The 144,179-nt window shown below is 33.3% G+C and overlaps 4 protein-coding genes across 10 annotated transcripts in view; 2 read left to right on the top strand and 2 right to left on the bottom strand.

Annotated features, from left to right (window-relative positions):
• LOC139523093 (leucine-rich repeat-containing protein 74B-like) overlaps window positions 1-13,348 on the top strand; it is a 23,584-nt gene extending 10,236 nt beyond the window's left edge. Inside the window, exons 8-14 of the mRNA XM_071316860.1 lie at window positions 8-89; window positions 2,980-3,062; window positions 3,983-4,177; window positions 4,879-4,980; window positions 8,657-8,920; window positions 9,609-9,694; window positions 12,417-13,348. Of these exons, the coding sequence (XP_071172961.1) occupies window positions 8-89; window positions 2,980-3,062; window positions 3,983-4,177; window positions 4,879-4,980; window positions 8,657-8,920; window positions 9,609-9,694; window positions 12,417-12,480 (876 nt within the window). The 3' untranslated portion in view covers window positions 12,481-13,348. The remainder of the gene's footprint in view (window positions 1-7; window positions 90-2,979; window positions 3,063-3,982; window positions 4,178-4,878; window positions 4,981-8,656; window positions 8,921-9,608; window positions 9,695-12,416) is intronic.
• A 537-nt stretch (window positions 13,349-13,885) lies between these two features.
• LOC139523064 (uncharacterized) lies at window positions 13,886-41,338 on the bottom strand. Of its 4 annotated transcripts, none has more exons than XM_071316841.1 (7): window positions 41,117-41,338; window positions 25,066-25,131; window positions 24,302-24,444; window positions 23,349-23,498; window positions 22,173-22,240; window positions 20,220-20,301; window positions 13,886-18,950 (listed from the first exon to the last, which is right to left on the bottom strand). In XM_071316841.1, exons 2-7 carry the CDS (start codon window positions 25,096-25,098, stop codon window positions 17,054-17,056), a joined length of 2,373 nt encoding a protein of 790 aa, XP_071172942.1. In that variant the 5' UTR covers window positions 25,099-25,131; window positions 41,117-41,338; the 3' UTR covers window positions 13,886-17,053. The 4 variants fall into 4 exon arrangements, with proteins under 4 accessions (XP_071172942.1, XP_071172950.1, XP_071172934.1 ...); XM_071316849.1 differs by lacking the exon at window positions 41,117-41,338 and adding an exon at window positions 37,283-37,439; XM_071316833.1 differs by lacking the exon at window positions 41,117-41,338 and adding an exon at window positions 37,283-37,418 and having other exon boundaries at window positions 20,154-20,301.
• Window positions 41,339-70,984: 29,646 nt separating this feature from the next.
• LOC139523039 (uncharacterized) lies at window positions 70,985-126,039 on the bottom strand. 4 transcript variants are annotated; one of them, XM_071316799.1, is made up of 27 exons: window positions 125,950-126,039; window positions 102,003-102,093; window positions 101,271-101,465; window positions 100,468-100,546; window positions 98,535-98,744; window positions 97,763-98,061; window positions 96,351-96,454; window positions 95,265-95,393; window positions 93,880-93,963; window positions 93,275-93,405; window positions 92,405-92,504; window positions 92,218-92,277; window positions 87,652-87,767; window positions 85,352-85,467; window positions 84,766-84,995; window positions 84,135-84,374; window positions 83,612-83,683; window positions 82,572-82,717; window positions 81,581-81,676; window positions 80,873-80,972; window positions 80,022-80,174; window positions 79,607-79,778; window positions 78,816-79,085; window positions 76,204-76,355; window positions 73,649-73,791; window positions 72,883-73,076; window positions 70,985-72,132 (listed from the first exon to the last, which is right to left on the bottom strand). In XM_071316799.1, exons 2-27 carry the CDS (start codon window positions 102,019-102,021, stop codon window positions 71,270-71,272), a joined length of 4,473 nt encoding a protein of 1,490 aa, XP_071172900.1. In that variant the 5' UTR covers window positions 102,022-102,093; window positions 125,950-126,039; the 3' UTR covers window positions 70,985-71,269. The 4 variants fall into 4 exon arrangements, with proteins under 4 accessions (XP_071172900.1, XP_071172917.1, XP_071172892.1 ...); XM_071316816.1 differs by having other exon boundaries at window positions 97,763-98,043; window positions 125,914-126,022; XM_071316791.1 differs by having other exon boundaries at window positions 125,914-126,015.
• A 156-nt stretch (window positions 126,040-126,195) lies between these two features.
• Window positions 126,196-141,985, top strand: LOC139523226 (dentin sialophosphoprotein-like). The gene is made up of 3 exons (XM_071317075.1): window positions 126,196-126,305; window positions 132,516-132,628; window positions 133,845-141,985. The coding sequence occupies exon 3, from the start codon at window positions 133,851-133,853 to the stop codon at window positions 138,615-138,617; it is 4,767 nt and encodes a 1,588-aa protein (XP_071173176.1). The 5' UTR covers window positions 126,196-126,305; window positions 132,516-132,628; window positions 133,845-133,850; the 3' UTR covers window positions 138,618-141,985.
• The last annotated feature ends 2,194 nt before the right edge of the window (window positions 141,986-144,179 follow it).

Genomic DNA, 144,179 nt, shown 5'->3' with positions numbered 1-144,179 from the left:
CTTGCAGGTACATCCGGTTCTACAGTTTGTCAACTTAAGTCATAATTTATTTAGTGATTCATCTAGTCCGGTATTTGAACAGTTATTGGGTGAGTATACAAATATTTACATATGTTTGAAGTTTTCAAAATACTGAATTAGGTGTAAGATGTTTTTTTATGTATTATAAGTTTGCACATAAAAATAAATGTGTATAAGCAATTATTTAAAAATATGAATAAAACATTATGTTTAGGTGAAGACATCTCCTACTTGTAGTATTATGATACTAAGTCTATCCTGCAGAATTAATAGAAATAATTTAAATGTTATCGATATATGTTTCACTGTTACATACATACAAAATATATCATGATTTATTACATAAAGACGCTGTGTGAAGTTTTAAAATTATTAACACAGAGACCTGTTATATTCAATTTGATTTGGTGGCACGTCCAATAAAACCTAAACAGGGTGCTGTGAACTTAGGGTATCGACTTCCAAATGATTTTTCAACACCCTATTTGAATCGTAACTTGACCTTAAATGATCATAAACTATGTATATACATTTCTTTAATCGTTTTAAAGGAATGATAAATTTGAAAAACAGATTTATGCCCGCGTCACACTGTCCCGATTTTTATATACGATGGACACCCGAATGCGAAAATTGTAAGTTCGTACGAAGTTGGTCCCGATCTCGTTAAAATACCAAAAAGTGACCGAAGCAAGTACGATGAATAACGAAGTCTATACGATGGTGCCGAAATTATATACGATAGCAAAAGATGGACAAACGAAGGTTAACCGAAGACGGGTATTTAAGCTTCACATCTCAGCCGAAGCCTACACGATGGATCACGAAGGCTACACGATGGATTACGAAGGCTACATGATGGATTACGATGATGGCGCGATGGCCATACGATGTCTAAAAGACGTCGTGTACAGCTTACGATGCATTTAAATTATATGCCGAAGGCATCACGCGTTTTAAATTGTTTGATCAATATTGAATATATATTATATTGTACATTTAATTTCTGGTTTAATCATAAGACGGAAGACCGTAGGCTTGAAGGGTAAAACTTGACTCTAAGTCTCAGCATATAATGCCACCAAAATCAGGGAGAGGGAGAGGAAGAGGAAGAGGGAGGGGTATGAGTCTAGCAGGAAAGTACAAGACCAAAAGAAAAATAGATGTGGACACTCTGAAACCAATATGCTTCAAAAGATTTTAACCACATTTGGTATATTGTTCCTCCTTGTAATGATCTGACATTTTTTACGTTCAAGGCCAAAGGTCAAGGTCATGCAGATGGACTTGTTTTTTTTTCTCCGTGAAATAGCCACAGGCACTTGCCTGTGGAAATAGTATAATACACAGGAAATTGGTTGCTCATTTTTTTACCTGCTGGTTCTAAAGACAATATTAAAGGTCTTTCCAGTTACTAAATGTTTTGGTTGATTTCTAAACAAATATTTTATGTATCAAATATGCATTTTACCATTTTCTGCATGTGTAATATACAAATATAGTGTCCATATTTGTCCCCAATATGTTACATACGCGGGGATGCCATGCTCGGCATTGCCTTGTTTGAACTGTAAAATGTGTGCACTAGTCTGAATAATTACCCGTAATTATGCCCATGTTTACTGATCTATCTTAAAGGTAAGGTAATGGGTTCGTTGATCCCTTTTATTCAAAAAGAGCTCTTTCCAGGAGAATATCATAATAATATAGACAAAGGGAAGGATTACGGGCATTATGGGAAAGCAACAAATGCGGCAAAATATGACATATAGAAAAAATGGTTATGGAGTAAACATTCGTGTGACAACAACTCAGACGATACATAAAAAATCAAAATAATGAAGGAAAAGTTGGTTTCCCTATACACGTGTACCTGCAGTGTTGGTGTACGAGGCGCGTTTAGGATTTTCATTATGTTACTTGATATGAAAAATTGACAAAAAATAATATTTTACTTGTAAAAGTAAATACTGAGCCTGTAATAGCTGCTCTTCTTGTTCCATTTGAATTAATAGAAACAACGGTGTCGCCTTTCTTGTTCTCATAGAATCATATAATATGAGCTCCATGTTTTGTGAACGTCTTTCTTAACTGTCGTATTAGACTGACCAGTGCATATCGCGCATGGCACTTTACATGTATTTTAGCGCGAAAATTAACTTACATTTAGCTGGATTTATTGCCGTCGTAGTTCCATCTTGTGGCCTTCGTACTTTTATTCGATGGCAACACGACGGGATTACGAGGTCTTCACGAAGTCGTGTTGCCATCGTAAGACCTTCGGGTAGCTTCGTGATTCATTCGTGTAGACATCGTAATGTCAAAACTGCCCGATGAAAACGATGGAAACACGAATGCAATACGATGTTCAAAGATGCATTCCCGGTGACATTACGATGGTGAGGATGGTGAAACGAACTCAATACGAACCCTCAACATCGGACGCACCTTCGGGGATTTTTTAACATGTTAAAAAATTTAGAACTTTTCCCGAAGTTGTCCTCGAAGGCTAGTAAAAGTGGCCGATGGTTCTACGATGGTTAAAGATGGCACTACGAATAGCCCGATCTGATACGACCAGTCCCGATTTCGAAAATTTCCATAATCGTGTTGCCATCGACCTAAAAATCGGGACAGTGTGACGCGGGCATTAACAAGTGTTGGTCATAAAAAGATTTTTGCACAGTTACACAAACTAAGATGTTTGTTATTTTGTGAAATGTATACAATAATGGTGCACAATAAATACGACTATTTCTATGTTATGCACTTAAACAGACCAATTAAGTTGTTAGTTTATATCAAGTTTGGACCTTGATTCTCAAAATAAGCTATTATGTATTATGTATTATGTTTACCTGTTTGATTTCCTTTACATAGATATTGATAATGAGGTTGTGTGGTTATACACTGTAATTCTCATATTGAGTCTAATTAAAATTGGCAATTACCTTACAGAAAATTGTAAATTGAAATACCTTGATATCAGCTGGAACCAATTTAGAACTCATGGTGCTATGCATATTTCATCTGGATTAAAGGTAAAGTCCCTTTACAGAAACGCCCTTTTTATCAGAAGAGTTTTTCGTTAGCTTGTGAAATTAAAACTTAAACCAGATAAAAAGTAAAATACCGAACTCCAAGGAGTACCATATCAAATGGCAACATCAAAGCTCAAACACACCAAACGAATGGGGAAAAAAACTGTCATATTCCTGACTTGGTACAGGCATTTTTTTTATTTAGGAAATGGAGGATGCGTGAAAAGACTTTTTTTTCCATCGTAGCGTGCATTCAATCTACATTAGACAAACGCCAGACATACGTCAACATACGTTACTTGAACGCCCGATAAACGCTTATTTAAGCTTCTCGTACGCCCAATACACGCTTAAAGCTCGTTGTGCACACGATACAGATATAAAAGACAGGTTGAATGCATCCAAAATTACGAGCGTATTGGCAGCGACATGATTTTTTACCACGCCCGGCGTACGTCGGAGCTATACGCTGATGTGTGACGCCGATATAAACCTGGTTTTAAAGATAGCTAAAGCTCTCACTTGTATGACAGTCGCTGCTTAAATTTCCATTATATTGACAACAATGTGTGAACAAAGCAATCAGATATAATAGGTAAAAAATGCAACTGTAAAACAAACAAATATGTCAATATAGAAAAACAAAATACCATATCGACAAAGCACATAAGCAAAAATGAAAGACGGGAATACAAAAAATAAACATAGCATAATAACACAATGGCGGGATGTATAAGTACCTAGCAACGTACATGATAATGGATATATGAATACTAATAGCATATGTTGGAATATTACTTTATATAGGATTGTATAGCGATATGATTTATTGCTGGTTTGTGTTTGCAAAAAATGAGATTTATTACTTGAAAGGTCTTCAGAAATAAGTTTGCATGACGAATAATGTTTTATAATTTCAGGAGAATGCGTATTTAAAAACTTTTAACGTTTCGTGGAACGGATTTGATGATGATGGAGGGGCTGCCTTTGGGGATGCATTGGCTAATAATGACTTCCTTACAGAACTTGATATCTCATCCTGCCGAATAACTGCGGAAGGATTTGGTAAACTTGTATGTGGTTTGAAATCTAACGAAAGACTAGAAATCCTTAAGGTATGTCTATTCTATTTGTGGCAATCATTGTAGTACATAATTAGTGATAATAATCTGGGACAAATGTGAGTGATCCTTATAGTTTAATTTTGAAGTATTTCTGGCAAAAGGTTGGTCTATTTTTTACGGAAACGAACAAAATGACATTTCTCGACAAAGATAATTGATTTCATCGATCAGTGCATGTTAGAAATATTTTAACAACAAAAAACTTATGAAATAGGGCTCTTCACGGTTAGTTCGGACATATTGGATAGGGTGTAGATTTTCATAATGGATGTAAAATTGGTGTGAAAAATACGGAACAACATCATTAAAACAGAGCAGTTGCTTGGAAACACACATAGGACTTCCCATACTTTCATACTATTTCCACCACTTTCTAAAAAATCTGCCCCCTATCCAAAAGGCCGAACTAAACGTGAAGAGCCCTATTATAATGAACATTATATATAAACCGACACAAAATCATTATGACCACAGGGAAAAACCACAAAAGCAGTGAAACAACACTTTTATTACTGGTCTTGATCTCAAAGTCTCAATGAGTCTCCATTTTGGGAGGAAACATACTCACCTCAATACTCACAGGTTGAAAACTATGTCTTCCACAATTTTGGGCGGAAATCTTATAGTAAATTGTATGGACTTCGACAAATGAATCGTCAGAAAACTAATGCCGGTAGTTGTTTTCTTTACAGGTTGGTGGAAACTACATACCAAAAGAAGCAATAGAAACTGCTTTAGATTCTTTAGTCACGTTTGATCCGTCAACAACGAAAATAAGGATAATTGACTTAACGGTAAGTTGGTAATAATTCATATATACATATAGTAGTTTACCAAAATGATTTTACTGGAGGTAACTTTACCATCTTCATATAGAAAAATATTTCCTGCAAAATGAAACAACATCCACTGGAACTTTTTATTATAAAATTCGTTATTCACTATAATGTGTTAGACGCTTCAATATTCATGTTTTACTCGTTTCACAACATATAAATGAAAACCCCTGCAGTGAAACAAATTAAATTGACATTGGCAGTTGAGTTGCTTTGGAAATCTCTTCTAAATTTATTTATAAGAAAGACTTGTTTGTTTTTATAGTGATTAAGTTAATAACCCAATGTTGACAGCTGATATCAACAACCAAAGAATTACCACACCACTCCACATCTGCTATCTGACATTTTTACCTATTATAGTTATCAAAGGTACCAGGATTATAATTTAGTACGCCAGACACGCGTTTCGTCTACATTAGACTCATCAGTGACGCCCATATCAAAATATTTGTAAAGCCAAACAGGTAAATAGTTGAAGCGCATTGAGGATCCAAAATTCCAAAAAGTTGTGCCAAATACGGCTAAGGTAATCTATGCCTGGGATAAGAAAATCCTTAGTTTTCGAAAAATTCTAAGTTTTGTAAACAGATAATTTATAAAAATGACCACATTATTGATATTCATGTCAACACCGAAGTGTTGACTACTGGGCTGGAGATACCCTCGGGGACGAAACGTCCACCAGCAGTGACATCGACCCAGTGGTGTAAAATTTATCAAAGGTACCAGGATTATAATTTAGTACGCCAGACACGCGTTTTATTAAAGGTACCAGGATTATAATTTAGTACGCCAGACACGCGTTTCGTCTACATTAGACTCATCAGTGACGCCCATATCAAAATATTTGTAAAGCCAAACAGGTAAATAGTTGAAGCGCATTGAGGATCCAAAATTCCAAAAAGTTGTGCCAAATACGGCTAAGGTAATCTATGCCTGGGATAAGAAAATCCTTAGTTTTCGAAAAATTCAAAGTTTTGTAAACAGATAATTTATAAAAATGACCACATTTATATTGATATTCATGTCAACACCGAAGTGTTGACTACTGGGCTGGTGATACCCTCGGGGACGAAACGTCAATCAGCAGTGGCATCGACCCAGTGGTGTTAAAGTTTTCAAAGGTACCAGGATTATAATTTAGTACGCCAGACGCGCGTTTCGTCTACATTAGACTCATCAGTGACGCTCATATCAAAATATTTGTAAAGCCAAACAGGTAAATAGTTGAAAAGCATTGAGGATCCAAAATTCCAAAAAGTTGTGCCAAATACGGCTAAGGTAATCTATGTCTTGAATAAGAAAATCCTTAGTTTATATCTGTTCTTTTTGTTCACACGTCATTGTCAATATAATGGAATTTTACACGACCGTCATACAAGTGAGAGTTCAGCTAGCCATAAAATCAGGTTTTATCAACCATTTTCTTCATAAGAAAATGCATGTACCAAGTCCGTAATTTGACAGTTGGTATCGATTGTGTTTGAGCTTTTGATTTTACCATTTGATTGGGGACTTTCCGTTTTGAATAATCCTCGGAGTTCAGTATTTTTGTGATTTTACATTTTGTTACATTTTGTTTTCTAATAAGTAATTGTTGTCAATCACCACGATGTAGCCTAGTTCAACACTATATCTATAGACCCTTAATTATAGTTCGCAAATACTTCTCATGTCAATAAAACAATTTGAAACAGTCATACAATTTGCATAAAGAATATAAAAATCAATACTTGAACAGTAAATTTATTAAAATACATTTTATCTAAATTATTCCATCCGACAATCGTACATCTTCATCATGCATTTTTGAGTGTTCCATAATGGGTTTTATTTGGAGATAAATAAGCAACCATTAGGAGTTATGCATTTGTTTACCTATGTTTGTATCTTTCATGAGTTTAAGAGGTAAACTTTTGGAGACAACAATCTTCAATTTCAAGTCTCTTTATCTTTTTGAACCAGTTAGCCGAAGAACAAAAATTAAAAACGTTATATGGACTTTCGTCTGTTGTAAACTTGAAACTGTGAACAGGATTTGATAAAAAAAAAAAAAAAAGGCAACAGTAGTATACCGCTGTTCAAACTCATAAATCCATGGACAAAAAACAAAATCGGGGTAACAAACTAAAACTGAGGGAAACGCACCAAACATAAGAGGAGAACAACGACACAACACTACAATGTAACACACACAGACACGGACCAAGAATCAGACAAAATCCCACGAGAATAACAAATATAACATCAAAACCAAAAACATGAATTTGGGATAGACAAGTACCGTGACACGTCTTTTCGCAATGTGAATTTACACTCAAAAATAAGAGAAAACAAACGACGCAACGTTAAAATGTAACACACACAGAAACGAACTATAATATAACAATGGCCATATTCCTGACTTGGTACAGGACATTTTTAAAGGAAAAAATGGTGGGTTGAACCTGGTTTTGTGGCATGCCAAACCTCGCACTTTAATGGCAATGTTAAATATAACATTGAAATGACAACATAATATTACAGGACTACAATACAAATAAATAGGAGAACGTAATAGACAAAGAAACACATGATAAATGGATAACAAAAAACATCAGGTTTAAAATTCAAAACGCCAAAAACGCGCCTTGTCCACACAAGACTCACCAGTGACGCCAAGATATAAAAACACGAAATTACGATTTAACATAAATTGTTATGCGAAGTTAATGGTTCACTGACGTTGACACTAAATTATCTCATTTTATCTACCGAACAAAATGCTAGTTCTTAAAAAAAAGAATCAGTTATGTAACTGTATGTAGCTACAAGACGTTCTATTTGTGCATCACTTTGCTTCAATAGTTCATAAACGAAAGTACTGAAAATATGCACATAATTCTTCCAAACAGTAACACGAATCACTTTGATCAAAGCTTGACATTTTATGTAGACTTTTCTACTGTGAAAAACCAAATGTTGGCTTCTAGATGATTTCTGATCCATTTGTTGCATTTGGTTGCTTTCTCTTTGACATATACAGAGCACCTCCTTTTAACTTTCTCTTTGACATATACAGAGCACCTCCTTTTAATTTTCTCTTTGACATATACAGAGCACCTCCTTTTAACTTTCTCTTTGACATGTACAGAGCACCCCCTTTTAACTTTCTCTTTGACATATACAGAGCACCTCCTTTTAACTTTCTCTTTGACATATACAGAGCACCTCCTTTTAACTTTCTCTTTGACATATACGGAGCACCTCCTTTTAACTTTCTCTTTGACATATACAGAGCACCTCCTTTTAACTTTCTCTTTGACATATACAGAGCACCCCCTTTTAACTTTCTCTTTGACATATACGGAGCACCTCCTTTTAACTTTCTCTTTGACATATACAGAGTACCTCCTTTTAACTTTCTCTTTGACATATACGGAGCACCTCCAATTAACTTTCTCTTTGACATATACAGAGCACCTCCTTTTAACTTTCTCTTTGACATATACGGAGCACCTCCTTTTAACTTTCTCTTTGACATATACAGAGCACCTCCTTTTAAATAATATAGAAATGAATTCAAATTACTGATTATTGTGGTGGTATATTACTTGTATCAATTATACTCAACGCAAGTATTTTGTTGTAGGGTATACACTTACCGCGGTCATTTGAACAGAAAATGCATGAAGTACAACAGGTTTTACCTATGTTAAGAATAAAACCTGGTTGTGAAGAAAGTGTGAAAGGATCTCGGACTAAACCAGTGTTATTGGACGGTGCAACTGAAGGTTTACTTGCCATAAAACAATATTTGGAAGCCAAAAGCATATCGGTGTTCAAACTTTTCCGTGAATTTGACGATGACAATAGTGATTCTATAGATTACAACGAATTTAAGCGAGGAATTCAGGTAACTAGAGTAACACAAAGCATTGTTTATAGTTATTGTGTTTGCCTTCAAAGTGTAAATACTATATTTGATTTATTCCACTTCGCATATAGTAATCATGCTGTTTGACGGTATGTAATATGGACTCCATATCTTCACTTTTATCCGTGTGGGCGTTTTACATTTCTGCATTGTATGTAAACTTAATTTCACTACTCCAAGAACAGTTAATAACGTGCATATTTCTGCCACAAAATGTATTAACTTAATTTGTTCAGTTAATTTGTTTTGTTAAAAAAGCTAAACACTATTTCCATAGTTAATTTGTACATACTATCTGATCCTTCTTAAAATCTAGACAATATAAGATAAGGACATGTGGAAAGATATCAATGAAGCAATAACCCCAAAAACGCAAGGTCACTGTTGAAATTATATTGGGTACTGATTACAAATACTGATCAGTTAATCAAACACAACCACCCCAAAAATCAATTCCTTTGAAAAAAAAACATACAAACAAGAGACCAACAAACAGTATTTAAATACATGGTCCATACTTGGTACAGACTCAAACCAAGTTTTACCTGCGCGATTGATGTAGTTTTCTATTACAAATACATTACTGATCTAAATAGATATTTCACACAACTACCTATAAAGAATAAAACTCTGTCTGTGATTTGCGGTTTGATTATATACATTACAGGCAGCAGAAATACCACTTCCAAGTTCAAAAGTAGATAAACTACTGCAACACTTAGATTCAGATCACAATGGGGAAATAGAACTTGCGTAAGTAGCGTAGCAAACAAAATTTCAACTTGATGTTGGAAGAACGATAACTCAAATTTTAATACAACCAAATATGTTTTTGTATAAAACATAGAGGCTAATGATTGAATGCAGTACAATGGATTTTAAGATTGTAAAAATATAAAACAAACTCTACTAACTACATCTAAAAATTTCCTGTGGATTCAACAGAAATAAGGATGTCCATCTTGCATTTGCTATTTCTGATTTGGTTTGTACTCCTTAATGCCCGCGTCACACTGTCCCGATTTTTATAAACGATGGACACCCGAATACGAAAATAGTAAGTTCGTACGAAGTTGGTCCCGATCTCGTTAAAATACCAAAAAGTGAACGAAGCAAGTACGATGAATAACGAAGTCTATACGATGGTGCCGAAATTATATACGATAGCAAAAGATGGACATACGAAGGTTAACCGAAGACGGGTATTTAAGCTTCATATCTCAGCCGAAGCCTACACGATGGATCACGAAGGCTACACGATGGATTACGAAGGCTACACGATGGATTATGATGATGGCGCGATGGCCATACGATGTCTAAAAGATACGAACAGAATTTCGACAACATATCGTTTCTGTACAAGTCTGCCATGCATGGCGGGAAATCGATCTTTTTGTCTAATTCTTATAAAACTTAGTTTATTATCCCCTCGCCTACTACATGTAAGTTGCGTGTAGATAAAATTGTTATGGACACTCTAGAACCAAAATGCTCAAAACTTGATATGGTGTTACTCGTTAAGCGCTATTGACTTTAAAGTTCAAAGTTCAAAGGTCAGGGTCACAGTGGCAGTTGTAATACAAGGCAATATCACCATTGTGGATACTCTTAAACCAATATGCTTCAAAAGATTTTAACCACATTTGGTATATTTTTCCTCCTTGTAATGATCTGACATTTTTTACGTTCAAGGCCAAAGGTCAAGGTCATGCAGATGAACTTCTTTTTTCTCCTTGAAATAGCTTAATACACAGGAAATTGGTTTTTTTACCTGCTGTTTCTAAAGACAATATTAAAGATATTTCCAGTTACTGAATGTTTTGGTTGATTTAAAAAAAAAATGGTTTATATATCAAATATGCATATTCAATTTACCATTTTCTGCATGTGTCATATACTAATATAGTGTCCATATTTGTCCCCAATATGTTACATACGAGGGGATGCCACGCTCGGAATTGCCTTGTTTGAACTGTAAAATGTTTGCACTAGTCTGAATAATCACCCATAATTATGCCCATGTTTACTGATCTATCTTAAAGGTAAGGTAATGGGTTCGTTTATCCCTTTTATTCAAAAAGAGCTCTTTCCAGGAGAATATCATAATAATATAGACAAAAGGAAGGATGTGGGGAAAGCAACAAATGCGGCAAAATATGACATATAGAAAACAAAATGGTTATGGAGTAAACATTCGTGTGACAACAACTCAGACGATACATAAAAAATCAGAATAATGAAGAAAAAGAAGGTTTCCCTATATACGTGTACCTGCAGTGTTGGTGTACGAGGCGCGTTTATGATTTTCATTATGTTACTTGATATGAAAAATTGACAAAAAATAATATTTTACTAGTAAAAGTAAATCCTGGGCCTGTAATAGCTGCTCTACTTATTCCATTTGAATTAATAGAAACAACGCTGTCGCCTTTCTTTTTCTCATAGAATCATATGATATGAGCTCCATGTTTTGTGAACGTCTTTCTTAACTGTCGTATTAGACTGACCAGTGCATATCGCGCATGGCACTTTAAATGTATTTTAGCGCGAAAATTAACTTACATTTAGCTGAATTTATTGCCGTCGTAGTTCCATCTTGTCGCCTTCGTACTTTTATTCGATGGCAACACGACGGGAATACGAGGTCTTCACGAAGTCGTGTTGCCATCGTAAGACTTTCGGGTATCTTCGTGATTCGTTCGTGTAGACATCGTAATGTCAAAACTGCCCGATGGAAACGATGGAAACACGAATGTAATACGATGTGCAAAGATGCATTCCCGGTGACATTACGATGGTGAGGATGGTGATACGAACTCAATACGAACCCTCAACATCGGACGCACCTTCGGGGATTTTTTAACATGTTAAAAAATTTAGAACCCTTCCCGAAGTTGTCCCCGAAGGCTAGAAAAAGTGGCCGATGGTTAAAGATGGTTAAAGATGGCACTACGAATAGCCCGATCTGGATACGATCAGTCCCGATTTTGAAAATTTCCATTATCGTGTTGCCATCGGCGTAAAAATCGGGACAGTGTGACACGGGCATAAAGAAAAATGTCGATATTTAAAGGCGACAGAATTTTACAATATCCAAATCTCGCAAATTGATTAGTAAAAGACAAATCAAGGTAAAAAAAACCCGTCAACAGTGTTAGCGTATGCATGCATTGCGCGCAATAAGAATTCTCGTTCAGTCGATGTATTTAGTATCGAAACATAAACAAAATAAACAAATATGAAAGCTGCTGATTCTTATGTGTACTTATAGCCATTGCAATTCCATTTATTTTGGTTTTCATTATTTTTCTGGTAAATTATGTATATGTGAATGTCAACTCTTACAAACAAAACAACTGATACAAAAATGTATCAAACAAAAGCACACTATCTTATTTTTAGAAATATTATCCAAATGATCAAAATTACAATGTTGATTCGATGGTTTTACTAGTAACTGTATTTTGAATTCCAGAGAGCTTGCCACAAAACTAAAAGGGTTATCTGAAAAACTTGTTAGAAGTAAAACCGTTAGTTAGCAAATAAGAAATTCACCAGAAAAACAATCGGTGAAGTGCAATAATATACTAGAATCAAATTTTATGTTAAACAACGAAATACTTATACATGTGGAGAGTGAAGGATTTATATCTACTTCAGAAGAAATGTATCCAACTGTTCCTAGATTTAAGGATGTAGCAATGTAATTCAAGCTAACCTTATTGTGTTCTTTAAAAAAAAGAGTTTTAACTCAGGAATATGGAGATAATAGCTTTGTTTCGACCAAAGAACTAGTTTAAACTAACAGTGAATGCAGGATGCTACTTTTTCTGTACTTAAAGGACGAAAACACAAAGGAAAACATTCTCTACGAATGAGCTGTTAGGACTACGACCAGTAGTTATGGATGTATACAAATGTATGAGAACAACAATATAAATATCATTATTATTCAAGGCATCTATTTAAGGCATTTGCTTGTTAAAACATTCACACCAATCCACCTGCATAGGAAATGTTAACTATATGTGGTAGTGGGAATACATTATTAAAATTTCATCAATCGTACTAAGTTCATTTTATCATCCATTATTTTGTACCGCTGGTAACTGGTACTAATTGCAACTAGCTTCAAATCATATGTCATATGTTTATGAAACAGCTTCACGACTGTAGAACTATATACATGCAGTGAATATAATAAATGTAATCCGTAAATTCGTAAAAATTTGTTACAGAGAAATTTGTTGTAATGTGATGTATTATCTTATCATATGATCATGTCTTACTTTTGTTTCGAATCATACTGTCTTGTATTGTATTTTTTATGCACTGTAATGTTAATTTACTGTATTGTTTATACATTGTATAAATCATGGAACTTTATACTATTTTAAACATATAAAATAAGGACTTATGTTTTGTAATCCAATGTGACACCTATCCATCAAAAATATAATAATGATTTGATGAGTTTGCTATACATTTTATGACATACTACTGATCATGTCTCGCCTATGAAATGTGAAAGGAAAAGGGAGCGAAAATGGCCTATTTGTTCTTCAGATATATACCAAAGTTTATTAGTATACATGAAATTAGCACCAGTTGCGCATTTCGCTAATCAATGTCTCTTCAGTAAAGCTTGAGGCCAAATGTTTTTGAAAATCCAAAGTTCGGTTTATTAATACAGTTCATAAGATGTTAAAAAGTTTTTCTTTTTCTCCTTGTCATTAATAGCAGTTTATAGAAACAAATGTTTGGTACGTTTTAGTTTGCAATATTCTTATACTTCATAGTTGATCTGGCTTTAAAGTATTTATTGCTTCAAACATAAATGTAGAGTCTTCTGTAGACGAAACGAGCGTCGTTCAAATTAAATTAAAAGCCTTGAAGCTTTGATGAGTTTTATACATACACCATATGTGAATTAAGTAAAACATATAACAGTATAAAAGATTTTATTACAAATAACAGAAACGTAATAAAAAAAGGGTGGTTTGGAATGTGAATAACACACCAGTACACGGTTACACAAGTTTTTTGGCAAAAGATAGAATTGGTTTTTCTTAAATACCTTAAATAGGATTTATTACCGAATAATAAGTAAACATATGTCTATCGAAGTTTAGTGTCTACAGATTTATTCTGCACCTCGTCGTTAAATTCGAGAAAACAACACCGTTTTTAATTCTACATATAGAGGAAGCTAAAAGATCAATTTTCTTAAGACGATTTCACAAATATTCTATCATTGCTCGATTTTGTCTGGTAATTTAACCGGTTCCTTCAAGATAGTTAAAGTTTTGACTTACAACACATTATTTCAATGATTGTGCGTGATTTCTACTAACGCTATTTGCAATATGAGCTGCGTCGAATAGGAAATCAACCTTATGCAAATAGATATCAATACATCTGTTAACCTATTTCGGTTGAAAAAATCTCGACGGAAAGTTTGAAACTGTTTGAAAATTGAGTTGTTATAATAACCCTACATAACAAACCAAAATTTAACTTTTATTTCGTATTTGAATGTTCCAAGATCACTCAGAGTCTTAAACATGTAGAGTGGGGCGCTCATATTCGCCGTGGACACAATTTCGCTGTTTTATGATTTTGAGGTGTAAAAACTTCAAAGGGTGGTTGAAATTGAAGAAATATGCCGGTAAATTATATTTTTATAACAAATATGATCGTTTTTGAAAATGTTACCAAATTTCGGCACTTACCGCAAAGGACCGTAAAACGGACAACGATTTTCAGCCAATTTCCTGAATGAAAAAAAAACGATTACAAAGAAGTATTTCTTTAGTAATTCTTTGACTGATTGCCCTAAATTTCAGTTTTTTTTTTACACCTTTCAAATGTCTGCTATTCATCTATAATGGAATTTATTTGATACATATTGTTTAAGCTGCAGTTATTTGGTTTTAAATAGATGTATAACAACGGCGAATATGTGTCCCCCGTTGACAAAACATCAGAAAATTTCAAACCCCCTTTAATCCAACATTTCAAATGATTTTTCTGAAAACAAACACGTTTTAAAGCTAAGAATATTTTGCATTTGAAGTTATCTTCATATAGAAATATCAGTATACTTCAAAAACATAAGGACCTGAATATAAACTGAAGAAAACATGGAAAGATATGGAGAAAATGAGCACCCCACTCTATACATGTATATATTTATGTGCATTTGCATAAGGTCGATTTCTATCTGACGCAGCTCATATAATTTTTTCGTTCAAGCAGTAGAAAAACAGATTGTGGTAAAATTTTAAGAATAAAGTTAACGTATGGAGCATGTTATATCCTTCTTGATTTAAAACATTATCCTAAAATGTAGAAATTTGCTGTAAAAATAAGTGCAAAAGCCGAAAAATCCAGTTTTGAAAGATAACATGCGTTTTTGTTGTAGCTTATTTCATAGTCCTTACTAGGTTGTATTCTTTTTATTTATTTCAATTCAAGAACTGGAAATTGCATTTAATTTGTTTGTGTACTAAATCCTTAAAATGTCTACACCTTCTTCCACAAATTAAATTTTATAAATGCCTTTTTCATTGTTAATGAAATTATAGTAAAAAAAAATGGACCTCAAACGTACTAGCTCAAAAATAAATTTAGAAAAGTTGAGTTTTAATGTTCCAATAATAAAAGTTTTGAAGAAACGCCGAAAACTTGATGAAATATACAATGAAAGAAAAAGATTCACACGCACTACTTTCAAAACTCTTATACGATGAAAGCATAAATAATGTTTATACAGATGAATATGAAGTTCTATTAACAATACTAATACAACATCAAGACTAAAAATAATTTAAACTGTATTCAACATAGAAAAAGCACCATATAAAGGATAAACATGATAAACGTCTTTCTAGTTAAGGCGGAGATGCAGATTGATGTTAAATTTGAAAAATATTTGTCAAAGAAAAACCTCATACACAAGCATACACAGCAAAAAAAAACCTTTTTGAAAATAAATATTTAATAAATTCAATAAAGGTCTGGGGTTTTTACAAATATAAATACTACGTGATGCGTACATAAAGTTAACAAAAGTAACCTTTTCATTTGTTATAAAAACATTCTTAGAAGCACCATCATTAACCAAAGGAATTACACTGAAAAAGTATCTGTTTTTTTTTTTACAAAAGACATTTCATGAATCTGTAATGGAAATAGATTTATATAAAGGACTTGACTATGAGCACACCTCATCGTAAACATGTATAATTAAATATGTTTAAATATTTTAATTCACCAAATATGTGGACAATTTTGAACATTTGTAATTGGAAAACAATAATTGGATTTGAACTAGCAGGAAGATGGCAAGTTTCGCTACAAAATTTTGAGTTCAAAATTCAGAAATACATTAAGTTCGAATTAATTTAGAAAATGTTCAGACGCAAAAGGTTAAAAATTTATTATGGCTTTTCATATTTTAAGGTTCAAGTATTCATGTGTTACCCGAATAATTCGTCCCTACATAGTCCCTACACTAAATAGTAAATTATTAATTATCAATATAACATCAAACATAAAACAATAAATGAAAATACAATTTAATAATTATGAAAAGAAGAATAAAGCTCACTTAACTGGTTTTAAGCTTTGTGTTAAATAGATGATATATTTATATGTTTTGAAAAAATATGTATAAATCTTAAACATGTAATAATACTTAGTTATGAAAAATAAATTCATATCTCTTGCAAGAAATAATTAAAAAAACACTTTGGTTTATATCCCCTGACATGACACTGGAATCTTAAATAAAAAATAATCATATAAAAAACGCATACAATCAGCTCATTAAGGGTTATATCACAATCAAAATTTGACACATATATTTGTGGTGGGGTATGAAAAGCACTATATACAGAAAGCAGACGGAAAAGTACATAAGTGAACCACACTTTACTTATTCATTTATGGTATTTACTGTCTGATTTTTCTGAATAATCACTCTTAGTCAAACTACAAGTTACATTTACATTAATTTAAATCCATATGATGTTTCAAAGAAATCGACGAAATATTAGTTTACGAGGGCATTGTATGAAAAATTGGTCCGATACATAAATTGGTTTTGTTTTAAGCTTCAGTAGTAGTTTTCTCCTCTTCTGGGAGTTTTATAATTGGAATTTCGTGAACTGAAAATGATTGTCGAGATTCTATATCTCGAGGAAATTGGTTTAACCATCTTTCCTCTTCCTCTCTTTCCTCTTCCTCTTCTTCTATGCTATCTTGTGGGGACAAACGTCTAGCTGAACTTACACTACTATCACTTCCCAAGCTAGCACTTCTCATATCCGGTGCTAATCGATCTCTTCTGCGATCATCGATAAACATAGAATCAGTATGTTTCCGGTGTAGTCTATGTTTGTTAAAACGAGATGACCTACGTAGGTACGACGCATAAGCACACTTTGGTTCAAGTTGTGGATCGTATCTAAGAAATTCTTGAAATATTGAGTTTGTTTTTTCATCAATACTGAAATCTCTATTGGATGATAAAGGACAGTCCTTATTTTCACGGTAGGATTTAAAAAACCTAGAGAAAACAGACTTTTTATTTGGCATTTTGTTTTCTTCGAAACTGTCACCGGATGGCTGGTCCGACTTTGAATCAGATTCTGGCTCGTTTATGCTTTCATATATTTGAACGATCTGTCTATCTCTGCTATACTCACGTCTCTTTTTCGAAGCAGTTTTGCCATTACGTCGGTCAAAAAATGTACCTCTTGATGAATATTGTTCTCCAGACGGACCCGCCTCCTGACTTGACAATGAAAAGCGCCTAAAAGCATCGTCGTAAATATAATAAGGCTCTACTTCCCCCGCACTATGATTTCGTTTTACGGCCCCATTTGGTGGAGGCGGATGTTGAATTTCTAATGATTTATAACCACTATCAGCTTTCATCTGCAAGAGTCTGCTGCTTTGCGTTTCATTGGTACTGTCTGTGTTATCCGTTGTGGAATCAAATGATGTTGTTGGTTCATTTCGACTTAAATCGGATACATTTTCGTCCGTTTCACATGTCTCTATACTGTCGAAACTGTTGTCCCGACTTCCGCTTTGTTCAGACTGTTTTAAGCGATTACTTAATATTTCTTTATAACTTTGTTTTTGTTTATTTTCACAGTTTGGGGGTTGCAGCTTTTCGCAACCATCCTCAGATTCACATTGTTCAATTTTTTGTCTTTTAGGACTACCAGAATGCGATTCAAAGTCAGAATCTTTAACTTCACATTCCGGCGATTGATCTGGTGATGTCATGTCTTCCATACGGATAGTATCACTGCATTCCTCTTCTTCTTCAAACGTTGCTCTCAAGTTCCACAACTCTCGATATTTTCTGCTTCCATTTAACGTATCCGTGTCATCACTTTCCGAGAAATGACAAATGTCGATATCAAATTTGTCAATCTCTAGTCGTTCTAACTGATCTTCGTTTAACTGTTCGATACTTCCGGTGTCATTATATCGAACTTTTGAACTTTCAGAGGAGCTTAGTTCTGATATAACATCAAAGTCGGTATTATAAAAAGGTCCTTTGAACTCTGTTATTTTAAACATATCATAATCGCAAATGTGATCAAAACTCTTTGCTCTTCTTGTTCGTTTCTTCCAGTTTTCTTGTTCATTTAATGCAACAACCTGTGACAACGATCTTCCCCGTTTCTCTGGTTTATGTCGTTGTAAGTTGGGATCACTTTTAACCGGTGAAAGGTTCGGTTGGCGATGAATCTCAACAGAGACCTGCTTTTGTGTTGGATCCTCTGGTGGTGAATCATCGTCACGTGGGAACACATGTAGTACGTCATTTTCAGATTCAGTTGGGGATTCTTCAAGTTGTATCTGATGATATTTCCATTCCGATTGGTTTTCATTTGAAGTTTGGTAGTTCACGTTTAGAGAGTACTGACGCGGAACATTTTTGTCTATCCTTGCCTTCTTAAGATGGTGAAAATCACCTTCTGTATATCTGTAAGTATGAACAAATAATAATTTAAATGATATTTTAACATGTTGTACGGAAGATGATTTTATAAAAAAAATTGAAAATTACAGTTATACAAATATAGTAAGAACTAAAAGTAGTTTTGTGTGGTTCCCGCGTTCGTTGGATATTTTAAGAAATACACATCACATACTAGTACCCATGTACCGATTTGTGTTACATTTCTTTCAAAATCAAAACAATTTTGAGTAGATCATCAGATCATGTTTAGTTCCCTTTCCATTTCTACTCTGAAAACCCAATCAATTACTATATTGGTTTAAGGTGGTACCTAACACTACAGGTAGACAACTCTGTAAAATAAGCTTAATGTTTTAAACACAGTGTATTGTTAAGGAAATATTTAGCTTCTCAATGTTCAAAATTAGTGTTTGTCAAACTGCTATTTATCCAACCAAATTTTCCCCAGAAAGTGATTGGTTCAAGTTATTTGAAATTTTTATATTTTTTTCAAAGGGTCAAAGTAAATATTTTGTCAACATTTTATGATAATTAAACGAGCCAAATTAATTTAGGTCACTGTGTTGGGTACCACCTTAAGTCGTCCTCATATGATATTGTTGAAGTCATTAAAATAACTGAAACAAATTTCATAATAACGCATAGTTGTGTTTTCTGAGGTTGATTTTGGTATAATAACTTCAATGCAGAATTATTCACATCGTCGATATGTGCATTGAGAATAAATCGGAAAGTGACAAATATGTGAAATAAATCATGCTCTTTATTATCATGCGGTGTAATCTTAGAAAATTTAAGGTATACTTACATATAAAAGAGGTTATCAAGAAAAGGGGTGGAGAAAAAAAAGAACGTCGGAAAAGAGGTTGATCAAACTGCTGAAATAAACATGCAAAAATGGAGTAAAGAAGGGTAATTCATAAAAGATTAATTAGCAAAAATGGAGTAAAGAAGGGTAATTAATAAAAGATTGATTAGTAAAAATGGAGTAAAGAAGGGTAATTAATAAAAGATTGATTAGCAAAAATGGAGTAAAGAAGGGTAATTAATAAAAGATTGATTAGTAAAAAGCAACGTCTTAATCAGAAGGAAAGAAAACAACATGAATATATCATAAAAATATAAGCAAATAATTTCAATATGAAATTAATGTGAAGCTGAATTTTGATTGGTTAGCGCTACAGTGGTTCAGCAGTTTGGCCACACCTTCTTCCCTGCTGACGTAATGTCTGACGTTCCTTCTTCTTTTCGTCCAATTTGAAGGATACTCGCCTCCCTATTTTAGTTTCTGGTTCCTCTTCAGCTGTCTGTACGTTAGTTGTCTCAATGCTTGGTTTTATTTCCTTGTAAGATACTAAAAAAAGAAAATTATGAACCTTTAAGTGAAAAGTAAAGGTTTATCAAAAAATGAACAGTTGTATAGGAGTAGAAGGCAATGGATGATCTGTGATCTCCAAAAATTGGTAGTAACTAAACGGTTTGCTTACTTCCAAACTTGAACATAAAAATGCTGTATTCAAACTGATATATATTCTGTATTTACATATACTTTTATCAGGATTTGCTTGCTCTTTCGAGGCACGCACTTGAGATCACACGCGGTTTCGACGGTGTTCGTTTTTTTGAGTATTTGGTTTTCTATGTTGGTGTTTTGTAGACTTATTTGTCTGCAATCTGATCGTTTTTCAATTTTTGCCATGGCATTGTTCGTTTTCGACTTCAGAGCTTGACTGTTTCTTCTGCGTCTATTTTGTAACACGTACAATTATATCATTTGAAGCTAATGGTAGATTAGGATTTGTTTCAAGCTAAATACAAATAGAGAATAATTATGTATAATATATACGAAACGCGCGTCTGGCGTACTAAATTATAATCCTGGTACTTTTGATAACTATATATATATTTGATCATCGATTGACAAGTCAGATTCATCTGAGAGTTTATGTGCGTTATGAGTTGCAATACAGTGTTCCTGTTGTTCCTTTGTTTTCCTCTTATAGTTGATGTGTTTCTCTCGGTTCTAGTTTGACGCCCGGATTTGTTTTCTGTCAACCGATTTATGACTTTCAACACCGGTATACTACTTTTGCCTTTATTCATCTAAAGAAATGCAGTTAAAACATGTTGACATTAATGAAAACCTAATTCCTGGTTATACCTTAATTACAACAGCAAATGTATTCCTTTATTTTCAGTTTCACACTATTTAGTATATTTGAACATCATTGCTGTTAGACCTTTTCCACAGACCATTGACCGTTTTCAAGGTATTTTTTTGTGGTGTTCTGGTTAACAATTTCATTAATTGTCAGAGTTGCTTCATAAATATTGGATGTAAATATTTTTTTCTGATTCCAATTCAAGTAAGGGTTAAAACCATATTAGATAAACGCAAGATAAAAGGAAGAAACAACCAGACAGTAAATTAAGGATAACAAAGTGTATTTGTAGTACGACAATTCCTTCTAAACAAATGGAATATATAGGTTACAGACTAAAGCAGACGTGTTCCGCTTGTTGTTACAAAAAGTCCGTCACAAATGTCTCGTTAATAACATAATCGTTTGTGACATTTTTTTCCCACTTGCAATGACCAACATGACAGGGGCAACTAGATCTTCAATGCATGTGACTAGGATTATCTTGACATTTGTCTTGCTTTTTCTTTGGTGTTCTGGTAGAACTGTTGACTGTTGTTTACACGTTTGTTTGGTACTATTGTGTTCAGTTTTTTTCGACTAATGGTTTATAATTGGCCACCAATAATATTTCTGTTGACTATTGACTGTACGTTTTTGGTCCTGTTGTTAGTTTTTCTCCGACTTATGGTTTATGATTGGCCCATCATAGAAGTACTGTTGACTGTTGAATGGTTGAAATGTGTTCCTGTTGTTTTCTTTGTCTTATGGTTTATGATTGGCCCATCATAGAAGTACTGTTGACTGTTGAATGGTTGAAATGTGTTCCTGTTGTTTTCTTCGACCTATGGGTTATGATTGTCCCAACCATAATATGTACTTCCTCTTTGGGTAATATTCTTTTCCTTTAAAGGGTAACCTTGACCATTACCAACAACTTTCTGTAAAAGTGTCTTATCGAAGTTCGATGTTTACATGCATATGATGACATTTATAAATATCAGTAGTTCGGATTTATCGGGTGTGAGTATACATTCTAGTATAGCAATACATATCTTAAAATATAAAATTAGTAATATCCAACCTTTATCAAAATCAGATTTAAGTTGTGTTGTTTCGTCTGCCTCGTTAATTTCACTATATTTCTCAAGCCTATTAAAATGAAATAATTGTAAAGATAAAACATTAATTTCACTATATCTCTCAAGCCTATTAAAATGAAATAATTGTAAAGATAAAACACAAGCTGTAACTCAATAAGTGGTATTCCAGTATCGAGTGCATGAATTATTGACAATTTAAAAGTGTTTTCTGCATTATTTGTAGTATAATTATGCACATCTGAGTCATTATTAGTTGAGCACTAAGATGCAATGTTTAAATTTTAAAGACCTATATACATTCATCTCATATTGTGTTAGATCTGCATGAAATTATAGTTAAAAAGTGTTCATGCATGAGGTTTTTCAAGGCTAAACTACTTCCATATATTCAACTCCACTGCCTGTTTCATTATTTCTTTTTTCACATTTTCCAAAGAAATTCTTGATGGAGGACTATTGTCACCATCTGATTATTTGTAGCAATTTTAGATAACGAATGATATAATCCGAGTTTGTCTTGATTTTGGTGTGTGCCATGCATCTTTAAGTTATCGTTTTAAGACCCAAAAAATAATTTCAAAATGATGAATATCGACAGCACGCTATCCGTTATTGATTAGTGACTTTTATTCTATGGGATTGTAAGCTTTCCATACTCGTATGTTTCTGAGATCGTACATATATAATCTTAGAATCAGAATTTCGCCTCCTGATGCATGCTTTCTCGATGTATTGAATACTCATTGGTAGTCTCTGACTATCTTATGCTTTATGGTCGGTTTGTTGTCTCTTTGTCTTAACCCCCTTTTCCATTCTCAATTTTAAGATGCGGTTATTTTGAATGTGTTCCTGGCTTTCACGTATGTTGTATTTTTAAAAGTTTAAAACAGTAATACGAACAGCATTGACTGTGTTGTGATCACTGATATATTTGCTAAACACGTGGTAAGATAAAAAAAAAAACCAGAGTAAATGTTACTTTTTAAATGCCAAAAGCGGATTAATATGTTTTTAGAAATCTATAAAATAAAAATAAATGATACTCCGATTCGTACAGTAGTGATCAAGGCTACATGCATATAAGGTTCTGATCGCAGTGTTCCAATATCAAAATCCAAACCCAAGGCATGCTGTCAATGTTAAAACTTAAAACTCACTCATGATGAATTCTAGGACTTATAGGGACACCATCCATAGATCCTGTACTGGGTTCCGAGAAAACATCTGAGTTGATCGTTTCGTATCTTTGTAATGGTTTAAATCTACGGTCTCTGTCCGATAGTCTACGGCTACTATAGGAATCTTGTCTACCATTACAATACCAAATTAAAAATATATAGATTAGTATGCTGTTTTTAACACTACATTTCATCATGAGATAATTAGGTTAGACATATATATTGAACATGCAGATTATAATATTGATGCATTAAAAAAAAGTAACTTAGAGTTTAGATACGTGTATCTCGATTCAGATATGACGTCGTGTATCACCAATTTTATAGTATTTCCCCAGAGGGATTGACAGCATATGAACAATACAAATATAATACATAATGCAAAAATTATTAATATCAACATCAAATACTGTTACCAAAAAAATAATCATATCTATGAAGGTGTGGTGTCCATTTTCCTCAGTGCAAATGACTTTCAAAAGGACGGAACAGTAAGCTACATACATAGACCCTTGTCCTGTGGATGCATGATATTTAATAACCGCAAAATAGCCAAGGAAACATGTCATTATGAGACATTTTGCATAAATACTCTATTCATACACCATGTTGTATTCATGCTCACCATTTTAAGATGGTATGGAAATATATTTGTCAATTTTGGCAAAAAAATACTTTTACCTTTAGGACTTGTGACTTACTTGTGTACAGATCCAGGATTTGAAAAAAAGGGGGGAGGGTGTTAACAAGACAGTATAATTGCTTACAGCCACTTCATTTAAACTTTGAAGGATAGTTGTCGCATTGGAAATCATCCCAAAACTCCTTATTTTTATGATTTAAACAAAATTGGTCACATTATTTATATTTTTTGTTACATATATACATTTTTTAAAACAGTATTATACAAATTGTATAAGTTAATATATTACCTTCTAAAGTCTTTATTTTTCTTGACACAGTATTTACAAAAGAGAATTACAGCTATTACTATAATGAGTCCACCGAGTACCCCGGCCACAAGGATGCCGATTGTTATCTCGGTGGCGACTTGTCCTTTGACAGAAGTATATCTCTAAAATAAAGATAGAATCAGTTATGTCATATCAGTTTTCAATGTAATATAAAAACTTTCAAGTTGTCTACTCTTTCGATAGACGAATTACCAAATACAACAGCAAAGAATGGTATTGAGTACTATTATTCTGATAAAAAATTTTACAGACTTATAACAACTGATTGTCTAGATAGGAGTCCTTAATTTCTGTATTTTTTTGAATTTTTAGCGCATTTCTTTTAACGCTTTTTCTGTAAAATTCTAATTAGAATATTTTTCAGCGATTTTTCAGTTATTTTTTATTCTTTACACCATTATTTATTATTTGATTGCCTAATTCTGTATTTTCAACAGTTAATCTTTATTATTTTGCATCCAATTATTCTCTGTTCTATGTTCCCTTATTGTCTCAATTCATTATTTATTTGCCATTATTATCTATTTGCTAAACCCCATCCAGACCCTGAAAGATTGTTCTAGCAGGAAATACTATAATTGTCTCCCTTTCTGTCTGGACTTATTTCAACATCGATGAATAGAAATACAAATAATATAAATATGTATACATTTATCAATATAAAATTTTTAAATATTATTCACATCTAACTATATGTGGTTTAATGTGTATAAAATACTCACCGATTGGCCAGGAACAAGTGTCGACTGTTGCATGTCGTATCAACCATTTATGATGTTGATCATTTCCTAGAATATACAAAGACATATGTCGTCACTGTGTCAACTAAAACCAACATGGCTGGTCTACTTTACACCACACATTTAAAATCATCTTGTCGGCATTTCACAAAATTCATTATAGAATTTGATGATTCCTCAAGCAATTTACAGATAAAATATACAAATATCGATATTTATGGATCGATCGATATTCTGAAGCAAACGATACGTCATCAGCTGCCCTCGACATAACAAAGACTGGTTCAGCGTTGAGAGTAAAGTTGTGATGGCATTACACTAACACCCACACACAAACTGAAAATCAAGATTCATTCAGTTTCTGATTGATCATATTAGATATGCATTATATCAATCATACAACAGAAAACCAATACTGATTTTATTGAGAATTAAGAGATCATACAAATTAGACTGATTATAATCAGGAACGCTATTCTGTGACGTAGGAATTCTGTATAAATTGTCGGATATTCAAATGAACAATATGTGTCAAAGCAAGAAGGTGCCATTGACTTGTACTGTGAGCAATATAGATTCATGTTTGGGGTCTCGCGAATTTTCGAAAGAGGACAATTAAGTCACAGAAAAACACACAAGGTTAAAACTGAAAAGTTAAATATTCGAGATTTTGATCACATGAATACAATCATGACTGTTTTAATATTGTATTACTTGAACCCTTGTTCTCTTTCTGTCTATAAAATCAGTATAAATAGATTCAGTTGGTTCTCTCATTATCCAAAACTCTATCTTCTTATTCATATACAATAAACGTGTAAAACTCTATCTTCTTACTCATATACAATAAACGTTTAAAATGATAACTACGAATATAATGAAATATAGCACTATAAACCCACTGAAATAAAGAACGTTGCAATTTCTTGGTATGAAAAGAGAATGGAGCAATATATAAAAAAGAGTCAACAGTATAATTAATTTACATGTCACAAGCATTAAAGATTACAATTTGGTGATGTAAGAGATATTTTTGAATAATTACAAAGCTATGTGAAGTTCATTGCACTTAATCAAAATCAATCAAATAATTAAAGAAGCCAACATTTAATAAAAAAAGATATATGTAGGTCAAACGTGATCCAACGCTGTTTATCGATTTCTTAACTAATTCCGGATGCACTTTAAAGTGAATTCGCGTGAGATTTTTATAACCTATGCTGACGTGACTTTGAATATTGAAAGCTGAGTTGATGCTTAATTTGATTGCATGGAGAAAGATAGGATGAAATTGAGAATGGAAATGGAGGCTGTGTCAAAGAGACGTACAACAACCCGAACAAAGAGCATAAAACAGCCGAAGTCCATCAATAGGTCTTCAACAAAGAGAGAAAATCCTGCACCCGAAGGCGTGCTTCAGCTTGCCCCTAAACCAAAATGTGAACAAAATAGCCAATGTAGTCTGAGGCCAGTGTTATATAAACCAAAAACAAAGTAATCTTAGTTTTTGTACAACATTAAAGTCACAAAAATACTCTGTATTCTTAGACTATATGACATTGTTTGATTCTGGAACGCATGATATGTTTAACATCAATTGTTACTGCTACGCTCAACAGTGCTGACTGACGTCATGTAATTCTTGTAGGCATGCATGTGTTTAACATGAATGTTTCTGGTGTAATTGTATGACGCGTTTAACATGAAATAATTCGGTAGTAAGCGGAAACGTAGGTTTGATTCCTGACGACTTAAAGATCAAAGTTTTTAAATTGGCATTTGCTGCTAGTCGTTAAACGTCCGACATTATCTTCTACGTCAGTCTACGATATATATAGCTGTCGTATTCACACAAGGAATACAAATCAATGCGACAATAATCCAAACGAGCCCAGAAACCTAAATTCACCTGTAGACATTAAATGCAATATCCTTCCGATTATGCAAGTGTCGTCGAACTACTTACTGAACCCGTTATATATAACTATGATGGATATTTATCAGGTCGATATTAAAATCTTGTATGACAAAGGATGGAAACTATTAATAAATAGGTAGGGATTAGTTTTAATCAGTAATAGACATGCACATTATGAATTTAATATCCCTGTAGGCTTAATTGGTCACAAATATATTTTTTTTTAACCCTGACGTTTTTGCCAATGTCTTGTCGATGATGGGTCAAACGCCTCTGCTTATTCCCATGTCGTCATTGCGATATCGACGAGTTCTACGATGATTGGTATGGGTGCCAATAAGACAACTCTTCATCCATCACAATTTGTAAAAGAAAAACCATTATAGGTCAAAGTACGGTCTATAACACGGAGTCTTGGCTCACACCGAACAGTTAGCTATAAAGGGCCCCAAAAATTACTATTGTAAAACCATTCAAACGTGGAAACCAACGGTCTAATCTATAAAAAAAAACCCCGAGAAACGAGAAACACTTATGAACTACATCAACAAACGACAACTACTTAACATCAGGTTCCTGACTTAGGACATGTGCAAACAAATGTAGCGGGTTTATTTTATAAAATGAAATTTTCATAACAAGACAACAAAGATGTTACTGTGGTACATTTGATATCACTTCAAAAAGATGGCAAATTCGAGATTGTTTTTCATGCTTTTCAGTTATTCTTAATATAAAATTTCCTTTTATTTAACATACAAAAATGAAAACAAGAAACAATCAACTTACAACAAATGAGTATTCATCTGAGTTTTTCTTTATAGAATTCCACAAAACTGATACTGGTAAAAAGAAGGGTACTTGTTTATCTTAACACTATAGTAGGTGCTAGTACGATAAACTATTTTGTGTTAAAGTTAGTCAAACGATATGAACAAGGGATCGTTAAATAACGTTTTATACGTCGTAACTATCAGACTTATTGTACCTAATAACTTCATAATAAAATTGAGGAGGAAATTATTACATAAATCCAATATTGAAATCCCTACTGATAAGAATCATGAGAGAAGCTTCCGGTTAATATTGCACCACGGAAATGTACATTGTGTGTTTTCAAATGGCTGAGCGCAAGAATCGATTTTACCTTAATAGTGCTTTTCCAATTAAATTACTCTTACTTTAAGAGAAAAGATCAAATCTATTGAACACAGTTGTAAATTAGGAAAATAAGGTTCTTAATTAATCGTCGGTGTCAGTTCAATTGAGTTGATAGACCTTTGTACTTTATTTGGTGGTGCACTGGACGTTAAGCAACCAACAATAAATCAATCATTGAGGGGGAAGGCCTTAATTTGCACGCTGTAATGAAACTGGAGACTCATTGAAAACGTGTTCCTCACCAGGCATTCATCTTATCCAAATGTAACTCAATGGAGGATCCAGGATAAGGCGTAGACGGTACATTTGTATAGGCCCCCCTTTTGATCGCCCCATTTTTTTTCTTCCAAACTCATGTTTTTCACGATTTATATTTATTTCGCCTAAAATTGTCCAAAATCTATTACGTCTCTGAAGTTATGCCCCCATTTAAAAAAAACCATCATCCGCCCCCTGATTACCTTGTCACAGTAAAATGGTTTCTCTTTACCGAAATTCATCTGGTACCTTTGCTATTAACAATGCTATAATACCTGTTTCCTCTGGAACAAGTATGATAAACCTTTTATTACATCGGAACAAATAATGAAATATTTCAGAATACATTTTCCATTAGAAACTTGTATTTTACAGGAACTACTTTTCCATGACAACCTTGGGATCAATCAGGTGACGTCATACTTGCACCAATAAAAAGATTCCTTTAGGTAATAAATAAAGCTTCCTTTATAAATCTCTACATGATGCTCAAATACTATAGTCATGTCGGATGAACACAACGGTAATATAAACTGTGTCATCCACTATAAATGTTTTAATTACTTAAATTTTTAACTGTCCTTATTCGTTACGAATCAATTGACCTTAATTAAAACAACGAAAAGAAAATAGAGTTTCTGTTCTCTCGTTACAATAATGGATGTCTTCTGTATATCAAAATAATTTATCTGTGACCTTTAAATGCAAGACACTAGAGAACTTGACAACTCGTAAGTTATACCAATCATGTAACAGCCACATACTTTAAATGTTAAATGTCATCGAAGTGTTCTCAGTTTCTGGGAAAATAAATTGGGATCCTTTAATAATTTAACAGTTAATGAAAGGAAACGTCGGTTCCTTTTTTTGATATTTTCTGGGAAATTCTATCAGAAAAACCGGACACGTTTCAGTTTCGTCAATGATGTAAAAACCGACAGCCATTAAAATTGGTCAAGATCATTTTTGGTTTCTGGTTGCCACCTTGTTGTTTCATTTTTTCTTTTTTTTTGTAAGCATTACACTCATCATTGTTTCTTTAAAACCTGACATGTATCAGTATGCTTGCTCCTGAAATAAATACTTGCAGTTGTGGATTAGTGGCCTATGCTCTTGTGATAAATCCTTGCAGTCGCCTTAGTAGTCTAAACTCCAGTGATAAATCCTTGCAATCGCATAAGTGGTCTATACTCCAGTGATCAATTCTTGCTGTCGCATTAATGTTTGATGTTCCTTGTAGTTGTGGATAAGTGGTTTATGCTCCTGTGATCAATCCTTGTAGTCGCATAAGGGGTGTAAGCTCCTGTGATAAATCCTTGCTGTAGTATTAATGTTCAATGTTCTTTGGGGTAAATACTTGTAGTTGTGGCTAAGTGGTCGATGATCCTGAGATGAATCACTGCAGTTGTGGATAAGTGGCCTATGCTCTTGTGATAAATCCTTGCAGTCGCATTAATGTTCGATGCTCTTGGGGGAAAATACTTGTAGTTGTGGCTAAGTGGTCGATGCTCCTTGGTTAAATCACTGCAGTCGCGTTAATGTTTCATGAAAATAAGCGTTAATGCCACTTTCAACACTATTGTAATAATTCGTGGCGGTTAGTTTATATTGGTGGAGGAAGCCGTATTGCTCAGAGAGAACCACTGGCCTTCAGTAGGAAACCTGTTATGGTATACTTAATTGTTTCAAATTAATGTATTTTCAACTCTTGGGTTTCCTAAAAAAAAATCCAACGATCGTACCTTTTGTCAATTTTCTGATGAAATTTACCAAGATAATATATTCGAAGAATGAGGGCCATAATATATTAAGGAATAAGCTCTTATCCGTCTTCAAAGGAACCAGAACTAAGAAAATAAAAAATAGTGTACACACAATGTCAGAGGCTGATTTATTAAGGGGGGGATCCAGGCCCCTATGTTTGTGGTAAAAATTTGTTTGATTATATAGGGAATTACTTAAGCGGGTCCCCTCTTAGGCAGTCAGTGACACCCCTCTTATGATTTTTTTTGGATCCGCCACTGAATGTACATGTACATAGTTATAATTTGTAGCATGACTAATGTGTACGTTTAGCAACAAATCTGCGGAAATGCATCAATTTTGAATTAGTAGATCATATTACTTTATTTAATGTCTTTACAATTTAATCGACCTATAAACACGATAATTAACGCCCCCAACATCATACCTCGTTCTTTTTATGACATTTTTACTCTGAGGAAAACGTGGTCTATTGTAGGTGTTATTTCTACACCAAAAGGTCACCAACTATACATCTATAGATTAATTCATCTTTAAGGATATTACTAGTATTAATCTTTCAACAAAAAAGCTAAAATCAAGCTTGGAAGTTATATATATATACTTTCAAAAGAGCAATGGATTGTTGGATAAAATACTAAATAAAAGATAGGTCAACGCCAATGCAATAAGACAGCAAGCTTTAAATATAAGTCTTGGTCGGGAAGAATACAGTTTTACTGATTAGCAAGCACAATACCATTAAACGTGGTGAGAGTAAACACATAGTGTGGACCAGTGGTAGACGAGATGCTCTTACGGAGTCACAATTCAAAGCCTGGTATCTCTGAGTTTGATGCGGTATATTTTTCTACTAACTTTTGATCTCAATCAATTGATACTATATAATGTTAGTGCCTGTCCCTTAATTGCCTATATAATGTTAGTGCCTGTCCCTTAATTGACTATATAATGTTAGTGCCTGTCCCTTAATTGACCATATAATGTTAGTGCCTGTCCCTTAATTGATACTATATAATGTTAGTGCCTGTCCCTTAATTGACTATATAATGTTAGTGCCTGTCCCTTAATTGCCAGGACCCTGTAATTTATTTATTGTCGTTTGTTGCTGAATATACTATTTGTTTTTAGTTTATTATTTTACACTTAAATCACGCCGTTAGTACTCTCGTTTTGGATTGTTTTATATTTGTCATGTTGAAACCAGTTGTAGCTCGATATGGAAAATCGGTTTTGCTCATTGTTGAAGGCTTTATGGTTACCTATATTAATTTACTACTGTGTCATTCTGCTAATGGTGGAAAGTTCTCCTGTTGACAATCAAGTGTATCACATCTTTACTTTTTAAAGAGTTTAAACACAAATACTTTAGTAGCATGGCGAAAAGGAAGAAAAAAGGCACTTAGGAAACTTATATCATTGTAACAGATTGTCAAACATATGTGGGGTTAACGTCAATAAAACAACAACCCAACGTAGTAAACAACTAAAGACAACTATAGGGCAAGAAACAACATATCTCTACAATAGGTCAGGCTCTAAATCGTCAACATAAGTAAAACATGCGAAGTTAAATTTAACAGTGAACAACCTGATGTTCAGTGGTTGTCGTTTGTTGATGAAGTTCATAAATCATGTTTCTCGTTTTTTATATAGATTAGGCCGTTGGTTCTCTTGTTTGAAAGGTTTTCCACCATTCATGTGTGGGGCCCTTTATAGCCTGCTATTCGATGTGAGCCAATGTTTCGTGGTGAAGACCGTACTTTGACCTATAATGGTTTAAATTACTTTCACAAATCATGACTTGGATGGAGAGTTTTCTCATTGGCACTCGATCATAACTTGTAATATGCATAAACATGTGTTTTGTTTTTGTTTGACAGATTTTTGTCTTAGAACTCCACTAGTACTATTCTTACAGGAGAAAAAGCTTTTAGAAAATTAATAATTTGGACAGAGCATAACAGAAAAGGAATTTAAACTTTGATCATGACCTCCTATTTTTTCAATAAATTTGAAAGAAAGTTTTAATACATCAGCTAAATAAAGTAAAGGACTCTTACTTCAATTCCCTATGCTGGTGACGATGTTTAACCTGTTTGGGCATTATATAGGTCATTCATTCATTATTTTAGTTCATTCATTGTTTGCATCTTTGATTATCAAATTCCATTGATATTGGCTTTGTTTGTAAAACTGTGAAACTGATAATAAAGGAATTAGCTACGCCTCTTTCACAACTTCATAATTATGAGTTGGTTTTTTTGGTGAAAAACTGATATTGGAGTATGATGATTTATTATTGTATTTAGTTTGTAAAGGTCAAAGCATATATTTATTATTGTATTTAGTTTGTAAAGATCAAAGCATATATCTATTATTCTATTTAGTTTGTAAAGGTCAAAGCCTATATCTATTTTAAGTACGGAATGGTTTATGCTGTTTATTATGGATCACGTGACACAAAAATTGACTTTTTATTTCTATCTAATTAAAAACAATATAGCCTCAGCAAAAGAGATCACCGCTAACATCAATGGCTACGTGTATTGATATAACAAAAAGGCAATTTTAAAACAAGATCTATTATTTCAGTTGCAAGTCATACTGAAAAGTCTTTTGACGCCATTAGAAACAAAAAAATATTTAATCTAAACAACTTTACATATAATACTTGATATCATAGAACTATGACACCGAAATCTGCAAATACGGACGTTAGGAACCTTTTTGTTTCGGTGGGGTTCATCTTAATTGCTATAAATAATGACCTTTCATTTAAAAAAAAAATACCCAAATACCCCAGAGCACAGCCAGAACATTTAGATGCACGAACAAGGGTCCAACGTAAGATGACTTTTGACCTATTTACGTCTCGTTCAATATGTGCCTCAATTCAAAGAGCTTTGTGCCGAGAGAGGGATAGAGATTTTTTAAAGATTTTATGTCTCTGTGATGTCTTTGATCTGCGGAAAAACTGTCGTTTCCTTTGTTGTACAAATCAAATTCATTTCGTGGTGTCGCCCTCCAGCAATACTATCATAATTAATTGTCTTTGAAACAATATCCTTTTTAATCAAAGTTACTATTAAGCTTATTTGAATAATCATTAAAAACCATTATAAGTATGACTTTATAAAGTTTAATGTCACCTAATAATGTGTCATGATCAGATTAAAAACTGAATTACATTGTACTCGAAACATTGTCAGTTGATTTACGAATGGTCAAAATTGGACCCAACCTCAACCATTCGTCAACAACATATTCTCTGAACTTCTAGGAAGAATCGACTCAAAGTTATTATAAAATGTCTATGTCATAATCTATGCACATTTAGTCATACTCCTTAAATATATGTTCTGAAGTCTTAATGTGCATTCTTATTGCGTTTGATAATGAAACATCAACTATGTAATTGATTATAAATTGACAGTTATAGAATGGTATGAACCTTCAGAACTGACGACTATAATAACTGATACCCTCATATTAGGAATATGACAACAATATGACATATCCAATAAGAATCGGGGCTAGTGGAAGGTTGAAAATAAATTGTCTTAATTGGGTAGAATTAGTGGTAGGGGGATTCCTAAAGATAAATATGATACATGCATAAAACCAAGGGCAAGTCTCTTGAAGTATAATAGTGATAAATACAATAACACAAAAACCAATACCAATCCATATGTAAGCCTTGTTGACCCAAAGAAGAAAAAGAACACTTTGAACAGAGGCGAACACAAAAACCAATGTCACCCCCTTTGTCAGCCTTGTTGACCCAGAGAAGAAGAAGAACACTTTGAACAGAGGCGAACACAAAAACCAACGCTACACCATAGGTCAGCCTTGTTGACCCAAAGAAAAAGAAGCACACTTTGAACAGAGGCGAACACAAAAACCAATACCACACCATAGGTCAGCCTTGATGACCAAAAGAAGAAAAAGAACACTTTGAACAGAGGCGAACACAAAAACAATGCTTCACCATATGTGAGCCTTGTTGATCAAAAGAAGAAGAAGAACACTTTGATCAGAGGTGAACACAAACACCAATGTCACCGCACCCCCTATGTCAGCCTTGTTGACGCAAAGAAGAAGAAGATAACTTTGAACAGAGGCGAACACAAAAACCAATATCACACCATATGTCAGCCTTGTTGACGCAAAGAAGAAGAAGATAACTTTGAACAGAGGCGAACACAAAAACCAATATCACACCATATGTCAGCCTTGTTGACGCAAAGAAGAAGAAGATAACTTTGAACAGAGGCGAACACAAAAACCAATATCACACCATATGTCAGCCTTGTTGACGCAAAGAAGAAGAAGATAACTTTGAACAGAGGCGAACACAAAAACCAATACCACACCTTATGTAAGCCTTGTTGACCCAAAGAAGAAGAAGATCACTTGAACAGAGGCGAACACAAAAACCAATGCAACACCATATGTCAGCCTTGTTGATCCAAATAAGAAGAAGAACAATTTGAACAGAGGCGAACACATAAGCTAATACCACACCATATGTCAGCCTTGGTGACCCAAAGAAGAAGAAGGTCACTTTGAACAAAGACGAACACAAATAACAATATCATACCATATGTAGAACACATTAAAAAAAGGCGAACACAAAAACCAATTCTTCACCATATGTAAAAAACATTAAAAAAAGGCGAACACAAAAACCAATTTTTCACCATATGTAGAACACATTGAAAAAGGCGAACACAAAAAACAATGCTTCACCATATATAGAACACATTGAAAAAGGCGAACACAAAAAACATTGCTTCACCATATGTAGAACACATTGAAAAAGGCGAACACAAACAACAATGCTTCACCATATGTAAAACACATTGAAAAAAGACGAACACAAACAACAATGCTTCACCATATGTAGAACACATTGAAAAAGGCGAACACAAACAACAATGCTTCACCATATGAAGAACACATTGAAAAAAGACGAACACAAACAACAATGCTTCACCATATGTAAAACACATTGAAAAAAGACGAACACAAACAACAATGCTTCACCATATGTAAAACACATTGAAAAAAAGGCGAACACAAAAACCAATTCTTCACCATATGAAGAACACATTAAAAAAGGCGAACAAAAATAACAATTTTTCACCATATGTAGAACACATTGAAAAAAGGCGAACACAAACAACAATGCTTCACCATATATAGAACACATTGAAAAAAGGCGAACACAAAAACCAATTCTTCACCATATTTAGAACACATTGAAAAAAGGTGAACACAAAAACTAATGCTTCATCATATTTAGAACACATTGAACAGAGGCGATTCGTATAATCTAGGACGTACGTACATGTACAAAACCCAATCAACTGAGGTTATGTGAGATAAGTTCCGCAAGACAATATATAAATTTCAATTTATTAAAAAATTACCTTGTAGGAGATTCCCTTTAACAAATTGACTTTAAGCAATGTCAAGGAACCCCAAATACGGCAATTAACGTCGAAGTGAAAATGATTTATTTGTTTCCTCTCGTTGGTGTTTTTGTTTGTTTATTGGTACTCCTTAATATACCCTCTTGTATGTTGTACTATGGGAATGATGTATGTGGGAGTTGAAATCTTCCTATTGTAATCGCATTATAAAAACGACACTCCCACCCTTATTTCTGTTCAAAGTTAAAACCTATAAAATCATGTTTATTTAAGGAATGAATGTAATGTATTTTCTGTCTATGAAGAAATAACCTTACAGATGTTGTGCACACTGAATAACCCGCGTAGCGAGTTATCAAAAAGTGTGCACCACATTTTGTATTGGTTATTTCGAATAGAAAAAAATATTGCAGACAATCCTTATAATTTAAGTATAAATATCATTTTTAATGAGTAAATTTAGAAAAAAAACACGGTGGTGATATCACGGTCACATTACAAAATGTCTGTGAGCTGATAGTCAAACCACTTTCATCCAATCAAAAGACGTGTTCCATCCAACATTGAATTAAATATTTATAGAACAATATTCCAATTCCAATTATTCGAAAATCTTCACTATTCTTTTTCCTTATACGATTACGGTCGTAATATATAAATTTCGTTAGTTTTAAAATCAAGAACTTTTCCTCAAACCTGGTTTGATTGGCAGGTAACGTTCATCAGATGGTCGAATATTAAATAAATATAAGTTCAACATAAAGCTAAGGGTTCCCTTACCTACTATACTTTAATGTTTTTTGTCTTTGTTTCATTATTCATGTTATGTCTTTTGTTTGAGTTAAGCCATTTCAATTGATATTTTATAGTGTATATTTCTATGTTAAGGTGTCACACTATTGTTTCAGGTAATGGTTATCGTTGATACCTATTAAAACATTTAAACCAGCTGCACTTGTTCTGTTCTAAGTCAGGAACCTGATGTTCAGTGGTTGTCGTTTTTTGATGTAGTTCCTTTGTTGATTTGGTTCATGAGTGTTTCTCGTTCATTTTTTTTTTATATAGGTGGAGAGTTGTCCCATTGGCACTCATACCACATCATCTTATATCTATATGCATATCAATATCCGATTTCTGACACATACCCCCCCCCCCCCCGTTCATTGTTCACTAGTTACTTTCTCCTTAAACTTGCATGTGATAAAAAAATACAAAATATATATATTAACTTATTTCAATTATTTCACAATCAGTTTGTATTTCGTGTCTGTCAGGATAATTCATTAAGTGTTGTATGTGCTAATTATACGCCTATGGTACATTCAATAGCACACCACCAAGCAATATATCAGCACTTTGTTTAAGCCATTCTACTTTTTTTTTTAAGAAGTCTTTTTACGAAATCTGTTAATGATATTCCTCAGCATTTCTATCTTAATTTCAGCAATGTAAAGAAATGTCTCTTTCGTCGCTGCTTCAAAACGACAGCAGCAAAGTATCTATGGTATAAACGTTCTACATGCAATAAAACTTGTATTGATTTCTTCTTCACTCTATGAATGAACGTGTATAAAAAGAGGAAACGAGAACCGTACGTGTAAATTAATCAATCACAGGAGGCAAATTAATAATTATTAAAGTGGATGTATTAAATTCTTACCTTTGTTATATCCGATGTCATTTAAAATCAAATGTCACCATATTGCAAGGTGCAAATAATTTGCTAATTTCTTAGCCATTAGTAAAAGTCGGTGACAAGATCTTTTTCAATGAAAACCAATGTCATTGAAGAAAATTATTCCAATCTAGAACGAGGCACTGTCGTCATTCGTCAAATTGTTTACATTCAAGATGAGCTAACCAGTAAAAGATCGATAGATCCGATTTTACTTACAGATTTCGAAAGCTTTCCTAGAAAATATGTTGTCAACTCTAAGCAGCCAATGGAATAGCGACACCGGAGAAGTTATATCAAATTACATGGATTCAGTCAATAACGTATGATCTAATTAAACATACTATTAATTAAAAATTCAACAGTCGTGGGACCATCTATTTTCTAGTTACTAGGAAGGATGGCTTTCCTAGAAAATTCATCATTTACACATAAATATTTATATCCTCAAACATTTTTCAAAATGCCAAGTAAAAGCATCAATCAAATGTTTTATTGAAATGATTGTTTCTAGTTTTGAATGCTGTCAACCGATGAAACAATTATGTAACACGAATACCAATGATAAAGCATATTCGTCTCGCTGGAAATTATAGTCTGCGTTTTAAAATGTCAACAATTTAGAATATAATTGATACCTATAAATTAGTTTAATAACACACAGAAGTGTTTATAATTATCAACAATCCCATACGGTAGTAATATTAGTTACATAGTGTGCCAGTGACCTAATACGGTATATATGGGGTCAGTAAATTCCATATGGGATTAGAGAGAAGCACACTATGTAACGAATTTATCTTACCGACTATCTTAACATGTGGAATTTAGACTAGTGACCTATCAAAATGAGCAAGTCTTCGATACTGTTAGTATTAAGAAGCTAGCTACTTCATTGATCCTACAAAAACAGATGCCAACAATAACAACTTGTTAGGTTTAAGTTATAGTTATTGACCAAGCAAGTCGGTATATAGAATTTAATCTGCACAGCTCAGGTGACCCTTTTTAACCCGAACGACGTAGGAGTTCGGGTTAAAGGGTCATCCTGAGCGCGTGCAGATTAAATTTTATATACCGATTTGATTGGCCAATAACTGTTTTAACACATGACGTCATTAATTTACGTGAACGTTTTATATGTGGACGATATTCCGCAATCCACGGATCCTAGGAAAGTTTATTGTAGGGTAAAGAAAGGGGAAAACACGACTTTCATTGGTAAGTTTTAAATTGATAACTTTTTTTTAGGTTTAGACTTATTGTAAAATTGCAATTTAATGGTAGATTTTTTTTATAATGTTTCTATTAAATCTATTCCCATTTTTTTAATAGAGAAAGATAAACCAAGGAAGAATTAGATGTTATATTTTAAATTTTAAATGTTTAATAAACAGAAAATACTTTTCTCTTTCCAATCTTTTACTCCCCCTCCCCCAAATTCTTTGTATCTACTGACAAGTCCATCTAAATGAAGTCTGATTGATCTCTAGCTAATCTCCCTGTTTTAAAACAAACTTAAATATGACCCCCTTCAAATTCGATCCAAAAATATGGGGAATAGATATTCAAGAAGTCGTTATAAATTCCATTGAATCTAAAACTAGTCCAAACCAGATTTCTTTTATTCGGATATTCTTAGATACATTTCTTTTTTGGCGGAAGTTACCAAAAATTGTTTTAACTTTCTTTCTGACTTTAAAACACTGATTTAAGTTTTATGTTGTACGCAAAATATAATACTGAAACATTTTATGTTCAAGCTAAGATGAAAAAAAGGAATGAGAAACCTTTCTTTTTTCCTATTCTGAAACTACGATGTTTGTACAAAGTTCAGTTTTGTCGTAATTTCAAGGCAGATGGTGGATTCGGGGGTGGGGACGAACATGTCGTTCACCCAAGGATTGGACAAATTATCGTGTTTTGCCTTAAAATGTCAATATTGTTTTTAGTCTCGCTACGCTCGGTGATATATTTGTTTTAATTTGATAGAATAACGCCCCTTTTAAAATCTAGGAACCGCCCCTAAAGGTAAAAATAGATTTGAACTGTGCAGTATATCTGAGGTAGTTAATGCACACCTTTGCTGTGCATTATCCAGATTATAGCACAGTAAGAACAAAGAGATTTTACCCATACCATGTGTTAAATGCGTTTTATGAATTTATTTCCATCTTAAAATTTCTTCGTCTGTTGAAACCTTTAAGATTTTTTTCTCAGTACCGTTTTGTTTTTATAAAGAGAAGTAACACCACTTCTAACGTATATGAAATAAGCCCCGCCGCCCTTTTACATAATATGGAATATAAAGGGACGTAACACCACTACTAACCGTGTATGAAATAAGCCCCGCATCCCTACTAACCTAATATAAAATATACACGGTCTCCACGAGGACGCTTTTAACCAATCATATTCCTAGAAATGTATCGGAGGTAAGATAATTACTATACCAACAATCCCATACAGAAGTGTTTATTACTTAAAACAACAAGTCCTCTCACCAATTATTCATCCACTATCATAAACGATAGACAACCTCTTCGGACAGTCAAATTCGAAAGCGAAGCCATAATTACATGTAACTCAGAAAGTTGACGTTTTCACTTTGATGTATGCAAGTGCGTTTCATCACTGGAGCTTGTTTTAATGACAACACCACTCTTGCTCTATCGTTTTCCTTGTTCAGTGAAACATGAAATATGGATCAAAATCAAAATTGGGCATATTATTCATAAAGTTCACATCATAATGAATTTATTCTTTTAGTTTGAAATTTTTTCTTGGTAGACTACCTTTAGACGTTAAACTAGAAATGTACAGGTTCACACTGTCACATTTCCATGGTAGACTATTTTAATTGCTCATTTGTAAACGTTGCATGGCGGCGTTTCCGTAGTTTTAACTACTCCAGTGAATGCTTCATTTGTTGATATATAATGTGAACGTTTAGTGTATATCAAAATATATTTACCTATGTTGCAAGACGTGTTATGCCAAATCATAAAATACAAATTGTTTAGTCTCAAAGAAAAAAATTAAGACCCTTTGGTGGCTTCGGCTGTTTTTTTTCCTTTTTGGTCGGGTTGTTGTCTCTTTGAAACTTTCCACATTTCCATTCTCAATTTAATTGGAATATTTACTTTTACTTTTACAATTAAGACCAGAAAATGCATTGCCTCGCTAATGTCGTAGGCGGGGCATAATTAGCAGCTGACTGTTGTCGTGATTTAAAGTACTTATCTAGCCTTTTTCTTTATGTCTGTGTGTTTTCTACTCGGTTTTCTTTATTTGCTTGAACCATCATAATTAACGATTGTTATCTTCCGAATGAATATTGTTTCGTTTTTGTATTCTTAATTTTAATCTTTAAGGATTTAAGCAGATTGTGATATTCTATTCAAATAAAGTTTTCAGTTAGCTTCTTGATCAACTTGCAATAAAAACTATAACATTGGTTGATTGTTGGTTGCTTAACATCCAGTGGCAAATATTTCATGCATGTTCAGGACCCCCCTCATCCCCCCCCCCCAAACAAAAAAAAACGAAAAAAAACCAAACCCCAATACATTACAAAAGATACATGTAGTTAATGCAATTAGGGAGGAGGAATACAGTGCTTCTACAAAGTTACACAGTAATAGGTCTTATAAACATGAAACATAGAAAAATCGTATGCAAATAATACATCTATAGTTAAAATTAATGTTCGAAGAGATAAACAATTATAACCCCTTTCAATGTTACAGTTCGACAAAGGCCAAACTTAGCACTTGCTACAACAAATATATCGATCAAATTTAAAACATGTCACCTTACCCTAGCTTCTCTGTAACATTTTACGTTTAATTATCACTGCTCCACTTAAATCAGATGAAATCGATGCATTAAACAATGAAGGGTTTTCCGTCTTGATACCAGCACATCCCATTGATTAGGTCTCCCCATCTATGTCTGTTCAATGTTGCCAGCGACATATAAAAAAATAAATAAAGAACGAACACATGGAATCAGTACTAGTACTAAGTTCAGTATCGATCTGCCTCTCAGCTATTTGACCTGAATAATAACCTCTCGTACTGAATAATGTCGCACATTGTAGAAACTGTCAACATGTCGTAATTGTTTACCTCCCTATAATTATAGCTAAACACGTGATTAAGTTTGAAATACCTTAGTTCTAGCGGTAGATCGCTTATTGTGATTATGAGAAACTGTAACAGTAGTTATAAGCATTGATGCCAAAAATGTATTATTATAGATTAAGTAAGTTTACTGCATCAGTGACTATCTCATCAAATATCACTCCAGAAGAAATTAAACATTTTAATTAACTCAGTTTCTTCCTTTGCTATTAGTGGTAATTTCAGCATTGCAGGCAGATCAGCTATATTAATAAACACATATTAATAAAAACAAAAGAACCAACATGGATGTATGCCCCTCCCCCCCCCCCATGTATATATAGATTGTAATTTTAAGAGAATGAATTGATGTTCAATTATTCTATCAATTTGAGTTATTTTATATATACGTTGCACACGTGATCGATCGTTTCCTGATAATTGTTAAGTTCCCAGGAAATTTATTGATAATGTTATATATTTTAATATATTATTATACAGTATAACTGGGTTTTTTTAACCTATCAACTTCTGTTGCTAAATTAATCAAGTTTATATTTTTTAAGTAATTCTGAACCAGTGACAACTCTACGACAGATTTGTCCATCGGATCACCAGCAGTGATGGTGATACAGGGATGACTTTATATTTTGTATATACAAGTCTTCTAAACACCAGCTCAACAATGTTAGATCTGTAATTTGCGAAAGTACTTTCCTCGCCGGGATTCGAACTCATGCTACTGAGATATCGTGCCACCAATCGCCTTGCACTATATCCGACGTGCTAGACCACACGACCACACGACCACCTAGGATTCACAAAACAAAATTTTTCGGTGGCCGGGAGTTACCTTTCCTCGTCAGTTTTAATCTAGCGTTGTATTACAGTACATGATATATAAGGCATGTAGATGGAATTGTTACAGATCAGCTGAATTATCTATTGTAAAGGATCCTACAAATTAATGTAAGATACAGTCAGTGACTATATATCTATATATTTATATATATATGTAGAGTTGTCACTGGTTCAGACGTACTTATAAATATAATTATTTCTGTGACTGTATCTTGCATTAATTTGTAGGATCATATAAACACGAAGGCAAATATAAAACAAGCCCAAACGAAAAAATATAAACAGGCCTAAATTGAAAACAACGTTCAAATCTATGATTGTGTTAAATAATTTTTTTATACGTTTGCAGGCAAACCGAATTTCTTAGTAGAGGGGTCTAAATACAGCACAAAAACATTTTCCAAAAGACTAAAAAAGTGATATATTATAACAAAACGCCCTTGACTAACAGGTCGAGCAACTGATGTTCTTAAACCATGCTGACTGCCATTGACGATTGCCAAATAAACGGATCACCAGATTTAACAAAATGAATCTTATTATTAATTCATTACCAAACAGAAAACTATAAACCTGCAAACCTGGGGTACACAACTTGTACATAATATCCGGATTTTGACAATTGATGCCTCTTCAGTGATGTTAGCAATCGAAACGGTATTTGGAAGGCCATATAATTGACCTGTATTTAGGATAGATCCTTGAATTTTAATAGAGTCGACATAGCATAAAAAGATCATATTAACCCGAAGGTGAATATAAAACAATTCCAAACGAAAAATATAAACAGGCCTAAATTGAAAACAACGTTCAAATCTATGATTGTGTTAAATATTTTTTTTTATACGTTTGGAGGCAAACACCAAATTTCTTGGTAGAGGGGGTAACAAAAAGCATTTTCCAAAAGACCACGAAAGAGAAAAATATATAATAACAAAACGCCCTTGACTAGCAGGTCGAACAACTGGTGTTCTTAAACAATGCTGACTGCCATTGGCGATTGTCAAATAAACGGATCACCAGATGAAACAAAATGAATCGAAACGGTATTTGAAAGGCCATATAATATGTATAATATAACTGAATTAGGAAAAACCCAGAAAATTTTGAAAGAATAGAAATAGGATGAACAGATCATATAAACAATTTAATCAATAGTCGACACATGGGAAGCATGATATGGTTACCGTCCCTGAGCACAGCACATTAATACAATGGTCATCTCATAGAAAGCAGGATATGATTTTCCTTCTTGATTAGCACAATACATTAATAGACTAGTAACACATGGAAAGCAAGACATGGCTACCCTCCCTGAGCACAACTCATTAATACAATGGTCAACTCATAGAAAGCAGGATATGAGTTTCCTTCTTGATTAGCACAATACATTAATAGACTAGTAACACATGGAAAGTAAGACATGGCTACCCTCCCTGAGCACAACTCATTAATACAATGGTCAACTCATAGAAAGCAGGATATGATTTTCCTTCTTGATAAGCACAATACATTAATAGACTAGTAACACATGGAAAGCAAGACATGGCTACCCTCCCTGAGCACAACTCGTTAATACAATGGTAGACTCATGGAAAGCAGGATATGATTATCCTTCTTGATAAGCACAACACAATAATAGACTAATTGACACATAGAAAGCAGGATATGATTACCCTTCTCGATCAGCACAATACATTAATAGACTAGTGAACACATGGAAAGCAGGATATGGTTACCCTCCCTGAGCACAGCACATTAATACAATGGTCATCTCATAGAAAGCAGGATATGATTACCCTTTTCGATCAGCACAATACATTAATAGACTAGTGAACACATGGAAAGCAAGACATGGCTACCCTCCCTGAGCACAGCACATTATTACATAATGATTGGTCGACTCATAAAAAGCAGGATACGATTACCCTTCTCGATTAGCACTATACATTAATAAACTAGTGAACACATGTAAAGCAGGATATGATTACCCTTCCTGAGCACAGCACATTAATACATTGGTCGACTCATAGAAAGCAGGATATGGTTACCCATCCTGAGCACAGCACATTAATACAATGGTCATCTCATAGAAAGCAGGATATGATTACCCTTCTCGATCAGCACAATACATTATAAACTAGTGAACACATGGAAAGCCGGATATGGTTACCCTACCTGAGCACAGCACATTATTACATTGGTCGACTCATAGAAAGCAGGATACGATTACCCTTCTCGATCAGCACAATACATTAATAGACTAGTGAACACATGGAAAGCAGGATATGGTTACCCCCCTGAGCACAGCACATTAATACAATGGTCGACTCATAGAAAGCAGGATATGATTATCTTTTCTAATCAGCACAATACATTAATAGACTTAGTAGTGTACACATGGAAATCAGGATATGGTACCCTCCCTGAGCACAGCACATTAATACAATGGTCGACTCATAGAAAGCAGGATATGATTACCCTCCCTGAGCACAGCACATTAATACATTGGTCAACTCATAGAAAAGCAGGATATGGTTACCCTCCCTGAGCACAGCACATTAATACATTGGTCGACTCATAGAAAGCAGGATATGATTACCCTTCTCGATCAGCACAATACATTAATAGACTAGTGAACACATGGAAAGCAGGATATGAGTACCCTTCTCGATCAACACAATACATTATAAACTAGTGAACACATGGAAAGCAGGATATGGTTACCCTCCCTGAGCACAGCACATTAATACAATGGTCATCTCATAGAAAGCAGGATATGATTACCCTTCTCGATCAGCACAATACATTAATAGACTAGTGAACACATAGAAAGCAGGATACGATTACCCTTCTCGATCAGCACAATACATTAATAGACTAGTGAACACATGGAAAGCAGGATATGAGTACCCTTCTCGATCAGCACAATACATTATAAACTAGTGAACACATGGAAAGCAGGATATGGTTACCCTCCCTGAGCACAACACATTAATACATTGGTCGACTCATAGAAAGCAGGATACGATTACCCTTCTCGATCAGCACAATACATTAATAGACTAGCGAACACATGGAAAGCAGGATATGATTACCCTTCCTGAGCACAGCACATTAATACATTGGTCGACTCATAGAAAGCAGGATACGATTACCCTTCTCGATCAGCACAATACATTAATAGACTAGTGAACACATGGAAAGCAGGATATGGTTACCCTCCCTGAGCACAACGCATTAATACAATGGTCGACTCATAGGAAGCAGGATATGATTATTTTGCTCGATTAGCACTATACATTAATAAACTAGTGAACACATGTAAAGCAGGATATGGTTACCCTTCCTGAGCACAGCACATTAATACATTGGTCGACTCATAGAAAGCAGGATATGGTTACCCTCCCTGAGCACAGCACATTAATACAATGGTCATCACATAGAAAGCAGGATATGATTACCCTTCTCGATCAGCACAATACATTATAAACTAGTGAACACATGGAAAGCCGGATATGGTTACCCTACCTGAGCACAGCACATTATTACATTGGTCGACTCATAGAAAGCAGGATACGATTACCCTTCTCGATCAGCACAATACATTAATAGACTAGTGAACACATGGAAAGCAGGATATGGTTACCCCCCTGAGCACAGCACATTAATACAATGGTCGACTCATAGAAAGCAGGATATGATTATCTTTCTTGATCATCACAATACAATAATAGACTAGTGAACACATGTAAAACAGGATATGGTTACCCTCCCAGAGCACAACTCATTAATACAATGGTCGACTCATAGAAAACAGGATATGATTACCCTCCCTGAGCACAACGCATTAATACAATGGTCGACTCATAGGAAGCAGGATATGATTATCTTGCTCGATCAGCACAATACATTAATAGACTAGTGAACACATGGAAAGCAGGATATGGTTACCCTCCCTGAGCACAACACATTAATACAATGGTCGACTCATAGAAAGCAGGATACGATTACCCTTCTCGATCAGCACAATACATTAATAGACTAGTGAACACATGGAAAGCAGGATATGGTTACCCCCCTGAGCACAGCACATTAATACAATGGTCGACTCATAGAAAGCAGGATATGATTATCTTTCTTGATCATCACAATACAATAATAGACTAGTGAACACATGTAAAGCAGGATATGGTTACCCTCCCAGAGCACAACTCATTAATACAATGGTCGACTCATAGAAAACAGGATATGATTACCCTCCCTGAGCACAACGCATTAATACAATGGTCGACTCATAGGAAGCAGGATATGATTATCTTGCTCGATCAGCACAATACATTAATAGACTAGTGAACACATGGAAAGCAGGATATGGTTACCCTCCCTGAGCACAACACATTAATACAATGGTCGACTCATAGAAAGCAGGATACGATTACCCTTCTCAATCAGCACAATACATTAATAGACTAATGAACACATGGAAAGCAGGATATAGTTACCCTCCCTGAGCAGAGCACATTAATACAATGGTCGACTCATAGAAAGCAGGATATGATTACCCTTCTCGATCAGCACAATACATTATAAACTAGTGAACACATGGAAAGCAGGATATGGTTACCCTCCCTGAGCACAGCACATTAATACATTGGTCGACTCATAGAAATCAGAATATGGTATCCTCCCTGAGCACAGCACATTAATACAATAGTCGACTCATAGAAAACAGGATATGATTACCCTTCTTGAGCACAGCACATTAATACATTGGTCGACTCATAGAAAGCAGGATATGGTTATCCTCCCTGAGCACAGCACATTAATACATTGGTCGACTCATAGAAAGCAGGATATGATTAACTTTCCTAATCAGCACAATACATTAATAGACTAGTGAACACATGGAAAGCAGGATATGGTTACCCTCCCTGAGCACAGCACATTAATACAGTGGTCGACTCATAGAAAGCAGGATATGATTACCCTTCTCGATCAGCACAATACATTAATAGACTAGTGAACACATGGAAAGCAGGATATGATTACCCTCCCTGAGCACAACTCATTAATACAATAGTCATCTCAAAGAAAGCAGGATATGATTACCCTTCTCGATCAACACAATACATTAATAGACTAGTGAACATATGGCAAGCAGGATATGATTTCTCTTTTTGATCAGCACAACACAATAGACTAGGGAACACATAGAACGCAGGATTTATTATCCTTCTTGATCAGCACAACACAATAATAACCTAGTGAACACATAATAAGCTAATAAGCAGGCTTTGATTGTCCTACTTAATCAGCAAAACACATTCATACAATGGTCGACTCATAGAAAGCAGGATTTGATTATCTTTCTTGATCAGCACAACACATTAATACAATGGTCGATCATAGAAAGTAGGATTTCGTGATTAGCACAACACATTAACACAATGGTCGACACTTAAAAAGGAGGATTTGATTATCTTTCTTGATCCACACAACACATTAATACAATGGTCGACTCGTAGAAAGCAGGATTTTATTATCCTTCTTGATCAGCACAACACATTAATACAATGGTCGACTCATAGAAAGCAGGATTTCTTGATCACCACAAAACATTAATGCAATGGTCGACTCATAGAAAGCAGGATTTCATTATCCTTCTTGATCAGCACAACACATTTATACAATGGTCGACTCATAAAAAGGAGGATTGATTATCTTTCTTGATTAGCACAAGACAGTAATACAATGGTCGACTCATAGAAAGAAAGATTTGATTCGCATTCTAAATCAGCACAACACATTAATACATTGGTCGTCTTATAAAAAGGAGGATTTGATTATCTTTCTTATACCGCAGTCCCACTAGGCCACTATCGCACTACGATCTGTGAAAAAGGTGAACATTTTGACGATCGTAGTGCGATCGTGCAGATCGCAGTAAGGTCGTAGAACAGTCATGGATCAGGTCTTTATGATCGTGATGAGCTTGGCCAATTTGGAACATGTTCAAAACAATCGTTGTGCGGTCGTGGCGAAATCAGGTCGTAGTAGAAGCGTAGTTAGAGCGCAATTAGATCGTGGTAAGACCGGAAAGGTCGCTGTATAATCGTAGGAACAGCGTAGAGAAAGCGCGATTCTAGTCGGGGAGACTGCGCTACGATATCACAGCGACTTTCCTAATACCTCATTGCGACCATCACGTTCTCACTTCGACCCATCCACGCGTCCACTACTACTATATGACGTTTATACCACGCTGTTCAAGACCATAGTACGATTTTAACACGCCCATGCCGTCCTCATCTTACGACCCGACTACGCTCATACTTCGATCATCATGCTCATTGTCATTGTCATATAAAATATATAAAAGCTCTCCAGCTTTTGTTTGTCTATATGTTATTTTGACCTCTTGTCCTTGGCTCGACCATGCTTGACACATCTGTGTCACCCTTACTATCGTTCACTAAAGCATCGTCATTTGATCTTGATGGACCAGCAATAAGTCGTGATTGGGGTTGAATTGGTCGGTCCGATATATATCTACTGTATCATGATTCGTTACTATAAGACCTCCCTATGCTTCTATCTCTACCAATACTAATACGCCCACGAGTTCTGGTAGATTTTGGTTGCATGACTGCATTGTATCCGAGAAACTTTACGTATAAATGAGAAATAGAAGGAATGAATTATACAGCATTTATATGGAACACGATGTTGACGATATATTTCTGGGAGTGTAGGAAGATCGCAGTATGGTCGTGCTATACTCGCAGTAGAAGCGTGGTAAGATCGTGTTGCAAAGGGATGACTTGTGGTATGTTTGTAGTGAGGACGTGGAAAGATCAAAATAATCGTGGTCAGGTTGCAGAATAAGCGTGTTGATAACGAGGTACAATCATAGCGTGATCGGTGTATAAGCGCAATAATAGGACGTAGTAGCAACGTGAAAGAAACGAAAATTAAGATTTTCATGCCGCTCATACTGCAAGCTCAACACGATCTGAATTTATTGTAGATATCGGTGAGCGTGGTGCATTCGTGGTCTAGTGGGACTGGGGCTTAAATCATCACAACACATTAATACAATAGTCGACTCATAAAGCAGTATTTGATTATCTTTCTTGATCAGCATAACACATTAATACAATGGTCGAATCATAGAAAGCAGGATTTGATTATTCTTCTCAATTAATCAGCACAACACATTAATACAATGGTCGACTCATAGAAAGCAGGATTTCTTGATCAGCATAACACATTAATACAATGGTCGACTCATAGAAAGCGGGATTTGATTATCTGTCTTAATCAGTACAATACAATAATACAATGGTCGACTCATGATAAGCAGGATTTGATTATCCTTCTTGATCAGCAAAACACATTAATACAATGGCCAACTCATAGAAAGCAGGATTTTATTATCTTTCTTGATCAGCACAACACATTTATACAATGGCCGACTCATAGAAAGCAAGATTTGATTATCTTCCTTGATCAGCATAATACATTAATACATTGGCCGACTCATAGAAAGCAAGATTTGATTATCCTTCTTAATCAGCATAACACATTAATACAATGGTCGACTTATAGAAAGCTTACTATGCAGTATGGGCTTTGCTCATTGTTGAAGGCCGTACGGTGACCTATAGTTGTTAATTTCTGTGTAATTTTGGTCTCTTGTGGACAGTTGTCTCATTGGCAATCACACCACATCTTCTTTTTTATATAGTATATGATTTCCCTTCTTGGTCTGCACAACACATCAATAGAATGGTCGACTCATAGAAAGCAGGATATGATTATCCTTCTTGATCAGCACAACAATAATAGACTAGTGAACACATGGAGAGCAGGATATGAGTACCAACATCATTATAGACTAATAGACACATTGAGAAAAATAGTTTTCCTGCGCACAAAACAATAATTGACTGGTTGAAACATGGAAAGCAGGATATGATTACCCTTCCTTATCAGCACAACACAATAATAGACTAGTGAACACACGGAAAACAAGATATGAGAACCCTTCCTGAGCACATCACATAATAACTGGCAATAAAAAAGCTGAAAATTTTACTATGCATAACTATAATATAAAAGGGATATGATTGCCCATGAGACAACATTCCACCAGAGACATCATGACTTAGACTTTCAACAGCTTAATGTCACCATACATCTTTCAGCAATGATCAAAATCCATTACACAAAGCAAGTTATAAAAGGCTCGAAACAATTAAAATGAGACAAAACTATTAGCCATATTTATGCAAAAAAACAATATATAAACAAAAAAACAAATACAATAAGTTCATCTAAGTACTTTAAATTCAGAAATTATTGTGAGGTTTTTATAAATGCAAATAATGCGACTTGGTGAGTATTGCAATAATAAAAACTCACATTCTTGTATCTAATACATATATTTGTATCCAGATTTTCATGACATAACATTAATTAATCTGCAATATTGTTTTTTCTCAAAAATCTTAATATAAATGCACTCAATCATTTCTGAATTTACAGCACATTTTGTAATTGTTTGGCTTCATAACTATTTTGATCTGAGCGTCACTGATGAGTCTTATGTAGACGAAGCGCACGTCTGGCGTATAAAATTATAATCCTGGTACCTGTGATAACTATATTCAACATTTGGTAGCTACTCTTAGACAATTTTATTTTAAAATATATTTTGGTAATACAGTCAAACCGTATTAAGACAGGTGACATTTGAAATGACGTTGTAAAAAAGAGATGAGGGCAAATTGTATTCAATTGGTAGAGTAATGGTTCTTGCCTCAGTGAAATAAAAGAAATGGCGAATTCCTGTGCTGTTAACTTGAAAAAGATAACATTCAAAAAATAATAATACTCGTGGATAATTCGTCAGTGATACGGTTGTCATTGGAAACGGAATGAAGAAGAACACGATGATATAATAATTCACTTCCTATTGCGGATTCTCAGTTACAAACTGGTTCCGAGCTTCATCTTAACTTTGATACTGAACACATATATTTTTCCTCATGAATAGTTCAGTAGTAACAACCATTAAAATTATCGTTGTTAAAAGTAACAAATTGGCGACTACAGCCATTTAAAAAATATTATCCTTGAGAAATTGCACTGTCAGCTCAGTCAAACATACAATTCTGAAATTAACATTGTGTTTATGAATCTGAGGAGTTTGTATTTTGTTTTATGCAAATTTAAAATCTGTTCAAGTATTAACATAACGTCCCTAAAAAAAACCAGTTGACGTTCAATAAACAAATACTCCACATACTATGGTCAAATGTTATTTTGAAGGGAAGAATCAATTTTGATGTTTCCAAGCATATCGAAGTGATAGTGATTGTTTCTAATCCGATCTAAACTTATCTTCAATGATTAACCCGAATCCCAACCCATACTGTTATTTCGGTCAAATTGCATTTGGGGGCTTTTAAATTGTTTCAATGAAAATAACTCATTTGTAAGTTTATAATACTAATCTTATCAATTTCTATTGGAAATTTGACAATCTAAATTATTCTGTTTTGTATTAACAAGACCTTTTATTTGGATAACAACTTCCCCTATTACAATATAAACTTGAAGCTCTTGCATTAGAGAAACAATGCATTCATGTAGCAATACTTAACCCTATGTAACCACATGCAGATAAAATTCTGGTGACGTTCATATTTCAACATTGAAAGTAAAAATACAATAAATAAGTTCGGCATCGTTTACATATTGTTTTTACTGTTTTGTAATACTAGTATTTTAAATCAGCTGTTTGAACTTTTACTAACACTCTAGACAGTTTACACTGTAACAAGAGGCAGATTTTAAATTGCGATTTTGTAAAAATACCCCCTGCATGTTGATCTTTGAACACATGCAGTTCTCTTTGCAAAAATTTGCACCACATGCTTTAGAGGGTATTGTATATTTCTTCAAAAGTAGAAAAGTCGTTAGATATTTCTTTCCATTAAATTTTCAATATACCTCGCACGTCACCGTACTAAATTGTTTATATGAGCAATGTCTTATACTAGTTTAAAAATTAGTCCGATCAAATAATGGGTGCTCGCGCAATGCATTTCATTGGACAAGGAAATATTTACCGTCCTTCCATCCGTCGGCTCGTCCAGTCTCATGGTGCTGTTCTTATAAAATTTAATGAAAGTTATAGCATAGATTTAAATTCGCAATGTCTTAAATGAGTTTGAAAACGATTGCTTATTTTTAAAAGAGGTATATTCCTTAAAAATCAGTTGTATAGCAACTTACATCGTTAGTATACAAGTTTTTCCAGATTTTTTATGCAACTTGTATCATAGGTTTATATTAGCAATGTCTTGTATGACTTTGAAAATTAGAGCTTATCAATTATTTTTAAATGATTTATGTCCCTTGAAAATATTGATTACATGCAAAGTTACATTGTTAGAGCTCGCATATAGTTTTATGAAACTGATATCATAGGTTTATTTCAGCAATTTGTTTGACTGTTTTGAACATTATAAATACTTTTAACGAGTTATGTCCCTTGGAAAAGTTAATAATGACATAAATTGCAATTGATTTTCTCGGAAGCCTTTACTCCTCATAGATATATTTTTCAAATTGTTTGCAAGAATCGAAAAAAATATCCAGGCGGCAGTGTTCTTTTATATTTTTTAAAGGTGTTACCGACAAAATTGAACTGTCAGCTCTCTCAAATATACAATTCTGAAATTAACATTGTATTTTTGAATCTGAGGAGTTTGTCTTTTGTTTCAGTATGCAAATTTAAAATCTGTTTAATTTATTAACATAACGTCCTTGCAAAAAAGATGATACCTCGTTCAATAAACAAATCCTGCAAATACTGTGGTAAAATGTTATTTTGAAAGGGAAAAAAAAGAAATTTTATGCTATCAAGCAAATCGAAATGATAGAGATTGTTTCAAATCCAACCCAAACTTATCTTTATTGATATCAACCCAAATACCAACACATACTGTTAATTCAGTCAATCTTACAATTGCATTTAAAGGGTTGAAAATCGTTTCAACAACAAAAAATATTTTTTTTTGGTTTTTCAACTATAATAAGTCTTACCAATTTCTATATGTAAGTTCGGTAAGGGCAATATTTGGCCCCCATTAGTTATATATTAGAAGATAAAAACTGTTTGAAGTTGACTTAAAGACATGTGCGAAACTTAAATAGAACTATTAGTGTCAAAGTTTTAATCTAAAGCGTTGATTTAACATCCAAAATAGGTTAATATTTGAGATTTTGGCAAAATATGACAAAATAGGTTGGACTTCACCCATATTTGAGACCAGAAAACATAGGCGTCGACAAATCTAATATTTAAACTAGACATGTAAAATGTCTTTAAAACGTATGCGCTCTATGTTTCCTGTCCAATAATCGATCGAAATTTACCCATTTTTACATGGATATTTCGGGGAAAATAAAATGAGTACTATTTGTGAGGTCATAAATAAAACGCAGGAACGTAAATTTTCAACAAAGAGGCTTATTTTCTATCTAGTCACCGCATTAGCTTTGATTCAATGTAATATCGGTCAGTAAAACCTTATTTGAAATATGAACGGGGGCCATTTTAGTGCCTTACCGAACCTACTCCTTTGACAATGTAAATCCTCATATATTGTATTAACAAAACCTTTTATTTTGATAACAAGTTCCCCTATTACAATAAAAGAGGGGTGAAAGATAGGGACATTCAAACTCGTAGATCGAAAATAAACTGACAACGCTATGGCTACAAAAGACAAAGACAAACAGACAATACTAAATATAAAAAATTAAAGACATGAACTTCACCAAAAAGTGGGGGTGATCTCATGTGGTCCGGAAGTGTAAGTACATCCTGATCTGCATGTGGCACTAGTCGTGTTGCACATGTTATTGCAAACCCGGTAAACAGTCTAATTTGGTAGGTCACTTCTAAATGTAAGTCAAGATATATGACAGACCTGACTGTATCTGTTGTATCCTTTATCTCTGATGCCATGGTATAGATGCTATCAATTTTGAGTCATTTATTGAGTCAATTTTGAGTCATTTGTTTTTGTGTTCTGTTACATTGTTCCTTTTAAAATTGTTATACGATGATGACTGATGTACCAACATTCTGACTATTTTATTTATTGTGTCTGTTTACTTAACGCATCAATGTAAATATAACGGAAATGTATGAGACTGTCATCAAAGTGAGAGGGTTAGAGCTATAAAACCAGGTTTAATCCACCATTTTCTACATTTGAAAATGCCTGTACCAAGTCAGAAATATGACAGTTCTTGTCCATTCGTTTTTGATGCGTTTTGTTTTTTGATTTTGCCATGTGATTATGGACTTTCCGAATTGATTTGCCTCTAAATTCAGTATTTTTGTGATTTTACTTTTTAGAAAGAGAACATTGTCTATATATTACATCTAGAAATTGACAATGAGGGTCGGTTGAAAACAAAATTTTACGACAAAAGAAATTTCAGCTTTCCAATTGTGAACTTTCCATTTCTAAGTAGCAACATTCCAGCAGCCCCTGCATACGGGATATATATCTCCCAATTGATACGATTAACCCGTGCTTGCATTTCCTATCATGATTTTCTTGATAGAGGGTTGCTATTAAACCAAGAGTTCCAAATAGTAAAGTTGAAATCATCCCTTTTTAAATTTTACGGACACCTCCACGAGTTGGTTGACCGTTATGGAATAACCGTTTCACAAATGATATCGGATATGTTCCTTACGTCGTAACTACAATCCACTTCCCTTTCATGAATGTGACCTACCGAATTAGACTATTTATCGGATGTGTTATAACATGAGCAACACAACGGGTGCCACATGTGGAGCAAGATCAGCTTACCCTCCCGGAGCACCTGAGATCACCCCTAGTTTTTCGTTGAGTTCGTGTTGCTTATTCTTAAATTTTCTATGTTGTGTCTTGTGTCTTGTGTACTATTGTTTGTCTGTTTGTCCTTTTCATTTTTAGCCATGGCGTTTATTTTCGATTTATGAGTTGACTGTCCCTCTGGTATCTTTCGTCCCTCTTTTATCTATATAGCGGAAAGAAAAGTTAAAGAATATTGTTACTTCTTTTCTTTCTTCCTAAGAGGTTCCTGTATGAAATCAGCCTCATTAGATTAAATTAATAAGTTAGAAGCTCTTGCATTATAGAAACAATACATTCATGTAGCAATATTTACCCCATGTATCCACATGAAGATAAAATTCTGGTGGCTCAGTTCATATTTCAACATTGAAAGTTAGAATACCATTAATAACTTCCGCATCGTTCAACTTTTTTCTGTTTTTGTAATATTTTTAGTCAGCTATTAGAAATGTCTCAATTTCGACTAAATTAAAAGGCCAACGCAATCCTTTTTTTATTTTTTATAACATGTTTGTGTGATATCAATATATTTTTTAATGCTTTAAAACTAGAGCATGTTTAGTAATATACACCTCTTTATATCATATTTTGACAATAAATGTATGATATATAGTTAGACTTTATTCTTATAACCTTTTTATATCTTACTATTAATTTCGGTACGTGATACACAGTTTTTTCGTAGTGCATTTCTTTTAGACAATAAATTTAAATTAAAAAAATAGCACCTGCTCTATCTCCAAAAGATTTTTACAGTGTAGTGTACTACTAAAAATTATCAAAATTATAGAAACTTCTACCAGCTCTAACTCAAAATATAGGCGTAAATACCCCAAGTGCTTCGAAGAATTGATACATTATGTCAAACAATGAATACACAATACTTGTATCGTCTACACAGCAAAAGTTGACGATTAGTTGTGAGAATTATTTAACCATATTCAGTTTTCAAATGCATGTTCGCCATTTTTATGATAAAACCGAAAGTGGATAAAACTAAGCTTGCCTCCATATCTAATTTTGTTTAGATTGATACAATGTAGGTTTCTTCCAAATTTTATGCTTTTAACACAAAGTGCACAATTATTCACCTATCTGCTGGACTATAAAATTCAGTTTGACAGCTTCAGACGTACTCATTTTTTACCTTTTATAACTGGACCAAATCACTACTTAAAATTAAGATGCAGCACCCAATTTTTTTATCATGTAATTTCATCCCCCTACTTTATATTTCATGCATTAAATATCAAGAAATAATTTTGGAAAGTATATCCCAAAAAATAGAAGTTATACAGTGTTCACACAAGGTACTATATTTGTAGACAACAACAAACCAAAGGACGATAACTGTGTCCTTGGACCAGTACATTTAGGAAGAGCACAACACATAACTGTTGTTACCGAAACTACTATATGATATATGTGTTAGAGTAGCCGTAGTTCTAGCTTGAAACATTTTTAAAATGGGGGATTTAAATATCAATCTTAATTTATGAATTTAATAACCAATGTTTCCCCATTATTTTTTAGTTAATTCATATCCCATTTAAATGTTAAGACGAAGCAGTGCCTAGGCATAGCTTCAAGGATAGCGTCCTTGTAAAGGTAAATGACACTAGATCGGTCATTGACGTTTCAAATTTGCTACCATCCAACTGTTTGAATTTATTAGCTATTCATATGTGCAAAAGCAATATGATTATAATTTCTGTAAGTATTCCTGCTGACAAAATCTGTTGCTACAAGTATATAAAAATATATCTATTTGTTCAATAGTAGACTACTGGCTTGGAAACGAAGACTGTTCAGAAGATAAATGTTCATGATGAAGTTGCTGTTAGTTATCGTGGCTATATTTGCAATCTTTTGTGCATCGTTGACAATGTAATGGAATTTGATGCGACTGTCATACAAGTAAGAGGTTTAGCTAGCTATAAAACCAGGTTCAATCCACCATTTTCTACATAAGAAAATGCCTGTACCAAGTCAGGAATATGACAGTTGTTATCCATTCGTTTGATGTGTTTGGACTTTTGATTTTGCCTTTTGATTTTTGATTTTCCTTTTTGAATTTTCCTCGGAGTTCAGTATTTTTGTGTTTTTACTTTTTTTTGTAAGTGTATTTGTGTAAGTCTAATAAATGTGTGAAGATACATTTAACATATAAAGGAATATTTGAATTTTTCATGCTTTTTTTAAGACATAATACTTCAGAAGGAAGTATGAAATGTAAAAAATTGTCAACGACGTAAAGATGTATAGAACAAAGTACTCCAAATATGTTCAGAATTGAGAAAAAAAATATGAGACTTTTCATTATAACCTATCCTTGAAGCCATGCCTGGTCACTACGCGTATGGAGTACTAAATTAAAATCCTGGTATCATTGATTACTTTTTTCAACTTGTTGTGCAGTTTAGTTTATTTTAATTCGTTTTTTGTAAAGCATATACAACTTTACCATAACTGTTGGTATAGTAAATTTATGAATTGCCACTGACATCATTTATATGACACATTTTCAATTCTAACAGTGGATCCATGTGCTAATTCTAAAGTGCATTGCCTGGGTCTACAAAAGTATGACTGCATCTGTCCAGCCCCATATTGCGGAATTTATACTGACGTTTCGTACGATAAAGAAAATCATTCATTTTTTTTCTTCTTCAAAACATTTAATTTTTATTTTGAATGATACGATTAGGTAAAAAAAAAATAGTATTTCTTCCGAAATCAAATGTTTACTGAGCAGTGATACAAACATATTCTAAAGGTTAGTGATAGTGTCGTGTTTTATAATATATAACCCGAGTTCGGTTGGTGCTTTCAAGATTCATGACATGCATAATAAGGACGCAATATAAAATTTAAAAAGACACAGAGAAATGCGAGGATATGTCAGTTTTTCACATTATAATTGAACGATCAACTCAAACTTGAAGAAAAAGTTGTTAAACTAAAAAAAAATATTCTAAGATTGCGTAGAAAAAGCAAACACTGCTTTCTCGAAAGTACTGTCTTCCCAGACAGAAGTAATGTTCAGTCAGTTTTTGTTTCAATTTCAATTGAATAACAACTTTATAAAGTTCGTTAGTTTCAACATATTCAACCTGCAGATTTAAAACAATATATCCTTCAGATGTTTTCCATGTCAAATTCTAATCAGTGAAGTCGTCCGATTTACCTTTTAGAGACCTTCGTGTGTGTCTCTAGATTTCAAAAGAAAAATATTTTGAAGTGCAGATTTAATTTAAACCGGACATAAAAATACTTTGATAAACCACTCAAAACTTTAAAGGGTAAAAATCGGAATATTGTTGAAACTTATAAAAAAGACTAAACAGTCGATGGATTTGCATTTCAATGATCTTACGTTTTCCGTAATTCAGTTCCGGTGACATTTCAATAATCTTAAGTTTATCGTTATTCGGTTCCGGTGGCATTTTAGTAATCTTACGTTTATCGTTAGTCGGTTCAGATGTCATTTTAGTAATCTTACATTTATCGTTATTCGGTTCCAGTGGCATTATTGTCGAACACGTATTTAATACAATTCTTAGTTTAACGTATTACTGGTATAGGGATAAGGGTTGGATCCATTAAAACGTTTAATCTCGCTGCAAATGTTTGCACCTGCCCTAAGTCAGGAATCTGATGTACAGTAGTTGTCGTTTGTTTATGTAATTTATACGTGTTTCTCGTTTCTCGTTTTTTCATTTTATATAGATTAGACCGTTGGTATTCCCGTTTGAATGGTTTTACACTAGTAATTTTGGGGTCCTTTATAGCTTGTTTTTCGTTGTGAACCAAGGCTCCGTGTTGAAGGTCGTACATTGACCTATAATGGTTTACTTTTTTTAAATTGTTATTTGGATGGAGAGTTGTCTCATTGGCACTCACACCACATCTTCCTATATCTATATAATTTTGGAAAATTAACATCCACATTGTCAACAGATATGATTCAATTTTTATTTCATTAATTTTGTTTCTTCTACTTTTGCTTTTCAAGAAGTTTTGGATTTCAAATTAGTTCGACCTCGAGCATAATTGAACAGATATGTATTATCGAAATACTCATCTGGTGCAGTTACACTGGTACCGTTCATGTTATGAAGACTGAAATAATGTCAAACTCCATTTAAGTCTTCAGAACAAGCAATGTTGTAACATATTATCATACATGAAGCTGTAGTATTGTGAATTCAGTAAGAATGGGGAGCATTTTTGGTGATGAAATTGGACATGATGTGGTTAAAAGAGTATTACAATGTAGCCCTTCATTTTGATCCAATCGGATGAACAGTGAATTTCCAATTGCTAATAAAGAGCATTCCATGAGTACATCTCATATTAAGTGAAATAGCTTTATTTGGTTAATGTCGATTTCAGTTTGATTGAATGAAAAATGCCTTTTTTGTATTTGCTATACGACAGTCTTAATTGTGGTTCACTCGAAACTTGAAAATGTAAATACTGAGATGATTATATGAAATTAAAAACTTGATTGAACAATTATGCTTTACTTTATTTCAGATGGTTAAGGAACTTCTAATTCAGCAACAGTTTGCGATGTTCAAGGTCTTGTAGCAGCAAGAAAGAGTGAGTGGAACCTATGTGTTCTTACAACCCCTCGAAGTGTCTGGAGAATAATTGCCAGAATAAGCAGTTGGAAGTCGGATGCTCGTGTTGTGTTACAAATGATATCTTTGTTCCAGAAGTGTGTTGTAAAAAGAGAATTGACGAATCATATCCGGTTTAGATAATTGATGGAATGCATGCTTAGATGGGGGTTGTTCTAACAGTTGTAGATTTGGACAATGTAGGATAGCAAATTACCAATATGACATAACTAAAATTTCTCTATGCATCCCTACTGATAAATAATCCCTTTTAACTGATTAAATTGTTTTCAAGATCAAGCGTTATATAAATATTTAAGATTATACCAGAATTGTGGTTTTTGAAATTTACATCCCAACTACATAAAATTGACACACATAATCTTCTCACGTAATCAAACGAAATGGCATTTTAAAAAAGAGGGGTCCATGAACCATTTTCAAGTTAAATGAGTTTGAATGATAAAAATAAGTCGAAAACTGAATCTTTTCCCGAGTTTGACGTCGCGAAAATAACAATTTACGTTAGCAACGTCCTTACCTCCTCTGTAACTGTATCGTATGCCCTTAAGGATGTTTTCTTTTGACGTCCCAGTCTCATTTAAATCTCGTTCTGGAATTATTTCCTAAATATGTGATACAAGTGGAAAATATTCATGAATTTAAAAACGATGATAATAAAACTTAACTCTGTGAAAAAATTGTGTATTTACAATGAGTAGTTTTAATGTTATCCATTTATAAAATTTTATTACCTATCAAGTCAGTCTTTTTAGCCAAAATTTTGAGAAAATGGGTGAGGGATACAAGAAATGATTTTTCCAGAAACCTGTACATCCCATATCCCTTATTTCTTTTCAAATTTCTTAGATAAGAATATTTTCAATCATTTATAACAAAAAGTTGAAAAAATATGCATTTTGTTCTTATAACAGAGAAAAATCTCAAATTTACAAAATTGACAGCAAAATATGATAAAACTTTCTTATACTAACTCCTACCTATATTTTATTTAGTTTAAATTTATTCAGATTGGTCCACTTCATCTTTATTGACAGAATAAACAAAAGTTTAATTGTGGAACTGTGATTTTTTTCACGATAATAGCCCAAAACTTAGGTAAAAACTGATGAGAAATGAAGAAGCCCTCAAAATTGGGTACTTTCAAAAGGCTGTAGCAAAAAAAGAAGTGCACCACCATATGATTTTTTCTTCACCAATTATTTTTTTAAGTCATATAAACCCCAAAATCAGGTTCAGAAAATAGTTTAATTCTAGAAAACTTTGGCCTTCAGGATTGTCTTTGACGTATCGATGTAAATTCAATTCATTGTCGAATAAAATTTTGGTTTTGATTGGTCAGTACGTGAGGGTGACATTCAAAAGATTATCTCTGAGTCATGAGATAGAAAAAAAATGGTCTCCCTCGTATAAGTCAATCAAAATCTTACATTTTACGTGAAGTATAATAAATTCAATTGTTTAACTTGTTTTAATTCAGTTATGATACATGATTAAAGGCTAATTGGGGTAATAACCCCCTACGCTTGTTTAAACATGTGGAGCAGGATCTGCTTACCCTTCTGGAACACCTGAGATCACCTTCAGTTTTGGTGGGTTTCATGTTGCTCAGTCTTTAGGTTTTTTTTATGTTGTTTCTTGTGTACTATTATTTGTTTGTTTGTCTTTTTCATTTTAAACCATGGCGTTGTCAATTAATTTTTGATTTATGAGTTTGACTGTTCCTCTGGTTTCTTTCGCCCCTCCTTTGTTTAAAAAGTAAGGAGATATAAATAAGTTTGATAATTATCGGGCAATATGTCTCACTTCAAATTTAAGATATCAAGACTTAATGAATTATCGGACAAAATGTTGATTATAACAGTAATAACAGTTCAAAAGGAGGGGGAATTCGTCAAGGCTACTCTGAGCAAGACAGTGTGTTAATCGTGAATGCTCTTTTTCACTTTATTTATCATTGGGTAGAAAATTGTTTAGTTCCATCTTTAATGTTTTAAAGTGCCTTTGATATTTTTTTGCCTAAATACATTGGGTAGGTGATTTTTGTGCGCATATTATCGTTCATTTAAACATTTTTTTGTGACTCATTTAGGGTGATTCTAATTTTCTAATTTCTTTGGGAGAGACCTAACACGGCGACACTGGAAAATTATTAAGAACTCGAATGCTTCTATGCAATTTAGGAGGGAAATAAGATCGATCTACGAGCAACCTGAGGGAGTTTTGATTTACTCTCTTTGAATGATCTTAGGATTATCTTATATTCTCCTGAATTCAATACCTACGATCTCTCTTAATCGAATTTCTTGTTAGCGGCCCCAGGACGATTACATACATCGAGTCCTCTTACACTGACACACCGCGCCCTAGTTTGATAACTATTGCAGATTGAAACAAAGATATGGCATTATAACCTTTAACTTTTGTTTGGAAAACTACTTACCTTTTGATGTCAGTGCTCGACTCTTAACACAACTTGAGATGAGATTCTCCTAAACTAAACATTAGAATTGAATGATATAACAACGTGACTCGTATTGAAAGATTATGTCAATGTTGAAATTTGAAAACAATTGATAATGAATTTCATTTAGAAATGATCTGTACAGCTTTTAGACATTTGTGTCTAAGACTTTTGCCTATATATTTTTATTCTTGGCCTCATATGTCAAAATGTTTATCACTTATTCAAAAATGATTAAGAACATTTGTGTTCAAATTTTGTTTTGTATGTTAAATGAAAACTGGAAACTACGGTCACAATTGATAGTAGTTTATAAGATTCTATTTGTTAAATATCTGGGTTTATTTTTTCTTATTATTATTTTGCATTCTGTTTTCATTGATATTTTTTGCGTGCTATATTACATTATGTTGTTGATGCTCTAGCATTTTCGTATCTGTTGATTGCAATTACTTTATTACAATCTATGTTTTGACCAAACCATTGTTCATTTAACACAAAGTTTAAACATTATAATCAATCATACATTTTAATTCAACGACATTACAGGAGTACGACATTAAATCAGGAGAATTTCAGTGTGTAGTGACCTATTTGCGGTTAATGCACGTGTACATATTCATGCCTGTATTTCAACACCTCTACTTTAACTGTTTTTGCAATGGTCCTTGAAAGCTCTTGATTCAACACTTCACATTCTTATGCAAAAAGAAAATCACAAAAATATTGAACTCCGAGAAAAATTCAAACAGGAAAGTCGCAAAATCAAAAACTCAAAGACATCAAATGAATGTATAACAATGTCGTATACCTAACTTGGTACAGGAATTTTCTTTTGTAGAAAATGGTGGATTGTTTGAACCTGGTTTTATTGCTATCTAAACCTCTCATGAAAATCGCTTTAAATTCCTTTATATTGACAACGATGCGTACAAAAACAAGCAGACATAACAGGTACAAATGTCAAAATATGGGTAACGCATTGTGATATCATCTTAATCACTATAAAAACAAACAAATGCAGCAAAGAAGCACAAACGGTATACATCAAATTTTACATCCTCAATTGTCTTTTTCTTATACGATTGTATCTATCTATGTAAAATCTACCCTAAAGGATTGACAGATTTTAAGTACTGGCGTAGAATCGCGCGTTTGACGTCACACAGGTAGATATAAAATATTTTTGTCCTTACATAACGTATATCAGAAATAAGAACCAGAACAAAAGGGTAAGGACCTAAAAGTTTAACGTCCGAGATCTGTATAACCTAAACCTGTCTTACCGTTTTCCCCTATTGATTGACAACGTAAATCACGCCCCGTTTCCAGTTAAGGCAACATAAACAAATTCAACTTATTTTTTTTTAAATCGACCCAATTTACATATTAGTTATGGACGACTTCGTATATCTTATGATCGCAAACATAATATGTATATAATATAATGTGCCCTGAAGTTCGTATAAACACTTTTTTCTTTTGTTCATAGATTTGCCGTCCTGCTGGTTATTGACTCCTTAAGCCTACTCGCAAAAAATTTGAAACCAAGACTTGAATTATGAAAATGTCGAAACAAACCTTCATTTTCTTTTTTTTAAACATACATCACAGCCATAGATAAGGAATTATATTCGCCAGGTCTTTACTTTCAAGAATTGAGTTGACTTAAGTAATATTGCGGACAATTTGCCAGTTTCCATGCGGTATCAATGGGTTTTTTTTGTCAGTCGCTCTGTTTTTTTTATCCACTTAGCTATCTCAAAACATGTTTAGCCCCGCCGCATTTTTGCGCCTGTCCAAAGTCAGGCGCCTCTGGCCTTTGTTAGTCTTAAACGCTTTTTAAATTTTAGATCACTTGTATGTATTGGAGTTAAGTGTGACGTCCAATTTCACTGAACTAGTACACAATTTTATTAAGGGGCCAGCTGAGGACCACCTCCGGATGTGGGATTTTCTGGATGTGTTGGAGATCCATTGGTAGCCTTTGGCTGTTATCTGCTCTTAGGTTGGGTTGTTGTCTCGTTGACATAGTCCCCATTTTCATTCTCAGGTTAATTGTCATGCCAAGGCCTTTTGAAGCATCCATGCTAAACAGTGTATGTTTTGCATTTTGTTGAAGCACATGCAGTGACCTATTGTTGCCAACGTCTGTTGGTCTCTTAAATGGATTTGTCTAACACACTACATTTTCTTATTTCTGTATGAAGTTATATATATGAAATTGAGAATTGAAACGGGGAATGTGTCAAAGAGAAAACAACCTCACCAAAGAGCAGAAAACACACCACATTCTGTATGTACATATCCCTGTAGTTCAGTTGTTGTCGTAGGCTCGTGTCTGTCAAATTTATTCAACGATAATTGTTTTGTTTTAAATTAAGTCGTTAATTTTCCCAATTGAATTGTTTCATATTTTTCATGCCGATTACTATTGTAGCCGACTATACGGTATCGGTTTTTCACATTGTGGAAGGCCGTACGGCTGCCTATAATTGCTAAAAGCCATTTCATTTGAACTTTGGTGAATAGTTTGATCATTAGCAATCATACCACATCTCCTTATTTTTAAATAAAATTAAGTTGTAACTTTAGATACAGTGGTGTATTGGTTTTTGTTTGCTTTACGTCTAGTGTCAAGGTTGTCATAAAAATGAGAAGGCCACCTTTGGGTCTTGTACAAAATAAAATTGAGAATAGAAATGGGGAATGTGTCAAAAAGACAACAACCTGACCATAGACCAGGCAACCTAATGCATGTTTAGGTTTATTAAATATATTGCCTATAGTTCCGTAATTAAACGGCTTAAGATCTGTTATACGACAATAAAACATAAAAAAGATAAAAGGTAAGAAAATTACAAGAGCCCGCAACAACAAAGACCACCGTTTTTGTTTTATCTACATTGGCTACAGGTAAAGGGAGAGGGTATGAGATCCCACTTAACATGTTTAACCCCGCCGCATGTTTTACGTCCGTCTCAAGTAAGGAGCCTCTTGCCTTTGTTAGTCTTGTATTAGTTTTAATTTATTTATGTGTTAAGTAAGTAAGTAAGTAAGTAAGTAATGACTTTATTTACAGAGGGTGACTCAATTAGCTTTCGCTAATCTACCTTGAGGCCCTCACAAAGAACAAACAGTACAAATATTACAAAGCTTACAGTTTCTAACATATTATGTAAATGCACTATTCATACTAACTTTAAACTCTCTGTAGAACAAGAGAAACATAAATTCATTGATATATATATACATAACATTCAAATCATTAGAATATTTGAGTAAGTTGTTATAAATCATTTATAGACAAGAAATCAACACATTTTTGTTTAAAAGTGTCCAGGTTTTCACAACATTTTATTTCATTTGGTAGTTTATTCCAAAGTATAGATGAGCTATATGCAAAAGATTTCTTCATTGAATTTGTGTTCGGTCGTACAACAGCTAAATTATTATTTGCAGATGACCTTAGATTTCTACTATGTAGGTTAACAATTGGACAACAGAGTTCCTTTAAGTAATCAGGTGCTTTATCGTTTAGAATTTTATGTACAAGAATAAGTTTATGATATGAAATTCGAGATTTGAAATTCAACCACTTCAGCTCTTTTCTGCATTTTAAGGATTTTTTTATATCCATCCTCTTAGCAATTTCCCCATATTGAGCAACAAAAATCAAATATGGGCAGAATATAAGCATTATAAAACAGCTTTCTACTACTTATATCCAAAAAATTCTTAATTCTAGATAGCAGTGCGATACGATAACTTAAGTTTTTACATACATAGTCAATTTGAAATTTCCAGTCCAAATTTTTGTCAATATATACACCCAAAAGTGTCTGTATTTCAACGGGTGTGATTGGGCTATCTTGTATACACATATTCATATCATTTCCTAGCAAAGTTCGTTTCTTATTTGTTCCAATCAACATAGAAGTAGTTTTTAAGGGATTTATAACCATCCTATTGTTCAGACACCAATTATTTATGGTGTTGGCATCATAATTTAGTTTCCTTTCTATCTCTTCCTTATGTGTTCCATGTGTATGAAGTGTTGTATCATCAGCATACATATCAATGGCTGTATGAGTGGCTTCTAAAGTCATGACATTAAAGCATTATCTACATTGACAGTAGGATATGGTTACCCTTCCTGATCACTAACAGACATAAAGCAGTAGCCACATAGACAGTAGGATATGGTAACCCTTCCTGATAACTACCAGACATACAAGCAGTAGCCACATTGACAGCAGGATACGGTAAACCTTCCTGATCACTACCAGACATACAAGCAGTAGCCACATTGACAGCAGTATATATATGGTAACCCTTCCTGATCACTACCAGACATACAAGCAGTAGCCACATTGACAGCGGGATATGGTGACCCTTCCTGATCACTACCAGACATAAAAGCATTAGCTACATTGACAGTAGGATATGGTTACCCTTCCTGATCACTACCAGACAATAAAGCAGTATCCACATTGACAGTAGGATATGGTAACCCTTCCTGATCACTACCAAACATTATAGCATTAGCCACATTGACAGCAGGATATGGTAACCCTTCCCGATCACTACCAGACATAAAAGCATTAGCTACATTGACAGTAGGATATGGTTACCCTTCCTGTTCACTACCAGACATACAAGCAGTAGCCACATTGACAGCAGGATATGGTAACCCTTCCTGATCACTACCAGACATACAAGCAGTAGCCACATTGACAGCAGGATATGGTAACCCTTCCTGATCACTTCCAGACATACAAGCAGTAGCCACATTGACAGCAGGATATGGTGACCCTTCCTGATCACTACCAGACATAAAAGTAGTAGCCACATTGACAGTAGGATATGATCAACTTTCCTGATCACTACCAGACAATAAAGCAGTAGCCACATTGACAGTAGGATATGGCAACCCTTCCTGATCACTATCAGACAACAAAGCAGTAGCCACATAGACAGTAGGATATGGTAACCCTTCCTGATCACTACCAGACATACAAGCAGTAGACACATTGACAGCAAGATATGGTAACCCTTCCTGATCACTACCAGACATTACAGCATTAGCTACATTGACAGTAGGATATGGTAACCCTTCCTGATCACTACCAGACATACAAGCAGTAGCCACATAGACAGTAGGATATGGTAACTCTTCCTGATCACTACCAGACATGAAAGCATTAGCTACATTGACAGTAGGATATGGTAACCCTTCCTGATCACTACCAGACATTAAAGCATAAGCTACATTGACAGTAGGATATGGTTACCCTTCCTGATCACTACCAGACACTAAAACATCAGCCACATTGACAGTAGCATATGGTAACCCTTCTTGACCACTACCAGACACTAAAACATCAGCGACATTGACAGTAGGATATGGTTACCCTTCCTGATCACTACCAGACATGAAAGCATTAGCTAAATTGACAGTAGCATATGGTAACCCTTCTTGACCACTACCAGACATTAAAGCAGTAGCCACATAGACAGTAGGATATGGTAACCCTTCCTGATAACTACCAGACATTACAGCATTAGCTACATTGACAGTAGGATATGGTTACCCTTCCTGATCACTACCAGACATGAAAGCATTAGCTACATTGACAGTAGGATATGGTAACCCTTCCTGACCACTACAAGACATAAAAGCAGTAGCCACATTGACAGTAGGATGTGGTAACCCTTCCTGATCACTACCAGACATACAAGCAGTAGACACATTGGTAACAGAATATGGTAACCCTTGCTAAGCACTACCAGCCATACAAGCTAGAGACACATTGACAGTAGGATATGGTAACCCTTCCTGATCACTATCAGTCACTAAAACATCAGCCACATCGCCAGTAGGATATGGTTACCCTTCTTGATCACTACAAGGCAATAAAGCATTATCTACATTGACAGTAGGATATGGTTACCCTTCCCGATCACTACCCGACATTATAACATCAGCGACATTGACAGTAGGATACGGTAACCCTTCCTGAGCACTACCAGACATACAAACAAGAGCCAAATTGACAGTAGGATATGGTAACCTTTCTTGACCACTACCAGACATTAAAGCATTAGCTAAATTGAAAGTAGGATATGGTTACCCTTCCTGATCACTACCAGACACTAAAACATCAGCCACATTGACAGTAGCATATGGTAACCCTTCTTGACCACTACCAGACATTAAAGCATTAGCTACATTGACAGTAGGATATGGTTACCCTTCCTGATAACTACCAGACACTAAAACATCAGCCACATTGACAGTAGCATACGATAACCCTTCCTGATCACTACCAAACAATAAAGCATTAGCTACATGCACAACAGGGTAAAGTGACTGTTCTTGAGCTCTACCAAACATTTAAACACAAGCCCAGTATCAGCAGGATATGATAACCCTGTTTGGGCACTACCAGACAATAAAGCAAAAGCCACATTGACATCAGGATATGGTTACCCTTCATGACCACTACTCTACAATAAAGCATAAGCCAAATTGACCACAGGATTTTGTTATCCTTCCCGAGTACTATCAGTTATTAAAGCAGTAGCTACATTGACAGGAAAATATGGTAATCCATCCTGACCACTACCAGACAATAAAACAGTAGTCACATTGACAGCAGGATACGATAACCCTTCCTGACTTCTACCATGCCATTTGGAGAAATCTCAATCACAGAGATCTACCTTTGCAAAATCTTAGCGATTTAAGAGGGGCAATTGTTGCTGAATGGAATAAATTTGCTGAACTAAAGTTCAAAAGGCTTGTACAGAGTATGAGACCCTGTGTTATGGAACTGTACCGCAAGAGAGATGGTTACACATCCTATTGACTTTTAAAATATTGGCATTAAATTTGCCGAACATACCAAAGATTATTTGTAGAGACTTTTAATAATATTGGGTGATTAATTATTGTAATAAAATAAAATCACAGTGAAACTTAAATTCCATTTCTGATTTGCGTAATTTTCACTATTTCTATGAACGCTAAACTCAAATGCATAGCACCTGCATAAGTGACCAAACTTAAGTTTATGGTTTCTTTATGGTACATGTTAGCAAAATTGCTACCCGATAATTTTTTCTTTTTCGAAGATTAACTGATTTTTTTAAATGAAAAAAAATTCAATGCAATAAAAATAAATGGTGCTTAACTTTTGGCAGACTGTATATAAATCAAAGCATAAAACAGTTATTTACATCAGCATAGCCTGAACTCTTTGGGTCTTTGAAATATTATGAATATTAATTTCAAAGTTGAGAGATGGCACAAACAACAGTACAAGTTATTTTCCTATACTTTTCTTCGTTATTTTTGATGTGCATGTACTGATTTTGTGCCATTAATGAATACACCATACCATGTGATTATTCTAATTAATTCAAAGTTTCTTAAGTTTGATCAATTTAATAAAGCTACATAAGATGTACTGATACATATGTTTGTGATATGGAAATGTCAAGAATGTACACGAAACAGGTAAGTATTTGTAAAATAACTGCTGTTCCTACAGACAAATACTGGATGATGTCCATTATGGAGTTGGTTCTCTCATCAGTTTGTTGTTTAATTCACAAATCTGAAAACCATTTGAAAATAGTCATAAAGATGTATATTAACCTTAAAAGTACATTTTGTATGATATAAAATAGAAATGAATTGATTGCAATGTTTTTAATATTGCAAAAACATGACAAGGTATAATCACAAGAATTCAAATAAGAGTTTGAGAAACTCTTATATGAATTAAACAGGTTTTTTCTCAAAATCGTGAATATTCAAATCACTTTTTAATGTAAAATGACAAAACTGCAATAAGAAATCATGCAAAAATTTCAGACTTCACAATAATATCATTCCACTTTAACTACCCTTTTTAAGGGTGTATAAATCCTTCTTTTTTTTTTATATTTTGCTAAATAAACCTTATCCTATATTAATAGAAAAATAAAATAAAAATATAGGGTCACTGTTCATTTAAGCTCACAAACTGCCTGTGAAAGAAGCATGCATTTTTGTTAAGGTACCTTTTTTCTGTTGAACTAATAGGAGAAAAAAAGGTAATATCAAAATGAATTACAGAAATCGCTTAAATTTTACAATAGTTTAGTTTAAGTACAGCTTATTTGAAAAAATAGTAAAAATTATAGGTCACCAATGAATTAAAAAAGATATATTTCAATTTTAATGCAAAACTATGACAATTTTTCACCAAAGGGAGATAATCTGGAGCTTATTTCAATGATATAAACATTTTAAAAAGTCATCTTGGGCCAAAACAAATTGACTTTTTTGGTTGATTTTTGTACCATATCATAAAGTAACAACTAATAGTTTTTTTAACCCTCCTTAAGTTTAGCATCATAACAACCAGAATATAAATATAAATGAAACTCGTAAAAACATTAAAAATAACACAGCCAATGAAGCCACTAAAACGTAGCATCTACTTTGTGATAATAATGAATTGTGAAATACACTTGAACTGGTACCCTGTGAATAGCCTATTTCTTCATTAATATAAAGAATGCATCAATTTATATTTGTTGGTCACCAGTTTTAAGTACTGTGGTAAAAGACATCTTTCTTTATAATGGGTGAATAACAAACACCATTGTCTTCAAATAAATTTCCAATGATCTAATAAAATAAACAGAAAAAATTCAACTATTAATCAAAAAATAAAACAGACAAAACAAACTAAAAATAATGATAAAAATTTAAATTGATAAAAAAATATAACAGACAAAAAAATTTACAATGATTTAATAAAATAACAAAAAAAAAAAATTACTATTAATCAAAAAAGAAAACAGACAGAGAAACTGAAAAAAATGATTAAAATTTAAATTAATCAAAATATAAAACAGATAAAAGAAGCTTAAATGTTGATAAAAAATTAAAAGAGACTAGCAGATGGGTCATCATTTGTATGACTTTTGGATTCGCCATCGTGTCCATAATGTTTTTTGGATTTTTTCACTCTTTTCATTTTTCCTGATTTAAAAAGTTCATCGTAATCATCGGCTGCATCAGACACCATTTGATCCACTAATGATACTCGTTCTTTCCGATGTCTTTTAAGACTTTTCCATTTAACAGGGTCAGTGAAAACATCAACCCCATCGTCTTTTAAAGTGCTTACATCAGCAAAATGATAATCTTCATCCTCTGTAATGCTTGTTTCTGTTAATGAATCAAACTCAACATTTTCAACTTTTCCTGACTTTTTGTTCTTTTTGGGGGGCTTTTTTCGTTTTTGGGTTGATTTTTCTGGAGATGAAAATATATCATCTAAGACTGACAAATTATCTCCCCTTTCCATTTGATTTTTTTCTTTTACTGGAGTTCTTGCATCATCTTGATGTCCAATTCTATGTAATAATTCTTCAATGTCATCTGAGTGATGATCTGAAGTAATACCAGCAGTTTTTTCTTCTGTAAACTCCTCAATAGTAAAAACAAAACCAGTTTCCTTCTTGTCCTTATGTTTATTTTTCTGCACACCATTCTTTGGCCTACCTCTAGTTGATTTCTTTGATGGCGAAGGCTTCCTACGAGCAAATGAGGTAGAGGGTATTCCAATATCTAAACTTTCTGTCCGACTTCCATCACTTTCAACCCTACTTTTAGATTCTAATTTTTGGGATTCACTATCAGGAAAATCAAGAAATGAAATTCCCAGAGTTTGGTTTTCCTTGCGTTTTACTCGCTTCTTTCTTTTTATGTCTTGATTACCTGTCTTTTTTGTACAAGAAGACCCTGTCAATATCAAAATATTTGATTTGAAAAGGTTTTCAATAGAGATCTAGTCACTAAGAATAATATCAATAGGTTTTAGAGGTATATCAAAATATGTTTTAAAATAGAATTTTAAGAATAGTTACCAAATGTTTAAAATATACTGTAAATTCAAAAACTATTGTGTGCATTTATATTGTGATTTTTGAGAAACAATAATGCAAGATTAATTAATATGATTTCAGGATAATCTGGATATAAATATAAGTATTTGACACATAATATGAGTCTTTATTGTTGTGATACTCACCCAGTTGTGTTATTTATATTTATAAAATCCTCACAATAGTTTCTGAATTTACAGTACATAAGATACACTTATTACAGTTGTTTTCTTGCATACTGTTTTTTGCATAAACCTGGCTGATAGTTTTTTCTTCCTTTATTAATTGTTTCAGGTCTTTTCTAGCTTGCTTTGTGGTATTGATTTTGGTCATTGTTGAAGGCTGCATGGTGAGCTATAGTTGCTAAACTTAAAGAGTCATTTGGTCTCTAGTGGAAAGTTGTCTGATTGATAATCATAACACATCTTCCTTTTTATATATTATTGTTCATTATAGTTATGATTAATGTAATTTTCAGCTTTTTATTGATATTTTTTACAGTTACAGAAGTTAGGAAATGATCAGGGTCACATACTAAAACCTGACATTTGATAACTTCATAAGGAACAAAAACTATCATTATATTATATCAAGATATCTTTCTCACCAGATTCAATTGATTTATCGTTTTGATCATCATTTGTAACTGTGCTGAATATCTGGGAATACTTAGGTTTATCCTTGGTGTAAAAATCTTTCATGAGTTTTAATCTGGATTGTGTAGACCCTAATAAAATCTTTTCTGATAGTTCAACAGCTGAACCACTGTCAAAGAACTGGGTCATTTCTTCAAACTGTTTTCTAAAATACAGATAATGGAATCAATTTAAATGATAAAATCAAATTATAGTTGTCAATTTATTCTTTACTATGATTTTTAGAGAATGCTCCAACTTGGTTCATTACACATCATTTTTTTAATGATGATCCTAAAAAAAATAATGATCAAGGCAGGTATATACATTATTTTTTTTTATCTTTTGTATATATTGTTGGGCACATGTCTCATTAGAATTTTGTCCTTATTTTTTTTATATTCGTGACAAACTTCATTAATTTCTCAAGTGTGTACTATAGTTTATAGTTATGTGCTTTTATGTTAGTTAGTTATGTACTATTACATAAGTTAGTTGTGTACAATCAATTAGTTAGTTGTGTATAGTTACTTTACTTATGTAGGGTTATGTTGTAAAGACATTTTACCTGCAAAATAATATGATCCTCTCTTAAATTTCAGTATATAGATCAAAATGTGTACTAAATAGTCACATGACCATTTAGAGTCCTCCCTTATAGATCAATATTTGCTCACACAATATCAATTTAAAATCTGTTTTTGATTTGAGGCAAAAGATGAAACAATTTTTACTTACAATCTGATAGTTTTAGGAGTCTGTCCAATAAGTACTTTACTGGTTCCTATGACAACTGATGTAGGGGTGTTATGATCTGGTTTTGTAGACTTCCTCCCTCTTGACTTTATAGGAGTAGGTTCTGTAATCACACTATCATCAGACTATAAAGAAACAACTGCATCAAATTAAACATATTAAAACTTGATTACATAGTCATTTACAGTATCAAATTAAACATTTTAAATCTCATTTGGAACATTTGCACAGTAATTTAAGTTTCAAAACAACCCGTTCACTCTTAAGAAAATTTCTTTCTTTCACTCTTTTTAGACTTTGTTGCGATTGAAACTATTTAAAGTTTCAAGAAAAGAAGACCTTTAAATGAAGGTCGAATGTACATGTATTGGAAAACTTAAATAAATGGAGAACGAGACACAGTCGATGCCCCAGCTTGCATGCAAAATTATAAAGGGACATAACTCAAGAACGATAAAAGTGACACTACCAAAATTTGTACTTGATCTGAGTTTTGTGGTAATAAGTGTTGTGTACAGGTTTCATAATGTTTGGTTGGGGCTAACATAAGTTACAGAAAGGAAAATTTTTCTATCTATAAAGGAATATAACTCGATAATGGTTAAAGTGACGCTACCAAAATTCAACTGAACATTTGTTTTGTGGTAATAAGGTTTGTGTTTAAGTTTCATGACATTTGGTTGAGGCAACTTAACCCTTACTACCCTACATATATACTTGTTATACTGGCTGCTGCTGCTGCTACATTCTTTTTGTTTTAGATGACAAAATTGATGAATCATTTTTGAACAGTAATAACTTTTTCATTTGAAAACTTTGTGTATGAAAATTATTCTACAGATTACCATCTTCCCGAAAATTAATTTGATTTTTTTATGACTTGAAATTTGACACCTGTGAAAACAGGTAAAACATAGGTAAAAGGTAAAAACTAAATCACATCGTGTTTAAAACTGATTTCATTAAGAAATATTGCCTCATTGGTGCCTTTTATAGTTTGTGTGTATAGCAGAAATATAAATGATTTAAAGAAAAACATTTTTTACCTTTGTGACCGGTAAATACAGGTAAACCAGGTTAACGAAATAATTTTTTTTTTACAAGCAAATGTGTATGTTTTTATAAACTGTGTTCCTTATTTGAATGCCTTTTTTTATGCTATTCAACAATGTTATGCCAAGCATTATGCTCACATTATACAAATTGTAAATGAGCAACAAGTTTTATTCAAGTAATTACAGGTAAAATGACAGGTAAGTCTTTGATCTTGTCTGGGTTGTCAGAATCTGAAGATTGGCAAGAATTTTCAACATGAAAATGTTTTTTAAAGTGGTAAAGTCCAAATAATAAGAGTGGATATAATTTCATCAGCTGCCCAATATGCATCTACATCTCCTGTTGGAACTAACCCCATAGTAATTACAAGAGAAAAGAACACCTTCATTTCATCAATGGAAACCATACGCCATTTTTTTGATCCAGAATTTTCTTTCAACTGATTTCTGGCATACAAATTTGTTTGATATACAATCAGAGTCTACGTTTCATTTCTAAATAGTAAATTAAAGAAGTCAATGGGTTTTGGATCAACTGGTAGTTGTACATTTAACCCAGGCGTTCCGGTAAATTGGGCACATAACGGCAGAGAATTGTGATGGTTCCAGCCCAAGTCGTCATCTTCGCAAGCATTTATGATCTTCAAGGATTGATCACAGTCTATTTCTCTTTAAAATTCATTGTTTTGTAATATATCTTCAGGCCCAAAGCCTTCAAATTCACTCTCGTCACCAGAATCTTACAATAATTGCATTAACTCATCATCATTCTCTGAGTTATCATCACTTTCCGCAATGATGATTTTATGTTTTTTTTTCCTCTTCAGATCTATTTTCTGCTATTTTTTTCCATAAAAGTTTCTGTGATTTCAAGGGCAAACGTGACTAAAATTATATTACATTCGGTAAACTTCCGAGGTGTTCCGAGCATGAAGAGATTGTAATGCAATCCTTTAAAAAGTTCAACACGAAAACGACAAATGCTGCAACCAGCAGCTTTGGACAAAAAAGTTGGCGTGACTTATGCGGCGACTAGCGTAGTAAGGGTTAAGGTAGAGAATGGAAGCTAAAAATTTTGCATTTTTCCCAATTTATAAAGGGGCATAATGTGAGAATGGTTAAAAGTGATCCAACCAAAATTCAAACTTGATCTGTATTTTTTTGGTAATTAGCATCGTGTATAAGTTTAATATCATTTGGTTAGGCAAACTTATATTAGAGAACTGAAACTGAAATTTTGCAATTTTTCCATTCATAAAGGAGCATAACTCTAGAATCTTTTATGTGACACCACCAAAATTTAAACTTGACCTGTGTTTTGTGATAATGAACATTGTGTATAAGTTTCAGAATATTTGGTTGAGGCAAACTCAAGTTAGAGAAGGGAAACCAATTTTGGGATGTACGTACAAACCTATGTACGGTCAGACATGAGTAAATCTTAATACTCCCACTGCTACGACAGGGACATAAAAATCTTACCTCAGACATTGGTTCACAATAACCAGCAGGTATCTGTGAGTTCTGGTGCAGTTCATACACATCCTGTATGGCACACTTGGTCATGTGATCTTCGGCCTTGCTGCCACCTACCAACTGACGATTTTCATGAACATGTACAACACCACACTGATCTAAGAAGAAGAAATTCTTTTGTGATTTTACTTTTTTCTAATATTATCTTCAACTTTTATTAATACCAATGATAATTTTATTTAAATTTAATTATCAAACATATGAAAGCATCTACCATATAACAAGAGCTGATATAATACCTACAGGAGCTGTATTTTGTTTTATTCTTATCTAAATTGCTAGATGTATTCAAGAGATAAGCACTATAATTCATGTAATTACTATCAGGAAATGAAAAGAAATATATGGAGTCCATAAAAAAAAATCATATTAAGAGAGGCCTCTTAAGAACTCTAAGAATGTAGATCCCCTTAAAGGTTGGTTGCCAGTGAGGGGAGTTTTGATAGTGTGTTGGAAAAGTGGAATGTTTGAGGCAAAGATTCCTTATGTTATGTGAACTTACAGCAAGACTTTAAAACTAGAGGCTCTAAAGAGCCTGTGTCGCTCACCTTGGTCTATGTGCATATTAAACAAAGGACACAAATGGATTCATGACAAAATTGTATTTTGGTGACGGTGATGTGTTTGAAGTTCTTACTTTACTGAACATTCTTGCTTCTTACAATTATATCTATAATGAACTTTGCCCATTAGTAACAGAGAAAAATATTTGGTAAAAATTTACATAAATTTACCAAATTAATGAAAATTGTTAAAAATTGACTATAAAGGGCAATAACTCCTTAAGGGGTCAATTGACCATTTAGGTCATGTGGACTTATTTGTAGATCTTACTTTGATGAACATTATCGCTGTTTACAGTTTATCGCTATCTATAATAGTATTCAAGATAATAACCAAAAACAGCAAAATTTCTTTAAAAATTACCAATTGGAGGGCAGCAACCCAACAACCGGTTGTCCAATTCATTTGAATATTTCAGGGCAGATATATATTGACTTGATTAACAATTTAACTCCTTGTCAGATTTCCTCTAAATGATTTGGGTTTCAGAGTTATAAGCAAAAAACTACATGTTACCTCTGTTCTATTTTTAGCCGTGGTGGCCATCTTGGTTGGATGGCCAGGTCATCGGACACATTTTTCAAACAAGGTACCTGAAAGATGATTGTGGCCAAGTTTGAATTAATTTGGCCCAGTAGTTTCAGAGGAGAAGATTTTTGTAAAAGATAACTAAGATTTACGAAAAATGGTTAAAAATTGACTATAAAGGGCAATAACTCCTAAAGGGGTCAACTGACCATTTCGGTCATGTTGACTTATTTGTAAATCTTACTTTGATGAACATTATTGCTGTTTACAGTTTATCTCTATCTATAATAATATTCAAGATAATAACCAAAAACAGCAAAATTTCCTCAAAATTACCAATTCAGGGGCAGCAACCCAACAACAGGTTGACCGATTCATCTGAAAATTTCAGGGCAGATAGATCTTGACCTGATAAACATTTTTACCCCATGTCAGATTTCCTCTAAATGTTTTGGTTTTTGAGTTATAAGCCAAAAACTGCATTTTACCCCTATGTTCTATTTTTAGCCGTGGCGGCCATCTTGGTTGGTTGACCGGGTCACGCCACACATTTTTAAAACTAGATACCTCAAAGATGATTGTGGCCAAGTTTGGATTAATTTGGCCCAGTAGTTTCAGAGGAGAAGATTTTTGTAAAAGATTACTTATATTTATGAAAAATGGTTAAAAATTGACTATAAAGGGCAATAACTCCTAAAGGGGTCAACTGACCATTTCGGTCATGTTGACTTATTTGTAAATCTAACTTTGCCGAACATTATTGCTGTTTACAATTTATCTCTATCTATAATAATATTCAAGATAATAACCAAAAACAGCAAAATTTTCTCAAAATGACCAATTCAGGGGCAGCAACCCAACAACGGGTTGACCGATTCATCTGAAAATTTCAGGGCAGATAGATCTTGACCTGATAAACATATTTACCCCATGTCAGATTTCCTCTAAATGCTTTGGTTTTTGAGTTATAAGCCAAAAACTGCATTTTACCCCTATGTTCTATTTTTAGCCGTGGCGGCCATCTTGGTTGGTTGACCGGGTCACGCCACACATTTTTTAAACTAGATACCCCAATGATGATTATGGCCAAGTTTGGTTCAATTTGGCGCAGTAGTTTCAGAGGAGAAGATTTTTGTAAAAGTTAACGACGCCGGACGCCGGACGACAGACGACGGACGACGGACGCCGGACGCAAAGTGATGGGAAAAGCTCACTTGGCCCTTTGGGCCAGGTGAGCTAAAAAGACAGGTCTTTAAATTTCTCAAGTAAAGGGAACTTTATTGACTTTATCATATCTTTCTGATAGTTTTCCCCACTTATTCACACATGTCAAGCTGGAAAATGTTACTTATTCCAGCGGCGCGTCCTATCACCTTGTATATAGGGAGTGGCTCCAATGCTCAATACAGATGAATTGTTTACGGCAAAATGACAAATATATTAGTTTGAATAATGAAGATTCTTACCAAAAACATCTGACACTGAAGAAAATGATGATGATGACTTTTTAAGCTTTGATCTTTTTGGTGAAAACTTTTTGCCTTCGTTAGGTAATGATATTGAAGGCTTAGCAGGTGTAGATGTTTTTCTGCTACTTGTCCTTTTACTTCCTGTTTGAGTTTCTTTCTTCCTGGTTGCTGTCTTGACAGATGTATGAGAGTCCTGAGAATCAACATCTCCTATGTAATGAACATCATCACTATCTTCTATACTGTTGATATCAAAGTCATCTCTGTCTGAAGAGTATAAGGAAAACCAATTTAACTAGTTAGGTTAATTGATAAATCAGTACATTAATTATTTCTATTTGATACATTTACTCTCCTTATAAACCATCAACCAAATTTCAATCAAATTTTGTGAATTATTCAGCTTCTTTTTTTAAGGGGCGGTGGTGTAAATTAGCCAAATATTTCATTCCTAGGCAAATGAGAGAGCAGTAGCATGAAATTGTGAGCTCTGCATAGTTTTTTCTAGTATGGAATTGGTCAAGGCCGATTTTTTTAAAGCTATTTGCAAGGCAATTTTTTTTTTATCAGAACGTATGTAGCTTCAACTTTTTTCTTCTTGAAGAATGACAAGTCTACTTGGATTTTTTTGGTAGACTGTCTTAAGATCAAAATAAAACAGCAACCATTTAACAAGCTATTGTTTAAAATGTTTTTAATATTAAATCTAAAAAGGAAACAACATCGAGGCTTACACCAGTCTTGACAAACAGCCTAAAAACCATTTGTACAATTAATTAAATACCCACCAGTTATACCAAATAAGTTGAGTAGTGAATCATCCATCTGATCTTCTATCTCTTCATTTGTTGTGTCTTCTTCTGATACTTCAGAGTTATCTGCTCTTTGTTCATCATCATCATTAGATATATATTTAGACACAGTAAATCCTACTAATTCTGTTTCAACTCTCTCATTCTCCTATAAAATCAATTTTTGATAGACAAAAACAAAAATACTCATACAGACAATACTAGGTTTAAAAACTGGATTTGTCAAATATGCCACCTATCTGTATGCTAAAGTTATTCATTTCAACAGATACAACAAATCTCGAATGAGAATGAAAATCTTGTTTTACATTGACTGCAGGAAATTTTGGACATACTGAAACTAATGAATTTAACACAATATTTATGCATTGTTATTATGGTCAAAACTTACATTTATGATATCCAATGTGAGACACTTGTCCCCTGTCCTGAACTGGAACATATTCTTGACACCAAACAGTTCACCTTGGTTAGCTCTATCACCAGCTATCCCTTTAAAGTATCTGTTGGCATTCTCATTCTGTATAGCAACACTGTCTAGTTGCTGAAATATAACAATAATCAGAAAGATAAAAGTCTGTAGAAAATAAATGAACCAGGTTCCAATGTCACCTGCATTGCACATATTTTATCTCTCCAAGGTACAAGGGCAATAACTGAATAAAACACTTTTTTCTTATAACGCTACACAGCCATTTTCCATAACTCTTTTTTAAAAGTTGATCTTCTATCATTATAGAACTTGTACTAGATATTGCTGGTATTAACCTATAGCATAAGTTACATAAAAATCTGGAAAGAAATGTACCTGTGAGAGCGCTAACAAGGACATTTTCCATAAATCTGATATTTTCAAGGAGCATAACTCTTTTCAGGAAAAAGTCAATTTGGCAACCATTATAAAACTTGTCTAAGATATTGCTGATATCAACCTATAGTATAAGTTTTATAAAAATGTGGAAAAAATTGTACCAACAACAACAACAACAATTTGTATTTGTCAATCAAGACGCCCTGAGGAGCAGTACAATTACAGTTTAAATAATTAAAGTGTACAAATAATTGTGGTGACACTGTTAACACTAACAGGACTGCAAAGACAGATGAACACCCTGTATTTCAAGTCCCTTGCAACATGTTATATGTTCTCATGTATTCCCATGTTCTACCATTAGACTTGTTAGTCTTTGATTAACCACTTAGGCTGCATATATGTGTTAAACTTATCAGTAAAAATTTTACCTGTTTATAAATTTGTCTAAGGTACATGTTTTCTTCAATAGTTCCTGAGGAGATCAGTCTGTATACTTTTACATTCCTTCTCTGACCTATTCTGTATGCTCTGTAATAAGAAATGATAGGCAAGGTTTGAAACTAAAACACTTAATTATATAGGTAAATGAAGATGATCCTACAATCTGAATACAACAAAATATTGGGCATAATTCAACAAGACTTTGAACCACCAACCTTTATAAATTAACCAAGAGACATCTTCACAGCAACATATGGTCTTCAACAATATTCATGTCTAGTCACAGACTTTAAAGTAAAATTGTCACATTATGGCATTACTGGCTTACTTAACCTAAAATAGTTCTGTTATGTAAATCTTATATCAGCAACTACCCTTTATCCAAAAATATGTTAAAATCACATCAACAACTCACAAAAGAACACCTTACTGCAAAACTACAACCAGACTATTAAACAAATGTAATAAAAGTTAAAATACAACACAGGCTATTGAATTTTTGGTGAGATATTTATAACATAGTATTTATAGTAGTAGATAACCAAACAAACAACAGTAGAATTCAATTAAATCTTTGGTATTTCAAAATCAGTTAGCTCTGATTTAAATAAGGTTCTGGCTTCAGTACTGATGCCATAAAATAACCTCATCACCCCACCCCACCCCACCCCATCACTCCCCACCCAATAAAATACCTGTCCTGTGCCTGTAGATCATGGGTAGGATTCCAGTTAGGATCAAATATAACCACTCTGTTAGCACCGGTCAGATTTAATCCAAGTCCTCCTGCCCTGTCATAGAAACAAACAAAGACATTGTTAAATTAGTGTATCAACTGCTGTAGTAATTCAAACCAAATTGAAGATTTGATTCTATAATTCAGTGGGGCTACTTTTCACACAGGTTCAAAAATTACCATAGTAAAATGTCTTTTGCTTTATTTCCATCGACAAATTACATATCTGTAGTGAAACTATTTTCTGAGTACTCAAATCAGAATTCTTTACAAACAGGTTTCCAAATTTCAGTATTTTATTCTGTCTTTAGATGAATTAAAACAAGAATGTGTCCATAATACACGCATGCTCCAGTCGCACTGTCATTTTCTATGTTCAGTGGACTGTGAAATGGGGGTAAAAACTCTAATTTGAGATTAAATTTAAAAAGATCATATCATAGGGAACATGTGTACTATGTTTCTAGTTGATTGGACTTCAAATTAATCAAAAAGTACCTTGACCAAAAACTTTAACCATAAACTCTGTTTCTATGATACATACATACATAACGTGGCTTTGTACTCAAACATCCAGTCATTGTGTTATTGTACTATGGTAAAGTTCTTGTCTTTAATTTTTGCTAATATGCTTTGTCTACATGCAATTTTGTGCTTTATTGTTACAAATTTGTTTGTTTTGTGTGTGTTTTTTTAGTGATTAAGATTATAACACAATGTTGACTGCTGTTCCCCTATTTTTTACCAATTATGTCTATTTGTTGTGTTCACCATCATCCTTGTCAATATAATGGAATTTGATGTGACTGTCATACAGGTGAGAGGTTTAGCTAACTATAAAACCAGGTTCAATCAAAGATTTTCTAGATATGTTCACCAGAATAATCTTTGGTGATTATGCATATCTCACTTCTATATTCTTTGTTACAGAACATTCATTATAGTATTACCTGGTAGAGATTAGAAAGATAAAGATGTTAGGATCCCTGTTAAATTCCCGTACTAATGCCATTCGTTTCTTTATACTAGTGCTGCCATCTAGTCGTCTATATTCATATTCTGTTGTCATTAGATACTGCTCAAATATGTCTAGTACCTACATTATATATCAAATGAACAGAACTATTTAATACATTGGTTGCAATGAATTACATTGATTTCCCAGTTAAAGAAAAACCCTGATAATTTCACATGTGAAATAAACCTGGTTATTTAACTCCTCTGACGTCATACAGCAATAGGCAAGCAAAAATTTAAAAAGTTCAGCTAAATTTTAATTCTAATGCAATTTGTATGTAACGATAATTTTCATTGGACGTTTTGAAGGGGTAAATTAAACGTTCTACCAGTCCTTAAGTAAGAAAGCCACCATTTTCAATCCCAAATTTCTTGGGGTATGTAATTTCTCTCAAAATAAACATGAAAGCCACATTTTGTGCCTCAAAAAATTCTTTTTGTCAACGTTGAAACCATTCTGAAGCGTACTGAAGGTAAAAATTCATCTAGTGTTTATTTTTTACGTCGTGAGAATACGTATACATATGACGTCACATTGTTTAAGTTGCTAAGGACAATGCAACAGTTTCCAAACTTTTTGATTTATGTCATTTTATGCCAAAATATTTATCAAATGGTATTTATTGTAAAATGGTGCTTTATATTGACTTGATTTTACTGTCACGAATATCTGTTTACCTAGCTACGCTACGCGTTGCTAGGTAAACTCAATTTGCGACAGTAAAATCTACATTTTATGAAGGCCAAGCTTAAAATACAATACAGTTATCTCCTAAATTAAACTTAGAAGATAACAGTATTGTATTTTTAGCTCAGACAGCATCAATAAGGGATTTGATGGTGGCAAATTAAATTAACTGGTGACAACTATTCTAATGAAAATAACAGAAAACGACCTCAAATTATACATTTAAAATCTGTAATGCCAAGTCTGTGTTTGTGAGTTTTGTGTAAATCTGGTTTTTAAACCTACCCTTGTACTGTAGGAGAACACTAACACTTTACTGTGATCTTTGTAGAATACAGACAGCAATCCCTTTAATACCTAGTAAAATATAAACCATGTACAATGTAATAAATAATTAAATTTATGAAGAAGGCAATCAATTATAACAAATTTATACAATATTCAAGGTGAAAAAAAGAAGAATAACAAACATGGCTTAAATAATTTTGGTAGCTTGACTTCACAGGTGTTTTATTTAATGCGTCAATTGAAAGAAAGGGCAAATTTGAAGACGAAATAACTATAAACTATTCCATTAACAGAATAATTATGCAAAATATCTTGAAATATATGTTTAAAATTAATCACAGCATTTAGTTTTTCAACTGTAATTTCTAACCTTCATGTATTTTAACATTTTGATGTGTCTGAGTATAACCTTATAACTTTGATATTTTTCATGCAACACTTTTTTTTTAATTCAAAAAGTCTATGATTATTTGTAGATACGTTTTAAAAATACCTGCAGTAAACTAATTACAAGAAATACCTTCATTTTTCCACAATATTTTGGATCTGACAATGTTCTGAATGAAGCCTCCTTGCTGTCAGTGAAATACTGTGGAAACTGATCATAGACTTCCTTTAGTATGTGTTTAGTTAATGGTTTTAGGTTGTCTTCTGAGGTTCTTGCAGGAATCATCAATGCAACATGGTTACCAACTTTCAAAAAGAGGCTCAGAAATGTAAACATCACTTCTCTGAAGGAAACTTTAAATTCTTTAAGTTTCTGAAAATTAAATAAAACCTTAATTGAAAACCTTTGTTCTGTAATAAGACAAACAAAAATCTATACTATAGATGGTGGGTTTCTTTATCAAATATTTCTCATATTGAGAGACTTAATAACAAAGTTCTTTCCTTTGAACACAGTCATTCAAAGAGGGGAATTTTTCAGTTGTTTAATCTTATGATCCTTTACAGTTTCTAAATGTTGTAAGTGAATTAAGATAATCTGATAAAGGTCATGACCCTTAAATTCATCCAATCATCTTCTGAGATCACAGCTGGCAACCATATGTTGATAATTTTTTTTATACAATGGGTTCAGAAACAGTTAAATTGCCAAATAATTACTAACATTACAACATGTCCCTGTTATATACATGATATTTACTAACATTACAACATATCCCTGTTATATGTCCACTACCACAGTCACATGGTTTGTCCATCTTCATAACGGTGTTCATAAGTGGATGTTGCAGCAGACATTTATAAACGGCCTCCTGGAATGGAGTCAAGCGGCAATACACAACCTTGTCATCTTTTGTAGGCAGCTGATCTGATATCAACATTTTTGTCCTCCTCAACAGCATCTTATTTCTGATTGCTGAAAATCTTTCTTTCACTAGAAAAACAAATGACTATTGTAATGTAAACATTTGTTTTAAAGTTGAGTTAAACAAAGATATCATTTCTATCATATTCTTAAGAATTAAAATCCAAAATCACACACAGTTGTGAAATATACATACTGTGGGAAAATATGTATTTCTGTGGATATTCAAAATCAGGATTTTACAAAATTCTACCTACAAGCCATTTTACAAAATTCTACCTACAAGCCTTTTAAAAAAAATCATAATTAAAGCTTTTGTACTATGAAACCATATATATAATCTCAGTATGCATTAGTTATTTCTGCATAAAGTAATTCTATGTCATTTTTCAATATTTGGACACACTAGATAGAACAGCGCTTACATTTTCTGGCCTCAGCTAATTGTCTTTTAGTAGCATCAATTTTCTGTCCTTGTTTTATTGGTTCTACATAATTGAACTTAAATTCTTCAGGATCTCCTAGACAATTTGGCCGAGCCCTATAAGGTAAAAATAAGAAGTTATAAAAAGGTATTATAACTAAATAAATTCTTCTACATATCTGGAATTTTTTTCATTCAACAATTCTGAATCTAAGGAATTGTGGGTTATATTTTTACAAGCAAACTCCAAATCGCTTAATCAAAAAACACAACCTTTTGAGAAATTGAAATGAGTTTATTGAATTTATGTCTAATGTAAGTTTTTCTAATTACTGAACTATAATTTTTGTTCTGCATTAATATACTGTTGATTCATTTTTTTTTGTGGAAAACAATTTTTGTGGACTAATGAAAAATTGTATTTTCGTGCATATTTAATTTCATCCTTTTGTCAATGTTTGCATACAAGTATATATATATAGAAAAATTCTGTACTTCGTCAGACCTGCCAACTATCCCGATTTTCGCGGTATCATCCCGATTTTTATCCCTCAACCCGAATCCCGATATCGGGATCGTAAAACTAGTCAAAATCCCGATTTTCACCAAATATACCCGAAAAAATTATTGTTTACCGATTTTGAAGTTTTTCTGATCAATTTTAAAAAATCTATAATTTTACCTGGGGACATAATATGACAAGTTAACGACCCTACGCTAATCAACAGTCACAACAGGTGTCATAATTATTGGTTGTATGTAATCAGATTACCTAATGGGTCGTAACACTAACAGTCCTCAAAATTAATTTTTATACACAAATTTGGTCAAACAGCCTTTCATTTTTAATCAATTTATCATACAAGCACAATTTGCAACATTTGCCGTAGTTCCACAACAAAATCATAATTAATTGAAAGATGAGAACTGTAATGAACTCTCAAGAAAACATCGTCTATCTTGAAATCTGTTTAATTTTTGAAACCAGACATCGTGTGTCTGTTGATTTAAAATGGACGCCATTTTGAATTCACTTCTACTGTGTTACTGTATAAGCCTCCGCCAGTAAGAGCACCTCTGAATACAAAGAAAGATAACTCAAATTTTATCCATTTTCTCATTGACACTGGTAAGACCATAAGTAAGACTAAATCAAAATCTGTCTTCATCCTTCTAACTTTAGGACATGTAGTTTTAGGTCTTTTGAGTCAAGGTTCATAGATAAAAAGGTCTTTGGAGGCGGAAAAGGGGGGTCTCTACTTTGAATCCTTTATTTTTAATACCATTTTTCTCTATTCTTCAGTTATTTTGTCAATTTTATAAATTAATAGCACAAGAATCATGCAAATAAAAGAAATCAAAGCCTACAAGCTCATCAGTAATATACCTAAAGAAAAAAGAAGAGAACTTAGACTATTTTAGGAGTAAAAAACAATGCACACTGAAAAGTTGCTAAAATTGTAACCCTTAAAAATCTAGTCGCGCGCTAAATCCCCCATGGAGATTTTCAAAAGTTGGCAGGTCTGACTTCGTTGAACATTTAAATTCTTGGTTTACTTCCACCAATGAAATCCCCCAATAATAGTATCCCATTAATAACAATAAATCCACTTATTGTTTCTTAATAAAAAAAATACATGTACTAAGTGTTCATGTTTACTGTGACCTTTTTTGTCTTTATTTGCATATTTTACAAAGAGATCATGTAATGTCAACCTTAAATATACAAGTAAAGGTTAATGTTTCTTCTATTATACCTACCAATCTAGGATACACCAAAGCTCTAACATATCATTCTGTACCTACCAATCTAGGATACACCAAAGCTCTAACATATACTTCTGTACCTACCAATCTAGGATACACCAAAGCTCTAACATATCATTCTGTACCTACCGATCTAGGATACACCAAAGCTCTAACATATCATTCTGTACCTACCGATCTAGGATACACCAAAGCTCTAACATATCATTCTGTACCTACCAATCTAGGATACACCAAAGCTCTAACATATCATTCTGTACCTACCGATCTAGGATACACCAAAGCTCTAACATATCATTCTGTACCTACCGATCTAGGATACACCAAAGCTCTAACATATCATTCTGTACCTACCAATCTAGGATACACCAAAGCTCTAACATATCATTCTGTACCTACCAATCTAGGATACACCAAAGCTCTAACATATCATTCTGTACCTACCGATCTAGGATACACCAAAGCTCTAACATATCATTCTGTACCTACCGATCTAGGATACACCAAAGCTCTAACATATCATTCTGTACCTACCAATCTAGGATACACCAAAGCTCTAACATATCATTCTGTAGTGCAGTGCCTGTCAAACCAAATCTTAGGTCAGTATTGATTGCTTTCAGTGCTTGAGTAACTAAAGCTTGCTGACCCTAAAACATAATAAAACAATGTAAATATGTGTCAATTAGAAAGAACATATGTTGATCAAAGATGTTCATGACTTGAAATCAACTAAACAATTTGTAAGGGTTCCGCGGAACCCTGTAGTGTCTTGCCTACTTTTTCTGTTATTGGCAGGCTCAACAAAAATAAGGAAATCAAATTATTAAATATTTTCTTCTACATACTATCTTTTGATTGCATGAGAAGCTTCTGTCCAAGTTTGGTAAAAATCCAGTATTGTAAATGAATCTAATAAATGTTTAAAAAAATAATATTAGAGTCAAACAGGGTTTAGAACTGTGCACAACCTCAGTGTTGATACGTAACTGATACAGTAAATTAACTACTTAAAATTGAGAAAGGAAATGGTGAATATGTCAAAGCGACAACCACCCGACCATAGAGCAAACAACAGCCGAAGGCAACCAATGGGTCTTCAATGTAGCGAGAATTCCCGCACCCGTAGGTGTCCTTCAGCTGGCCCCTAAAATATGCATAATAGTACAGTGATAATGGACGTCATACTAAACTCCGAATTATACACAAGAAACTAAAATTTAAAATCATACAAGACTAACAAAGGCCAGAGGCTCCTGACTTGGGACAGGCGCAAAATTGCGGCGGGGTTAAACATGTTTATGAGATCTCAACCCTCCCCCTATACCTCTAGCCAATGTAGAAAAGTAAAAGAATAACAATACGTACATTAAAATTCAGTTCAAGAGAAGTCCAAGTCTGATGTCAAAAGATGTAACAAAAGAAAATAAATAAAATGACAATAATACATAAATAACAACAGACTACTAGCAGTTAACTGACATGCCAGCTCCAGACCTCAATTAAACTGATTGAAAGATTATGTCTTCATCATATGAATATCAGGTACAATCCCTCCCGTTAGGGGTTTAGTATCATACTATCATAAAATATATGAGAAGAACATAACCCGTGTCATGCCAACAACTGTTTTTTTTTTTTTTTTTTTTTTTTTTTAGAAATAAATGTGTTTAGTTCCGATGCAAAGACCCTATCAGTGAATCAATGTTAAAGCCAAAATATGCAATCTTTAATGACCTGACAACAGTATCGTAACTATATCCCCTTTTAATAAGTCTATTTAAAGGTTTTGTTAGTTTCTGAGGAGAATACTGACATTTTTGTGCTTTATAAAGAATATTTCCATAAAATTTTGGATGTGAAATACCTGAACGTATAAGATGTCTGCATGTTGAGTTATATTTACGAATTATTTCCTTATACCGGTGATAAAATTTAGTAAATGTTTTGACCAGTTTGTGATATCGAAAACCCTGGTGTAATAATTTTTCAGTAATACATAAATTTCTCTCGCTAAAATCTAATACATTGTTACATACACGAGCGAATCGTACAAGTTGAGATATATAAACACCATAAGATGGTGACAAGGGAACGTCACCATCTAAAAATGGATAATTAACAATAGGAAATGAAAAATCATCTCTTTTATCATAAATTTTTGTATTAAGCTTCCCGTTTATGATATAGATATCAAGATCGAGGAAAGGGCAGTGGTCATTGTTATCATTAGTTTTATTTAAAGTAAGTTCTACAGGATAAATTTCTTTAGTATACATACTGAAGTCGTCATTATTTAGAGCCAATATATCATCCAAATATCTAAAAGTATTGTTAAATTTTTGTATCAAATGTTGTTTTGATGGGTCTTTGCTAATTTTAGTCATAAATTGTAACTCATAACAATACAAAAACAGGTCCGCAATAAGTGGTGCACAGTTAGTCCCCATTGGAATTCCAATAACTTGACGATATACGGAATCTCCAAAGCGAACAAAAATGTTATCAAGTAAAAATTCAAGTGCATAAATAGTATCAAAGCATGTCAAATTGACATAGTTCTTTTGTTTATTGCTACTAAAAAATGATCTAAAAGAGTTTGAACATATGTACTCGCATTCCGACTTTTTAAATGCCCAGTTAATTAGGGATGTGAATTTTTTCTTAATAAGAATATGAGGCAATATAGGGTAGAAAAATCAAAACTTTGAACAGATTCAAAATCACCAATATATGCATGCAATTTATCAAGTACTTCCAACGAGTTTTTGACACTCCAAAAGTAATTAATTCCACTATTTTCAAAGGCCTTATTTGAACAATTTATTATCAGGTTTTTTATTGTACCAAGTGTACTAGTAAGTAAAACAGACAATTTAGTAGTTGAACAATGGCTGGAAGATGAAATAAATCTATATTTGTAAGGTTTTTTGTGCAGCTTCGGAAGCCAGTACATAGTTGGGACTTTCATTGTGTTTGGTTCTGCTTGTAAAGAAGTAGCTAAAAGTTTATGTTTGTTACAGATGTCGTTTTCTGAAAATGAAGTCAGTTGGAATGTTGGTGAATTCGTGATTTCCTTTTGCAGAACCTCTATATAAAATTTACGTCAAACAATAATGATATTATTCGCAGCTTTATCAGCCGGGACAAAAACAAATTCCTTGGCTAGTTCTGTTCAGTCGGAAACCAGGTTGAAATAGAACAAAAGAATCGAAGCTCTCTATTAGAGAAGGCGATAAATGTTTACTGTATTGTTTACTATAGTGACAAATTTTTAAAAAGTTAATAGAAACAAACAAAACTGCAATTTTTTTCTCAATTACGAGGTGTTTTATTTCAAAAACACCATTTGCATAAGTTTTCAATTTATCTAGTACATAGTTAAGCAGAACAATTAGATATCAAGTCGACGACATGGGTATCTTTCAAGTTGGATGACAAAAATGCATAACCTCCGATTTTTTTGAAAAAATTACCACGGACGGAAAAGATATCAATCTATTAGTTCAGTAATTTTCGTGTCTGCCCTTCCATTATGTGACTGAAGAAAAAATTCCAAAAAATAGGTAACAATTGTATCGAAAAGAGAAAATCGAGTGCACCTTTTTATGTTAGGGCGTGTTTAAGTTGAGTATTTGGTCTTGATATCGTTCAAAGTAAGAATATTTCATACATCGTCTCGCTTCAGATTCTATCATTTTTATGTATTAAAGCTACAGGTTGACTTTATAACACAAAATCTAATTATCTAGTATTGTTTTGGCTTAATTTGTATATGTGTATTATTTCTAACAGTACTAAAAGATGAAATATATGGGTCAAGTGAAATACCTATCTAATGAGTCACAAAAACAGGGAAGGTGTGTTCGAATAGCTATTTTTTTACTGAAAGTACTTGACGACAGTCTTACAAGTTGGATGATGAAAATGCATATCTTCGAAAAATTCTAATTTTTTGTGTGTGATAACTAGGGTTTATAGTCTTCAACCACTAAAAAAATCTAGTCTGCCCTTCCACGAAATATTTAATTAGTTTTTTTTTAAATGTTTATGATTTTTCGAAAATTCCACCTAACAACCGATCAGACAATAGTTTTAAGTTGAATCAATGCAGACAATATCATTAACTGATGCTCATTAGCTAGTTGATACATTTGTCTTTTAAAATATAACTGATATATAAGGATCGTATTGGTGCAATGTGGATAAATTTATCGGTTTCCAAGAGCAAAATTGGTAGCGCGTCATCGCTACAATGGCTTCCATTTTTACGATTGTGAAAATGAACTGGCGTAATGGGGAGATAATTTTGACGAAGTAGGATCCTGACTGTGTTAGTTTATTTTTGATACGCGAAATAGGGTTTTTATAGTTTTTGTTGAGGGTAAAATGTTCTTTAAAATGTTGTATTCGAATATCAACTATCTTCATTACTGAATTAAAAAAAGAGTCCAAAGATTTTTTGTCAGCTTTTTCCCGTTTTACCCATTTCAAACAGTAGGCGCGGAGTGAGTCGTTGATGATATTACGACACTCATTCCAGTTAATAGTTGACGGGGGACGATATTTAGGTCCTTTACTGAGGAATGATTTTAACTCTCGGTCGCGAACGATGTTAAGGTCTCCTGTTATAACATGGGAAATTGGTCCATAGGTGTGTTCTGAATTACTGCAATTACACGACATAGGTGTATTTTCAGTGATATTTACATCTTTACACAATTGGCTATAATTAAACACATATTTTCGGGTAGATTTCTTGTAAATATAACAAATGAGAGGGAGTTCAGTATTATCAAAATATCTAGGAATTTGGTCTTTAACAGAATGGTCGTTAAAAATAGTTTTCTTATTTGAATTTTTTACATTGTCTTTTCAGGGCCTTTTATAGTTGATTATGCGGCATGGGCTTTGCTCATTTTTGAAGGCCGTACTATTACCTATTGTTGTTTATTTCTGTGTTATTTTGGTCTCTTGTGGAGAGTTCTCATTGGCCATCATACCACATCTACTTTTTTTTTTATAATTAGACCAATTGGCGACCAAGGGATGTATTAAACAAATGGTAAGAATACATAAGTAAATATTAACACATATTACCTTTATCTTGTGAACTTCATCAACAATTACAGCTGACCAATGGATAGAATTCAACAATTCCTGCAAATATTAATCAAATATTATTTGTGAAATCATGCTGTTATAAAGAATTTTTAGAACAAAATGATATCTACATACTTTTGATACAAAGTGTAAAAACAAGGCAGCGTTGTCTTTTTTTATATACCTGGTTGTCTCTGTATGTTTCATATGTTGTTATAACAATTTCATGCTTCCCTTTCTTGGTATCTGCAAAGCACTGCTCTTTGTCTGTCCCATGGAATTTCCTATAGAAAGAAATACATGACTAAATAGTGAGGTCATTAGATGTATTGATCGTATGTAAATAATTTGTTCCTATTAATACCGTGATACTGAAACACAATATAATCTTTATACCAGGTTTATATGTGGCCTATTTGATCTCATTCAAATTTCTTAGGGTTTTTTTTTGGTTAAAGAAGCAGGTACTTATCAGCATCTTTACTGTAAAGGTAAATCCCGACTTTAAGCCGACATATCTTTGAAAGAAAACCACTGAAACTAAACATTATATAACTGGACTTGTTAGTTTTATATCTACCTACAGTAAAGTATCCCCATGTGGGTCAAGTTCATTGATCATACACAACAGTCAAGTATCCCCCTGTATCAAGTTTATTGATCTTACTCAACAGTAAAGTATCCCCCTGTATCAAGTTTATTGATCTTACTCAACAGTAAAGTATCCCCATGTGTCAAGTCTGTTGATCTTACCCAACAGTAAAGTATCCCCATGTGTCAAGTTTATCCATCTTACCCAACAGTAAAGTATCCCCATGTGTCAAGTCTATTGATCTTACCCAACAGTAAAGTATCCCCATGTGTCAAGTTTATCCATCTTACCCAACAGTAAAGTATCCCCATGTGTCAAGTCTGTTGATCTTACTCAACAGTAAAGTATCCCCATGTGTCAAGTCTGTTGATCTTACTCAACAGTAAAGTATCCCCATGTGTCAAGTCTATTGATCTTACCCAACAGTAAAGTATCCTCATGTGTCAAGTCTATTGATCTTACCCAACAGTAAAGTATCCCCATGTGTCAAGTTCATCCATCCAATTATACAATACACTTCCTGGGCCTATAATAAGGAAAGGGTCTGTAGGAATAGTCTCCTCATCCTGCAGATTCTTCTTGTTGTCAGACATCTGAAAGAAAAAAAAATGTCTGTATACTTTATTTCTAACTTGACATTTTATAGATAAGTCTGATTTTTATAATTTATCCAAAAGCCAATTCAAGCAGTGTCAGCTTTTGACAAAATTATACATCTGTGTGTGTGTGTTTTTAGGGATTTCAACACAATATTCAAAGAAAATAAAATTTAAAACATGTACATAAAAATTTAAGACATATCTAATGTCATCATGCATCTATCATATAGGTATTATTTTTACTGCATTATTTAAATGGTGTACGTTCTGTAGTCTTGAAACCCATATTTCAGTTTGCAGACATGGGAATATTTATACATTAGACTATTGACAAGTTCTACAAGTGAACATGCCATATTTTGTAATGTTGGGGCTGTAGTTTTATCGAATTTACTGCCTGGTCTTCAGAGCTACATGTAGTTTTCAATTATCTTACTTTCAATATTTGATGGATCAGTTATTAATCACCTGTCTTATAAACTTTGGTTTATGTTTCAGCATGTCTATTCTGTTTCCATGCTTCCTCATTAGGGCAGATATAAATCCTATCACCTTTGAACAAAGAGGAAGACACATAATATTAATTCAATGCAAATTTAGATAAACTGTATGACTAACTTGCTTCATTTTGTTTTATGCCAAATGATTTATTGTGTAATCTTTAATATTGCTTGATATTAATTTGCTTTATATAATTTCGATATATATATAAAAACCTTCAGCAAGTTTATTATTAATGAAAATCAACGGGGATATCAGTCCATATTCAATTCTCACAAGTTGTTAAATCTTTTTCTCTTAAGGTTTAACTTATCTTGGTGTAAAAAAGAAAATTCTGCAAAACAGATTTTATGATCTGGAAGCAATGTGCTTAAAAAAGATCTAATTATCTAATTACTTCTATTTAATATATGTACATTAACCCTTTCAACGCTACACAAAAAAATAGAAAAATGGCTGCTGCTGCTGCATTTTTTTTTTGTGTTCATTCATTAGAACAGATTCCTTTCCAGACTGCTGTATCTTTTTTATTATAAGAGATACAGAAAAGGTTATTGCATGAAAAATGCTCAGGAGAGTATGAACTGTAATGTTATGCAGTCATTTCAGTAAAATTTTTATCAGGTTACCTGCATTTTCAGGTAATTAACAGGTAAAAGGTGTAATTTATTACATTTGTGTTGAATTTTGTATAATTCAACACAAATGTCTTCATCTATTTTTTTTTTTATCTGCCATATAATAAAGAAGACACCAATTGCTCGATTCCGTAGCGTATTGCACCATACACAACGTATTATGTAATCATGGCACAAATCAGTGGCTCCGTTCTCAAAATTTTCAGTCAACCTCCGTTTTCCCCCTTTTTCTACGTCTCGTAATGATCGATCAAATCATATTTCCCACACGAATTGAATGTAATAAACACATTGAGATAACAAGAAACCTTTTAACTAATCCTCGTCGTCAGTTTCGCCATAGAAATGCTGAAATATTTCCATATTTACAGCTTCGTTTCCGATTTCCGCCATTTGCATTTGTCAAAATATTTGTTTTTATTTTCCTTCAATTTTCCTTCTACTGCATGATTTTACAATAAAAATTGCCGGGATTTCAAGGGCAAATGAGACCTTGCATATCCTCGATTCATACAAGGAAAAATTAGAGAGGACCCGAATGAAAACCGAATGGTTTAAGAGTCCTTATGAAAAATCCGTTGTCATCGCGGCATATGCCACGAATAGCAGTGGCGGACGGCGTATGTCATCGCGGCATATGCCGTGTTTAGCGTTGAAAGGGTTAACATAACTCTTATACTTTGTTGACAATGTCACAACTGTTACAAGACTTACTTGAACAGTTTTACCAAGACCCATGTCATCTCCCAGAATACATCCCTGACTATTTTTATAATGATTATACATAAACTGTATCCCTGTCCTCTGGTAGTCTCTCAAGTAACGGTTGATTGTTGCTGGTATCTGGAAAATATATAATATAAGACATTTTCATCTTTTAAATAGTTCAATTTGGTAAATAAAGTGCATCTACAGTGGATTCATTTATTTTAGGTGGGTAACAATTTTCTTGGATGGACGAAACAATTGTATTTCTTCGATACTTAGTTTGGCGGTGTTGACTATTGTCAAAGTTATTCTAGGGAGACAGATTATAAAAGTTTTTCCAAACTTGTTTCTGAATCAATCCTATATTTGAACTTTATGTATCATTAAACTTCATTGGGTATTATTTTTATGTATCATTGTAATATATATCTTGTAATTTTTCATTAATAAATAATGTTTAAACTAAACTAAATAAAGTTATTCACTTATACCCAGGAAATCAAAAAATAAAATGTATCCATAAATAAAAATAACCTCACAGTATACCCCATCAAGCCTACTTGATTATTACTTTATAACAAACTGATTGTTTTCACTAATAGATTGTATAACATATCAATGATAAAAAAACTTTCATTAAATCTTGTTTAAATGGCTTTAATAAAGCAAATAGGTAATTCAAAAAAAAATCAGACTCAACTGCACTGTTAAAACTGCATAAGAAATAATGTACAATGATGAGGGCATTCAATCAATGGAAATGCAAAAAAACAACGGAAATTTGAGAATGACCATTTAAAATATTCAATTCTTTTTCAAAAGAAATTTGAATGTTTGCTATGTCATGATACAGTTTTAATTTGGCAAACAAGAAAGCACAAATGCATAATTTCCATTAAGTTCATAACAAATGACCACTTATAACAATTTAATCATGATTTTATTTGTTTCACTGTTGATAAGGGTCACAAAAAATATATGCTTTAAGTTCAAGTTCAAGTGATATGATTGTATTTTAATGAACGCAACATGGATATAAAGATAAGCAATATAGATCACTATGAACTACATTCAACTACTATTTTAGTTTACCTGTATGACAGGTATTTCATCTGGTCCTGATAACTTGTATGGGACCTTAGCAGCTGATGGCGTAAACTTAAACTTGGGCTTCTCCAAATCATAATCATCAAAACCTGAAAAATAGATACATCTTATAAAGATTTAACATGACTAATGTTAGAAATTTAGCTTCTTTTTTTATAGTATTACTGTAAATTCAGAAATTATTTCGATGTTTTTATTATTGCGACAGGTTTATAATTGCAATAATTTAAAATTGCATTTTGAAATTTTATATATGAATTAAACCGGATCTTTCACAATATCGCAAAAAATTTAAATTGCATTTTGGACCTTTTGGATTATAGCTCTTCATCTTTTATGTAAGCTTTGGATTTCAAATATTTTGGCCACGAGCATCACTGAAGAGACATGCATTGTCGAAATGCGCATCTGGTGCAAGAAAATTGGTACCGTTAATTTTATTACTCCCACTGGTTCGATGCCTCTGCTGGTGGACCATTAGTCTCCGAGGGTATCACCAGCCCAGTAGCCAGTACTTCGGTACTTTGCATGAAAATATGGATTTTTTTGTGTTATTAAAATTTTCTGTTACAAAATGATAGAAATTATTATAAATTAAGGAATGTATCTCCCTCATGCAAAGCTCTGATTCCTTCCTCGGATTTGGCTATACTTTTTGGACCTTTTGGATTATAGCTCTTCATCTTTTATGTAAGCTTTGGATTTCACATATTTTGGCCACGAGCATCACTGAGACATGTATTGTCGAAATGCGCATCTGGTGCAAGAAAATTGGTACCATTAATTTTATTAGTCAAAAATGACAAATCGCAATAATAAATGGATGCCATAATTTCTAAACAGTAAAATATTGTATATATAAATATAGGTTTACTGTTGGAGATCATCTGCTGACATGACTTTTTTATGTAACATCATTCCTCTCTCATTGAATTGTATATCTGGAAATCAGGACATGCATTCATACTATACACTATAAAAAAGAAGATGTGGTTTGACTGCCAATGAGATAACTATCCACTAAAGACCAAAATGACACAGACAACTATAGGTCACCGTACGGCCTTCAACAATGAGCAAAGCCCATACCGCATAGTCAGCTATAAAAGGTCCCGAAAAGACAATGTAAAACAATTTAAACGAGAAAACTAACAGCCTTATTTATGTAATAAAACAACTTTGTTTTGAATAGGTTCTCTCAGACCAAAATGGTACTATTTCAATTATTGCCTGCATTTCATTGTATAACTTATTTAAAATGTCTTTTATATATTTTCCAGAAACTAAGATCTTAAAAAGACTATTATTTTAAAGCTTATTCCCTCCTTATTTTTCACTTTCTGCTGTAAACAATTCATTATGAGAAAAGTGGAGGGCTATTATGAATATTATGATACCTTCATTTTTAAAATCTGAGTTATCCTCAGTAGAATCTGTAGAGCTATTTCTACATTTCTGCAGGCTTGGTTTGGTGTCTGATGATTTGTTTTTATGCTCTTCATTCAACTTGCTGCTATCCTGTCTGGAAGTTTTTCTATCATTAAATGAGTCATCTGAAGAATCACTTAAATCTATAGTGTGTCTAGTATGTCTGAGGGCTGTTCTAGAAGTGGATGGTTTCTGCGAGTCAAATGTATCCTCACTCAGCTCAAAATGTACAGAGTCATTTTCTTTTTTTCTACAATATAGTTCATACCTAATAAAGTGTTAAAATCTTAATTTGGTGCATTTTTTTTCTTCTTTTCCCCAATGTTTATTTTTCTAACAATTAAGAATGGTATCAAATGACAAACTTACAAATAAGATAAAACCAACATTGAAACTAGTCTATATTTTTTGCTCATTGTTGAAAGTCGCACAGTGACCTATAATTGTTAATTTCAGTGTCCTTTGGTCTGTAGTGGAGAATTGTCTTATTTGTGATCATACTGCATCTTCTTATTATCATACTAATTGAACTTTATAACATAAATAATAAAGTTTCAAATCCTTCATTTTGAAAATAATTAAAGCTGTTTATTGACTTTTGTATATAGAATTGAATGCATGTTATAAAGATGTAAACAATTAAATTTGTGTACACAAAGCATGTATGAAATGGGAAATCGTGAAAATTTGAGTATCTATATTGAAATATGTATTTTCCTTTTATGTAAAAAACATACTAACCTCTGTTTTTGATCAATTTGTGATTTGTCTGTATTTTTCTTCTCACTATTTACAGTTTTAACTTTGCCTCTCCTCCCTCTAGCTGCTGTCTTTTTATGATTGATGGACTGACCCCCTGTGGCAACCACACCCTTTCTCTGTGGAGTTTTAAGGATACTAGCACTAGAACTGACATCACTATCATCATCACTCATGTCTCTGTATTTACTCCTATAATATAAATATATTAAATTAAACTGAATTAGCTATAAACCTTTATATTTACTCCTATAATATAAATATATTAAATAAACTGAACTAGCTATAAACCTTTATATTTACTCCTATAATATAAATATATTAAAATAAACTGAACTAGCTATAAACCTTTATATTTACTCCTATAATATAAATATATTAAAATAAACTGAACTAGCTATAAACCTTTATATTTACTCCTATAATATAAATATATTAAAATAAACTGAACTAGCTATAAACCTTTATATTTACTCCTTAAATATATTAAAATAAACTGAACCAGCTATAAACCTTTATATTTACTCCTATAATATAAATATATTAAAATAAACTGAACTGGCTATAAACCTTTATATTTCCTCCTATAATATTAATTTATTAAAATAAACTGAACTAGCTATCTATAAACCTTTAACATGTTTAAAGATATTTGATTCTGTTTGAAACATCACGTCTAAGTCTTAAAGATAAAAATAATATTGTCCATTATCTTATACCAATTATCAACAAGAGTGCACACGCTGAAATGTCTCGCCTTCTTTACTAATCATTGATATAATGTTGATAGACCTAAATATAAAGCTTTATTACAACTGTCACATAAACTCAACATTAACCAAGAAACATTGATCAATAAACCATGAAAATGAGGTCAAGGTCAGATGAACCATGCCAGGCAGACATGTACAGCTAACAATTCTTCAATACAACAAATATAGTTGACTGATTGCTTATAAATTAAGAAAAACAGACCAAAACACAAACACTTAACACTTAGCAATGGACCATGAAAATGAGGTCAAGGTCAAATAAAACCTGCGTAACAGACATATAGATCATAAAATATTTCCATACACCAAATATAGTTGACCTAATGCATAAAGTATTAGAAAAATAGACCAAAACTCAAAAACTTAACTTTGACCACTGAACCATGAAAATGAGGTCAAGGTCAGATGACACCTGTCAGCTAGACATGTACACCTTACAATCATTCCATAAACCAAATATAGTAGACCTATTGCATATAGTATAAGAAAAACAGACCAAAACACAAAAACTTAACTGTAACCACTGAACCATGAAAATGAGGTCAAGGTCAGATGACACCTGCCAGTTGGACATGTTCACCTTAGAGTCCTTCCATACACTGAATATACTAGACCTATTGCTTATAGCATCTGAGATATGGACTTGACCACCAAAACTTAACCTTGTTCACTGATCCATGAAATGAGGTCTAGGTCAAGTGAAAACTGTCTGACGGGCATGAGGACCTTGCAAGGTATGCACATACAAAACATAGTTATCCAATTACTTATAATAAGAGAGAATTTAACATTACAAAAAAAAATTAACTTTTTTTTCAAGTAGTCACTGAACCATGGAAATGTGGTCAAGGACATTGGACATGTGACTGACGGAAAGTTCGTAACATGAGGCATCTATATACAAAGTATGAAGCATCCAGGTCTTCTAACTTTTAAAATATAAAGCTTTTAAGAAGTAAGCTAACGCCGCCGCCGCCGCAACCGCCGGATCACTATCCCTATGTCGAGCTTTCTGCAACAAAAGTTGCACGCTCGACAAAAACAAAGCAGTCAACAAATTATAGCCAATAGTTGGATGTATCTTTCTAATAAAGTCCTGTTGGGTTGCTTCCACATTTCAGGTAAACTTTTCCGTAACTTACTCAAGATACTTGTCTTCTTCTTTACCACACAAGGGTTTAAACAAACCATCATTTTTCTCTTCTGATACCAATATTACATCTGCAATAAAATCAAAACTGTAATATGGACCTATAATAGTTTACTTTTATAAATTGTTACTTGAATGGAGAGTTGTCTCATTGGCACTCATACCACTTCTTCCTATAATTAATGAATTCATAGATATAACCATGTCCTTGCCCTATGTGCCATACGGGATAACAAGGACATAGTAAGTTACATAAATATAAGTTCAGTAAAACATACATTGTAAGTAACATTTTGTCAATTTGTATAACAACGATAATTACTTAGACCATAAATACAATAAACATAAGATACAAGTGTACTTGTAAAACATGTTATTTCAACAAGAGCTGCTGTAAAGAGTAACATAAAATATGGATGTAGGATCATGAGTATTCATTACAGTTACATAAATATTTACCTATTTTTAGTTTTTCAATAACAAAATCAATGTTACTACAGTGTTTAAAATTTGATAAGCTTTGAGAAAAAGTTTATTAGAACATGTTCAAAGGATCAATGAGTTTACATGGATCGTATCTAAGTTTATGAGCTTAACAAACTACATCATGGTAAATACTAGGCTGTGATATCCCATTTTTACATGATTTTTTTTTTCAGTTACAGCAAAATTTCCAAACCAAATATTTGTATCTATGAAAGAATTTGGTCAAAGCTTTCATCAATTTGTTGCAAGGCTTGATGTAGTCTTGTTGATCACTATAGTAGCAACATCTTTTATTGAGACTTGAAATACCTGATTTTTCTTTCTGTTTTCTTTGAATTGGTTTTATCTGTGTTATATCAACTGTTTCAGCTTCTTCCTTTGTGTAGCCATCAAACTGTACAATTGCTTTCAGTTCAGGTGATCTGATAATTTTCAAGATAAATCCTGGGTAAAAATTTCCATCACCTTGGTAAAGGGCAGAGCATTTTTCACCTTTACTCCATACTGCAATTTAATAACTAAGTATTTCAAATGCAATTACAAAGATTGCATTCCCTAGTGTCAATGGTTCTGAGGTTCTGAAGTTATAGAAGTGGCTGCATGTTTATACTTACATCAAATTATGCAAACATTTTTATAGTGGACAGCATGGATTATATTTAATTAGTTGATTGACAATATGAAAATCATTATTTTTATACATGTTATACATTAAATTGAGTTCCTTCAATTCTATAATAACTTACATTGTATTAGGAAAGCTTTATCCAGGTCAAAATATTTAAGCAAATATAATCATGATAATGCTGTTAAAAAGCCCTTTTATTAATACATATAGCATCAACTGTTCACTGATTATTCCTTATTGTGGTCTGAACGTAATGGTAATTTAAGAATATCATTAAAAGGGTACTTTCAGAGCACAGTTAAGATGAATCAGTACACTTTTAGTTGATTTTATTAAACCTTCAACAAAAATACACAAGTACATTGTACAGCAAGTCAAAAGCTATAAAGGGATTGCTTCAATCAATGAGGTACCTTTTTCTCTCAATTCCATTGTCTTCTAGATACTATTCTGTGATGTTCTTCCCATCATCCTTGCTTTTTTCAGTTCATTTTGAGTTTCTTTCTGAATTAAAAAAATATAAAGATATAAACAAAAAGTAGGTAATAGCAAAATATTTGTATTAAGTGATTATGTATTCTCTCAATTACCATGGTAACTTATAATTTTTAGAAGTTGTTGTTGTTGATGCAGTCAAGTTCTAGTTTGTACTAAGTGTTTTTGTTTCTTCAGTAAAAACAGGGACTTTCTATACTAACGGGACTCGTCTCTATAGATTTTATTTAATTACCAAGCCCCTCCTGTTAAGTTACACCCCAACAAAACTTAGTTTCGTATCTCTGAAGTTATTTGCATATTTCAAAGTATATTTTAATTTAATATGTGTTAATATAAAGTCTTATTAACTTTCATTTACAATGGCAAACTAGAGGCTCTAAAGAGCCTGTGTCGCTCACCTTGGTCTATGTGCATATTAAACAAAGGACACAAATGGATTCATGACAAAATTGTATTTTGGTGATGGTGATGTGTTTGAAGTTCTTACTTTACTGAACGATTTTGCTTCTTACAATTATATCTATCATGAACTTTGCCCATTAGTAACAGAGAACTATATTTGGTAAAAATTTACATAAATTTACCAAATTAATGAAAATTGTTAAAAATTGACTATAAAGGGCAATAACTCCTTAAGGGGTCAATTGACCATTTAGGTCATGATGACTTATTTGTAGATCTTACTTTGCTGAACATTATTGCTGTTTACAGTTTATCTCTAACTATAATAATATTCAAGATAATAACCAAAAACAGCAAAATTTCTTCAAAATTACCAATTCAGGGGCAGCAACCCAACAACCGATTGACCGATTCATCTGAAAATTTCAGGGCAGATAGTTCTTGACCTGATAAACATTTTTATCCCCAGTCAGATTTCCTCAAAATGCTTTGGTTTTTGAGTTATAAGCCAAAAACTGCATTTTACCCCTATGTTCTATTTTTAGCGGTGGCGGCCATCTTGGTTGGTTGACCAGGTCACGCCACACATTTTTTAAACTAGATACCCCAAAGATGATTGTGGTCAAGTTTGGATTATTTTGGCCAAGTAGTTTCAGAGGAGAAGATTTTTGTAAAAGATTACTTTAATTTACGAAAAATGGTTAAAAATTGACTATAAAGGGCAATAACTCCTAAACGGGTCAACTGACCATTTTGGTCATGTTGACTTATTTGTAGATCTTACTTTGCTGAACATTATTGCTGTTTACAGTTTATCTCTATCTATAATAATATTCAAGATAATAACCAAAAACAGCAAAATTTCCTCAAAATTACCAATTCAGGGGCAGCAACCCAACAACCGATTGACCGATTCATCTGAAAATTTTAGGGCAGATAGATCTTGACCTGATAAACATTTTTATCCCCTGTCAGATTTCCTCAAAATGCTTTGGTTTTTGAGTTATAAGCCAAAAACTGCATTTTACCCCTTTGTTCTATTTTTAGCCGTGGCGGCCATCTTGGTTGGTTGACCAGGTCACGCCACACATTTTTTAAACTAGATACCCCAAAGATGATTGTGGCCAAGTTTGGATTAATTTGGCCAAGTAGTTTCAGAGGAGAAGATTTTTGTAAAAGATTACTTTAATTAACGAAAAATGGTTAAAAATTGACTATAAAGGGCAATAACTCCTAAACGGGTCAACTGACCATTTTGGTCATGTTGACTTATTTGTAGATCTTACTTTGCTGAACATTATTGCTGTTTACAGTTTATCTTTAACTATAATAATATTCAAGATAATAACCAAAAACAGCAAAATTTCTTCAAAATTACCAATTCAGGGGCAGCAACCCAACAACCGATTGACCGATTCATCTGAAAATTTCAGGGCAGATAGATCTTGACCTGATAAACATTTTTACCCCGTCAGATTTGCTCTAAATGCTTTGGTTTTTGAGTTATAAGCCAAAAACTGCATTTTACCCCTATGTTCTATTTTTAGCCGTGGTGGCCATCTTGGTTGGTTGACCGGGTCACGCCACACATTTTTTAAACTAGATACCCCAATGATGATTGTGGCCAAGTTTGGTTTGATTTGGCCCAGTAGTTTCAGAGGAGAGGATTTTTGTAAAAGTTAACGACGACGGACGACGACGGACGACGGACGCCAAGTGATGAGAAAAGCTCACTTGGCCCTTCGGGCCAGGTGAGCTAAAAATATAAGATTTTAAAAGAATGTTAAAATACTACTCTGGGATATAATGTTTTAAAGAACACACCAGTCATGCAAAAGGGGTTACATATCAACAAGATGGCAACAACTCGAAATTTACTAACAAATTGGCTCAAAGTTTAAAGATCTATATTTAATCAAAGAGCTGAAAGCTCTGAGAAAAAATGACGCCACTGCCTCTAATATTGGGATATTTTTTTATGCAAGTCTTGATTTTCACATACCGTAATAAGTTGAACATTGCAACATGTCTCGTAAGCATATAATTGATATTTTTATATGAGTGTGTGAAGTGAAGATGACAACTGACTGTTTTTTTTTAATACAAATGAATAGGTCAAGAGTCAAGACTACCAAAATGATCTACAGTATCCAATGACTACTGGCATTTTTTTTTTTAGTACAGATAAATAGGTCAAGAATACTGGAATGATATACAATATCCAATGATTACTAGCTGTTTTTTTGTACTTATAAATAAGTCAAGACTATTTATATGATCTACAATATCCAATGACTACTTGCTGTTCTTTTGTACGTACTAAATAAAGACTACCTGAATGATTTAACGTATTCTAATTAATGTGTATTTTTTTTCTTGCAATTACATTTTTCTAATTCAAGAATACAGACTACTAGTATCCTTTCAAACCAAATGATTATGAAGAGCCTGTGGTAATAAGCTCTTATACCCCACTAGTCCTATAAACATATGACTTCGCATTCTTATTCAATTTTTAACGTTTTTATACTGATATTTTCATTTTTTTTTTTTATTTTTGAATGCGAAGTGTGACACATTGATAGTAAAAAAAAATTATCAGAACGTTAAATAGAAATAGTAAATAATGCTCCTGAGGTCATAACAATTTTGTAAAACTGCTATATTTTGAGGCCAAAAAGGGGTCTTACTGAACCTACTCCTTTGTGTCAGATTGGATAATGAACTAGACCTTTAGGAATTGATCTCATAATTTAATATGGAGCCATCGTATGCGACCCCTACCCGGTAACAAAAATAAACATGTCAAGCGGCAATATTTATCACCAGAGATTACAAGTCAAAAGAGGATGGATAAGTCTCCAAAATGCTTGCCAAACTGGAACTACAACAAGAAGTAATTGTAACAGGATGCTGTTACAAAGTCTCCCAAACAAAGACAAAGCTCCCATAACTCGCAACATATGGTCTCATGTTCATTTGATTTGATGTTTTGTCCCATACAAGAATATATATGGCTTACTGGTGGGGATCTCCACCATTTACAAGTATTCAAACAGGAAGGGGTGGTGGTGACCCCAGGGACTTTACCTGCATTTCATTTTATTTGTTTTATTGTCCCCTACAAGAATATATATGGTTTAGGGGTGGGGATGTTGACCGTTTACAAGTTTTCAAACAAGAGGGGTAGGGATGACCCCCTCAGGACTTCCCTTTTATCTCATTTTATTTGTTTTATTGTCCCCTACAAGAACATATATGGTTTAGGGGTGGGGATCTGGACCATTTACAAGATAATAGTACATTCTCAAATTGAACAGGGTGGGGGTGACCCCAAGGAACTTCCATTTAATTTCATTTGATTAGTTTTATTGTCTCTTACAAGAATATATATAGTTTAGGGTAGGGGATGTTGACCGTTTACAAGTTTTCAAACAAGAGGTGGTGGGCTGACCCCCTAGAGACTTTCCTTTTATTTCATTTGTTTTATTGTCCCCTAGAAGAATATATATGGTTTAGGGGTGGGGATCTGGACCATTTACAAGATAATAGTACATTCTCAAATTGAACGGGGTGGGGGGGGGGAACTTCCATTTAATTTCATTTGATTAGTTTTATCGTCCCTTACAAGAATATATATGGTTTAGGGGTGGGGATCTGGACCGTTTACAAGATAATAGCACATTCTCAAATTGAACGGGGTGGGGGTGACCCCCAGGAACTTCCATTTAATTTCATTTGATTAGTTTTATTGTCCCCTACAAGAATATATATGGTTTAGGGGTGGGGATCTGGACCGTTTACAAGATAATAGCACATTCTAAAATTGAACGGGGTGGGGATGACCCCCAGGGACTTCCATTTAATTTCATTTGATTTGTTTTATCGTCCTATTCAAGAATATATATGGTTTAGGGGTGGGGATCTGGACCGTTTACAAGATAATAGTACATTCTCAAATTGAACGGGGTGGGGTGACCCCCAGGAACTTTTATTTAATTTCATTTGATTAGTTGTATTGTCCCATACAAGAATATATATGGTTTAGGGGTGGGGATCTGGACCGTTTACAAGTTAAAAGCATATTCTCGAATTGAAGGAGGTAGGGATACCCCCCCCCCCCCCACCCCCCAGGGACTCCCCTATATTTCATGTGATTTTTATGTCACCCGATCGACAATGTCGGGTGACATATTGCTTTTCCTCTGTTTCTTTGTTATTATGTCACCCGATCGACAATGTCGGGTGACATATTGCTTTTCCTCTGTTTCTTTACTATTATTATGTCACCCGATCGACAATGTCGGGTGACATATTGCTTTTCCTCTGTTTCTTTTTCCGTATTATTATGGCACCCTCAACGGAGTTGGGGTGACGTATTGTTATTCTACGTTTCTTTTTTTTCTTATTATGTCACCCGATCGACAATGTCGGGTGACATATTGTTATTCCTCCGTTTCTTTGTTATTATTATTCTTATTCTTCCAATGATTTTTGTCCGGCAGATTTTTTGAAGACAATGGAACCAATCTTAGTGATAGTCAACTATAATGAGGAACAAAAAATTTCGGGTTGCAGTAGGTCATAGAACCATTACAAATGGCTGCCATTACCATGGAAACGGAACAAATGTGAAAAATTCCACTTTTTGGTTTTGGTGAATTATTTGGAGATGCTTTAACTTAGAATCATTATATTTTGATACAATGTAGGTGCCCACTATATACTTGTTTTGGATGATTTTTGGTATTCATTGGAATTACTATGTTGCCATGGATACTACACCAAAAATTTCCAAAATATCAAAATGCTCCAAATTTAATGAAACTTCACAGTAACGATGAGCAACATTGGTAGATATGTAAGTTGGCGTTGGAATTTCGAAAATGTCTTGTGTTACCATGGAAACAAGGCAAAACAGGTCAAAATGGTCCAAAAAACACCTAAAAGTGGCATTTACTTTCTTAATATGGTAGGTCAAATCCATTGAAACTCTGATGGTATGTTCCCTCCCATGTACCAATGTAGTATCTGCCATTAGAAATTTGGAACGGTCTGTGTTACCATAGAAACCAGCCAAAATGTCAAAAATTTCAAAAAATTTTCAAAATGCTCCAAAATTTATGAAACTTAATATATTTGTTCACTGTCAAGTCTGCATGAGACTTTTGAAGTTGGAATTTCCAAAATGGCCACCGTTGCCATGGAAACTGCAGAAATGTCAAATATTTTCAAAATGCTCCAAACTTAATGAAACTTAATATTATTGATAACTGGCAGGTATAGATGAGACTTTTGACTTAGGGATTTTCAAAATGGCTGCCGTTACCATGGAAACAGCAGAAATGTGAAACTTTTGACAATGCTCTTATTGTACTGAAAATTTACAGAAAGATATATTGCAATTCATAGATCTGCATTCACTGTTAAGTTGTTTTGAAATGGCTACCGTTTAGTGACAATAGGGGGAAGGGTGACATCCGCTATTGCTTGCAATGGCAATTCTAGTTTTTATTATTCTTCCACACATTTTGTCCATCGTGTTTCTAAGAATTGAGTGATCCAATAATGTTGGAACTATAACATAATGAGGACCCCTATGTGAAGTTGTGCATCTGACTCTGGAATTTTTTTAAATGGCCGCCGTTTCCATGGAAACTGCAAAAAAGTGAAAAAATTTCAAAATTCTAAATCTTTCATTATAAGACCTAGCTGGATGAAACTTTATGGAAATGTTCCTTGGTATGCCTAGATGTCAAGACAATATTTAGAAATTCCAAAATGGCCGCCATTGTCATGGAAACAGGTCAAATGTTTAACATTGAGCCTATGGACAAATACATAAAAGCTGCATTTTCTTTAAGAATATTGCATAGAGATCAATGAAACTGTATTGATATATAACATGACATATGGCAATGAGATGCCTGCTTTTAGAATTTTGGAATTATCTACTGTAACCATGGAAACAGTAGAAATATCAAAAATTTCAAAAAATTCAAAATGCTGTAAACTGGATGAAACTTTACAGAAATGATAACTGGCATGGGCAGAATTGCATTTTGGAGTTGGAAATTTCAAAATGGCCACCGTTACCATGGAAATGACTAAAATGTCAAAAATTTCAAAATGCTCCAAACTTAATAAAACTTTACAAAAATCATAATTTCCATGTGTAGATACGCTCTTTGACTTTGGAAATTTCAAAATGGCTGCCTTTATCCTGGCAATGGGGGACGAGGGTGCCATCCGTTATTGCTAGCAATTACAAATCTAGTTATTATTATTTTTCTTCCACCTAATTTTGTCCGCTCGCTTTCTCAGAGCCAAAGGAACCAATCTGAATGATGGTGCACTAAAAAAATGGCTGCCATCACCATGGAAACGGAAAAATGGTGAAAAAATATAATTTTGAAGTTAGGTGAATTGTTTGAGAATGCTTAACCTTAAAATCTTTAGATTTTAATACAATGTAGGTGCCCACTATATACTGCTTTGGGATGATTTTGGCAATCATTGGAACTGCTATGTTGCCATGGATACTACACCAGAAATTTCAAAAATATGAAAATGCTCCAATTTTTTTAAAATTCTAGCATAACGATGAGCAACTTTGGTAGATGTGGAATTTGGCGTTGGAATTTCCAAAATGTCTGCCGTTTCCATGGAAACAATGCAAAAAGGTCAAAATGCTTCAAAAACTTCAGGGTTTGGTGAATAACTTTGGTATGCTTGAACTTAAAATCATCAAATTTTTATACAATATAGTTGTCCACTATATACAGGTTTTGAATGATTATGACAATCATTGGAACTACTCTGTTACCATGGATACAGGATCAAATATTTCATCAAAAATTTCAAAATGCTCCAAAATTGATGAAACTTAATATGATTGTTGACTGCCAAGTCTGGATGAGACTTTTGACTTTGGAATTTCCAAAATGGCCACCGTTGCCATGGAAACTGCAAAAAAGTCAAAAATTCTTAAAATGCTTTGAACTTAATGAAACTTGATATTATTGTTAACTGCCAAGTACAGATGAAACTTTTGACTTTGAAATTTTCAAAATGGCTGCCGTTGCCATGGAAACGGCAGAAATGTGATTTTTTAAAATGCTGTGAATGTACTGAAAATTTACAGAAAGATGTATTGCCATGCATATATGTGCATTCACTGTTAAACGATTCTGAAATGGCTGCAACTTAGTGGCAATTGGGGGAAGGGTGACATCCGCTATTGCTTGCAATGGCAATTCTAGTTATGTCACCCGATCGACAATGTCGGGTGACATATTGCTATTCCTCTGTTTCTTTTTCACTATTATTATTATTATTATGTCACCCGATCGACAATGTCGGGTGACATATTGCTTTTCCTCTGTTTCTTTTTCCCTATTATTATTATTTTTCTTCCACCTAATTTTGTCCGCTCGCTTTCTCAGAGCCAAAGGAACCAATCTGAATGATGGTGCACTATAACAGGGAACCCTGACTTTCCTGTTGCTTTTTAATATTGGCACTAAAAAAATGGCTGCCATCACCATGGAAACGGAAAAATGGTGAAAAAATATAATTTTGGAGTTAGGTGAATTGTTTGAGAATGCTTAACCTTAAAATCTTTAGATTTTAATACAATGTAGGTGCCCACTATATACTGCTTTGGGATGATTTTGGCAATCATTGGAACTGCTATGTTGCCATGGATACTACACCAAAAATTTCAAAAAAATGAAAATGCTCCAAATTTTTTGAAGTTCTAGCATAACGATGAGCAACTTTGGTAGATGTGGAATTTGGCTTTGGAATTTCCAAAATGTCTGCCGTTTCCATGGAAACAATGCAAAAAGGTCAAAATGCTCCAAAAACTTCAGGGTTTGGTGAATAACTTTGGTATGCTTGAACTTAAAATCATCAAATTTTTACACAATATAGTTGTCCACTATATACAGGTTTTCAATGATTATGACAATCATTGGAACTACTCTGTTACCATGGATACAGGATCAAATATTTCAAAAATTTCAAAATGCTCCTAAATTGATGAAACTTAATATGATTGTTGACTGCCAAGTCTGGATGAGACTTTTGACTTTGGAATTTCCAAAATGGCCACCGTTGCCATGGAAACTGCAAAAAAGTCAAAAATTCTCAAAATGCTTTGAACTTAATGAAACTTGATATTATTGGTAACTGGCAAGTAAAGATGAGACTTTTGACTTTGAAATTTTCAAAATGGCCGCGGTTGCCATGGAAACGGCAGAATTGTGAAATTTTTTAAAATGCTCTCAATGTACTGAAAATTTACAGAAAGATGTATTGCCATGCATATATGTGCATTCACTGTTAAACAATTTTGAAATGGCTGCCACTTAGTGGCAGTGGGGGGAAGGGTGACATCCGCTATTGCTTGCAATGGCAATTCTAGTTATTATGTCACCCGATCGACAATGTCGGGTGACATATTGCTTTTCCTCTGTTTCTTTTTCTCTATTATTATTATGGCACCCTCAACGGAGTTGGGGTGACATATTGTTATTCTACGTTTCTTTTTTTTCTTATTATTATTTTTCTTCTTGCAACAAATTTTGTCCAGGTGATTTCTCGAAATCCAATGGACCAATGTTGATGGAACTCTTCTATAGTAAGGACCCCCATGTGCAGAGTTGCAGTAAGCATGGAATGGTTCAAGATGGCTACCGTTTCCATGGAAACAGAACAAATGTGAAAAAATCCTGTTTTTTGTTTTGGTGAACTGTTTGGATATGCTTTAACTCAGAAACATTATATTTTAATACAATGTAGGTGCCCACTATATACAGGTGTTGGATGATTTTGACACTCATTGGAACTACTATGTTGCCATGGAAACTACACCAAAAATTTCAAAAATATCAAAATGCTCAAAACTTAATGAAACTTCACAGTAACGATGAGCAACATTGGAAGATGTGGAATTTGGCGTTGGAATTTTCAAAATATCTGTTGTTACCTTGGAAACAATGCAAAAAGGTCAAAACTTTGAATTTTCACAGAACATTCCAGAACATCAATGTTAAATTTATTCTAGAGACATTAAATGGTATATGATTATGGAGGGCAAAAATTGCAGCGGGGGTTTGACTTTGGAATATTAAAAATGGCCGCCGTTACCATGGAAACAGCAAAAATATGAAAAACTTCAAAATGCTTTAAATTTAATGAAACTTATAACAAATGTTGCCTAGCTGATGAAGACTTGACTTTTGAGTTTGGAATTTTCAAAATGGCCGCCGTTACCATGGAAACAGCAAAAATATCCAAAATTTCAAAATGCTTCAAACTTAATGAAACTTTGCAAAAATGTTACTAGACATCTGTAGATGCACTATTTGAATTTGGAATTTTCAAACTGGCTGCCGCTCACCTGGCAATGGGGGAAGGGTGCCATCCGTTATTGCTAGCAATTACAAATCTAGTTATTATTATTATTTTTCTTCCACCTAATTTTGTCCGCTCGCTTTCTCAGAGCCAAAGGAACCAATCTGAATGATGCTGCACTATAACAAGGAACCCTGACTTTCCTGTTGCTTTTTAATATTGGCACTAAAAAAATGGCTGCCATCACCATGGAAACGGAAAAATGGTGAAAAAATATAATTTTGGAGTTAGGTGAATTGTTTGAGAATGCTTAACCTTAAAATCTTTAGATTTTAATACAATGTAGGTGCCCACTATATACTGCTTTGGGATGATTTTGGCAATCATTGGAACTGCTATGTTGCCATGGATACTACACCAAAAATTTCAAAAAAATGAAAATGCTCCAAATATTTTGAAATTCTAGCATAACGATTAGCAACTTTGGTAGATGTGGAATTTAGCTTTGGAATTTCCAAAATATCTGCCGTTTCCATGGAAACAATGCAAAAAGGTCAAAATGCTCCAAAAACTTCAGGGTTTGGTGAATAACTTTGGTATGCTTGAACTTAAAATCATCAAATTTTTACACAATATAGTTATCCACTATATACAGGTTTTGATTCATTTTGACAATCATTGGAACTACTCTGTTACCATGGATACAGGATCAAATATCTCAAAAATTTCAAAATGCTCCAAAATTGATGAAACTTAATATGATAGTTTACTGGCAAGTCTGGATGAGACTTTTGACTTTGGAATTTCCATAATGACCACCGTTGCCATGGAAACTGCAAAAAAGTCAAAATTTCTCAAAATGCTTTGAACTTAATGACACTTGGTATTATTGTTAACTGGCAAGTACAGATGAGACTTTTGACTTTTAAATTTTCAAAATGGCTGCCGTTGCCATGGAAACGACAGAAATGTGAAATTTTTTAAATGCTGTGAATGTACTGAAAATTTACAGAAAGATGTATTGCCATGCATATATATGCATTCACTGTTAAACCATTTTGAAATGGCTGCCGCTTAGTGGCAATAGGGGAAGGGTGACATCCGCTATTGCTTGCAATGGCAATTCTAGTTATTATTATTATTCTTCCACCTAATTTTGTCCGGCAGTTTTCTCAGAGCCAAAGGAACCAATCTGAATGATGGTGCACTATAACAAGGAACCCTGACTTTCCAGTTGCAGTGCAACTTTGGAACTAAAAAATGGCTGCCATCACCATGGAAACCGAAAAATAATGGAAAATTCCAGTTTTTGGTTTTGATGAATTATTTGGAAATGCTTTAACTTAGAATCATTATATTTTGATACAATGTAGGTGCCGGGCATATTCTGGTTTTGGATGATTTTGGCAATCATTGGAACTGCTATGTTGCCATGGATACTACATCAAAAATTTCAAAAATATGGAAATGCTCCAAATTTGATAAAACTTCACAGTAATGATGAGCAACATTGGTAGAGGTGGAATTTGGTGTTGCAATTTCGAAAATGTCTGCCGTTACCATGGAAACAATGCAAAAAGGTCAAAATGGTCCAAAAACCTTTAAGTGGCATTTACTTTCTTAAAATGGTAGGTCAAATTGATTGAAACTTTGATGGTATGGTCCCTCCCATGTACCAATGTGGTATATGCCATTCATTTTTGGGAACGGTCTCTGTTGCCATAGGAACCATCCCAAATGTCAAAAATTTCAAAAATTTCAAAATGCTCCAAAATTGATGAAACTTAATATGATTGTACACTGACAAGTCTGAATGAGACTTTTGCAGTTGGAATTTCCAAAATGGCTACCGTTGCCATGGAAACTGCAGAAATGTCAAATATTTTCAAAATGCTCCAAACTTAATGAAACTTAATATTATTGTTAACTGGCATGGATAGATGAGACTTTTGACTTTGGAATTTTCAAAATGGCTGCCGTTGCCATGGAAACAGCAAAAATGTGAAATTTTCTAAAATGCTCTCGATGTACTGAAAATTTACAGAAAGATGTACTGCAATGCATATATATATATGTGCATTCACTGTTAAACAATTTTGAAATGGCTGCCGCTTAGTGGCCATTGGGGGTAGGGTGACATCCGCTATTGCTTGCAATGGCAATTCTAGTTATTATTATTCTTCCAATGATTTTGTCCGGCAGTTTTCTTGGAGACAATGGAACCAATCTTAATGATAGTTGACTATAATGAGGAACACAAAATTCCGGGTTGCAGTAGGTCATAAGACCATTAAAAATGGCTGCCGTTACCATGGAAACGGAACAAATGTAAAAAATTAAATTTTTGGGTTTTGGTGAATAATTTGGAGATGCTTAAACTCAGAATCATCATATTTTGATACGATGTAGGTGCCCACTATATACTTCTTTTGGATGATTTTTGGCATTCATTGGAACTACTATGTTGCCATGGATACTACACCAAAAATTTCAAAAATATCAAAATGCTCCAAATTTTTTGAAACTTTAGCATAACGATGAGCAACTTTGGTAGATGTGGAATTTGGCGTTGGAATTTCGAAAATGTCTTGTGTTACCATGGAAACAAGGCAAAAATGGTCAAAATGCTTTAAAAATCTTAAAAAGTGGCATTTACTTCCTTAAAATGGTAGGTCAAATCCATTGAAACTCTTATGGTATGTTCCCTCCCATGTACCAATGTGGAATCTGCCATTAGAAATTTGGAATGGTCTGTGTTACCATAGAAACCAGCCAAAATGTCAAAAATTTCAAAAATTTCAAAATGCTCAAAAAGTAATGAAACTTAATATGATTGTTGACTGTCAAGTCTGCATGAGACTTTTGAAGTTGGAATTTCCAAAATGGCCACCGTTGCCATGGAAACTGCAGAAATGTTAAATATTTTCAAAATGCTCCAAACTTAATGAAACTTAACATTATTGTCAACTGACATGTATAGATGAGACTTTTGACTTTGGAATTTTCAAAATGGCTGCCGTTGCCATGGAAACAGCAGAAATGTGAAACTTTTGACATTGCTCTTATTGTACTGAAAATTTACAGAAAGATATATCCCAATTCATAGATCTGCATTCACTGTTAAGTTGTTTTGAGATGGCTGCCGCTTAGTGGCAATGAGGGGAAGGGTGACATCCGCTATTGCTTGCAATGGCAATTCTAGTTATTATTATTCTTCCAACTATTTTGTCCGCCACTTTTCTCGGAGCCAATGGAACCAATCTTAATGATAGTTAAGTATAATAGGGAACACAAAATTGCGGGTTGCAGTAGGGTCTAAGACCATAAAAAATGGCTGCCGTTTCCATGGAAACGGAACAATTGTAAAAAATTCCACTTTTTTGTTTTGGTGAATTATTTGGACATGCTTAAACTCAGAATCATTATATTTTGATACAATGTAGGTGCCCGCTATATACTTGCCTCTTCTTCTTCCGCCACTTTAAAAATGAACTTGTCCGCTATTGCTTGCAATGGCAATTCTAGTTTTTATTGTCCTTTAATCATTTCTGAAGACTGCATGTATCTATCACTTACAGTTTTCAAGTTATATTCATTTGAAAATTTTAGAAAAGAAAATCTAACATTTTATGAAACCCTAAGTAAATCTGACAAGTAGTTTTGGAGAAATGCTGTGGACAAGTTCATTTTTAAAGTGGCGGAAGAAGAAGAGGAAGAAGAGGAAAAAGAAGAATAATAAAAATAACTAGAATTGCCATTGCAAGCAATAGCGGATGTCACCCTTCCCCTATTGCCACTAACCGGCAGCCATTTCAAAATGGTTTAACAGTAAATACACATATATTAATGGCAATACATCTTTCTGTAAATTTTCAGTACTTTCAGAGCATTTTTAAAAAAATCACATTTCTGCTGTTTCCATGGCAACGGCAGCCATTTTGAAAATTTCAAAGTCAAAAGTCTCCATGGCAACATAGTAGTTCCAATGATTGCCAAAAATCATCCAAAACAAGTATATAGCGGGCACCTACATTGTATCAAAATATAATGATTCTGAGTTTAAGCATGTCCAAATAATTCACCAAAACAAAAAAGTGGAATTTTTTACAATTGTTCCGTTTCCATGGAAACGGCAGCCATTTTTTATGGTCTTAGACCCTACTGCAACCCGCAATTTTGTGTTCCCTATTATACTTAACTATCATTAAGATTGGTTCCATTGGCTCCGAGAAAAGTGGCGGACAAAATAGTTGGAAGAATAATAATAACTAGAATTGCCATTGCAAGCAATAGCGGATGTCACCCTTCCCCATTTGCCACTAAGCGGCAGCCATTTGAAAACAATTTAACAGTGAATGCAGATCTATGAATTGCGATATATCTTTCTATAAATTTTCAGTACATTTAGACCATTGTAAAAAGTTTCATATTTCTGCTGTTTCCATGGCAACGGCAGCCATTTTGAAAATTCCAAAGTAAAAAATCTCATCTATACATGCCAGCTAACAATAATATTAAGTTTCATTAAGTTTGGAGCATTTCGAAAATATTTGACATTTTTGCAGTTTCCATGGCAACGGTGGCCATTTTGGAAATTCCAACTTCAAAAGTCTCATGCAGTCTTGACAGTCAACAATCATATGAAGTTTCATTAATTTTGGAGCATTTTGCAATTTTTGAAATATTTGATCCTGTATCCATGGTAACATAGTAGTTCCAATGATTGTCAAAATCATTCAAAACCTGGATATAGTGGACAACTATATTCCATTAAAATTTGAGGATTTTAAGTTCAAGCATACCAAAGTTATTCACCAAACCCGGAAGTTTTTGGAGCATTTTGACCTTTTTGCATTGTTTCCATGGAAACGGCAGACATTTTGGAAATTCCAACGCCAAATTCCACATCTACCAAAGTTGCTCATCGTTATGCTAAAGTTTCAAAAAATTTGGAGCATTTTCATATTTTTGAAATTTTTGGTGTAGTTTCCATGGCAACATAGTAGTTCCAATGATTACCAAAATCATCCAAAACCAGTATATGGGTGGCACCTCCATTGTATCAAAATATAATGATTCTGAGTTTAAGCATCTCCATATTATTCACAAAAACCAAAAAGTGGAATTTTTCACAATTGTTCCGTTTCCATGGAAACGACAGCCATTTTTTATGGTCTTAGACCCTACTGCAACCCGCAATTTTGTGTTCCCTATTATACTTAACTATCATTAAGATTGGTTCCATTGTCTCCGAGAAAAGTGGCGGACAAAATAGTTGGAAGAATAATAATAATAACTAGATTTGCGATTGCAAGCAATAGCGGATGGCACCCTTCCCCTATTGCCAGGTGAGCGGCAGCCATTTTGAAAGTTCCGATATCAAAGACCGCATTTACAGATGTCTATTCACATTGTCGTAAAGTTTCATCAATTTTGGAGCATTTTGAAATTTTTGAAATTTCCATGGTAACGGCGGCCATTTTGGAAATTCCAAACTCAAAAGTCAAGTCTACATTAGCTAAGCAACATTTGTTATAAGTTTCAATAAATTTGAAGCATTTTGAAGTTTTTCGTATTTTTGCTGTTTCCATGGTAACGGCGGCCATTTTGAAAATTCCAAAGTCAACCTGCTGCTGCAATTTGTTCTCACCATAATTACATACCATCATTTAACATAAAATGTCTCTAGAATAAATTTAACATTGATGTTCTGGAATGTTCTATGTTAAACATTTCTCCTGTTTCCATGGCAATGGCAGCCATTTCGGAATTTCTAAGTATTGTTGGTACCTCGGGGCCCCACCACCAACATTTGCACAAAGTTTCATAAGGTTGGCTCTTATAACGAAAGAGTTAGAATTTTGATTTTCTTTTACATTTTTTCAGTTTCCATGGTAACCGCGGCCATCTTGCACATTCCAAAGTCAGGTGCACAACTTCACATGGTGGACAACATTATAGCATAGTTCCATCAAGATTGGTATATCCAATTCCGAGAACTGTCTTGGACAAAAAGTGTGGAAGAATAAAAATAATAACTAGAATTGCCATTGCAAGCAATAGCGGATGTCACCCTGGTCCACCAATTGCCACTAAACAGCAGCCATGGTAACGGCAGCCATTTTGGAAATTTTAAAGTTGAATGCCGCATCTAGATTTACAAGTCGTAACGTTTCATACATTATTGAAGAATTTTCAAAATTTTGTTATTTTTGAACAGTTTCCATGGCAACATTTGAAAATTCCAAAGTCATACTGCTGCTTCATATTGTGCTCCCCATAATATTATACCATCATATAACATTTAATGGCCGTAGAATTAATTTAACACTAATGTTCTGGAATGTTCCATGAAAGTTTTCATATTTTTGCTGTTACCATGGCAATGGCACCCATCTTGGAAATGCCAACCCCCGATTGCACATCTGCACATGGGGGTTAACATTATGGTAAAATTCCATCAGCATTGGTCCATGCAATTCCGAGAAATAGTCTGGACAAAAAAGTGTGGAATAATAATTATAACTAGAATTGCCATTGCAAGCAATAGCGGATGTCACCCTTCCCCCTATTGTCACTAAACGGTAGCCATTTCAAAACAACTTAACAGTGAATGCAGATCTATGAATTGCAATATATCTTTCTGTAAATTTTCAGTACAATAAGAGCATTGTCAAAAGTTTCACATTTCTGCTGTTTCCATGGTAACGGCAGCCATTTTGAAAATCCCTAAGTCAAAAGTCTCATCTATACCTGCCAGTTATCAATAATATTAAGTTTCATTAAGTTTGGAGCATTTTGAAAATATTTGACATTTCTGCAGTTTCCATGGCAACGGTGGCCATTTTGGAAATTCCAACTTCAAAAGTCTCATGCAGACTTGACAGTGAACAAATATATTAAGTTTCATAAATTTTGGAGCATTTTGAAAATTTTTTGAAATTTTTGACATTTTGGCTGGTTTCTATGGTAACACAGACCGTTCCAAATTTCTAATGGCAGATACTACATTGGTACATGGGAGGGAACATACCATCAGAGTTTCAATGGATTTGACCTACCATATTAAGAAAGTAAATGCCACTTTTAGGTGTTTTTTGGACCATTTTGACCTGTTTTGCCTTGTTTCCATGGTAACACAAGACATTTTCGAAATTCCAACGCCAACTTACATATCTACCAATGTTGCTCATCGTTACTGTGAAGTTTCATTAAATTTGGAGCATTTTGATATTTTGGAAATTTTTGGTGTAGTATCCATGGCAACATAGTAATTCCAATGAATACCAAAAATCATCCAAAACAAGTATATAGTGGGCACCTACATTGTATCAAAATATAATGATTCTAAGTTAAAGCATCTCCAAATAATTCACCAAAACCAAAAAGTGGAATTTTTCACATTTGTTCCGTTTCCATGGTAATGGCAGCCATTTGTAATGGTTCTATGACCTACTGCAACCCGAAATTTTTTGTTCCTCATTATAGTTGACTATCACTAAGATTGGTTCCATTGTCTTCAAAAAATCTGCCGGACAAAAATCATTGGAAGAATAAGAATAATAATAACAAAGAAACGGAGGAATAACAATATGTCACCCGACATTGTCGATCGGGTGACATAAATAAAAAAAAGAATCGAGCAATAACAATATGTCACCCGACCTCCGTCAGGGTGACATAAAAATAATAAGAAAAAAAAGAAACGAACAATAACAATATGTCACCCCAACTCCGTTGAGGGTGCCATAACAAAGAAACAGAGGAAAAGCAATATGTCACCCGACATTGTCGATCGGGTGACATAATAACAAAGAAACAGAGGAAAAGCAATATGTCACCCGACATTGTCGATCGGGTGACATAATAAGAACTGAGCAAAAACAATAAGTCTCCAAACTTTGTTTGGGAGACTTAACAAGATCTCCAGACAAGGATGAACAAAACGTTCAAGCCAAAGTTAGAATCAAATCGTGATAAAATTAGGTTAATATTTCTGACCAACCCCTTCCTTATCTACCTTTTCTTGGGTAAATACTGTAAAATTTCTGGACAACGTATAACCCATTCCTTATTTTTACTGTTTTTGCTTAAAATACTGTTAAAATATATATTAAACAAATCTAACATGGGTGCCGATTTGACTATATCAAGTGCCGATTTAACCAGGTGCCAATTTGACCAGATGCAGATTTGACTATACCGGGTGCCGAATTGACCAGGTGCCGATTTAACCAAGTGCCGATTTGACTAGAATTCCGTAAGACAGTGATCGCGCCAATCAGGGCGAACGATCCCACCCCGCCAATAAAACCGTTGTATTAAAGTCAGCATCGATATCGACAATTTATGCACATGTCATACAGATACAGTCTGTTACAGACACTGTTGTAACTTTGTAAACAAAGATTGAGTCGGATGTCCGGTACTTCGATCTGTCTTATAACCAATAGAAAGTGGACCAATACAGACACATTATATTTTCTTATAAAAAAGGCAGTGGTTTGTAAAAAGAAAAGACTATCAAAGGTTTCCCGATTAATTTTTATATAAAATGTCATTAATTTACCATAATGTTTTAACAATGTTTTAGTTTTACTTCACATAATCAATAAAGTTATAAAAATAGATTTATGAGTATCTTAACAACATTGTTGTTACACTTCGATCTTTTTGGTAATAAGAAGGACGGGAGGTATGTAAACTGGTTCCTGGTTGATTACTACACAAAAATCATAATAAAAGCAAATTCCAGTTTAAATGTAAAATAGTAAATACGAAACAAAGAGCGGTAGACGGAGAAATGTAATGGAAAGTAAATACGAACCAAGTGCGGTAGGCAGAGAAATATAATGGAAGTTCAGTTCACCAGTATAGAAACATGCCGCTGAAAGCGTCATTTTTCAAAAAAACTATCTTTTCAAAAACAGCATTTTGCAATGACAAAATGTATTAAATTTCATAAAAATGTTATTTCATTAAACTTGAACATATACATCATTGTACATTGTAGTTATGAAGAACACTTCCTAAATATGAAATGATTTGCTATAAAGTCACATGACATCAGTAACGGCACAGTTCAGTCTGAACATTTGTATAGACATCTTTATAAGTGACCAGTCCCGTTAGTATAGAAAGTCCCTGGTGAAAACTGTTGTTGACGGGTACTTTTTAGTTTGTAGTAATTGTATTACATATATATCATATCTAAAAACAAGAGGCTCTCAAGAGCCTGAATCGCTCACCTTAATTCTTTTGGTTAAATCTCTCATCAATGATTATTTTGGCTTTTCAATTTATTTAAATGTTTTTTGGATCGTCCTATTTTCTTCAAAAGCCAAAAAAAATAATCATTTTCTCCTATGTTCTATTTTAGCCATAGGAGCTATGTTTCTTGACATACAAGGAAATAAAATATAAAATTTATACTAGATACTCTGAAACTCATTTAGCCTAAGTTTGGCTGAAATTGATACAGCAGTTTTAAAGGAGAAGATTTTTTAAAGTAAGTCAACATGATGAACAAATTGTGAAAAAAGTCTTTAAAGGGCAATAACTCCTTAAGGGGTCAATTGACAATTTTGGTCAAATTGACTTAATTGAAGACCTTACTTTGCTGAACATTATTGCTGTTTACAGTTTATTTCTATTTATAATTATATTCAAGATAATAAACAAAAACAGCAAAATTTCCTTAAAATTATCAATTCAGGGGCAGCAACCCAACAACAGGTTGTCTGATTCATCTGAAAATTTCAGGGCAGATAGATCTTGACCTGATAAACAATATTACCCATGTCAGGTTTACTCTAAATGCTTTGGTTTTTGAGTTATAAGCCAAAAACTGCATTTGACCCCTATGTTCTATTTTTAGCAATGGCGACCATGTTTGTTGATAGATCATAACTTCGGATACAATTTACAAACTAGATACCCTAAGGAACATTCAGTTAAAGTTTGGAAGTATTTAACCCAGTAGTTTCAGAGGAGAAGATTTTTGTAAAAGATTACTAATATTTACGAAAAATGGTTAAAAATTGACTATAAAGGGCTATAACTCCTAAAGGGGTCAACTGACCATTTCCGTCATGTTGACTTATTTGTAAATCTTACTTTGCTGAACATTATTTCTGTTTACAGTTTATCTCTATCTATAATAATATTCAAGATAATAACCAAAAACAGCAAAATTTCTTTAAAATTACCAATTCAGGGGCAGTAACCCAACAACAGGTTGTCTGATTCATCTGAAAATTTCAGGACAGATAGATCTTGACCTGATAAACAATATTATCCATTTCAGATTTGCTCTAAATGCTTTGGTTTTTGAGTTATAAGCCAAAAACTGCATTTGACCCCTATGTTCTATTTTTAGCAATGGCGACCATGTTTGTTGATAGATCACAACTTCTGATACAATTTACAAACTAGATACCCTAAGAAACATTCAGTTAAAGTTTGGAAGTATTTGGCCCAGTAGTTTCAGAGGAGAAGATTTTTGTAAAAGATTACTAAGATTTACGAAAAATGGTTAAAAATTGACTATAAAGGGCAATAACTCCTAAAGGGGTCAACTGACCATTTCTGTCATGTTGACTTATTTGTAAATCTTACTTTGCTGAACATTATTCCTGTTTACAGTTTATCTCTATCTATAACAATATTCAAGATAATAACCAAAAACAGCAAAATTTCCTTAAAATTACCAATTCATGGGCAGCAACCCAACAACAGGTTGTCTGATTCATCTGAAAATTTCAGGGCAGATAGATCTTGACCTGATAAACAATATTACCCCCGTCAGATTTGCTCTAAATGCTTTGGTTTTTGAGTTATAAGCCAAAAACTGCATTTGACCCCTATGTTCTATTTTTAGCAATGGCGACCATGTTTGTTGATAGATCATAACTTCGGATACAATTTACAAACTAGATACCCTAAGGAACATTCAATTAAAGTTTGGAAGTATTTGGCCCAGTAGTTTCAGAGGAGAAGATTTACGAAAAATGGTTAAAAATTGACTATAAAGGGCAATAACTCCTAAAGGGTTCAACTGACCATTTCCGTCATGTTGACTTATTTGTAAATCTTACTTTGCTGAACATTATTCCTGTTTACAGTTTATCTCTATCTATAATAATATTCAAGATAATAACCAAAAACAGCAAAATTTCCTTAAAATTACCAATTCAGGGGCAGCAACCCAACAACAGGTTGTCTGATTCATCTGAAAATTTCAGGGCAGATAGATCTTGACCTGATAAACAATATTACCCTTGTCAGATTTGCTCTAAATGCTTTGGTTTTTGAGTTATAAGCCAAAAACTGCATTTGACCCCTATGTTCTATTTTTAGCAATGGCGACCATGTTTGTTGATAGATCAAAACTTCGGATACAATTTATAAATAAGATACCCTAAGGAACATTCAGTTAAAGTTTGAAATTATTTGGCCCAGTAGTTTCAGAGGAGAAGATTCTTGAAATAGTTTACGACGACAGACGACGACGGACGCCAAGTGATGGCATAAGCTCACTTGTCCCTTCGGGACAGGTGAGCTAAAAAAGCTTTAATGTCCTTCTATCATAATAATGTTCCAAAGTTTTTAAAAGTTTGTGTTGTGATACAATCATTAGCAATGTAAATGTACTTGTTTTTACACACGATTCCAAGTTCTATTTAAGGTTCACCATAACCTTTGGCTAATATGGCCGTATTTACACTACAAATATTACTCTTGAGTACAGACAAACATGTGCACCTGTTAAGTTTTAAGCCAAGGCAGAACCTAGATAATTAAAAATTGTAATGCATTTTATGTTTCAGAAAATTCAAAAGTTTTCTGGATTTTGCTATTCATTACTGCAGAAGGTGTCAAAATGAACTAAGTTGGGAAGAGGTTTGAGAGGTTCCCTTAAATACAATGTGTATCATGTATATATATAATATATGTATTGAGAAGTATTGATTAAAACAGGTTGGGGACAACCCACAAAATGGGGAACTGTTCCCCAAATGAGTAACAACCCCGCATTTGAGTAATCATTTAGTAGTGCTAAAAAACAAAATTTTCATAAGACTTTTTTCTTAAAATGGCATATTTATGAAAAATGCAGAGCATTTTCCAAAAGATGATTATCCCTATCTTGATTTACTGAGAACATACAATTTGACTATTTTCATGGCTACTGACTTTTTTAAAACCCATATTAATGAAAATAAACTTCTTTGGAAGAAGTTGTTCCATTTTCTAAAAATTTGTGCCATTTTACCTGAAAAGACCCATTTTAGAAAATTTAGTTTTTAGCACTATGAAATGATTACTTAAATGAGGGATTGTTACTTATTTGGGGGATAGTTCCCTATTTGATGGGCTATCCTCAACCTGTTAAATGGACAACAGATATCTACAAATATAGAAATGTTGATACATTGTATGTGATTTTAACTCTGTAACTGAGTAAACCACATAAAATGAAACTCATGTATTGGTTTATCAGGTGTGCATTTATCTTCTGCAGACCCATCAAGATCCAGGTAAGTTTATTTTAGTTTGTGAAACATGTGAAACATGACTTAATATAACATTGATATATCTAGATCATACCGGGACAGAATATCTAACATCAACAAATATGTTCCTGATGCTGCCATGATGCCTAAAATTTCCTAAAAGCACCAGTTTGTCTGTACACATGGTCAAATTTTTCAATTCCTTATAGTCAGTGTCTGTGCGTATATAGGTACATGTAAGTGAACAGTTTTTCTCAATTAATAAATATTCTTGAAATCGAAAAGAGTGATAAACATGTGGGGAAGACATTTCAAAGTTATCATGACTTGGAACAATTTGTTCAAAACTATCAGTCGATTAATTTTAAAAAGAAACTTGGAGTCAGTTGCAACTGCTAATTAATAAAATAGAGCTGGAAACATAAAAATGAAAGAGGAATTAAAGTTTAACAGAATAAATTATTCCTGTAATCATGGCTGAGGGGGGATAGGACCTTTATCGGGACTCCGGGATCGGGTGTTTTTAAGCTCGGGATTTCGGGATTGACCCTTTCGGGATCCGGGAATTCTATTTTTCGAATTTCGGGACCTCAGGATTTCATGTTTTTTAGCCTGGGATTTCGAGATATCGTGTTTTTAAGCCCGGGATTTCGGGATCAGGACCCCTCCTAACCTCCCTCATGGCTCCTTGCAAAAAAATCAAAACAAATTTGATAGTTTTCTCTGCACTCAGAGAAAATCTCATGGTGTAAACACAGCCATTTTTGTTGAAGTGAACCTTAATAATATAAATATAGTGACACTGATAGGAGAAGCTCTACTGTGATAGTCGACTTTGGTATATTTTTACCCCCTTATGGTTCATGTGGACCCTATGGCTAAAATGGCCGTATTTTCACCTCAAAATTTACTCTGAGTACAGACAAATCTGCGCATCTGTAAAAAATTTCAGGCATAGCATGCCCTAGATAAATAAATTTCAAATATGTTTTATGTTTTAGAAAAATAAAAACTTACCAGGATTTTGCCGTGCACTTTTTGTCATTCCTCCAGAAGGTGCCAAAATAAACTAAGTTGGGAAACAGGTTTGAGAACTTCCCCACAGGTAATAATTGAAGTGAGCTGTATTGCTTGACTTGGACATGAGATGGACAATAGATACCTGACAATAATTGGTTATTTAAACTGTGTACCTGAGTGGACCATATCAAGGTAAACTCAACTGTTTGTTAATTTTATCATCTTCTGCAGGGACGAAAAAAAGTGTACAGCAAAATCCAGTTAAGTTATAAATTTTCTAAATCATACATTGCATTTGAATTCTATTTATCTAGGGCATGCTATGCCTTAAAACTTTTCCAGATGCACAGGTTTGCCTGTACTTAGAGTAAATTTTGAGGTGAAAATACGGCCATTTTAGCCATAGGGTCCACATGAACCTTATTCAGTTATTGATAGGATTTCAAACTCCTGTGGTTGGACATACATGCTTTATCGTAATACAGGACTTCACTACCCTTTGTGTCTACCATTTGACCTATATACATACTAAATACAAACACAAATAGCCACTGTTCCTCTCTACCTGAACAGGGGCTAGGTTGTTTTGGGTTATTTTCAATGTTACCCGCCATAAATTGTTGAAAAGGAAAATACCCGAGAGACTTCGAAAAATTTATCTATTCGTTATCTCTATTTAATTTAGTGTCCCTGTTTATGAATTACTGTTTTACCTTATACAAAATACTAAAGTTACCAGATTTTCTACAATGAAGTTGTTTTGCATCGACGTTTATGATTAGTTGATTTTAGTTAATTGTCCAATGAATGTGTCTTTCTCAAAACATATGGCACAGATAATTTGTTCTGAAATATAGCAGAAAGGATTATCATGTTACCACGAAGAACAGATTTCCTGGATAAAAAAGTGTCCTTGAAGAGGTATTTTTGTCGTTTTTAGGGAATGATTATATTCTAGATAAGAAAACTACTGATGTCTTGATTGTCAGATTTGTAAGTCAAAAGGAAAGAAGCTTTTCGTTTTGTGCTTTGGTAAATTACAACATAAAAAAAATATATGTTGAAATGATAATAAGGCGTACCTGGCTAATTTTTTCAAGTAGGGTCACATATAGGTATGTTAAGACATCAACTTGATGTCTTATTGTCAACATAACATACATTTGTATATGTATGCTCTTTAATATATACCAAAATATTAAACTCCATGAAGTGGTAAGAAGGTTTAGATATAGATATCATATAAGAATATGTGGGTATGCAAAATGGTAGGAGTGCCAATAAGACAACTCTCCATCCAAGTCACAATTTGTAAAAGTTAACCATTATAGGTCAGAGTACGGTCTTCAACACAGAGAGTTGACTCACACACTCAGCAAGCTACGAAAGGCCTAGTCCAAATAATTATGATGTCTTTCAAGGCTATTTTAGTTTTTGCTGGGACGCCTTCCTAAAAAAATGAAATAGCCTTGCAAAACGTCATAATTATTTGGACTATGAAAGGCCTAAAAAATGAGTGTATAACCGTTTAAACAGGAAAACCAACAGACTAATCTATATAAAAAAGGAGAAACACTTATGAGCCGAAACACATCAACAAACTATACAGTGATCTGAAAGGTTTTTTTATACGACCGCAAAAATTTGAAATTTTTTTTGTCGTATATTGCTATCACGTTGGCGTCGTCTTCTGCGTCGTCGTCCGAATACTTTTAGTTTTCGCACTCTAACTTTAGTAATAGTGAATGGAAATCTATGAAATTTTAACACAAGGTTTATGACCACAAAAGGAAGGTTGGTATTGATTTTGGGAGTTTTGGTCCCAACATTTTAGGAATTAGGGGCCAAAAAGGGCCCAAATAAGCATTCTCTTGGTTTTCGCACTATAAGTTTAGTTTAAGTTAATAGAAATCTATGAAATTTTGACACAAGGTTTATGACCACAAAAGAACGGTTGGGATTGATTTTGGGAGTTTTGGTTTCAACAGTTTAGGAATTAGGGGCCAAAAAGGGACCCAAATAAGCATTTTTCTTGGTTTTCGCACTATAACGTTAGTATAAGTAAATAGAAATCTATGAAATTTAAACACAAGGTTTATGACCATAAAAGGAAGGTTGGTATTGATTTTGGGAGTTTTGGTCCCAACAGAATAAGGGGCCCAAAGGGTCCAAAATTAAACTTTGTTTGATTTCATCAAAATTGAATAATTGGGGTTCTTTGATATGCCGAATCTAACTGTCATGACTGTGTATGTAGATTCTTAACTTTTGGTCCCGTTTTCAAATTGGTCTACATTAAGGTCCAAAGGGTCCAAAATTAAACTTAGTTTGATTTTGACAAAAAATGAATCAGTTAGGTTCTTTGATATGCTGAATCTAAAAATGTACTTAGATTCTTGATTATTGGCCCAGTTTTCAAGTTGGTCCAAACCGGGGTCCAAAATTAAACTTTGTTTGATTTCATCAAAAATTGAATAAATGGGGTTCTTTGATATACCAAATCTTAACAGTCAGGAGTCTACTTCGTCAAAATTATCTCCCCATTACGCCAGTTCATTTTCACAATCGTAGAAATGGAAGCCATTGTAGGGATGACGCGCTACCAATATTGCTCTTGGAAACCGATAAATTTATCCACATTGCACCATTACGATCCTTATATGTCAGTTGTATTTTAAAAGACAAATGTATCAACTAGCTAATGAGCATCAGTTAATAATCTTGTCTGCATTGATTCAACTTAAAACTATTGTCTGATCGGTTGTCAGGTGGAATTTTCGAAAATTCATAAACATTAAAAAAATTCTAATTAAATATTTCGTGGAAGGGCAGACTAGATTTTTTTAGTGTATGAAGACTATAAACCCTAGTAATCACATACAAAAAAATAGAATTTTTCGAAGATATGCATTTTCATCATCCAACTTGAAAGACTGTCGTCAAGTACTTTCAGCAAAAAAATAGCTATTCGAACACACCTTCTCTGTTTTTGTGACTCATTAGATAGGTATTTCACTTGACCCATATATTTCATCTTTTAGTACTGTGATTTTTTTGTGTTATAAAGTCAACCTGTAGCTTTAATATATAAAAATGATAGAATCTGAAGCGAGACGATGTATGAAATATTCTTATTTTGTACGATATCAAACAAAATACTCAACTCAAACACGCCCTAACATAAAAAGGTGCACTCGATGTTCTCTTTTCAATACAATTGTTACCCATTTTTTGGATTTTTTTCTTCAGTCACACAATGGAAGGGCAGACACGAAAATTACTGAACTAATAGATTGATATGTTTTCCGTCCGTGGTAATTTTTTCATAAAAATCGGAGGTTATGCATTTTCTTCATCCAACTTGAAAGATACCCATGTCGTCGACTTGATACCTAATTGTTCTGCTTAACTATGTACTAGATAAATTGAAAACTTATGCAAATGGTGATTTTAAAATAAAACACCTCGTAATTGAGAAGAAAATTGCAATTTTGTTTGTTTCTATTAACTTTTTAAAATTTTGTCACTATAGTAAACAATACAGTAAACATTTATCGCCTTCTCTAACAAAGAGCTTCGATTCTTTTGTTCTATTTCAACCTGGTTTTCGACTGTTAACTGTGTATGTAGATTCTTCATTTTTGGTCCTGTTTTCAAATTGGTCTACACTAAAGTCCAAAGGGTCCAAAATTAAACTTAGTCTGATTTTAACAAAAATTGAAATCTTGGGGTTCTTTGATATGCTGAATCCAAAAATGTACTTAGATTTTTTATTATGGGCCCAGTTTTCAAGTTGGTCCAAATCAGGATCTAAAATTATTATATTAAGTATTGTGCAATAGCAAGTCTTTTCAATTGCACAGTATTGCGCAATGGCAAGAAATATCTAATTGCACAATATTGTGAAATAGCAAATTTTTTTTTAATTAGAGTTATCTTTCTTTGTCCAGAATAGTAAGCAAGAAATATCTAATTGCAAAATATTGTGCAATAGCAAGATTTTTTTTTAATTGGAGTTATCTTTCTTTGTCCAGAATCAACTTAAATCTTTGTTATATACAATATACAATGTATATTCACTTTTTACTACCAACTGATAAATTAAAATAATCTTTACCATTCAGTGATAACAAGCAGTTTTTTTACATCTTAATATTTTATGATGTATTTAAATGAGTAGTTATTGTTGCAAACTCCATTAGACATTTTAATTGAGATTAGTTTTGGAATAAGGGAAAGGGGGATGTGATTAAAAAAATTGGGTTCAATTTTTCTCATTTGAAATTTCATAAATAAAAAAGAAAATTTCTTCAAACACTTTTTTGAGAGGATTAATATTCAACAGCATAGTGAATTGCTCTAAGAGAAAACAAAAATTTTAAGTTCATTAGAACACATTCATTCTGTGTCAGAAACCTATGCTGTGTCAACTATTTAATCACAATCCAAATTTAGAGCTGAATCCAGCTTGAATGTTGTGTCCATACTTGCCCCAACCGTTCAGGGTTCAACCTCTGCAGTCGTATAAAGCTATGCCCTGCGGAGCATCTGGTTCACTATGGGCCCAGGGCCCCGCAAATATAAAATCAATGGGCCATTTAAAAAAATAATGGGCCATGTTGTCAAATGAGTGGGCCATTCTAATTGACTTCTGTAAAAAAAATTATCAGTATATTTTGGCAAAGAGGTGTTGATACTTACCTTTATGATTTTAAATAAAATCATGGATATTGTTCCTGTGATTTTATAATTTCAATTTCAATGAATATAAAATAACTTCTTCGAACCCCAACAATATTTAAGTCAACCTTTATTTACAATGTTTAAACTGGTACTGTTGCCTTGTTCATGTTCATATTTTTTTTGTACATTAGATTTGGATCTTCATGGATACCATACTTATATTAGACGTTCCGTATCAGAGGACATTTCAGGCATTTCCTCTGCACTTCTTGTATTATTATAACTTCATTACGGTGACAAGAATAACAGTATAGAGTACCATTAATTCATAGAACATAACAACAAATCGCTGAAGTCATGTTTACAAAATGTGAAAACGAGCCAAAGACCAAAAAATGACAAGGACAGTTAGGCGTCTTTTATGGAGACAAAAACTATATTCCTAAAAAGTCTTGGGTTTCTTCAATCGAAATAATAGCAAGCTAAACTAAATGAGATTATTATTAGAGTTTAATCTCGTCTGTACTAGCCAAATTTCACAAATTTAAAGTTGTTTATAAACAAATATATCATGAAGGTGATGGTTAATTACGTTTTTCGGGTTATCAGTTAGACCGCAAGGTTCTATTATTACAATAGGAAAACACCGAGACGTTAAATCGCATGGTTCTATTATGATAGGGAAACACCTGAGACGTCCCAAAAATATATAGGTGCTCCTATTATTGGAGGAACATTACACAGTTGTGTACACACACATGGCGGCACGGAACACGATCGGACATTCATTTGACGATATCTAAAAATTTCAAAACGAAGTGAAAAATATAGTGCCCCACGTCGGCGCTTACATTTGTCACTGTAATGACTGTATGCCCCATTTCTTGTCAATATGCGCTATAGGCGCAGGGCGCACGTCCTTCCAGATCACTGACTATAACTACTGAACATCAGATTCCTGATGTATTATTATAGTCACTGGCTACGGTTACATGGAAATGTAACAATAATAAAAATATTATTGTAACATTAGAGACTAATTGCCGGAATACAGGGTTGGGTAAGGATCTGATTAATTACGAATGTAACAATAATAATTGAGGCTACGGTTACATTGATGCACTTAATGTATATGAATTTTACTAACCCCGTATGAATCCATAGATGGTCAGTATTAAAACCATATACATGTAGCTTATACACAAAACAAGTTGTAAAAAAGAATTATATGTACAATGTACATGCACTGTCTATTACATTGTACATGTCTCAAAGAAAAACAGTGTTCTGTTGTAGTTTGAATTTCCCGAAAAATTATTAAACAGTACAATGTACATGTAGCATCCATTTGTCAAAAGCTAATTAGATATATATATATCTCAAAATACATAAATTATCTAACTTAATTTAGTTCAATCAACTTACAGGTTTTTCACTATGGTGAGTGCATCGGCTCAAGTAGGATGTATGGACAAAAAATTATGATTATAGATATATTCATACGCTCAAAAAAGAGAAATTCATATGGGCAAAGATATTTTGAAAATACTAAAAAAATTAAAATGTATTCAAATAACGTAACTTTCGTTGAAGTTGTTTCTAGTATTAAGGTCAGCAGTAGGCACTTCTCACTAAATGTTCCCTTAAAAGTAAGGTCAGCAGTCGTCAATTGTTAGTGAGCATATGTTTACTGAAAATTAAGGTCAGCAGTCAGCAAATATTAGTAAATGTTTACTATAAAATAGTAAGGTCGGCACTTATTTATCTATATATGCTTAAAAGTAAGGTCAGCAGTCAGCACTTATTAACATATTTTCTAAATTTTTAATAAGTGCCGACCACTAAATATAAAGGTATAACTGCAATGTACGTCATAAAGAACATATTTTCCAAATTTTAAATAAGTGCAGACCGGCCGACCAATATATTTAGCACTAAATTTTACACAGTCATAAAAAAGATCCAACATGTCCTACTTAAATGAACTATTTAATCATAATCATGATAATGCATACCTATTTACTCCTGTAACAATTGAGCACAAATATCATTTTATGACAAACAAAGTTAAAAAATAATCTAAACTTGATATAATATCCATGACCTATTCTGTCATGGGGACTTAATTGATAATTACAAAATGTATAATATAGCAATAAATTTCATCTTCTTCCTGTTGGACTCTCCAATGCCAAAAATTATGAGTCCCTGAACTCGTCTTCAAAATTTATTAGTGACAACCCTGGACTAAGTTTGTGTTTAGCTTAATCTTGTTAAAAATTAAATAATGTAAATGTATTATAATTAAAAATCATGATAATCAGACAGAGTTGGGAAAAATAGGCACCTTAACAGCCTGTGAGTACATTAGAATTTTCTGTCATCTAAACCAAGTACATGTACATGTAAACCATAACTTACTTTTATACTTTTCTTTGTATTCAACAGATCAAACAGACTGATGTAGGAGACCATGAACCATTTATGTCTAGTGAAGATTTGTAGGATAATATGAAGAGTTGATTTAAACTGTGAAGTTTTCATTATTTGCATGGTACAAAGTAAGTGTTCTTGGCAACATTAATAACGTATTATGATATTTCATTTTACCGACTTTTTATTGCTGTATAACTACATTTGTAGCTAGTGTAACAGGAGAGCCTGAATCTTTTTGGAAAATAAAATCACACTAAATATCTACTAATCAAGGGAAGTAATCCTATAACACTTTCCCCACATTAATAGCTGTCGTACCGTTATGACTCTCACAGCACATATATTGGCTAGATATCATCTCAAATACAATAGGTTTCTTTTTAGGCGTGAAATCTATACTATTAAAGGAAGAGACCAATTTCATTGAGCCACATCTTCTCTGATACCATATACAATATACATAGTGGAAAATATTTATGATATGACATATAAACATGATAAATAGTGTGTTTTGTACTTCCTAAATTAATTTTTTTTCCACAGAAAAGCAAAAATAAACCAATTGGGAGCCTGTTATCGATCCTTCTCTAATATGCTTTTGCACGAAATTTAAAAACTCTTATGTTGCAACACTTGCTCAATTGTGCCGTTGCAGGCATCTTCTAGTGTTATCATAGAGAATGATTCTAAGTTAGAAAATCACACTTTCTCCTCTGTAACCCTTAACTCTTATCTTTTATAGATACAAAATACAAAAATGTCTGCATTTATCTCAAAAGGTAACCAAACTTTTAAACAGACTTGTTCACAAGGGATACAATTAGAATACTGTTGTTAAGCCATTAAAGATAGCATTTTTTAGAATTGATATTGATTCTCTCATAGGTACTTTGCATGGGAAATTTATTCTTTAGTCAATGTTATTCATTTAACAATTACTTGATTACTTTTGTCAATTGAATGAATTTTTTAACATTTAATTTTAGTGCTTTTATGACCATTTGCACACATTCTTTGACTCCAAGGCTCTTAACCATATACATGTATATTAGTTGCTTACATTTATATTTACATGCTTTGGTCTTTTTGGTATTTGACTAATCAGCAATCATATCACATCCTTGTATTTTTATCAGCTAATTAGATAATGCATATATAAGAATTTTTACTGTAGTCATGGTATTTTGTAAAAAGAAAATGCCAAGGAAATTTTCTGTTACATAATAATGATAATGCCTCCTAACCATGAAATCAAGGAATTATAATATTAAAGATTCATCCCTGAACTTGAATTTGTTTAGTGTTGAAGTATTGATAAATGAAGACTGATTTTATTTTCAGTTCAATATGGAGAAAGAGTCGAAGAAAGCAAAATCTCAGGATGGTGAAAGAAGGAAGCGTAAAAGAACTTCTTCAAAGAAAGATGAAAAGAAAAGTAGAGGAAAGCAGAAAAAGATAGATGAATCGTCAGATGCATGCAATTCCCAGGAAAACCAGCAAGATAAAGAGGGAGGATCACCGTCACGACCAACATCACCTGAAAATTGTTCTATATGTTTGGGTGACTTACAAAACAAATCATTCACTGACAGTTGTTTTCATATGTTCTGCTTTGTTTGTCTGAAGGAATGGTCCAAAGTAAAGGCTGAATGTCCTCTCTGCAAGCAGAAGTTCAAAAATATCATTTACAATGTTAATTCATATGAAAAGTTTGATCGTTACAATATTGAAGAAGAGGCTAATAAAAGTCGATGGGAAAGAGATGGAACTAGATTTCGGTATAGAACCACTTTGACATTTGAACGTAGACTTACGATTGGACCAGAACATAATTATAATCAACCAATTGCCAGGCCATCTAATGTTACCACAAGATCTCATTGGAGGAGACATCGAGAGCCAGCAACATCTGAATTCCGAAGAAGAATCTACACTAATGGAATGCAAGCAGAAGAGGTTACTGATAGAAGACTTAGAGTAAGGGACACAACTCCAAATTTTTACAGACAAAACCCTGCAACAATGCATAGATTGGTTCCTTGGTTAAATCGAGAACTGAATTCTCTACTTCAAAATCAGCCTGACCATGTACAGCTTGTTATAGAAATAATAATGGGACTTATTAAATCTCACTCGATTGATAGTGAAGATTTTTACCAACATGTATATCCATACGTTGGACGACATACTCGCCACTTCATGCATGAGTTTTCCTGTTTTGCCAAATCACCCTACAACATGATAGCCTATGATGCTCAAGTAGTTTACCAGCCAGGACCTGTGACATTGGATTCAGATAGCAATGATTCGACTGCCGACATTGATGATGAGTTTTTAGATGAAATCATTGATATTGAAGATGAAAATTCTAATCCTAGATCCCCTCAGGTTGACAGAAGGATAAACCATCCTTTCAGCAGTGTGTCAAACTTGTCACCATTGTTTAGGAGTGTTAGAGATATACTTGAGGCTGAATCACCTGTTAGTTCTATGACCCTTCCATTATCAGTGTCTGGATGGGATTCCCCAACGCCAGGACCATCATGGATGTCTTTGGGAGCCGATCTGGAATTACCAATACCCAATACAACAGAAAATATACCAGTTGAAGGAAATAGAGCATCTTCACCAATTGACATAGCCTCTACTTCAGATTCCGATTCTGATTCTACTCAGTCAGCAGATAGTAATGGTAGTGACATTGTTTTCGTCAAAGTTGACAAACCATGGGAAGAAAGGTCACCAATAATGTTGTCCTCAGATAGTTCTGATGTTGAAAGAAATTTTTTCTTAGATTTTGAACATAAACATTATAATAAGAAGAAAAAAGTAAAGAAAGAGCATAAAAAGCACAAGGAAAATAAAAAGGACAGTCGAGAAAATTCCAAAGACAGACATAAACACAAAAAACGGAAGAAGCACCACTCTTCAGATAAGTCTCGTAGACATTCTTCTAAACACAGGGATTCTTGCAGTTCAATATCATCCTCCAAACATGGTGAACAGTCAACTTCTAAAACTAACAATTCTCAAGCAAATTTGGATAAAAGTTCAGAGATAGTCATAAATACTGAAAAATATCATCATAAAAAGCTTAGAAAACATAAAAATGATGGACAAAAACACAAATCAAAATCTAGCAAAAAATTGAAATCTGTTATAGTTTTACCAACTGCAGGAAATAATGAAATACAAAAAAGTGTTAATAGATCATTGTCTTCTGAATGCTTATTCCCTTCAGCTTTATCATTGATTAATCAAACTTCTACTTCAAGCTCTCAATCTGTATCACCCTATAAGAAGCATTCTTCTGGACACAAGAAGTCAAGCAAGTTAATTGATATAGTACCAAAGCTTTTGGATAAATTAAACTCAGATTCTAATAAACCAGAGGTACAAACAAGTCTGCCCACGTCATCAGATCACATAATAACATCGACTGTTACTTCATGTACACCAAATAATTTGTTTATTCCATTTCTTACACAGACTAGTGATAAAAATGACTTACAGAAAAGTAGACTTGATGAACCAGAAACAGAATCCAATAGCACAACAAATGTTACGAGAGAATCTGCTCCATATCACATAGATGACAGTATTTTAAGTTTAGAAAACAGTAGACGTTGTTTGAAATGTGGACTTCTATACATACCAGAACTTCTAGACAGTTTTGATATATGTTTTACATGTAAAAAGAAAAAAGTTTGTGAAACTGAAAGTAGGGGATTTTCCAATGTATTCAGTGAGCTGTTTCAGGATAACATATTTGCTTCAACTGCTAGTATTACAAATACAAGAAAAAATCAAGAAAATGACAATCAGGATAACACTGACACTAAGTCTTGTCAAGAAACCAGTGAGAACTTTGTTATTCAGGAAGGGACTGAAAGTAGCTTACGGCCAGTACTGAATCAGGTTGATTTGACTTCTATCAATGGACCTCTGTTGGATATTTCTGAATCTGAAAGTGATGATTGTGAACTAATTGTGACTAAAAGTGACTCAATGAACACTCACAAAAATGATTTAGAAAATCCTCTGTGTATAGATATTACAAAACAAATTCATGATGACGATTTGAATCTGCAATCAACAGGTAGAAGAGCTGATACCAATGTGAAATCCCCACTACAGGACAATACTGTGAGTGATACTTCCAAGATTGTAAACAATAATCCATCAAACACTTCCCAATCTGTTACCATGGCAGCAAATAGTTCTTTACCGTGGATTATTAGTAATTCACCAACACCATCTTCCGAAAATTGGCTAGGATTCACGGCACCAAGTTCTAGTTTACATTCGTCACAGTCAACACTTCAACCAATCTTTCCATATTCAATACCATCAATTTACTCATTCCCAAGCAACATTTATGCTGGTCATAGACAGCCAATATACTCAAATAGTGATTTTTTGTCGGGTTATTCATCCAGGAATTGCAGCTCTTTTATCAATGATTTACATGCTGATAACTGTACTCAGAAAAAGCCTGTGTTTATTGATCTAGATGATCACAAGGAAACTATCACAACTTCAGCATTGCCTGTGTTTTCTTCTGAAAAAATATGCCTGTCAGATTCCGAGGATTCAACCAGTGCAGATCTAGAAAATGTATGTGCAAGGACAGGCCTAGTTAATAGCCAAAATGTAACTTCAACCCAAAATTTATTATTATTGAATGATTCAACAGACATGACAGAAGAAGATTTAAGTGATGATGAAACAGCATATGAAATGGATACGGATCAAGAAGGCTGTGAACGTGATACTGATCAAGACGGCTGTGAGCGTGATACGGACCAAGACGGCTGTGAACGTGATACGGACCAAGACGGCTGTGAACGTGATACAGACCAAGACGGCTGTGAACGTGATACGGATCAAGACAGTGAAAGTGATACTAACAAAATAAGGCCAAATGATGAGTGTAATTCTCAGTCTGAATTATATGCCTGTAGTGGAAACGTAATTAATGATGTGGACATGACGTCTACCTCTGAATGGCTGGAAGATGCTTTTAAAAGGAAGGAAAATCAATCTACTTTAAACACTCAAGAAAAGAAGGATTATAAAAAGGAGAAATTGGAAGGAGAAAAAAGGGATGAAGAAAATGAACTTTCAACTTCAGACTTGGATTGTGAAATGTCAACACAGGTTTCAGAAGTCCCGTCATCTCTAGATAAGAAACTTGAAGGTATGACAGAGTTTTCCTCATCAGTACTACAAGGAATTGAGAAAGACAATAGACTAACCTTTCACAATATATTATCTGAAGCAAAATGTGGAAATTCTAGTAATGTCAACGATTGTATAGAAACTGAGGAGGAAAGTAAATTATCGCCATCTAACCAATCAAAAGTTGATTCATCAGATAGTAATATAGACTCTTTACCTCACTCACTAGAATTTAACACTGATAATTTCCCCCAAAGTAATTCTTTGTTTGTGCATAATTCAGAATATCAGATGGACAATTTAGTTAGTAATATGAACGGAAATTTGAATAGTATAGATGAATTTGAGATAGATTCATTACGTGCTAATAGTGCTTCCATTAATTCAAAAGATAACTTATACAAGTTTATGTATGAAAATGGCTGTAATAGAGGTGTGAGGAGTCCGACATCTGTTACTATGGAAACAGACCCTGTTGAAAATATTGAAATGAATTATGATTCTTCAATGTCAAAACCATTTTCTATTCCGCTGTTTCCTTTTGAAGCAATCTCAGGAAGTTATGTGTCAGACAGTATAACACAAGGGTCAACAGTTATCTCCCCTGAGTTAAATAACCAATTACCTTCTGCTGATAGTGAGCAAAGATCAGATGATGATAAGAGGGATGAAAATGGACAAGACAATAAGGATAATGATGATCAATTAACAATCACTGATGATCTTCAAGATACCACAAATGACACAGAAAATTTGATTGGTTCAAATTTGACTGAATTTTCATCTGAATCTGATAGAGAAAATGATTTCACCAATGGTTCTGATGACAGTAGTAGTAGTAAGACAGTTAAATTTAGGGTTGATATATTACATTCTGAAAGGGATTTGTCTAACAACTTTGCTAATATATTTGAAAGTAGTGATAGTAATTAAATATCAAAGTGTTGTCAAGAAAATGTACTTTTGACCCTATATATCTTAATTCCAAAATTAAAAAAATATAGGATACCATGTGTAGCACAATGTAATACAAATATTATTTATAATGGCATGAATTATAGTTTTGTACTGTGTACAATATTTTGTTATATTGTTTTCCTTATTTTTATTGTACAAATTGACTGAGTGTGATACATGAGTAATTAACAATGGTCATGATGGTAAAGATAATCAAAATGAAGTATGGCTTAGTTTTTTTCAATCTTTAAAAATTTTAATCTTAATTTATGCTAAGGATTTTGAAAGTCAACTTTTTTGCAAACATTGCAAAAATTCTGGTCCGAGCAAAAATCATGTATTCCTTTTTTTTTTTAATCTTTTTTTTTAATTTTTGTTCTGTCTTGTCTTCTGCTCTTCTTGTTCATAGAAGAAGGTAGTTTTCTATTATTTCTAATCATGTGTTTCTAAAAGGCAAAGGGTAAGATTTAAAATAAAAAATATTGTACTAAATTTTCTTTTGAATTAGAGCCATATTTCTTAAAACATTTAGTGTTCCCCATATTTCTTATAACATTCAGTGTTCCCCATATTTCATATATATAATATTTAGTGTTAGTGTTTTATATAAGACTTGGTATAATTTTTTTTTTACTTCTTATGAATTAAGGTATCATGATTATGAACAGAAATGTTAGACATTTAGAGATATTTATTTTTTCAAATTGATTTTTGCAAATTTGTGTTTTTTGTTAAATGATGTAAGCATGATATGTGTTACCAGGTTACACAAATTTGATAACAAGTTATTAAACTTTCTGCTATAGATTGGCTTTAATACTACATCAACACACATTCACTAGATATTTATTCTATTTTCCTATTGAAACAGTTTATTATTTCAAACTATTATAATATTCAGAGAAAGATCTTTCATGTCTATAGTACTAATTGATATTTGCAGTGCCATATATATAAACTGCTTTTCTAAAGATACATATTATATCATGATAATATTTTAAAAGAGTTTTTTTACAAGTCCCAAGTTTACATATTTATGAGAAAACATAAAATATTTTGATTAAAGGTAATTCCCACTTATTTGATTAACACATTTTTCTCTGTAAAATACAAATAGCAATACATGAAAAGGAAGAGAAATAACTTTTAATAGATAAGTTAGATTATAATTAGATTCGATGGTCCATCTGATTGGCTTTTCTGAAAAACACATTTTGCTCTTTGTAAAAGAAAAAAACAATTCATGAAAAGGAAGAGAAATAACTTTTAATAGATAGGTAAGATTATAATCAGATTTGATTGTCCATTTGATTGTCTTTTTCAATGCTTTTCTGGATGTTGGAAGACAAGCTAGACATATATATGTCGACAGCTTATATTACATTTAATTTTGTGTTTGGATGTCACATGAATGTTCATTAATTTGATTGTTTATCTTTTTTTTTTTTTTAATGATTATACATGTTATAAAACTAAATTTCAAGAATTACAATATAATCATGATAATACATGACACATTCTCCATTTCCATTCTCAATTGTTTGCTTTGGAATAAAGAAATATCCATGTTAAATGATATTTCATGAGTTGATTCTCTTAATTTTATCCACATTTGAAAAGTGCATTAGCATGAATTTAGCTTATTAATGTAGTAAGAATTACATCTAGATGTGTATTGTACCTAACGTTATTTTCCTATGAATGTTTATTTAGATGCACCTATATATTTGTATTCTTTCCTGTACATTTTGTTCCTCTTTTAAATCCCCCAAAAAGGAAAGTTTGTTTTACGTCTTCAAAATAATTTGTACAAATTCAGCATCATTTTTCTCTGTACTTTTAAATGTATTTATAATATTGGAAAGATTTAAATAATGATTTAGTCACTGTGTTTTTGATATGGCATGTTAAACCATTTCTGACATTATTCATGCAAGTCAAGCATTTTACAACAGTTTTTAAGTTTACATACTCTTAAAATTGCTGTCCCTACATTTTTTATTCAATATTATTTTTTATCTTGTTACATGGTGCTTATCTTGTCACATGGAAGGAATTATAAAAGGGCATTTTAGTTATCAATGAAAACAATCAGATTGTACAACAAATGAACTCAATCACTGAATAAAACTTAATGTGACTGGATTGCTTAGGAGCCAAAATAGTTATTTTTTTATTCAAAGACACATCACATTAATTGATATATATATATATTATTTGTCATAAAACTATATCAGATGTATTGGTTTATATTTGCACAGATTCAATTGATTCATAATGAATTTTGTTATTAGTATTATGTATTATTTTTATGAACATGATGAAGGTTTCAAGAAACCTATAGTACTCGATGTGATAGGGGAAAAAATAAACATTGATAAATATGATCTAGGAAATATTAAAATAATTGTGTTTGTATTTTTTGTTTGTTCTATGATGTGTCTTCTTTGTCAATGTTTGTTTCCCTAATTCAAACAAAATTACAGAGTACATGTATGTAAAACTTAGGTAGAAGAATCTTGCATTCCTGGAAATGAAAAATTGGAAAAAAATATGGTAATCTTACAGACAATACACAAATTTATTTGGTTTTGCACAAAATACAGTAATACATATCCAATCAAAGGGAAATAAATCATATTCATGCATCATTAAGGTGGCACTCAACACCTTGACTAAAATTAATTCGGCTAATTTAATTTTCAAAATATTTTGACCTTTTGACATAAGTATAAAAATTTCAAAAAACTTGAACCAGACACATTATCAGAAAACCTTTGTTTGATATAAAGCAGTTTCATATTTTATCCTAGAAGATAAAATTGAACCAGTCAGATTTCAATTGTTAGAAGATTTTGGCATAAGATATTCCATGCAAGTTACATATAGTGTGAATTATATAATGGTTCAGCTATGGACCACAGACTTTGGCATTTTAAAATTTTGTCTATTATAGATTAACACAAGGTTGAATATGTTTTTCATTGACAATATTGTTCTAGTATTAATATATCAATTGTAAATAAATATAATATATTTTTCTTTGAAATCAATTGACTGATCAGAGGAAGAAAATAAATTACAAATGTAAGAAGAAGTCTTTAAGAATTAGTCTTCCATTATTTAGATTATAATTTGTGTTAAATTATAAATAGTAATTTTTGTATTTACATTGATTTGACACATATCTATTGACTTATTGTTTTGTTGTAATTGTAATATACTTGTTACAATATTTGTTATTATTTATTGAATTCATGCTTATAAAGACGGAGATAATTTCTATAGTGCTTAATATAAAAGCTGATACATCTCTTTTGAAAATAAATCTTTCCCATATGTCATTGGTTTTGTAATATTATCTAGCCTGGACTAACTAAATCTTTAAGTCTTATGTTTTAGGAAGACTTGGATTGATTTATTTCATGTATACATGATATTAGATTAATTTGTAAGATACTAGAAGTGGCTCAACTCACTCAGCTGTATTTGGTTTATAATGATTGGTAGTTGTATATTTCAATCTGATAGGGTACATTTGATCTTGATCCTATTTCCATAGGTTATTATAGATTTTCATCTAGTCGAGAGTAGTCTCGGACTAACTTTCATCATAAGCTCATTAACAGAAAAAAAACCAGGCCAGACAATTTTTTGCATTCTTGTTTCTATTTTATTAAACAGAAAATAATTATAACTTGGTCCTAATTATGTTCTTAGCTTCTTCTTCAAGTTTAACTGATTGTCATCGACATGGCTATAAATAATTTTTGGTAAATAATACTTGATGATACTATTAACAATGGAAATTGTTGGATAAATATCAATGAGACAGCAATCACACAACAAAAAATTAAAAAAAACACCTAGAGGCTGACATACAGTTTTCAACCAATAAAATTGAGAATGGAAATGGGGAATGTGTCAAAGAGACAACAACCAGACCATAGAACAGACAACAGCAGAAGGTCACGAACAGGTCTTCAATGCAGCGAGAAATTCCTACACCCGGATGCGTCCTTCAGCTGGCCCCTAAACAAATATATATATACCAGTTCAGTGATAATGGACGTCATACTAAAATCCAAATTGTACACAAGAAACTAAAATCAAAAATAATACAAGACTAACAAAGGCTAGAGGCTCCTGACTTGGGGGTTAAACATGTTTATGAGATCTCAAACCTCCACCTATACCTCTAGCTAATGTAGAAAAGTAAAAGCATAACAATACGCACATTAAAATTCAGTTCAAGAGAAGACAGAGTCTGATGTCAGAAGATGTAACAAAAGAAAATAAACAAAATGACAACAATACATAAATAACAACAGACTACTAGCAGTTGATTGACATGCCAGCTCCTGGCAGACATCAATTAAACTGATTGAAAGATTATGTCTTCATCATGAATATCAGGCACAATCCTTCCCGTTAGGGGTTTAGTATTATATTATCATAACATGTATGAGAAGAATATAACCCGTGTCATGCCAACAACTGGTTTTTAAATTAATGGTGTTTAGTTCTGATGCAAAGACCCTATAAGTAAATTAATATTAACGCAAAAAGTATTTACAATGTGACAAAAATCTAAATAGCCAAAGTCTTAAAAATTCATGAAGAAATAACTCAGTCTATCATAGAACTGCAATAAATAACACACAGTTTATGCAAGAAGTAAAAGTATAATGCATGAAATAAGACAATTACTGATGAATTTCTAGTCTTTGGATGCTGATTGCAGTCTGGGAAACATTTTTCTGTATTGTTTACAATTGATTTTGAATTGCCTTTCAGTAACTGCAATTACTCATATACATGTATTGATTTAACTTTTTGTTAGTTGATTTTGTGCTTTCAAGGCCGTAACTACCCTTGAGGCCTCACTAAAATTTCGACACTGATTATTTTTTTTTTATACATATATATAAATATAATAGTCATTTGTTGTTCTGTCTCAACCTTAATTGCTATAACTTGTCATCATTCCTTTTAAACTATTCTTTCTGGATATAACTCAGCATCTCAACGGGTGATGTTTCTCGATTACACTTTAACCTAGTAACGATAATCATCATGGATCTTTAGTTCAAAACAGGCTCTTGCAGAAAAAGGAAAAGCGACACTGAAGGTAAAGAAGGAATAATTCTAGTAAACTAGTTTTTTTTTTGTAAACAGAGTCTGAGTATTGCATATAACTTCATTAGAACAATCCAAAAACGATAAGTAGACTGACAAATCAAGTACTGGTCTTCGGAAGGGGGCAGTCCTGTCTGCGTATTCATTTCTCCGTTTCACCAACTTTTGACAAATCAAGTACTGGGCATCGCAAGGGTGCAGTCCTATCTGCGTATTCATTTCACGAACTTTAATCTTTCTCTTTACAGATAAATAAAATATAAATAATATGAAACATGAATGCATGGATTAGTTTTTACCCATGTTTCTTTAACCTTAAAAATTGAAAAAAATATCCCATATTCCAATTTGATATTATTGAGGAATGGTAGAACCTTTAACACAGGATTTTGTCTTTAT

The sequence above is a fragment of the Mytilus edulis genome, chromosome 1, assembly GCF_963676685.1.
Source record: "Mytilus edulis chromosome 1, xbMytEdul2.2, whole genome shotgun sequence".
Classification (NCBI taxonomy): Eukaryota; Metazoa; Mollusca; class Bivalvia; order Mytilida; family Mytilidae; genus Mytilus; species Mytilus edulis.
This window is presented reverse-complemented; position numbering and strand designations above follow the sequence as displayed.

What these genes read in the sequence shown, in the direction of transcription:
- LOC139523064 (XM_071316825.1), bottom strand. Translation starts at nt 25,098, where the DNA reads ATGCAACAGTCGACACTTGTTCCTGGCCAATCG. An exon ending in CACTTGTTCCTGGCCAATCG is followed by an intron (nt 24,445 to 25,065) that starts GTGAGTATTTTA and finishes TCTTTATTTTAG; the next exon opens with AGATATACTTCTGTCAAAGG. An exon ending in TAAATCTGATTTTGATAAAG is followed by an intron (nt 20,302 to 22,172) that starts GTTGGATATTAC and finishes TTCTTTTTTTAG; the next exon opens with TATCTTACAAGGAAATAAAA.
- LOC139523039 (XM_071316799.1), bottom strand. An exon ending in AAACATACAGAGACAACCAG is followed by an intron (nt 92,278 to 92,404) that starts GTATATAAAAAA and finishes TAATATTTGCAG; the next exon opens with GAATTGTTGAATTCTATCCA. An exon ending in GATCTACAGGCACAGGACAG is followed by an intron (nt 80,973 to 81,580) that starts GTATTTTATTGG and finishes TTCTTATTACAG; the next exon opens with AGCATACAGAATAGGTCAGA.
- LOC139523226 (XM_071317075.1), top strand. Translation starts at nt 133,851, where the DNA reads ATGGAGAAAGAGTCGAAGAAAGCAAAATCTCAGGATGGTGAAAGAAGG.